Below are 132,085 nucleotides of genomic sequence, written 5' to 3'. Positions count from 1 at the left end.
TTCAGGTTTAAATCACATCGTTTTTGATTTTAATCATCAACATCCAAAGAGCACACATCAAAAGTGAGCGCATAAATCTCATTATTCTTACTTTCCTGCTTGTGCTGGAATTGTTATTTGCATGCATTTATTAGCTGAGCTGCGCAATAACCTGCTCACTCGTATATAAGGCTTCATTATGCATAAAATTTCGCTTGCTATCTTTTTGATACGAGCCCCAACAAACTGTCGCCTGATGATGTTATTCTTCACATGCGTGTAAAACATTTATATAAGACGTTTTCCTATGTCATTGTGGAGGTAAAAAGTAAGTCATTACATCACTGATTTAGTTGGAGTATACAATTTTTCATCGTGCCGCGAGCTTCTTCGCTGAAAAATCGATGGTGCTGACTTCATTTTACGAAGGTTTATATATCGGTGACCATCCCTGTATGCATTGATAGCCATTGCTTTGAAATGGCCAAAAGTTGTGGATTTTTTGATAAGTACTTAAGAAGTGTCTCGGAGAAACACGTGGAAATAAAACAGATAAAATCAATTAAATAGTATGGGTTTCGCACTTTCTGGCGATTGTATAACAGGGTATACGAGACATTGTGCATGATTCATGTGGTTCTGGTGCAGTATGCACACGGATATTTGTTGCTAACACAGGAGTTGCAACATTGTGGGCAGACCAAGTTGCACAGGTCTGATAGTGGCAAGAAGTCTTTGGGTCAGTGCAAGTGTACAGAAGGCGGCGTCAAGGTGCACGCTTGGCTTCACTGTTTGCGGCGAAAACAAAACCACCTGTAACCTGCTGCGATTACAAAAACATGGCCACTACCTCTTCATCATTACGCAGCTCAGCAGTCGTCCAATAACGACCCCGCTACGTCTAACATGCGATTTTCATCTAGTCTAAACCAGTTTGACTCATTAAATCTTTTCATTATCGAGCGAGACCCAAACCGAACACAAAAATAGTTTCGGCTCGACACCCTACTCAGGGTAGTGGTACTCCATACGGTAAGAAGTAAGTGGTCGACCAAAATAACTAGTCTCCAGATGCTAGAGGCCGCTGCCAAGATTGCCTAGGGTGGTTTTAGGTAGCTACTGGGCTGGAGGTTGATTCAACGACTGGTTGTTTAATGGTCATTCCTCTAAAAGCCGTTCTCTCTACAGTGCACTCTTATTTCTAAAGCGAGGTTCCTTCAAAGAGGTTCAGATGTTTTTGCAGCATTAAACGGAAATTATTTGTGTGCTTCACTTGTCTCTACTCCCCTTCTACGCCGGAAATATGGAACTTTAGTTGGTGCTGTAGATAACACCTTGCGTAAGTTTATATTGACTCCGTATCAATATTGCGAATGACGTACACGTTTGCGTTGATGATATCATTATTGTTTTTCTTTTATGGCTTTAGCAATATGGACACGAGATTACTTCGCGCCGGAAGCACCACCGTCATCATCGTTCTCTCTTGGTACCGATGGTGCATCCGCATCTCGTGCGTCTAAGGTTAGGAGGTATACAGAGACGCCCACTGCGTTGGCTGCAAAAACAATGAAAAAACGCACCCCTGACCTCCCCCCCCCCCTCCACCCCTCCGCCTAATCGGCTCTACAGCGGAGCCAGGGAGGCAAGTTAGCGTCCTGCTTTTCACTGCTCGCACGATGGAGCAAGGATATGGCGGAGGTGAGGCCGCCGGAAGCGATGCAACACATGTGTCTCTGTCTTTTACAATGATTCAAAACAAAGTGCACGTGTTTATTCATGGTGTCTCTACAATGGCCTTGGTGGACACTGGTAGTGACTCGACAATGCAGAACACGTTATTTCTTATGCCAATCATTGTCTAAGCGATTCTGACGGTAATTACACTGTCACGGTACGAGAATGTCTCGCGGCTGCTATTTTTGGTCTTCTGAAATTTCGCTGTTTCTGAAATTTCGCTGTTGTATTTACGGTCGCCCATTAAAGATTGTCACCGACCATCATTATTTATGCTGGCTTGTAAGTCTTCGGGATCCCTCTGGTCGTCTGGTACGACTAGACGCCCAGATCGTAGCTCACATTCCGTCATATTCTGGTAGCTTTACGACTACAAGATGATGACTTCGTCGCAGTTTACAAGAATGGCTGCCTTCATATTGGCGCCAATTGCCTTTCTTGCCTACCATTGGTAATGACACACACGTGTGAAGATACCTTCGACGACTGCTTGACAGCTACTGCTCCTGAACTTCCCAATGTTACCCTTTGCCAACATTAACACTGCAACGACTCCGTAACCTAGTTGTGTCGCAGCCCACATTCACAATGCCAGTGGTCTGTTATCTATCGCTGACGGCCTGCCGTATAAAACAAATTACTCTGGGAATGGAGCCCGCTTCCTCCTTGTTTTGCACGAATGTATCCTCAGTGACGTGCTACGTGCCATGCATGTTGACCCGACATCCGGACATCTGGGATTCGCCCGCACGCTGCAGCCTGTCCAGAGGCACCTTTATTGGCCACAGATGCGTCACAGAACAAAGCAATACGTGGTCAGCTGCAGTCAATGCCAACAAAGTTACAAGTGACTATAAAGCAATCCATCAGGCCTTCTCCACCCACTTATTCCTCCGCATAACCCTTTTAACAAGGTTGTATCAACCTTTTGGGCCCTTTCTATGGTCATTGAACAACTGATGGGTCATTGTCTCTGTTGACTTGTCATTCACTACGACGAGACCGCAGCAATACCTTCATCCACTGCTGCTTGCGTCGCAGCTTACGCTATGGCCCATTTCGCTACCGTACACCATGGCCCACTTCGCGTTATCATAAGTGGGTCGGCAGTTTGTCACCGATGCTGTAGAAGAGGTTCTTCATCTATGCAGGGCACAATTCCGGCTCTCAACGCCGTATCGTCCGCAGACCAATAGTCTTGTTGAAAGGATGAATCGAATTAACGCTGACAAATATGCTGGCCATTTACGTATCGTCTGACCTGGAGAACTTAGATGACATCTTGCCGTTGGTCACTTCTTATAACACAGCGAAGCACGAAACAACTGACTACAGGCCTTTCTACGTTCTTTATGACGTATCATTATGGACTTTCCTTAAACCCATCCTACCAGACATGTCCTTTAGCCCACGGTCATTGGATGATCGATGCACTGCAATGGCCTTTAGAAATATTAGTTGGAAACTGAATCCCGCTGGCTTCTCCACCCAAGAAGAAGAGGATCGTCGTTGAGAGGAAAGATCAGTAAACGAGGCTACTATATTGTTTGCATATGATAATAAGGATATGAAGTTTTAGGGATAATTTCCGAGTATTTGATCAGTATTTGTCGATATCAACGGGTCAAAAACAGCTCTAAAATGAAATTGCATCTCTTACGGTAAAGCTACCGCGTAATTCGTTGTGGCGAGCCTGCAAATTGTCCGAAACCGATTGATAGTATTAGTGACATCTAGCGAGTACAAGTTTGCATAGGACAGAACCAAATGCGTCTTCATTATTATTATATGTACATATATACTCAGCATTTTTGCCATCGATGACTTCATTCGCTGATGTGATTTAACATCCTAAAACAACTCAGGAGGTACGAGAAGCGCTGAAGGGCAGTGCTCCGGATTATTTCTGACCACTCGGGTATCTTTAGCGCTAATGCAATGCACCGAGCGTTTTACTCGTGGAGCGAATGTGGGAAACCAGTGCTTGCTTGGAGGCGCTATGTGGCTGTTTCAAAGTGCAAGTAGAAAATGCTGACGCTGCCTAGTAGGACCTGTGCGTAAAATATTAGGGGTGAGGAGTTGCGGAGTCGCCATCTGTCGGAAGTGCCTCGCTTGAGTGGTCTCAAGAGTAACGTGGTGCACTCCTCATAAGTTTGGCTATCGGTGCTCAATAAAAGCACCTATTCTTGTAACATTTGTGTAACAACATTTCCGTAAGTACTCTTGAAACGAAGGAAGTCTTTTTACTGTCAAAATAATAACCTTGGACAAACAAAAAACACACAATGGTTTACAGACACTATTTCTTTACCGAATATGTACAGTGAACTCACACTGCACGCGGTCGCCGCGATGGGATCACTCGAACAGGTTTCTTGCAAGGTCGGCAATCGCTGAGAGCTAACTATGTGAAATCTGTTCTTCTAGTGGGCTGTCTGAATAACTAAATGAAGAATCACAGAATGAAGCCACAATGCAGCGATCGCACGGGTTCGTGGTGACTGTCTGCGCGTCTTCATACATGTCGATGCGCAATGTTGCGCTTTGGCTGTGAGCGCGTTTTCGCACCATGCTGTGAGCTTTAAGCCGTTGCATATAAGCATTTGACAATACAGAAGCAAAAATTGTTGCGTTGACACTGTCAGAGCTGTTCGAAAATAATTTCATTATATCTAGGGACTTCGACGCCTGCGGCGACTTGTGATGTGCCATCGCGACAATTCAATCTTTTTTTTTTCTTTTCTTCTAAAGTCTTGCACGCATCAATACCATTATTTTTCAGGTTGCGTCACACTGTATGTTTATCGGACTTCTCAGCAAACAATTACCCGCTGCTTCTTTTTCTTAATCCAGCACATTTCATTGTTTTGTACTACAAGCATGAGCATATGTCATGCATTTTTATGCGCTTTTTACCCTTTCCTTTTCATTGCAGTGATCCTGCAAGTATATAGCATCACCAACTTCATAGACCAAAGCTCATGACGTTAGTCGGGCAGCGCGCGTGGTTCAGGCTCTCGGTGCATGCTTTCTGCTACTCACCGAGCATCGCAGCCCCAACGCCGTATCAGAAATCTTCCTTGCGTAAGTGCTTGTTGCACATCCGAGTTGTAGCCGATGGCTGCTTGCCGGTTCTAAGCTTCACGATGCAAGCTTCACGCAGCTTCTTGTCCTGAGGGTACGTGTGAAGGCTGACACCGGGCTCCGTTGTGTACGTCCGGCACTGTGGCACCGAGCAGTAGCCTACCATGCTGTATGCCTTCAAAGGCAGCCGCTACCTATTATAGGGCTTTCAAGTGTTGTCAAGCACAAACCTGAAGAGAGAAGGCCTCCCCACTTAATCAGAACAGCAGCGCAGGTGGGACTCAAAACTTTCGTTTACAGCTTTCTTCGGCGCGTCCGAAGCAGCCGACGCGGCCGCTGTGTCAACGTGATCCCTCATGCACGTCACACCGACGGCGGCACCAGCCTTCTCAGTGGTGGAGCTCGCCCCCAATAAATAGCCTTCAGAGAGAATAAAAGCAAGCGAATGTGCATACAGGATTTCACCCAGTGAGTTCACTCAGGCACCGTGCATGGCTATGCGCATGTAGAGAAGAGCTAGAACTCCGGCATTGTTATCGCACCGGTGCCCACTAAGATCAGAAGCAGGACTCCTGAGATTCACGATATGAATACTGAAAACTCCGCCGCATAATTGATTCATGTCCTACCAAAAGCAGCTGCCTCTGCTCGCTAAGCAGAGCTGTATCACTATAGCTTTAAGGACTCTATGCATTTAAGGATTCAGTACATTTAAGGAGTCTACCCTTCTGGTGTCGCAATCGCACACACACAATGGCTTAATTGAAATCAAATAGATCAATCAGCCGATGATTATTATACAATTATTGTTTAATTTGAGCTACAAGTCGCATTTGAAGTCTAACGAATCTATTCTCTTTTCTCTGAGAGATCTGAATGTAAACCGTAGCATCCGTGCTATTAGCCGTAAAGAAGAATGACTTTGTCCGTACATCTCGAACCAATTACGATAAGCAATCATTAACATACGCTATGCCCATTGTACTTAAGAAACTCGCAAAGGAAGAGCTTGATCTTTTGTGTAATCCAAATCATGCAACAAGACTATTTGGTCAGTTATGCCAGCTGCACGACTAGGGCTGTATGTAACCTTTGTTTATTTACATTGTAGTCACGCATGCGTGTTAGCACAGAAGTTATACATACGTGTATGTGTAGATCTATCTGAATATGCCTGTGTATATGGTATGTATGTCTGCAATATATATATATATATATATATATATATATATATATATATATATATATATATATATATATATATATTTGTAATGGGTTTTTCTTTTTGCTTGAAAGTGCATTTCGTTCCAGCGCAATTTTTCCTTGTGTAGTGCTTTCCGCTTCAAATGTGCCCCTTGCAATGATGTTTTAGTGGCACTGCAGGCACCCATATAACTGATCAAATTACAAAAGCATTACTTCTTTTTAACTGTTGCACTTTTTTGACGTTGTGCAGGTACTCTGCTGTCAACTGTATAATGGGTAAGACCCTCGCCAAGCTGTACTTCAGCTTTTTTTTAATTATGTAGTATTTAGGAGATGTTTTCAATATGCGCCGGCTACTCCGTTTCACATAGGGATTCAAAAAATTAATTATGATAGAAATAATGAAATCACAACAACACAAATTCCAGTCCCATAAGTACACTAATGACACACTATAACTGAAAGTAAACTCCAAATCATAAAAACACAAAGTTCAGTCACGTAAGTACACTAATGCCACACTAAAACTGAAAGTCCACTAGAGTACACAGCGACACAAAGTCCAGTGACATATATGCACTATAATAAACGCAAAGTCCGGTCCCTTACCTAGAATAAAATCAGAGCACATAAATAATGACGGATTAAATTCATATGAAGGTACATAAAACCAGGCATGAATTGGCCAAGGCCGGGCAGAAGAAATCCTGGAATGCGCTTATCACATTTAAACGCTCTATTCAGTATTAGCCTTAATGTTCAGTCTAGTGTTTGCCGTGTACTGTTCCCTATACCGCATTGATGGTATCGCGGTTTCTGCCTCTCGCATGCAACCGGAGTCCTAAGACTTTGATCTGATCTATGATAGGTATATATTGGAGAGAAGGAAATACGACGCACACAGTGCAAGTTATTTGGTGGCACACCTACCACGTCGCACAATTTATATTAAAGTAAATGGTCAGTACGTGACAACGTACAAAGTCACAAGTTTTACATAGGCCTGGGTGATAGTTCATGACAGGACTTGTATTTGCTCTTCCTTTAGAAACTTGACACTCTTCTCAAAAGATGTCAAGCGGTTCCCGAGCTTCTCAACTTTTTTTTTCATGTCATTGTGCACTTCTTAAAGCTGCGGGTATTTTCTTGCGATGACAGCTAGCTGTTTGCGAAACAGCGCACAGGTTCTGTCACAAGAGCGGGAGCTGACGCGTGATCCGGCTTTTTAACAAATAAATGAGATTACCAAAAGGCCCCCGGCTATATCAATCAAAAGTAAACTTTAGCGACTAAAGAATGTAGGGTAAAACAAAACAAAGTAAAAGAAAGGGGGAGTAAATCATCGTTTAACTCGGATGTGTTACTTACCTACTTGCCGTGCAGACGAAAAAGGGATGAGAATTCTATTAGAAATAGTAGGTCTCGGAGTGCACTGAAAAAGGCGCGCTGAAGCTAGCCAGCTACACGCGCATGCTTCTCACGTTTTAGCCAGGGACATAATTTACTTTCGAGAGCAACTGAAGCACACAAGGCAGTTCATGCAGTAGGATTCAGCTCTAACTAAAGTGGGCGGTTAAGATACATTCGTTTTTTTTTTGTTTATATTCTATTGCAGGCCCTGAACTAGCCCAAAACGATAGGCGAAAAAGAAGCTCAGCTAAAGAACCATCGGCTGCGTAACCCTAAACAGCTGCGACATTATGCTAATGCGTTTCTCTAGCATTTACCGTTATATCGGCAATGAATTTTAGTTCACATTTGCTCTTTATTTCATTAACCTTTGTTTAGTGAGCACATGCTTCAAGTGTGCGTCACATGTATGTGGCGCCCACTCTTGTACATAACCAACTGTATTTAATTAATTAGGTGTAATCAATTAGAGTTTTTCGTAATTTTGTAAATTAACGCTTACTTTGGTCACTCGGTAAAGCTCGCTGCTTAATTCTTCTTCACTTAGTGTAGTCTGTGACTTTTGTTTTATACACAAAAATTCTCTGCAGTTTGTTTCTATCTGTCTTGTACACGTGCACTACAGGTGATTAACATACACCAGATTTATCGGTAGTAAGACACAAACAGCATTATTAGGGCTCAATAATATGCAGCTTTGTATTGAATTACATCGCACACTTGACTATCTTTTCAAGAAGCGTGAACGTTTGCTCGCGTCCGTTACGATTAGTCGTTTAAGTCTTGGTGGCTAACGACTGAAAGGCACCGGGTGGAAATCCACGAGATATTGGTCGACAACTTGAAACAATGCTTCTATGACTTGATAGCGATCACCATTACGGAGTTTATGCCTGGAAATCACCTATAAACGATTTGTCACTTTTTCACTGGCCTTATCGGCAGCACCTTTCCCTAACCCCAGCAACAATGAATCGCTATGATTCACAAAGGACCCAGATCTGAACACCGTGGCCATGAGTAACCATGCACAATCTTGTAAGCAAAGTGTTCGCACGTTACAATACAGCCCTTCTGTCCAGCGTGCATATCAAGCGAGTTTCCAGTGCCGCCGACTGATGCCTTCACAAGAAAACGAAGGAAAATTACCGAAGTAAATATTGAAAAGCAATTATTAGTGATGATAAACAACATATTAAGGCCTGAAGGGAGCGCATGGAAAGACCCCGGACAGCTTGCTCTATTTAACGCATTTTGCAATGTTAATAAACGTAGAGCGGAAAGTAAATTTAAAGTAATTCATTACTTTAGATTAGTAATTGCTCAATTACTTTCGTGGAGCAGTAATAGGTAACAGTAATTAATTAAATTTTTAATGAGGTAATTATAATTGTATTCAGTTACTTTTCTTTTCTGCAAGGTGTATAAGTCTGCTGGTGGCCGAAGCTTCAAGGCATGCCGAAGAGCAATTGTCTGGTGGGGTGGTCAGATACCTACAAAAACTCGTCGGTGAAACAGTTCGACTCATTTCCCGAGTGGCCTTACGTGCGGGAACGATGGCAGCAAGGGATCAAGGCCGTTCTACGGGAAACTTCATGTTCATTCTGTCATCTCGGTGTTTGTTGCACTCGATGTTTGCACGGGTAAGAGACGAAGTTGATCATGACCTATGCATTTATCGGTATAGTTTGGCCAGAGTGCATAAAAAGTTTTGAATGCCATCTACCGTTAGCCGTTCTTTTACCGTGTTGCTCTGTTTGCCGAGTGCACGACCTGTACGAGCGCACCGAGTTCTGTGTTAAAGCTGCATGGCCTTGCAAACACTGACTCTGTTGGTTTTATGTGACACACTAAATCGTTGCACCAGCTGTCACGCAGTTCACGTTTTCGGATCTATTTTATGTGTGGTTTCGCGAATATTGAACTATTGCCAGTTGCTTCACGCTGAACTTTTGCTGACTTTTTGAATGTCCGAGTTTTTACCTCGCTTCTTTTAAAACGGGGTAAATCACGCCGTGTTTAAAAAAAATTGGCAGTGGCTTAGCTCGGCTATGCCAGGACATACGTAGCGAAAGCTAAGGCATAGCACGGCTAGCCTTGGTTAATCTTGATTGCAAGTACAGGTTAGTCTGGTTGTCTAGATATGTTGTGGCGTTTAGTCAGTCGTTCGGCGCACTGCTCGTCTGTTTCCAGGGCCATTCGTTTACTCTTCATCTCGTTCCGATGTCGATTCCTGGCCTCCTCCTGCTTATCAGAATTGTCGCCGTCCATACTGCCACCTCCACTGTGGTTGCGGGCCACGCGAGCTCTCCTTTTCAATCCTCCGACAGTTATAGGCATGCGACGCAGCTGGCGAAGTGAGCGGAGGCGAGCGCAACGATGTGGAACGCGGTGTGACGTCATACCAAATGGCAGCGGTGGCGGAAAGGCGTGGTGTTGCGCAGCAGCGGAACACCTGTGGCTCAGTGCTACTAGTGGCGCATGCGCAGTAGTGACTAGGGAGCGAGAGAGAGAAATATCCGCGGCGAGGCGCGCGTTGTGACGTCATGTGCTTCCTCGGAGCACCGCCACGGCGAAATCGCAAGTTCGCGGCCAGGAAAGCTTTCGCTTTAAAAGTCACTGTATATAATGCGTCAGACAAGGTAACGAAACATGTTGCCCAATCACAGATTCGCAGAATCCTAGATCCTGCCCCCAATTTAATCCACTCCCCTTGATGTATCGTGCGCGACGGAAGGCGGCGCATTTGCTCCACGCTTCTCTCCTTTGTGCACTCAAGACTGAGCCACCATCGTCGGCTCACCCATTCCACCCCTCCCCCTACTCTTTCACTCGCACCTACAGCATGCGGCGCGCAGTCACGACATTATCGCCCTTAGACTTCTTACGAAACATGATGGCGACATCAGGAATGCGCCTGGAGTGTTCATATAATTGCTATCGCAATAATATAAATAATAGTATCCGGCAACTGAAGCGTGCCATGGCCGATTACTTTCCGCAAAAGAAGAAGCAACTAGCTGTCACCATGCGACAATTCGCTGCGCCGCAACAATGTTTTTCTTTTTCTTTTGTGGGGCGGGGGCACCGAAATGAAAAAAACATGCAAAGGAGAGTATGTTAGCCACAATCCAATGTGTACTTTGGGCACTTAATGTGGCTACCGAATGAATATCGAAGAAAACGTGAGACGCTTGGTCCACCGAGAACCATACGCATATATAGCTCGGTATCCTGTATACACCGGCGACACAAGACTTTCGGCAGAGGTTTTGCTCAAGCGAACGCAATGCAATCCATCGAGTCTTCACAGTGATGGCGGTAGGCGACCATTGTTTCTTTTTCTCGTCTGCTAGCCAGAAGGCGTTCAAAATTGTGCCAGGTGAAAATCCACTCGGCCAGAGAAAACCAAACGCGCACTGAAGTGCACCGCGCGGTGGTCGGGGCAACACGAGAAAAACGCATGCGCTCTGGCTGGCTCTGGCAGCCCGCGGGTAGGGTAGCGAGTATAAAAAAAAAATTTAAGAGGCTGAATGTGTCTTCACGGATAAAAGTCAAAATAGAAAAAATAAATAAGAACGTAGTTACCCTGGATGTCTTCAGTGTCTTGACATGGATGCTTTGGTGTAGGTGAAAAAAAAATGTTGGTATTTTTTTACGTGACATGACGGCATAAATGAACCATCACAACGCTTCGTCTCATCGGATCTCGCTGCGTGTTTTGTCAACTTGTCTGATAGTGCGTTGATTTGGCTTGTCTCGTTGTATGTTCCGATCTAAGACTTTAGAAAAGTCAATGACCTTTGGCGTCAAATGTTTATAACATTAAACCCACAGATGTCCGCAATTGAATCTCTGAAGCACAACTTTGGAAATGTCAATGCATGTTTCGCATAAAAAGTTTATAAGAACTTTATGCCTATAAAGATTCGAATTTGATATCTATGCGCTCCGTAGATTCCGCTGCCTCCACGCAATTCCGCGGCGAGCCCGTTCGCCATGAAAACGCCCTTGAAACTTTGTGCTCGGATGGGGCTGCTTGCGTTATGTGACTATCGGTGCATGGGCGTTGCCGCGAAATCCAACCCGAGTTCGCAATGTTCGTGGTGAGATGTCTTTTCGAGCGTGAAAAAGACATTCTAGACAAAATCCAGAACGATTTCCCGCGCCGGGGGTTGCTTTGGTCGACGGTGAAAGGACATCACGAAAAAATTTCGAGGGGGGGGGGAGCGGGCTGAAGCTTCGTAAGCCCCCCCCGACTACGCCCCTCGTACGGTGCCACATAGACGACGGGGCTGCTGACGAAGGCCTGCACTAAACGAATTAGACCGGCCTCCCTCATGCCTTAGTGCGTATTGGCAAACCGTTTGAATAGTCTTAGTGTTTGCTGCGTGCTGTTCTTTAGCGCCTTGATGGCATCGCGGTTTCTGCCTTCCGCATGGAACCGGAGTCCAAAGAGTTTGATCTGAACTACGCTAGGTATATTTTGGAGACTAAAAATAAGACGCACACGGTGCAAGTTAATTGGTCGTGGACCAAGGACGTTGCACCATATATTTTAAAGTATATGGTCAGTGCATGACAACGTACAAAGCCATAATTTTCACAAAGACGCGGCTGCTATTTCATGACAGGACTTGTATTGGCTCTTCCTTTATAAACTTGACACTGTTCTCAAAAGTTGTCAAGCGGTTCCCGAGCTACTCAACTTTCTTCTTCAAGCCATCGAGGACTTCCTAATGCTGCGTGTATTTTCTTGTGATGACCGCTAGCTCTTTGCGGAACACTGCACAGGTTCTGCAACAAGAGCGGGAGCAAACGCGTCATCGGGCTTTTTAAGAAATAAGTAGCGACATTAAGAAAGGGCCCCTGGTAGTATCAATCAAAAGTAAACTTTAGCGACTGAAGAATGTAGAGTAAAAGAAAGCAAACTAAAAAAAGAAGCGGGGGACTAGATCATCGTTTAACTGGGATGTGTCAGCCTACTTGCCGTACAGACGAAAAAGGGATGAGAATTCCATTAGAAATAATAGGTCTCGGAGTGCACTGAAATACGCGCGCTAAACCTAGCCGGCCACACGCGCATGCTTCTCACATTTTAGCCAGGGACATAATTTACTTGCGAGAGCAACTGAAGCACACAAGGCTGTTCATGCAGTAGGATTCAGCTCTAACTAAAATGGGCCTTTAAGATATATTCGTTTTTTTTTGTTTATAGTGCATTGTGCGCCCTGAACCGGCCCACGGGATAGGCAAAAGAAAAAAGAAAAAAGTAGAAAGCTCAGCTAAAGAACCATCCGCTGCGGAACCCAGAAGAGGTGCGACGTAATGCTAATTCGCTTCTCTAGCATTTACCGCAATATATTGGTAATGCAAATTAAAGATTATAAATTTCGCTCGGTAACACCCACTGCTATTCAGTTACCTTTTTGAGTACATAATTACACGTGGCCAACTATAGTTTTGACAAAAATCTCTTATAACAGGCAACATGATTTTGAGTACCGCACTTTGGCGGGGTCTACGATCTCCATGGGGATGAATACACCTGCACGGGCTACCGCCTTCCCACCATCACACACCCAGCGTAGTACACAAGCTACGCATCGAACACTTGAACATGGCAGGCTTGCAGATTTGCACAAATCTCTAGGAAGTCCGACCCTTCCGCTTTTCTTTTACAGTAAATTTCTCTCTCCCTGTGATGGAAGCGCTTTAAGGTACCATTCATAGGGGCTAATGGCTGCTGCTTAATTCTTATTCGCTTAGTGCAATCTGTATTTCTCTGTTAAGCAAAGAAATTCTCGGCCACTTTTTTCTATCACTTTGATACACGTATACTAGAGGTGATTCACATACACCCGATTTTGCGATAGTAAGACTCAAACAGCAATATAAGGGCTCAATAAAATGTAGCTTTGTATTGAATTACATCACATATTTACCTGTCTTTTCAAGAAGTGTGAACGTTTGCTGGCGTCCGATACAATTAGTCGTTTAAGACTAGATGGCTAACGAGTGAATGGCACCGGGTGGAGGTCCACGAGATCTTATTTCACAACTTGAAACAGTGCTTCTGGGGCTTGACGGCGATGACCATTCCGCAATTGAGGCCTGTGAATCACCTATAGACAATTTGTCACTTTTTCACTGGCCTGATTTGGAGCACCTTTCACGAACCCCAGCCACAATGTAGCGCTGCGATTCACGGAGGACTGATACTTGAACACCGCAGCAGTGAGTAACCATGCACCATTATGTAAGCGAAGTGTTCGCATGTTACAATAGAGCACTTCTCTCCAGCGCACATACCAAGTTTTTTCAGTGCTCCTGCGTGACGTCTTCACAAGAAAACGCGAGAAAATTACGAAAGAAAATTTTAACACACAGACATTAGTGTAGATAAACAACGTATGAAGGACCGAAAGATCCAGGACAGCTCGTTCTACTTATATATTTTGCAATGTTAATACAAGTAGATTGGAAAGTAAACTGAAAGTACTCGATTACTTTTTTTGGTGATTGCTCAATTACTTTAGTGGGGCAGTAATTCGTAACAGTAATCGATTATAATTTTTAATGATGTAATTGTAATTGCAATCGGTTACTTTTTTTTTCTGGAATGTGTACAATTCTCTTGGTGGCCGAAGCTTCAAGGCATGTCGAAGAGCAATTGTGTGGTGGGGTGGTCAAATACCTACAAGAACTCCTTGGTGACACAGTTCTACTCATTCCGCGCGAGGCCTTATGTGCGGGAGCCATGGGAGGAAGGGATCACGGCCGTTCTGCGGGAAACTTCACGTTCATTCACTCATCACGGTATTTGTTGCACTCGGTAATGATTGCACGGGTAAAAGACAAAGTTGATCATGGCCTACACATGTATCGGTATAGTTTGACCAGAGTGCATCTAAAGTTTTGAATGCCACCTACCGTTAGCCGTTTTTTGCCGTGTTGCTTTGTTTGCCGAGTGCACGACCTGTACGAGTGCACCGTGTTCTGTGTTAAAGCTGCTAAGCCTTGCAAACACTGACTTTGTTTGCTTTATGCGGCACACTAAATCGTTGCACCAGCTGTCACGGAGTTCACGTTTTCGGATCTATTTTATGTGTGGTTTCCCGAATGTTGAACTATTGCTAGCTGCTTCACGCTGTACTTCAGCTGGCTTTCGAATGTTCGCGTTTTGGCCTCGCATCCATTGAAGAGGGGTTAAATCACGCCGTGTTTTAAAAAGAATGGTTGCTAGGGAAACGCTTCTTTAAGAACTGGATTTTTTTCGCCTAAGGACACGTTCGATATTGTGGTTGCTTGAAAAATGCGTTAGAATATAGGTAGTTAGCTCTGGGTGAGGATTGCGGATGCAAGTGGTATTGCTGTTCTATTTTGGGCGAGAAATTTTCGTCATGCTTGCGAAGTCATTATAGCTTGCTGTCGTCTGAGCAGATTTACCACGCAGGCTGCTTTGTTTCACAGATGAGTGACTCTTGTGTGGGCATTTTGTATTCATTTTATTTCTTCTGCGATGTAATTTCCTGCAGAGGTGTGCAATGCATACAACGCAAAGCACTAATCACTGCCTTGCCGCCAGCAACGATCTACCTTGGCGCTGCCTTTAAATATATAATGCAACATCTTCTTGTGTTCCGTAAAATTCGAAAAAAAAGTACGAAAGGTTGGTAAGGCTTGAAGAGAAGAGAGTACAAGAGAGGAAAGGAGAGAGGCCAACCAGACGAGCGTCCGGTTTTTTACCTTACACTTAGGTTAAGGAAAAGGGGAATACAGAGAGGGAGATTCTGAGCATTGAGTGCACGTGGGATGGTGCACAAGGACACTATAAGCGGTCTCTTCAACCGGTGCACATCAAGCAGTGTATACTAGTGCACGAACCGCTTTTTGTGCCAGTGTCAGGTGTGGCCACGGTCCCAGTAGCTTTGACTCAAAGAACGGTCTCGAGTCCAGTCAGTTTAATTTTGTCCTGAGGGAGAGGCACTTTACGTCGTAGCGAGGACAGATAGGATAGGACAGGATAGTTCATTTTGACAGAAAGTTGAAAAGGTACAATGCATGGTCTCTATAATCAGCTGCAGTTCGCCGACGTATACACAACGGGATTGCATCGGTGGTGCAGCGCTAACTTGAGCTTTTATTCACCCGTACTTCTGGTGACTTCGTCGGCGAGGGTACGCTTTCTTTTTAAAAATTGCACGATTGCTCTTCTTTAGGCGAATTTGGTGGTGCTCATGCTGTGATGTCATGTGTATTCAGTGGTAACAAAACCACTCCATTGTGTGCTCGCATCACGCCATGCGAAGTTGTTTGAGCTATAATTTGCACCAACGACGTGTGCTTATATTGATGCAATGAGACAGTATTGCGGCAAGGGGAGAATTGTAAAAAGAAAGAACGGATACATCGCATTAGTCAACACAACAAAGCGGCAAGTTAACACCAACTACATCCTATAACTGGGCTCTGTAACCCTCGTTTACGGGACATAACTGGCATGTATGCCGACTAAGTTGTCCTAAGCTACGGTAACGTCGAGTACATGTCCGCTCTTATAGAGGTCCGCGCCATTCCTGCAGCTGTCAACGCTGCGGCCTGGCGCCCAGACCTAGATGAAATCGCAGCCGCAAACTTCCTTGCTGCAAAGAGCTGTTGTCTGTTACTGTGCCCCGAGCGTACTTTAGAAAGTGCCCGCTAGGTGGCCATTAGTGGCAAATCTCCAGGTGCAGCGATAAATATACTCCTTAGGCTGTGGGATTCTCACTCGTGCTCTTGGGACAAAGGAACTACAACACAGTATTGAAAGCAATCGCATGGGCATTTATTGCACCTTTCATAGACTAATGATTGCTAGTCGAGTTGCTATCCACAAAACACGCCGACGGGCGTGCGACAAATCGCGGAAATACGGTTCACCGCGACCGGATAGCGAGCGAATTTGTTCGCCCCATGCTGGACACTAACTCCTGGTCGTTCGAGCGTACGGACACGGGAACGGGGACGCGTTCGAACGATCGCGTTCGTCCATTCCGGGGTAGGCTTCGCGAGACGGTCTCGCAGAAGCATGGATCGACGCACGCGCTGAACGACCACGCCGCTTGCTGAGCCCGAGCCAAAGAGGAAGGGCCTTGTCTTTTTTGCGCCCACGTAACCCCACCGTTAGGTGGCGTTAGCAGAGCTACACTCGCACCCTCTCTCGTACTACCCTGCAAGCAAACCAACCGCTGCAGCAAAGCCACGTGGTGAAACCAGATTGCAGGAGACGGGAGCTATGCGAGAAAACAACATTCAGGGGACGCGTGAGAGTAGCGCATCCCCACGAAGCTTAGCACAGAGAAATCAGGAATTATGAGCTTTGAAGAAGGGACGAGTCATCGTCCTGATATCAATTCAAGAGCAGTCCATATCCATAGTCAAGCAATATATATGCCTCTGCGCATGCACAAAGACTCACTCAAGCACCCATCAAGATTATCTGAAAATGAACGCGACGTGCAATTCAGCAATAATGAATTCAGCAATAATAATTCAGCAATAATGCTACACTGGTGGACATTACGTGCGGTTTTAACTTCTAGGGGTAAAATATTCCAGATTTGTGTGCCACTGAATTCAATTACCCTTTCGCCATATACATTGTAACACTTTGGTAAGTGGAGGTTACCTTTTAAAGCATGTCTGGTACTGCGAGTTGGAAAAGAAAAGACGTTTCGAGGAATAGGAAAGTTAGTGCATAAAATATTATTGACTGAAATTGAGATCTTGTGATTACATAGTGCATTAACGGATAACACATGTTGTGTTTGGAAAATATCATTAAATGTATTACTGGTATAATTTGAAGCGCTAATTATTTTCAGGGCCCTTTTCTACAGTTTTTGTAAAGGTTGTATGTCATGCAAGTTACGCCCCATGATTCTAAACGTTAACTAATATGGCTATGGGAAAACGCATAGTAAAGGGATTTGAGTACTTCGCGAGGGAAATATTGCTTTGCTTTAATTAGGGAGTAACCACCGTATGCGACCTTCTTGCATACAGGCTGTCGCATACAGGCTGTCTTGCACATAGGCTGTCGCGCGAGAGCTTTGTGGCCTTCAAAGGTTTAGATACAATGATCGATGGTGGCATTTTGTGGCATTTCTCTGCCTGAGCTGGCGGTCGCGGGGTGCGTTCATTGACGTAGTCCTTTGCGCGATTTTTGTCGAGGTGCGTCATATCCTCCTGCCGGCTCACCATAGCTTTGTTAGAACCAACTACCAAAGTGCGCGGGATCTGAACAACCTTAAAGCAAGATGTTGAAGACGTATGTGGCCTCCCTTGAATGCCATCGCTTGACAGCACTGCCGAATACTTGTACTGCGATGTCGCTTCCGGTGTCCGTGCGTTAAAAACTTTGCTGCTTACATATGCTCCGACTGGAAACGCAGCGCCACAATCTCAATAACACTGGAAGCGCGCGCTGGCCGCCACATGACGGGGCGTATGGATGCCAGAACAGAACAACGTGAACTATAATGCACTTGAATGTCAAGAGAAAGCACGAAACACTGATCGCACATGTGACAAACAGCAGGTTGGATTGTGAAGCAGCGACTGCGTTCGCGCAGGGATCCCGAAGACCTATTCTTATGTCTGCCGCCAGTGCGCGGTATTTCACGGTGTGTCAGAATCTGTTTCGATGAACTTTGCTGGTCAGTCTTGATTTTCGATGAGTACATGGCAATAAGAGATCGTACGTCGATACGCCCAAACTTAGGTGTCAGAGCGCATGTTTTTCAGTATTAACTAAAGTGCAATTTCCATCATCCTCAGCCACTCTTCTCGGAAGTTCTTTCTTTTTATCCGTTATGGAAAAAGAATAGTCAAATGTGCGCCGATACAACCCACGACGTGTTTTTTTTAACATTTAATTTGCAAGACGTTCTTTTTAACAGCGAAAATTAAAGATATTGAAGCTTCTTTTTTGGGATGAAAGCCCGGAAGAATCTTACTGGGTTGTTCTTGTAAAGCAAGAGCGCCTCCAAATAAATTTATATATACATTTTCTGCTGCAGAATCAAGAGATAGTTTTCTAATAATTTCTCCTACGGAAGCTCACGAATTTCCTTTGAGCGCAAATTTAGGCAAAGCTTATGTTATAAAAAAAATTGCACATCCACCACTTATGTTAGAACCTACGCGAAAGGAAGCGTGGCCTTTATGCAGGTAAAATATTGCGCTTCCGTTGCTTCGTATAACTGGAGGCTCTTCGCAGTACTTATTTGTCCAAAACCCACGCCATTAAGGAAGCAGTGTATTGGGCTCGCGTAAACGAGCCCAGTCACTCCTATGTATACGCCTTTCTGCGGTTGATCAATATTGTTATTATTAAGCACTTTCAGTTATTCAATATTATTATTACAATATTTACACTATTATTATTCGCCTGATGTGTTGTTAATTTCACAATTAAATATGTATATATCGACCAAGAGAACATATTTAGTGAAAGAGCATAATCTTGGATTGTTAAGAGCCATTCAAGTCAGTTTCGTGAGAAAAAAGAAAAAAGGAAGCCTATGCGTCATGCGGCCAATTTAGGCCGCTCACTTGTAGTTTTTGAATAGCAAAGGCGAATCTTCATTAGATTTAGTTGGGAAGCCATGAATTTTAAAAATGCATCTCGACGGTAGTGTTCTAAGTCATTCAACCCTGCATTTGATCTGTCAAGTTGCTCCGCCTGGGTAGTCACCGACGACAAAAACACAACCCGGAGCACGAAGGTCTGTCATTTCTAATTTGGTAGATTTAACGGAGGGTGTTACGGAGTCATATTTAGTGTAGAGAAAATGAACAGATCTCTGCATTTCTTCACCAGCATCTGAAGTTCTAGAGCAGGCCTCCCCAAACCTCGTCAGCTCACCCACTTTCAGAGCAAGCGTACTGAAAGCTGTGCCCTACTTGCCATGCTTCTCGCTACCGCCTTCAACTGCTGTGCGATAGCGCTGTCCGTCTGACCAATGGCACCGGAAGAGTGGCTTCCCGTGCGCCTTTGGCAAACGGGACAGTGCCACGTTTCGCGTTTCGCGGACGACATCTTTGCAAACGTGCCTTCAGCAATCGAACAGCCACTCTTCCCCATGTGAAAGCTTGTATTACGAATACAGCATGTCGAACATTTTCCATCATACGGTATACCGCTCGAACGTGAACCACATATATGAGACACTGCTGTGCAATGAGTGGCAAAGCAACACAAGGAATGGGCAGGCAGGGTATCAAACTCGCCTGCCAACAGCAAAATACGGTACCAGCATCCTGATTTGATTTAATTTACTGATTTCTATTTACACACTCATACACTCGTACAGAGAAGTGGTAAATAGAGGTGGAAAAGGAAAAAAAAGCCGCACAGACGCGGCTTGAGGTAACTTCATCCCCTTAGGTCACATCAAGCGCCATTTAAACTATATTTATATAGCAGTCATAAAACATTGCAGTTATAGAATATATGAAAAACAATGAAATATTTCCACAAATAGTAACAATGCAAAACACACTTCGGCATTGAAAGAATTAAATTATATGCACTTGGTAACATATACAAAAAAAGAACATAACATACATTATTATTAATTCACGAACGTGCTCTAAAGAGATGAAAGCAATAGAGTTTTAAATTCTGACAGCGATAACTCTGTAAATTGTAGACTGCTCTTTCATATGAATTCAGTATTCTTGGAAAGTTGTTACACAGCATTTGACAACCGTAGTTAGTTCTAGAGTGCGGAACTTTCCATACTTCAGGTCTACGAGTTGAATAACAGTATGAATTGACGGATAGTTTTCCAAGTTCTACAAGTAAAGTATTGTTACCTTTGGTACTGAAGTAACATTCGCGTTATAGTCTGCAGTTATAGATGTTACGGGCTGTAGCAATGTTGTATTTCTCCAACAGGTTTTCAGTATGGGTGGCATATGGTACATCAGCGATGACACGTATTATTTTCTCCTGCATACGGAATAATTTGCTCAAGTTACACTGAGTCGTGGTGCCCCATACAATGTGCCCATAATGTATGTGAGAAACAAATAAAGCATCTTAAATTAATAAGTTTACAGAGACGGGTAAAGTACCACCACCACCACGGGCAAAGTATATCTGTAGCGATTTAAAACGCCTGTTATGCGGCTAAGTTTTTGAATACAAAGCTTACATAGTCGTCCCATTGCAGAGTACTTGTGAAGTGTACCCCTAACACCTTTGCAGAAAGAGCAAGCTTTATATTTGTAAATCTATACGCTAATGTTAAATCTGAAAATAATAGCCTTTGCTCTCGCCGTATTTACTTTTAAACAGTTATCTGAGGACCAAAATGATAGACTGTACAAGAAGTCATTTGCCATGGTAATTAAATTGGTGCAAAAACCGGACGAGATGAAAACACTTGTGTCATCTGCGTAAATTATAGATTTCGCCTTTCCGTAGATGGAAGTAATATCGTTAGCATATAAGTTAAAGAGCAACGGGCTCAAAATGCTACCCTGTGGGATGCCACAAAATATTTCTTTGGTTACCGATGTATTATGGCCTACAGAAAAAAACTGGCGTCTTTTATTAGGATAAGATTTTAATAATTGAAGTGCAATGCCTCTAATTCCATGTTCCTCTAGTTTGTAGAATAAAATGTGAATAATGTGGTCAAACGCCTGTGTAAAGTCGACAAATAAGTCTATTTTTAATAGCTTATGTTCGAAGTTCTGCAATATAAATTCTTTTTGATCGAGAAGGGCTAATTCAGTCGACCTGATTTTACGAAAACCATATTGAGCATTTGAATTTGTATTTTTCACAGAATGAAGATAACTGACTTAAAATATTTTTTTCAAAACCGTTGCAGGCAGCTTTTACGTACAGCCACAATCCCCAGCACACGTCAGAAATGGTAGGACTATAGTGGCTAAACGCATTAAGGATCAGCGCAGTCAATCAGTTTGGCTGCAGACAGACAAGCAGTTTGGCCGCAGCAGCAGCGGAGCGCAAAAATAAGAAGGTTCAAATTGCACAGATAGACCAACCTGTAAAGCAGACGACCATTCAAGCTTGCGTGCACGATGCGCTCCACCGCTGCAGCCAAGATGACGCGAGACGCCCCCCGCTGCGCAGGCCGCGTTATCTGGTCGTGTTTAGCGGATTTTCAGGAGAGGTGGCAGCACAGGCAGCCAGGTAGTCTCGAGGCGGGCATATCAAACATCAGGTTTCCCTGTTGATAAAAGGCAGGTATGTGCTCGAAAGGCAGAAGCACCGAAGATAATCCTCTAGGGCAGCAGCAACACAGCCCACGACGTCCAGCCAAGTTGTCTGTAGCAGTACCCGTAAAACAGAAGACTACTCAAGCTTTCGTGCACGAAGCGCTCCACCACTGCAGCCAAAATGTTTTAGTCAAAACTAAAAGTGTTTGCCACTGACTGCATGTGTCCGTTGAGGGAGCAGGCTTTTTAAGCGACAGAGGAGAAACCAAGTGACAGAAGCAAGGATTGACGCTTGCGACGTGATGAAGGTAGCTCGCAGAGTACAGGAGGACGCCAAAGCGCGTGTGCTGAATGGAACCTCTACTGCACATGTCCTTAACCTTGCTGGCGGGTACAGCCGGTCCTTCCAAGAGCATGCGAGCCTGGGCGGTGAGCCTGCCAGCAGCAAAATACGGTATCAGTATCACGAAACTGCTGCCGTTGACTGAAGAAATACAGTGCAAAAAGTCGGGCTCACCATAGCATGCTCTCAAGATGTCTCTTCTCCAAAATATTTCACTTTCATTGAGCTCAAACTGCCTGTCACATCTTTTCCCATAGAGACCTCCGAGTCGATGCTGGTAACAAACATCGACTCAAGTTGAATTGACGAAGTCTAGAAGGGTCTTTCCACCCCCTCACCCCAGGTTGAAAGGGCGCAAGCCGTTTCTCTTAGGCTTCTGCAGACCAGTACGTATCCGTGTCTGTCCGTTCTCCACGAAGCTTACCCGGACGTGTATCGCGACGACGCCTGCCCCTCCTGCGGGCAGACCTCCACTCTAGCGCACATGCTGTGGGAGTGCGGGTCGACATACCCCAAGTTCATCAAGGAAGAGTGGGACTCGCTTCTGAGTGGCCCCGCTCTAGAAAAGCAAATACTGGCTGTCCGGCGTGCCCACGACCGGGCCGGTGGGCTAGACCTGCCGGTCCCGACGTGGGACTAGCCGGGTGCGCGACAAGTTCGCGTCCTCGCCGGACCTACAATAAAAGTTTCTTCACTCACTCACTCACTCACTCACTCACTCACTCACTCACTCACTCACTCACTCACTCACTCACTCACTCACTCACTCACTCACTCACTCACTCACTCACTCACTCACTCACTCACTCACTCACTCACTCACTCACTCACTCACTCACTCACTCACTCACTCACTCACTCACTCACTCACTCACTCACTCACTCACTCACTCACTCACTCACTCACTCACTCACTCACTCACTCACTCACTCACTCACTCACTCACTCACTCACTCACTCACTCACTCACTCACTCACTCACTCACTCACTCACTCACTCACTCACTCACTCACTCACTCACTCACTCACTCACTCAAGTATCACGTGAAATTATCTTACGAGGGGGGTGGGGGCTGCATAAGCCGTTATATGGTTGTTTCTATGGAAATATTAACTGTTTTTTTCCATTCTCGACATGTCTGTAGGTTCATATGGAGCGCCACAAATGTGACTGTCTTAGATTACCTCCTGTTAGGAATGGCCTGCCGAGCGGGCAACGTGCAAGTTATTTCAGCCCGCTGCACGTGTTTCGATCCACCCGCGGTAGCGGCGCCCTTCAGAGAACCAGTGAGGACAGCGCTAACCAACCGTGAGCTTCCTTTGGAGAACGGCGGACTACGGCAGCTCTGGAATTTAGAGGCGCCGGCTGGGGCCGGGCGTGACCACCTGGCCACGGGGACGCAGGACAATGGACACCGCGACGACTGTGCTGCAAAGGTCGTCTACCCGCGGAGGGGGAACTGAAACCTGTGTGTGCGTGTGTGTGTTTGTAAAACGTCCCGCAGCGAGGCGGCTTGTTTACGCTGACGTCGAACGTTTTGCCTCACCTGGGGATCTAGGGAACATGAAGTGGATATAACGAGCTGTTGTCGGCGGCTAGAGTGTGCTCGTCGTCGTGCTCTGCGCTCGTCAGCGTACTCGTGAGCTGTGTGCTCGTTTGCTGTATGCTTCGTCTTGCGGGCTCCATTTGGGAGTCACGCTAGACTGTGTAAATGTATCCCATGTTCAAATGTAAATAATGTAAATAAATCCTGTTCACCCAGTGCCTCCCAAGCTGCTCTCTACGACCTTCAACCCTTACAAATGGTGGCAGCGGCGAGATCGTCGGACAACTCCTACAACTAGTAACAGCGGTGGGATTGTGTGACAACCCTTACACTCCGTAACTGCTTGAAGTATCTGTGCGGACATTGTGTAAAGGCTTCTTCAACACTCAGTAGTAAAGCACAACCCGCCCAACAAGAAAAAATTATGGAACAAGCGTACTTGCTCCGACAGTATGCCGCCTTTATAGAAATCTGCGTTTTACCGTTGGTTTAGAAGCCATATTTTCATAATGATATGACCCTAAGGTTCACAAAAAAGCGAAATGAAGGCTACGGGACCCTAAACGTATTTAAAGGAAGCGAACGCGGCGTGTCCTTATACGATAACGCCATTGTATTACAATGAAGTGGCTGGCGCTCTTTGGCCATGACTGGCCCTTGCGCCACAAAACCCTATACATCACAATGAAGTGGAAGGGTAAAGAAACTATGTGCCGCACATGTATCAGTTAAAGACAGCTTGGAACATTATTTAGAACTACTAAAGCAAGATTTCCGTGTCGCCAGTAGTAGCGAAAGCTGCTTGACAGCTTGCCTCTCAGATTTTAGCCATGCTAGAGCCATCCTCTCCATTAGTTTTCCGATGCAACTGGCAGGCGCAATTGGTCGCTATGATGCAATGTCTGCAGGCGACTTGCCAGGTTTGAGCAGTGGAATTAGGCGACTGGTCTTCCATTCCTGGGGAACCGTACCTGTCTGCCAGGAGCTGTTGAACAAGAGCAGGAGCACTTTCCGAGCCTTTTCGCCAAGATTGCATAGGGCACGGTGGTTATACCACCGGGTCCTGGTGAAGATGAACGCTTGCACAAGGCCAGTGCAGCTTCGAGCTGGTCCATGGAGAAAGGACTATCCATGCGGGTGTCGCGTGAAATCGGTGAGCGGTGGAGCGTCGATGTTCTAGCGGAACTAGTTTCACCAGCAATCCTCCTGCAGAAAGCTTTTGCTACGTCAATCTCGCTGCATTGTTGGTGAAGGGCCAAAGACTTAAAAGGGTGTCGCTGCTGAGGGATTCCACGGAGACCACGAACGGTTCTCCATATGCGAGACAGAGGGTTTCGTGGATCCAAAGACTCGCAGGATGATTTCCATCTTTGCGATGCGAGTTTGTCCATGCGACGCTGAATCTTCTTTTGAGTTCTTCTGGCCAACCTCAAGTCATGTACAGACTTCGTGCGCCTGTATCTTCGCTCTGTACGACGACGAATCGCACGAAGCTTCTATAGCTCAATGTTGCATTCGGTGCGTGTATACGTTCTCAGAAGCGAATGTTTCGTAGCCTCTAGGGCACCCTTTATGATATCGTCTAGGCTAGAGGACGGCTGTCAGTCATCATGACAGCCGTCTTCGACAATTGACTTGAACATCGGCCAGTCGATGCATTGTGGCTAACTTGGAGCCCGTCAGCCCTTCAATCCTAAGTGAGTAGGTGGTCACTTCCCCGCGTTTCAATATCCGGAAACCACCTGACCTTTCTAGTGAAGGAGCGTGAAACAAAGGTGAGGTCCATGCAGCTACAGTAGAAAGTTCCATGCAGAAAGGTGGGGCTTCCATCATTTCACAAGCACAGTTCTTGTTCGGAGGCAGATGACACTAATCTTCTGCCTCTCGAGTTTATCTTAGAACTTCCCTAGAGATGGTGGTGGGCATTAAAATCTCCAGTAATCGCCAAAGGGTCCGGAGTCGAGGTCGTTATTCGCCGTAATCTCTCGCAGTCCAACCGACTTGGGGGCGATATGTAGGCTTCAATTAATGTGAAAGTGAGCTTGCTTTCTTCACTGTCAGACATACGTATCGGTTTTCCTGGTCAGGTGACACTGGATGATGGACATACGTAAGATCACGTCGCATGAATGCGATGATCTTGCTGCATTTTCCGTGGGTGGCGCACATAAAACATTACCCCGAACATTACCAGGTACATGCAGATGCAGTGGCCGGTTTCAGGCGTGGCCGTTCTTCCACAGACAATGTTATCGACTTGGTGACGTACGTCGAGCACCAGAAGTCCTGGAAAAGATTATATGCTGCCCTGTTTAAGATGTTAAAGGAGCGTACGATAACGTAACGCACGAAGCGATTTTCAACGCGTTAGAGGCAGTAGGACTTGGCGGCAAAGTCTATTTCTGGATAAGTAGCTATCTACATAAGAGATACTTTTTCGTACTTACCGAGGATGGCCCGACCTCCCAGCATTACCGTAACCGCGGGGTGCCTCAGGGCGGAGTACTCAGCCCAACGCTCTTCAGTCTAACACTCATTGGACTTGCCGACATCCCGCCAGGCACCGTTAGGCTCTCCAGCTATGCCGACGTCGGCTGTGACGCGAGTGCAGCTTCGCGCGCGGCTTCAGAAGTCAGCCACTTTAACATCATCCTACCTTCGAGAACAAGGACTTCATATATCATACGAAAAGTGCGCAGTAGTGGCATTTACCAGGAAATCAATGTCTCCATCCGTGATATCCGTCGACAGACAACTGATCTTGTACAGCACGAGTCACAGATTTTTGGTGGTGGTCATTGACAAAAGTCTCTGCTGGACCCCTCATGGTAATTACGTGAAAAAACGCCTGACAGGAATTTGCCATATGTTTAGGTTCCTTGAAGGAAATACCTGGGGAGTGCCAATACACTCATGCTGCAGCTGTACAGGGTCCTCTTTATTGGATTTCTGCGGTACAGCCTACCGGTCATGTCCAACACCAGCAGAAGTAACCTGAATATAATCCAAAGCATCCAAGGCCAAGCTCTTAAGATATGCCCTGGCTTACCGCAGTATGCGTCAACGAATGAAGTTATTGCAGTCGCTCAAGATTCCACGCTTAGAACGGACATTAGCATTGAAACAATGCGTGTGCACATAAGACACTTCGCCCAGGCCCCTACCCACCACCTAGCAAGTCTCCCACTACATAGACCCCACACGACATTCAGGGCGACCGTCTTCGCTCACCGTGCCTCTTTCATGTCAGGTTACACCCCTGTGGCAAGGCCTTCCATTCCTCCATGGTGTATGCGCCGTACTCAAGTGAACATTACAATGCCAGGACTTCAGAAAGAGTCGTACTTGCCATCAGCATCGCTCAAGCAACTCACTTTACTTCTCTTGTACGAGAAATACAGCGACTGCACACATGTCTACACTGATGGATCAACTACATCAACCAGTTCCGGTGGCACTGTAGTTCTACCAGCAGTGAGAATAACCAAGCTGTTCAAGACTTCTCATGTCAATACGTCTACAGCTGCAGAGCTCGCGGCTGTAGACCTGAAGTCCTAGAAAATGGGTAGTCTTCTGCGATTCAAGGCCGGCCTTGCAATGTGTGCAGTCGTTTCTCCTCAACACGCTCTGGCAAGAGGGGAAGGTACCGGCGGTATGGAAACACGCCGTCGTGGTCATGATACCCAAGCCGGGCAAGAAACTGCAGATCGAGAATCTCAGGCCGATCTCGATCACGTTGTGCCTGGGAAATCTGTATGAGAGAATAGTCACCAGAAGGATCCAGCAGCACCTGGAGAACGGGAGATGGTACCCTAACAGCATGTATGGCTTCAGGGTCAACCTATCGACGCAGGACGTTTTCCTACAACTCAAAGAGTAGGTACTCGACACAATGCCCAAGGCGGGTGAAAACGTTGTGATGGCGCTCGACATCAAAGGCGCCTTCGACAACGTCAGCCACGCGGCCATAATGGAGGGCTTCAACAACTCCAACTGCGGAAGGAAAGTACACGACTACGTCAAGGTCTTCCTAACCGACAGAACGGCAACGGTAGGGCTGGGGGATTTGAGAAGCGACACCTTCTCCACACCGTGTAAAGGCACACCCCAAGGCTCTGTGATATCGCCCGTGCTATTTAATGTGGCGATGATCGGCCTGGCAAAACGATTCGGCGAGATCCAGGACATACAACACGCGATGTACGTGGACGACGTCACGGTTTGGGTCACCCAAGGTTTACTGGGAGAAAAACAAGTGAAGCTACAAGAGGCTGCGCGCTCTGTCGAAAAGTACACCAGAGAGAGGGGACTGGTATGCTTCACAGAAAAATCCGAACTACTGAGAGTAGGTAGACACCCCACCCAAGCAACACTGGAAGTAACGCTTGACGGTCAAAACATTCCGGAAAAGAACATGATCAGAACCTTGGGCATGTGGCTACCGGGTAGCAGAAAATGCAGCCACACCATCAGCCTGCTGAGCAGAGCGACGGAGCAGGTGGGCCGGATGTTCAACGAGGGTCTCCCAAAAAAGATGCGGCATGAAAGAGGGAGACACACTCAAACTCGTCGGCAGCCTGGTCGTCAGCCGAGTCATCTACTTGCTACCGTACCACGCCATGGCCAAAGGAGAGAGGGAACAGGTGGACACGATACCCAGGAAAGCATACAAGACGGCTCTCCATCTGCCAAAAAAAAAAAAACACGTCAAACGAAAAACTGCTCCAACCGGGCATCAGCAACACTTTCAGCGAGCTGGCGGGAGCCCTGCTCGAAACGCAAAAAGCCAGACTCAAAAGCACCCCTACAGGGAGAGCGCTCCTGAATAGGCTGGGACGGGACACGAGCGGACACGTAGATAGATACGCAGACGTGCCCGACTGCCTAAGACAAACAATAAGCGTTAGGCCAGTACCTAAGAACATGGACCCCAATCTCCACGAGAGCAGAAAGCAGGCGCGAGCCGAATACGTGGAAAAGACACTAGCGCGACTAGACAACACGGTATACACGGATGCTGCCACGTACCCGCGAGAAGGGAAGCGCACGGCCACGGCGGTGGTGGTGGACGGCGACGGGAATCTGATCACATGTGCGACGGCAAAGGCAGCTGGCACTGTGGAGGCCGAAGAAATTCCCGTGGCGCTGGCGACAGCAGAAGGATATAGGACAGGCAGGCCTCTAAACATCTTAACAGACTCGAAGGAAGCGTGCAGAAATTACATGAGGGGCAGGATTAGCAAAGCCGCCCTCAGAATTCTTGGCGGAGCCAACTTCGCCGAGAGGAACGTTACGCACAAGTTAATCTGGATTCCGGCCCACGCAGGCAAAGAGGGTAACGAAAGGGCAGACAGCCTAGCTCGAGAGACCACGTTCCGAGCAGAGCAGTCGCACGCCCCGGAGTATCACCCACACGCTTGTGAAGGAGGATACACAGAAATCTTAAACTTACACAGAGGGGCGAGAGCCAAATATCTCCCACCGCACAAAGCTCTAACAAAGGAGGAAGCAACGAGTTGGCGCAGATTGCAGACAAACTCCTTCCCAGATTTATACATCCTAAACAAAATGTACCCAACACAATAAAGAGACACCTGTCCATGGTGCGGGGCCACACCCACACTCTATCATGTCACATGGGAATGTAAACACAATCAATCATTCCACCAACAAAATAACCCGAGTGCGGAGAAATGGGAGGGTCGGCTTACCAGCTGCGAGCTCACGGCGCAAAGGGTATTAGTGCAGCACGCTAGTGAGGTAGCTAGGCTCAGTGGAGCCCTGGAATAGGGGCCCACCCTTTCCGGAAGAGGCTCCAAGTCGCCGGCGCCCAAGAAGATGACGGAGACCTCGAGACACTAAATCCTTGAAAGAACCAAATAAAGTTTCTCTCTCTCTCTCTCCGACATGGAACTCACGATCAGCTCACGTGCGAAATCGCGGAAGTTGTCCATCACTTAATAGAAAAAGGCCATGATATCTCTTTTCAGTGGATACCAGGTCATTGCGGTATCACTGGAAATGACGCCGATAAGACAGCTCGGACGTCCAACCAAGAAGACCGCTGCGTCCCCATTCCTCTCTCAAGGACCGATGCCGCGAGACAACTTGACATTCTAGCACGCACGATCTCCTTAGCAGAGTGGAATACCGTACATACAAGGCGCACAAGACTGCACAGACTAAACCCGTCACTTCAACTCAGACCTCCAGCCGGTCTGCACCGACGTGAAGCGTCTCTTCTGTGTCGGTTATGGCTTGGAGTTGCCTTCACGAATGCCTACTTAGCACTAATTGGAATGGCTGATTAGTTCTGCATGTGATGTTTGCGGATGCGAGGAGAACATTGACCACTTATTGTGCCATTGTCCTCAATTTCAAACACGAAGACAATCTTTGTCCAACACACTGAGGAAATTAGATGATCGTCCTCTGAGGGAACAGACAATATTAGAGCATCGTCCCGACCGATCATCGGCTCAGAAGGCAGTGAAGGCACTTTTGTGTTTTCTCAGAACTTCTGGTTTGCGCGAGTGGCTTCAACTCAAGTGCCGTCCGTACACGTATCTACACTTTTTCTCCCTTCCCCTTTTTCCATCCCCCACCGTACGGTAGCCAACCAGACTATTGACTGGTTAACATCCCTGCCTTCCTGTATTCCTCTCTCTCTCTCTCTTGCCTCTGAGATCACCGTAGAAACAGGCCTCAGGTCACCGTAGAAACAACGGCAGTTATAACAATAAATCATAACTACGTGTTATAAAAATGAGCCATTCCACTCAGTGAAGGTGGTTGACTAGCGAAGCTGTTTAGCACACGACACGGAGGTGACACCTAATTTTCAAGAAAGGTACAAACTCATTTATTGTCTTGGTGGGTGCTCATCGTGACGGAAGGTACGTACACTGATTTATTGTCTTGGTCGGTGGTCATTATTTCACTCGCCACTGCAATCACATTCTTTGATAATGTCAAATCGATGCACGTACGCCGCTGGGTGGGCGGTTGGGCCGGATTGGTATGGCATCACAAGGGATATGTCCGCAACACAGAACGCGTAAACCGCTCTCTTTTCGGTACCTACACCTCGGCATTGAAATCATCGGCAACGACAACAGGGGTAGTGCCATCGCAGCTAATGCACGCAAAGTCAGTAACAATGAACATTGCGGGACTGTGAGTCATTGTGTTTTCTGCTTGCTTACGGAGGTATGAGCCATTGACGATGTCACTTTTCGAAATGCTGTTCTGTATGTTGTATGAGTGATTAGAAAGAATTTAAGCACTGTTCACTTCACTTTGCTGAGTGCTTGTAGCTTCTGACTTACATGGCTATGAACCATTGCATCTTTTGCTTACTTACGGGAGTACTAATGATTACGGGGGTATATGAGCCATTGATGATGATAGTTTTTGTTCACGGAGAACGAAAATGCATGGAACCCTAGCCATATACAGCTTCGCTGTAAAACAAGTCGCCAATAAGGTCAAGTGCAACAGCTACAGTTGTTAACTATGGCCGCAAGGTTCTACTTTGGTGGCCCTTATTTTTTAACCTACCAAGGGAGAGGGAGCTCTGTTTGCAAAGAATGTGGCAAGAATGGAAAGTTGTTCGAAAAGACTGCAACATTGGACTAATCAAGAACTTATTTGATGGCGATAGTTAATAGCAGCAGGCATAGTAATCTAACTAGCCGTGCTCTGACGTAGCCAACTTTGTTAGGTTAAATATGCTAAATCGGAACGGAATTACGAAAACTATTCGTCGTATCGACACGTACACATGGTGTTCCAGTTGTTGCTAAACTTTATCTGTTTGAAACTGTTTGAAGTCTCTTAGTGTTGGACATATAGCAAAGCTTTGTCAAGGCAACTCCGATATTTACATGTGTAATAAAGATATGCGGAATACGTCACCGTGATACGTTAGGCCCACTGCGCCTGAACTATCTCGCCACAGTAGCACAGGAGACGGGTCGCCACTAGGAAAGCTTTAGTATACCGTAATCACGTGTTGCGATCGCGCACAAGAACACAATAATGCATCCACACCTCCTGCCAAGCGTTTTATGTAAGACAGGACAGTCTCACCAGGCTGCATGATCTACAGCTTCTCTCCATAAAGTGCTAGTGCGTTCAGTCTTATTGGTGGCAGTAAACAATGAGATGGCAATTTCATGTGGAAGAATAACAACTTACTTTCGTAGATTCATGTGTCAAATTGCAAGCTTTTAATTGCAGAAGTATCTTTTTATTATGTTCCTTCGATAGATGAGATTACATTGGCAAGTTATACGAGCGAAAACCTGTGATTATGAGGCACGCCACAGTGGCGGACAGCGAATTAATTTTCACCACCTTGTGTGCTTTAACGTGCACTTAGTACGCGATAGACGGGCTCAGATAACGTCGTCGATTATTTTCATGCAGAGTTAACGCTAACGCAATATAAACAGGTGGCCGAACGGCTCCTTCGCACTTCTGTATTCTCCGTTCACTTCTGGAATTAAGATGGTGGTGATGTCGGACTATCTGCCTATATCTTGAAATCCTGTAAGTCAATTTACAGCGTGCAGCAATGACTGTCATGTCTGACCATGAAGTGGTATCGTTAAGCCACCGCTACCATTGGTTCTTACGCGCTGCCGTACCGGCGTAGTTTGCTTCAGTGCTACCCCCGAACTACGGCTGTTTTTATCTCTACCACAGCTTTAGTCGCGTCACCTTTAGAGCGACCGCCGGTAGCAGTAAGCTCTGCGTTGCTGCATAGGACGTCTATGAGGATTTGGAACCTAAATGTCCAACAAGACCAAGTGACCAACGAGATGGAATGTCTTAAGAGACAGAATGCCAAACGGGTCATATGACCGGCGAGACAGAATGTGCAATGAGACTGAATGTCGAACGAGAATACATGTACAAACAGAACTGAATGTTTAACGAGACGGACTATCAAACTAGAAAAGCGAATGCTTCGGTCTTCGAGAGTTTTGCCTGGTGGGACTTCGTCTAGAGTACCTATATTCCGACAACATTCGTTGGCACGCAAATCGAGCTGTCATTGAAAGCCACCCAGTCTTTTCTACCAGGCCGGGAAAGAAGAGAGATTTTGCGCGAATACTAAGTCTCAAGGACTTGTCATTGTTAAGTTCGACTTGATGGCACCTCCAGCACACCAAATGGGCAACGGGGACACCAAAGCTGGAATTTGAACTGGCCTGTGGATCGAGGCCTGCGTGTGCCGGACATGTATAAGACCGGCTTTCCGCTATTGCTGACAGCTAGTTAGCAGTAGTTGTATGCGAATACCTACTGGCACACTCCGGCATCGGTAACCCCAACTTACGGATCTCCCTAGTTACAGCTTTCATCCCTCCGTTGCCCCTTGAATGTCCTGGAGATCCTGCGCTGCCCGCTTCGTTATAATCTCGCGTGTTCTCCTGAAGCCTGCATTTGCCGGTACTCTCTCCCCCTTCCCCCTCTCCATGATCAGTAGTTGTACTGAATTCAATTCTCACCCAGTGACAGGGGTGCCCTACTGTATTTTGATGGACTTCGGTGAGATGAAATTATCCAACGAGACTCAATGTACAACGAGATGGAATGACCAACCGAGAAGTAACGTTAAATAAGTCTGAATGCCCACTATTGAAAATTCCGTGTCATTAGACATTCAGGCTCGTTGGACATTCATGCCGCAAATGGGCTATGCGTACTGGCAGTCTCGCGTTAACACATCACGGTAGTGTATTAGGTGCCTGCTACCCTTCTGCCATCGAGTTTGCATGATCGCCCTTTCTTCAATGTATGTGTTTTTCTTTCGGTAAATACATGTTTTAAAAGATTATAAAATATAAATTTGGTGGTATATATTTTGCCCGATGTGCGATTGTGTGTCCCCCAATATAGGAAAATTCCGTAGGTGCAGTAAGTGAATATTCTACAACACAGCTTTATTCGAGGTTTTCTTTCATTTGCGTTTCCACGCTTGTCTTGGTTTTACTCCCTGCATCACGACTCGCCTTTCTATCCCAACTTTGACTGGAGACATCTGTTTAATGTAGTCGACAAGGAGCTCGTACTCAACCGGACCTTGAAAAAGAGAGAGACGTAAAGTGTACGTTATACATATGTGTCTTTGAGCAGGCACACCTTAAACTAAGGAGATGGTTCAGACATAAATAGCGCTTGCACTGTTAATTGCTCAAAATTAGGCGATAGAAAGTGCCAACAGTAGCATTAATATTTTATACCTGAATCTCGTAATTTGACTCACCAGCAGGCACACATTATATTTTAGCGTACCATAACCTGGGGTCAACTTTTCCTAGACTGTCTCTGATAGAGGTTGAACGAGAATAGGAGAGACAGAAGTACAATTCTATCATAGTTGTTCACACAACGAAAGCCATTCTCTCAGGGCCATGCTAGCGCTTTCGATCCAGAAGCCCAGTGGTATGGTGGGATGGACAAGCCTTTCCTCCACTTCTTCACAGCATTAGCAACCAAGTAGCAAGGCCACGGCTACTCACGGTGCATGTACGCGCACTGCGAGCAGACATAGCAACAACCGAGACGGTGCGCTGCATTCTGTGCCGTTCCTTGCTCCTTATCCCTCTGCTTACACGTTACCCACTCTCAATGCCACACCAACTAGCCAAAAAAAAAAAACGTGTGACCTGGGACAAGCTTGTTTTTCACTTCAACGGTTCGCATCGCCTCTGGTTATCAGTCACCACAACAGACCCTAAGGGCGCATACACACCAGCGGTTGAGAGAGGTCGCCTGACCGAACACGTCTGTCGACCAAAGAGCGACTCGCGGCTTGAGATGTTACACGAGCTAGCGCGAATTGCCCGTCACCCCACCGAAATGTCTCGTGACGGATATCGTTCACGTCTGCACGCGGCGTCAGCACATCAAATAACCGTAAGAGCGTACTGCCCCGTCCTGCTCCTGCGTCGCTGATTGGTCCAGCAGCTTTGCCACTTCCGTCGCGGAGCTGAAAAGTCAAGCAGGGAGCGACTGACCCGAAACGATCGCTATTGCACCGAAGCGACGACTTGTGACTGCCGCTTTGCGATCAGCTTGGTGACGCAATCTCTGCAACTCATCGGTGTGAATGCGCCCTAAGAGAGCTTTAACAATAAATAATCAGAAGACATTGGCGTATCGTGGCTAGTATCGTACTGTTTCCATGTGCGGCCCATTGTTGCGTGGTGATGCATGTTACCGAGGACTGCGCATCTTGAAGGTGAATGGTTAATAGCAAAGCTGCCGCCATCCAGCGAGACCTTTTCCAGAAGGAACAGGTAACACGGACACGACTTGTCGCACCCAAACCGTTATTCCCGACGGGCAAGGTTTGCCAGGCAAGAGAGTACGCGCGTTACGCTTTTCGCACGCTATGGAGCCCGAAGATGCTTGTAGCTCTACGCCAGTCTCACCTCCTTCGCTGACTTTCGTGCAGGCGTCAAAGCCGTCTCCACCCTTGGATAAGAAATCGGTCGTCGCAATATTGTACACGGCTTCATCCCGCACCGTTTCGTATATGGGAACGTAGCATTTGGTGCACAGAATTTCGAGTAGCACGAGTCGCTGCATGGCCGGTCGTGTCATATCGAACACAGCTTTCATGCCTGAGTGAAAAGAGCGTATCAAAAAAATTAAAGCAAACATGATCGAACCACCGGACACGACAGATCCATCTACGCAAAGTTCAATTGCATGAATAATACTTTCTGCATTTGTACTAAAAGAGTCTTTCACATACCCAGGTAGCACACAAAGTCTTGAAAACGTCGTATTAAGGGATTGAACGTCTGAAACGGATTTTTGACCAAAATCGACGCACCAAAGACGTTCCAAACAAGATAGCTTAAAAACGAGGGGTGAATACGTTTTGATAACGTTGGAAGCCAGGCAGCTTAAAAACGAGGGGTGAATACGTTTTGAAAACGACTCAAGGCGCCACCGCCACGCCACGGCACGTCAGCCTCTTTAGCGGCTTCTACAAAATTCAACAACCCATCAACGCAATCCAACCTTGCGCAAGGTGGCGATACCGTGGTCAAATCATGTGACCAAGGTGGCCACGTGATTCGTGATGCTGGGCAGCCGGGCGAGGCGGGCATAGTCGCGTCGTCATGGCGTCGTCGCGTCACCGCACTCGCATTGCGCTGTGGTGTGTTTGCGGCTGTTCTGAATGTGCTGGCGCTGCCCTTTGCTATGTAAGTGTTGCAGTGCTTTGCTGTCAAGAAAACGATATTCTGTGATCAGTTTGGGTTGTGCGATATGTTTGTGTGGTTTTAATTTGGAAATCAGTAGTGTTTTCAATTGTTATGTGACCAAGGCGGCCATGTTATTCGTGAAGCCGGGCATAGTTGCGTTATCGCACTCGGATGACACTATGGTCTGTTTGCGACTGTTCTGAATGTGCTGCCGCTGCCCTTTGTCATGTAAGTGTTGCAGTGCTTTGCTGTCAAGAAAACGACATTCTGTGATTAGCTTGGGTTGTGCGATCTGTTTGAGCCGGGCATAATAGCGTTATCGCACTTGCATTGCGCTGTGGTATGATAGCGGCTGTTCTGAATGTGCTGCCGCTGCCCTTTGTCATGTAAGTGTTGCAAGGTTTTGCCGTCAAGAAAAATGACGTTCTGTGATTAGTTTGGGTTGTGCAATCTGTTTGTGTAGTTTAATTTGGAAATCAGTAGTGTTTTCAATTGGAGGGAGCGGAGTGGAGGGCACTAATCAGCTCTTCAAGTTCATTGTCATGTTATGTGAGGCGCCTTTTCACTGACGCTGTAATTAAGGCGTTAAGGGCAGTATAAGGACGGAAGTTAGAGGGACGAAATCGTGCCTGCGTGTCCCTAGCGTCGGGATCGGCCGCTGTGCGTAATCCTAACAAGAAAGCATTTTGCAGAATGCGAAGAAAGGCGGTAAAATTTCTTTCTGTGCGCGCCTTGTCGATCTCCGCAATAGAGCCGTCATCGTGGTATTTTAGTCTCCCGTTTAGCAAGAGTGTTGCAGACAAGGGAACTGGTTCAAATAGGCTTTTTTTTAATGATTCAGTACTAGTGCGGTATCCCAAAAGGTGAGGTCAAGTGCTCGCCCTATTTTCTACCCTTGCGCTACAGCGCACTGACAGAATTTTGCGTGCACCATACCGGGCTTTTATCGTTTGCGCTTCAGGTTCTCGATTGTGTTTTCGCCCCCTTTATCCACGTGATGGGTATTTCATGGCATTACCGGGGTACCACATGTGTCCATATATTGTGTCCGATATATGAAATGGCCAAATTCGATTTTATTTGACGCCTCAAATGGTAGTAATGTATTGAGTCCCTTGTAGCTTTGTGCTTGTTATCAATTTTACTATTTGGCGAATGGATACAGCATGTACGCTGCATAACTCGCTTGTGGATACTGCATACGTGAGTCGAGTATGCCCTTGGTATAACATAACTTGTATGCTTTAGGTAGTACGATTGTTTGCAGTTTGGGACGTGTGTCGGAATGTGCGCTGTGCGCCCTTCGCGCTTTACGGCGGCCTGCCGAGTTCGTGCGGGTGCTATGTGTGCGCATAGAGTTCGCGAAGCGCTCTCGCAGTTTTATATATGTGTGTATATACATATATATATATATATATATATATATATATATATATATATATATATATATATATATATATATATATATATATATATATATATATATATATATATATATGTACATACACATATATGTATATATGTATGTGTTCTGTTCGCGCGCTTCGCACAACAGGGCATGTCGCAGTTCTTTGTCCTTGTGCAACACATTTTCCTAGCGTATGTCTGTGCATTATTTGATACGGGTTTCACACGGGGCCCTTTTGACCGCTATCCCGTCCGTTAAAAATCGAATTTCTCGGTCGTGATTGGCTCCTCTGCGCAAGCTACGAGAGTGAGCCAGTCGCATCGATAATTTCGATCCGGATCGGGCTTGATCGCGATCGAGAGTGGTCGTGTGACACCGGTTTTACACATGGCTCCCACATAGGGAACACTTTAATTAAGTTCAATGCTACTAAGTGAAGAGCAAGTGCATATATATGCCAGTGGTGGTATGTGGGCAAGTCTTTCTGGTGAAGCCGATACTTGTGCATTCAAAACATTTCAATTACCAGCGTAGTGCATCAATGTGTCTACTTCGACAAAATGGAGCACCAGTGCAGATATCTGAGCATACCTGTCCAGGGCAGCAAGTGTGTCTACATTGAAACCACTGCCAGCATGTGCGGCAGTTCTATTTCCAGCAGCGGGACTGCACAATAATCAGTAGGGTGCTCTCAAGCTGTTTATCCATGAAGCTCTGCCTGGACTGTGTGCCAAATATTTTTGGACGTGAAAGTGGGGGTGAATTGGTAAACATCAGCGGAACTGTGCCTTGACTTTGTGGCAAATGTTTTTGGATATGAAAGTGTGAGTGAACTGGCAAAGAATTTGCTCTGGGCTACATGTGTTAAACGTTTTTTCTCATTCAGAGTGTTTTTTTTTACTTTAGGAGACTGGAGATGTGCGCGAAGTGTGACATGTCAGTGTGCTAATTAATGTATTTGCTGGTTTGCAAATTATTCGTTGCAACTTTGTTTTTGCCAGAGAGGTACAACTTTGCCTCTTGTAAAGGGTTTTTTAGATAAAACACTTACTATTTATTATGACCATTGCTTCCTTTGTTACACAAATGCAGCTTCCAGTGCATTCTAGTTTATTTCCATGTTTATGTAAGATTCTAATATGAGGCTTGCATATTCATTTCTCACGTTCTGGAGTGGCAAGATGCAGCATTACTGTCTCATCGTTCGCTGTACTACAATAGTGTTCACTTGTTACACTGAATCCCCCGTTTAAGTATTCTGTACTAATTTCACTTTATTGCTTTTTTGTTGTATGGTTACTTTTTCTCGCCATTACCTTCTTTGATATATCCCAAAGGCAATATTTTCAATTTTGCATTGTTCCCATTTTTTTTATTTCTGTCACAGGTTGGTTTTATGATGGTATGCGGTGGTATTTCTTTTTGTGCTCTTTTCAAGCTTCTAGCTGATTGCTAACATTGCTTGGAGGCAGTTACCATCCGATTCATACTCTTGCATTTTTCAGTCTACCTCTTCCATTCGCTCCGATGTCACTTCTGCATAACTCTAGTCCATCTAATAGCACGTGCACTTTACTATGTTAAATTAGGCACTTTAGTACACTCCAGGTTTTTCTGTTCATTTTTGTATGTGTACTTGCAATTTTGTTTATGGGCTCGTGAATGTTCACTTTCGAGTTCATTACGAATCCTTTCTGCGACTTTTGTCACTGTTGATGTACTTTTACTTCTATTTACATTTCTCACACAGTTTGTTCGAACCTTGCATAAGCATAACATTTTAATAAAGTGTTTTTGCTTTGTCACAATGTTCTCATTTCATGCATTCTTGGCATGAAGGGCTTGGTCTGGCCACCTGCCAAGACGTGGCCATTTGTTCTTTGCAGGATGTCATTCCCATTGTGGTTGTAAGCATCGTAGCTTAGTAAAGGCGGTATTAAGGATTTATTATTCCTAACAGGCTCATTTTCGTGCGACTTGGTAGAGGACGCGCCGGCCATGCGGGGAGCAGTGCTTGGCACTGCGCCATGGCTCTTACAGTCAACACCGACGCTTCTACTGCTTCTATTGGAGATCGTTGTTCGAAACACCCGATCAGTTTCACCTCACGCGATTGGTCTAGGCCGTGCCAACGGGTGCGGCTGACGACGTCTGCGCGGCATAGGCCAGTCCCGTGAGGCGAAACTAAACGCGTGTTTTGAACAGCGATGTCTGATCGCGCCCGTCACCCGCGAAAATTAGCTTCAGATGATCGTAAACCTTTCAAGACCGCTTCTAGACCAGCTTTTTGATAACGTCCTAAAAACGTTTAGAAATTGGTTACGAATAGTTTTGGCAAATGGATAACTTGTGTCCTTCGCAATCCTATTTCTAGACCAGCTTGTCGAATACGTCTTGCAGACCTGTTCTACATCGTCTCAAGAAAGTAATTAAGCCGGACATTAGCATAGATATACGACGTTTTCCCGCTGAAGTTCTCTCATTCGTATCTTCTTTAACCCGTTTTTATCGTCTTGGATAAACGTTACGAAAACGTTACGTATCTCTTTTGTGCTACCTGGGTACTAACATTCGGAAAATGAAAGCGAGAACAGAGGGCTCGCTCACATATGAGTAAAATATATCGGAGGCTACACGTACTTGTCTTTTAATTATGACAGTGAGGAAAAACAAAGAAGTCGCCTCCAACGGCGCATACATTTTTTTCTTGCGCAGTAATTCTCAGAAGAGAATTCTCGGAAGCCATAACTCTGAGTAAACATGAAATTCTAGACATTAAAGTTTAGAAAATTTCAAGCGACTTCCTTCTCAAAGTGCAAATGTTCTGATGATCGGAGATGCATGACGAAAGGAAAAAAGAGCATATCACAGTAGGATTAAGCATACTTTCCAACCTGGGAACGTAAACATTCTTAAAAACTCCGCCGACAGAGAGTGGGAGAGAGAGAGAGAGAGAGAGAGAGAGAGAGAGAGAGAGAGAGAGAGAGGTAGCACGTAGTTTTAGGAACTTTGCCCTGAGAACACATCTTCCTTGGCTTACATAAGCACTTTATGCATCATGATTTAGCTTTACATGCAGCATGCACAGAAACATGAGCAAGCTTTACATAGGTAAGACTGACAAGGAACGTATTGGTTTTCGATCAAAGTTACCTTATCGGATACTTTTTTCATGCCGATGTTGCCCGATTCAGGTACTGGCCTGAATAAACTTGCTCGAAACAATTAAGTAGAATTCCGATATATGGCGTTTTGCGCTGCCCCAAGAAGGCGGTGCAGGTACCATTGCAATTTATTCTTTGCAATCTCGCAGTGGCCAATCTTTCGACACCATTTTAAGTATTTCACGAATTATATATATTTTTTCTAATACAAGGCGTAACATTCGTAAAGTCACTGAACTGGCCCAAATTCGTAAATTTTGCGTAATATTCGGAAGAGTTGACCGGTGTCAACTAAGTTACCGCCTTGTTATGTGCAGTTTACTGTCAACAGCACATCTTAACTATGTTGTAAGCTTTCTCAATTTACTTCATGCCATCTTCTTCAGCCATTGCTTTCGAGCTAATATCATACAGATATACAGCCATTTTTGCCTCTTGCTAAAATTCTAATCCCAGCACGTTTTACAACACGTATCGAAACGCCGGTTTGCCCATATGAGTTGAAAACTTGCATCATTATTAATTTGTCTATGAAAGCCGGATTGTGTAAGGCTGCTTTCCAACATGAAACTGCATGTAGTGTTATGTTTGATGTGCCCAAAATATGTGTTGTTTGAACGGAAGTAAAATTATTCCCTCAATGCCCAAACACAGTTCCACATCGAAATGATGGTATGGTCATTTATGTCATATAATCTAGTGAACGTATAATAACATTTTCGCCTGTCTGCTACAGCTTTGTCGGCCCTCTTCACACGAATAAATTAAAACTTGTTTACGCTTGTTTCGCATCACGGGGCGTATATTTTTACAAAATTACAACATAAAATTGTGTTTAGAGCAAAACCTTAGTAAAGTAAGTAATCATTTAGTAATTGGTTTTTGAAACTATAATCAAATGAAACTTCGCTCCAGCGTATCAAAGGCGCTTTACTATTGGCTATTATTTAATTTTCTCGTGCTTAAATGAGAATTTGAACTTGAGGTGTCAAATTCAGCCCACCATAAATTATACGTTGGTAGTTACGCGCTTAACAAATTAGTTTAAATTTGAATCTAAGCGTCCCAAAAGTAAAATTACGGAATACATCAGGAAGCGTTTCGAGCATTCTGACGAAGCTTGCGGGAAATTGCGGAAAACCATTGCTTCTCCCACCACCATATCCCGACTCCCTCTCTACCTTCTTCAGTTCTCGGGCAAAAGAGATCGAGAATAGGACCACCCATGCCCGGAGACGGTGTCCAAAAGATGATGGTGGATCCGAGCGGAGCGGAAGCTGCTGGAATTGGGACGTCTTCCAAGAACGACGACCGAGAACACCGAGTAAGGACGGACACCGGAGGCCGCATCACTAAGCACAAGTGAATATCTCTGATTCTTGCTAGCCTGCATCCTTTCTGCTCATCAACCGTCCCAAAAGTTAGTGTTTTTTGTTGGAAGGTCCAAATAAACCGTTTGGTTCGTTTTTATTGTCACTGTGTGCTAGTCGTGCTCGCGCCCGCGCGCCTGTGTGCCTGCGAGATTGGCAGCACCCAGGTGCGTACGTGTGCCGGGAAGCTGGACACTGCCTGTAGCACCTGAGTATAGCAGCTGGTCCTAGGTGCAAACCGCTTACAAGGTTCTTTTTCGGTTATTGTTAATAATAAAATCGTGGTTCTGTGCTTTTAGCACTAATGGTCATCATATCAGGGCTTCTTCCTTTCAACATTTTCTTTTCGCTGAAGATGTATGCGTGCCACAAACTACACAGCCACTGTGCATCTTATCTTCACAGTGAAAATATTTCTAGAGGTTATTTACGCTGCACGTGAATGCAATAATTTGTCACTAAAACTTAGCCACACTAATTCGTATGCATTGATTACGCATGAACTTTCACAATACTCTACAGCGAAGAGTGAAGTATAGGAGTGACAGCAGCGAAGAATATGAGAGGCGTTGCACCTTTTCTCAGCTCGCAGTTAGCGTCTTAGTGAGTGCCTTCTAAAATTCTCGACTTTCTGCGACAGCGTTGGCCACCCTACTCACCCGACACTTGAAGAAAGGAACCCGCAGGTGAAGACACGTTGTACGTCGACATCGAATGCTCCATCATCTTCTTCAGGCTCTTTCCATTCATAGTTGCGACTACAATTGCCTGCCCGAAAGGCAGTGCCGACAAGATATCTCCCATCGTGACGCTCGCTGCAGAAAGGGAATTCAAAATATGTTTTTAGTACAGGCTTCTGTATCACAGATGACACACATATTACTGTCGCAATAAAGTTCCTGTGCGCTCCCTTGTTGCAATATGAGGTGAATTCTGTGGTTGTCCCGATTTGCCCAATGCTATAAAACGGATTTTTTTTGTTGTGCATTCTTGACCCAAAGTATTGTTCGTTTGTTTAATCAGCCCTTGCAAGTGGACACACCTAGTTTAGCTTCACTTAGCCGAAAATTAAAGGTACTGCGCATGCCTGCGGAGATCTCCACTTTGATGTTTCTCAAGACGTCCCACAAAAAAAAAAAATGTTCCTTAGTGTTCGATGGATCGACGACAATACTGTGATCGTTAATTACTCTCTTTCAGCATTTTGCTAAGTACGCCAATTTCAATTAATCCCACGACGTGTGTGCAGAACAACACACCATTTTTAACTGTCACGTTTGAGTGTATGTATAATAGGAACGTGAAAAGTTTGGACATATTTGAGGGATATATTTCTGGCACATCAGCTCTTCCAAGCGGCCAGTAATATCAGCAGAGCACCAGCTATAGGAGCAGTGGACAGAACCTGCTGTCGGGACCAAGATTTAATTTCATTTCCAACGAAGGGCCACCTACTAGTATGTCAATATTTTGCGCTCCATTCTCTGTATAATTCGACACGGCAGAAGAGATCACAGAGTAGTAGCGCCCACAAGTAATGAAAAGCAACATATGAGGGCAGAACTGCATTCTCACAACACGAGCAAACTATTCGCGTTCTGCAACACTGCGCTTGTTACTTGTAGATATTCATTCACCTAAACACTTTTCTATTTAGGCTTAACTTAAACTAGCTTCATGTGTAGGCTCTAGCGGTAGCGTCTCAAACCAAGACGCCACCGGTGTGCCTAAGGGCCGTACGGTTTTCTTCGGTTGCTGTCTGGAGAAGTAGGCTGTTAAATTTGTGAAATTTTGCAGCACCATTGCTTTGTCATACGACGCTTCGATCAAAATGGCTGCAATAAACTGAGCTGATCTTCCGGCGCTGCCATGCCCTTAAGCGAGCAGATGAACAGGAATGTTTCCCACAGTGCAATAAGAAACCACGAGCCTTGACTGAAGGCAACTGCGCCAGAAGTCGCCTAAAGCACTGTGGCACCTATCTATTTGGAGCAATTACCATACCAACAGAGAAGCACTAACAATGCGCTCAATCGCCATGCCGTGTACTGTTGACTCACCTGTTCTCGGGATGGGCGCGCGCAGGCTACCGCCGTTCACGATAGCCGCATTCACGTTCGACCAGATATTGCCCGAACGCGGCTTCTTGTTGGCATAGTAATTGAAGTACGAGTCGGCCACCAGGTTGCCCAGGTTGCACTCACGCAGCCGGCACACGTCCTCTGCGTGCTCCAGGGACACCCTCGAGCTGCCCACGCGAACGCGCATTGCCCGGTACACGGTCTCACGGTGCGGCTCGATCACTCTCAGTATGTGCGGGTCTGCGGCAGCAAAACACTAGGATTAACCATGAAATGCACCGCATTGTGTCTGAGGTTATCGAAAGCGCGGATTATTTTTCTCTTTTTTTGATTATGGGGTTCACGTGCGAAAACCGTGATCTCATTATGAGGCACACCGCAGTGCGGGACTTGGTCAAAGCGCATAACTCTGACCACCGAGGTTTGTTTACGTCCACCCAGTGCACGACACAAGACCGTTTTTGCATTTATCCCCCATAGAAGTGCGGCTGCCACGCCGGGATTTTATCTCACGACCTCATGCGTAGCAGTGCAAAGCGAAGTCTAGTAAGCAACTACGGTGGATAAGCCCAGAAATATCACAGCTGTTAGAGTACTGCCATAAAGAGAGAACGTAAAGACTAGACGAAAATATTGGTATCACGAATTAATAGTTAGGAAACATATTTACCAGAATTAAGTATTAGTGATGAAGGGACAAGCCGAACACTGGGTCCTGCTATGATTACCGGTCTTGTCATGACTGTCCTTTATACGTCTCTCCTAATGATGCTTTCCAGTGCTCTTTGGTGACGCCTAGCGCAAGCCATAGAGGTGCTGCTAAGACCAGCACGTGCCCTGGCAAAATCATGTTTCGAAGAGTTATGAGTGCTGCTACCCAACCACTAGAAACTGCTGTGCTCTAAATAGCTCAGACCAAATTCACAAAGCTTTCACCATGTAAAAAGATATTTAACTTCAGTCCGCACTCTCCATTAATGTGATGCTTGCTTTAAATACTTGACCAGCAATTATTTTTACACACCGTTCGGGCGCACGAATTGCTTGCTTCGTGAATGCGGGTGCCAGAAAGCAAGAAAGTGTTCTTCCTTTTTGAAGTCTCGAAAATTTAGGGACAGCCCAAACATTAAAGAAAACCGCCAGGCGATTCATCCAGTCACGCATATCCGACTTTACAACTACACAGTCTGTCAGAGCTAACTAGAGTTTAATAACATGCGAATGTCAAGTAGCTGGACAGAACCAAGGCAATGCTGTTTGCCGTCGCTTCGCCATGCTAGAATTATTTTTTCATTCCGACTAATTAGATGATTAGTCTGAATTAAATATTCAACTTGTCAAACATTATAATTAGATCAAAAGTGTCAATGAGAAAATTGTAGAGCGACATGAAAAACTCCCGACACATCTTTCCGTTGCTGAATACGTGCTACATAAAAGTGTTTTTCCGAGCGTGACAGAAGCCCGCAAATGCACGCAAAATTGTCGCGCGATCGGCCGCCTCGAGGCACTTTTCGTGCATTTTGAGGCTTCTCTCATGCTCGGAAAAACATTTATGTAGCACGTATTGAGAACAGAAAGATGTGTGGGGAGTTTTTCGTGTCGCTCTACAATTTTCTCATTGACACTTTTGATCTTACTTCTGATCTACTTAATATTTGAGAAGTTGATTAATAATTTAGGACTAATTATTTAATTAGGTAGAATAAAAGAAATAATCTCAGTATCTCCAAGCGACGGCTAACAACATTGCCTTGGTTCTGTCCAGCTACGTGGCATTCGCATATTTTTAAACTCTGGCTAAAGATAGCTGGGACACCCTTTATATGTAATGCACGGCCAGAGGATGAACTGATGGGCTCCAAATTTTGCTAGTGACAACCACATGAAGTCGAGGAAAGCACAGGAGAAACTAACTGTTGCTTTTAACTGAGACGTAGAAAGAAGGAAAGTAGATATTAAAGTGAATGAAAAGCCAAGCGGCCATCGGTGGGAGCCAAACTCACTACATTCGTATTACGTGTTAGTTGCACTACCAATTTAACGATACAGCGGCGGCTATCCTGGAGTACACTTTCTTGCGTATTTGTGTACATGTACTTGGTCTGGCTCTGCGAGTGTTAACCAGCGTCGCTCATGGACATTGCGGCAGATGGCGTCCATCCTTTTAACCGCCGACGTCATCTGAACTTTGGAACAGGCGACTGGCCAATAAACCCTCGCATGCTACCGGAACGCATCAAGGAGGCCGGAGCCTAGACCATCAGCCGCTATAATATACCGGCCAACCTTTGACTTTTGAATTCGTAAAACTCTCATGAAAATAACGAAAGAAGTTGAGGATGTGGTACGTTTTTTTTTTTAAGTACGATATCTTTCTTAGAGCGGAAGAGCTGAGACATTAAAACAGCACACCCGTTTTAGATCACAATAACTTCTACAGCGAAGCTGTATATGGCTAGTTTCCAGCCGATTGATGTCCGTAGACTAAAACGTGGGCCGATCCCGAAAATAGTGCCATACCGGGCCGACCCGCGGTGGAGGTGAAGCAGGCTTCAAGCACTCCGCCAAATTGCAAAAATAAGTTTAATATCTTGGGTGTAGATACAACCAGTATCAGATATTAGGCTGATAAGAACAGATACTATACTTTGACCCTTGACGGCCATGTCTACGTTTGCACCTTCCTGTCTTTGTCGGCGTTCCAAGCGCCTGCGTATTTCTTTTCCTTTCCTTCCGCTTTCCCGTGATGGCGGTCTCTTCGAAACGTCACGCGTGTCTAGTTTCCTACGGCTTCTCGGGGAGGCGGTCCCGTCCTCCACGTGAATGTAAATGTACAACCAAAAAAGGGAGTTTGTGGGGAACCAATTTGGTATGGCCTGTGTTATGTGGAACCACTCGTGGTTTTCGAGTGACTTCACAAGCATTACTGCACTGCGGGACGTCGACGAACGCACGATTGCCTTGGCTACGGTGAAGCAGTGTGTGCCCTCGGGGTGCGGTGAGGTGCGTGTCTGTTCTACGTACCGGGATTCGTTAGCAAACGGTGTCGTGCCACGTTTTGCAAGAATACCCCGCGGTACCTCATCATCTTCCGAGGCTCAACATCGTGCACGAGCGACTAGTCGTGCCTCGCCTTCTATTTATGTGCATACGGTGTTTGACGCGTGGCAATGGACAGTTCGCCATTAGAGGACAAGTCCAGCGATTTTTCGATGCACCCTGATCTTAATAAAATTTTGAATGTACGTTCTCTTTTGCGCTCTGACTATCTGTGCGAGACAGTATGGCTGCAAGTCATTTGGTTTTTCTGAAAATGTACTCTAAAGATTGGTTGCGTTCTTGACTCGTGACTTTTTATTGGTCACCCCGTGTTTGTGACGTCAAATGATACACAGCTACTGTCGCTGAAATCGTCTCTGCAAAAGCCCCTGTCTAGTTCGGAAAATCTGCAAAAGCACCCATTGTCGTCAGGAGACATCATCAGCTTCACTTTGGCGTTAGCGCCATATGTACTGGGTGTTTACATTATGGTAGTCCGGTGACGTCATCGACTCATCGTGACGTCACACAAAGAAGCTACGCGTTTCGGTTTCGGTGTTTCGTTCATTGGTTATTTAAAGTTATTGACGAATTTCTAAGCAAATTGAACCATCCTACCGGTCACAGGACTGTCAATGCAATCTGAAAATGATATCGTAAGATGGTTATAAAAGCGCCGGAGTTGCCCTTTAAGGGGCCCGCATACACAGCTTCGCAGGGTGGAATGGCACTCTGTTCTTTTTCAACAACTTTACTGTGGCCAATTTAACTTGCTTCAGCAATGTTTCGGTATAAACTTGCCCTAAGCAAGTCGTCCTCTGTTATATGGCACCTTGCGCTGCCGCAACATGGTTGGTTATGTGCAATCACAATTTCTTTCTTTTATGCATTTTTTCAGTCTTGTGCCTCCAAATCCTTAAACACATTTGAAATCTCTAAGCGAACGGTTTCTATATCTTTTGTGCAACACTTGATGCAACATTTGTAAAATCGTAGAACGGGCTCAAATACATAAATTTTACGAAAAATTCGGGAGAGTTGGCAGGTATGTTACACGCTCAACAACAAGAAGGGGAATCAAGGGGATCAATTTTTGTTAGTTTAACCATACGCGTTTGAGTTGGTACCTTCAGGTATTGATGAGTTTATCAGTATTGGGTTTCCTGACCAGGACTTAACTCTCCCGTTGTCATCGAAGGTGACTCTGAGGAAACCCAGGAATTTGCCGAACCAGAATGCCTGTGCGACAAGACCGGTCGTGCCGTCGCTTCTCTTCACTGCCACTGGGTAAGGACCAACGGGCACGTTCTCAGGTGGATGATCATTCCCTTGCGCAAGAATAAAGAGTTTTTATATTAGCAGATCACTGCGTTGAAAACCAACAGCAAAGTGGTCAGAACTGTTGAAACATATGAACCCCTGTCCCAAGTAATGTAAGTTCTTTAACATTTTCCGAACTAGGCGAAGCGAACACGATCGACAAGACGACAGGACACAACAAACTGCTACACCCTTTAAATGCTTAATTCCATCGCACTGGAAGTGAAGGAATGGGAAGATGTGCAATCGTATATTCACAGATTCCGAAGAGCAGTGCGTAATGAAATTGATGAGACGTCTACGGCTTGTAATCCGTGTCGCAGAGTTTCTCTACCTCCGCAGGTGAACCATTACAAAAAAAAGTAGCAGTCAAGCTTAGTTGGTTAATAAATTCCCTTTTGAAGATATAGCACGTCGGGGAAAAAAAAAGAAAGAGCATGCAACTCGCACATACTTGGAATGCATGCGACTACGCAGGATGATATTCATTACTATTTAGATCATAGTTGACAAAAGAGGCCAGATTTTGAAGGGAAGACATGTTTATAGAAGGTTAGTTTTGACCACATTAATTTGGAGTCAATTGGCCCTCTCATGTAGAGAACAATAAACTGTCTTACGGTGTGGCAGCAAGACAGGACTGCTGGAAAATACCACGCGCGTCTGCATACGATTGTCATTCCGTGCGCGGACTGTAACTGTTACATTTAGCAAGTTCACTACGTAAAAACTTGAAATGCGTGGCAACACAGCGTTTCCTTGCGAACTTTAGACATTGTTAATTGGCGCGGAATGTGCCGAGATACCGATCCCTTTTTTGTTATTTCTCGAAGAAACATTCTTTCCCACTGGTTATAGAAAGCAAAGGGCTGCAGTGTAATATCAAAAGCGTGGGTGTTGCTTAATGATTCCACAAAGCCGTACGTACCATTGTAGAGGAATGTATTTGAATGGCCGCCTATGACCAAGTCCACGTCGGTGACGTTTCGCATCAATTCGATGTCGTTCAGGTAGCCTATGTGCGTGATCGCTATTATAATCTTCACGCCCATGTTCTTCAGCACCCTTGCTTCTTTCTGTATTGATTTTGCCACATCGTGAAACTTAACTGGTCCTGTAAAATATTAACGAATAAAAAAGAAATTTGCTCAGCTGGCAGTCCTTGGCGAGATTTTACACCGAGGTGAAATGTAGTTCGGCAATTACGCAGGTGAAAGCCACCTGGGCCTATATTCTCGGCACTTTTTTTTGTAAATGACCTGCACGATTGACCATCACCCCGGTCATACATTTATTGTCCTGCTGATCACCATCACTATTGGCAGCTATCCGATCACGAGTAAAAAGGGATCGCTATTATGCAATACAGTCGAGATTCGATGATACGACGATAATTGGCCCGAATCTCGGGGTGATACGAACGTTGAAAGAAAAAAAAAATATGAAGATCCTACGCCCATGTTCGAATGTTACGCTCATGCGAATGAGATGCTACAATAAATTAGTTCAGACTGATAGCATAATAACCGAAAACTGTTGCTAGCAGTTCCGCATTAACAGGTCAAAGTACGATTTCTTGAAGTTCGCGCCGATATACTTCGGCGCTCGTACTTATAGCGTGACGTCACGGGTCTCTCTCTCTCTCTGTATATATATATATATATATATATATATATATATATATATATATATATATATATATATATATATATATATATATATATATATATATATATTTGGGCCGCCTTGGCTCAGTAAAGGTTCCCGAAACTTGCCCAATCTCACCTTTGGCTTGCGTGCAACACAATGTGTTCAACATTTTACCGATAAACAATTAACTAGGCCTGAGTAGAGGCCGTCAAAATCCACGATGTCAGTACGACCTGGTGCGCCAACTTCAAGGTAGTGTCACCGCCCTTCTTTCTATCTTGAACCTTTTCTGGCTTGCCAAGTCCCTTCTCGTGGTACGAGTTCTTCGTATTCTAGAAGAGTAATTGTCTAATGCAGAAGAAATCGTTTTTCTCTTTACTGCACCTTACGCGAATCCTCTACGAGGCAGGTAATTAAAGGATATACCACTATACATGAGATGCTCACAGTGGTGCTTCTTTTCAATTCGACGTTACGAGCATACCCTCGTGCAGTGTCTGTGCCCCGTACACGTCATAAGTGTTACGCCATGAAATATACGTGTTCATGCATTACAACTTAACCTATGCCAAATCGCAAAAGCTAACGATTGCGCACTGTGAGAGGTCGGCGCAGTGATTTCACGAGGACGAAGGCGATGCGTGAGGCTTATCGAGGGAGGCAAAGAAAGTTTCACTTTTCTTAAGAGTCCAGACCAGAATGAAATGAGTCCACTGAGTTTAGTTTCTGGACTACTCGAACGCTGTCCCGGTCCGCGGCGGATGACTCAAATTCCTGAGCCGCTGTCAGATTTCTCACAACCGGGCAGCAGGGAAACGGCGTAGGCTATACAGTTGCGAAGTCGGCGTCGGTGTTCCTGGCCTTCTGCGATCATAGCGGAGACTCTTGGAAAACGGCCGCTGCGTCATGCAGCGAGCGCTGGCAACGTTGCTCAAGAGATGAGCACACATAGCTTTAAGTATCCCAGATCGGTCCCCTTGACAGCATTCAAGGAAGAAGGGTCTATAAAGCTATAATTGTTTTGTTTGGGTGCGAAAGTAGCTACGATAAATAAACAAGTTTATTTTCCGTTTAATTTGGTATTCAGCTACTGATTCTACTGAACCACGTGACGTTCTGATGACACGATTTACCATAAAAAGGTATTGCGAAATTCGTATCCTCGAGCTTGTACTGTAAAGATTGTCTCAGAATAATTCCCGAGAAGTTTATCTTTAGAATACGATTCTCATTTCTAATATATAATTTTTTTTCTATTTTGTGTACTGATTACAGATAATTCCAGGTGAGATTTTGCTGTGCTCTTGCATTGTGTACAGATTTGACGATAAAATGGAAGGATTAATGAGCACTTCACGTTAAAGTGGCTTCAAGCATCGGTGGCTAAGGTTCTGTGGCCAAAGTGCCGCTCACCAAGGTTCTATCAGCTTCGTAAGCATGCCACTACTACATCTATTCCAGCTTGTCGCTTTTTGTTCACGCGACATATACAGGTCCCAATCTCTAAATATTGTGGGTGCTAGTCCGCTGTTAGACATCGTCACCGAATAGCTAGCGGAATTTTGTAAACAATACAAAATTAATTGAAACGAAATTCTAAACCATGAAAGTGACCGTGCCATGGTCGAGCGACGCCCGATACACAATTAAATGGGCAAACTGACCAAACGGCTTCTTACATCACTAGCACGGCTCTTGTTGGATGGATGCTTGCCAGTCTGGCCCGTGCAGAAATGCTGGGTCCCGTCACACGTGCCGTGACTAGTTCTGCGGCCGTCCCTTCTTTTACTGAAGCATACACTTTATTCAAGAACCAAAAGAAACGTACAAAAGGCTGTTCGAACTAACAGCTCGAAAACTAGCATCCGATACACAAAGTATAGGTGGCGGTAGAGTTAATTACGGGGCGCCAACTAGCTGTATTCGTACAAGCCGCACCGCAATTGATGCACGTCGTTTAACGTAACACTCATTAGCCGCATGTTTAAGACAATTACCATTACCCATCCTACCAACACGATGCCAATAGGCCAAATGCGCTAGCCAGTAAGCTATATCTGCGAGCTGCCAGGCGCCATAAATAGAAGGAAAATCTTCGTGTCTCATACAAGGGAAACTGCGGCCCGGCGTCGTTATATTCAGCAAATTTTACGTACTAACATTCTTTCGGAAAGTCGCTATATAAAAAAAATAAAACAGAAACGTAACGGACTCTATATACATTGGCGCATTTGGAAGAATGACATTTGTATAACAAAAAGGAAGGGAAGCATACCACAGTGGTGAAAGTATACCTAAAAAAACTGGGAGAAAAAAAGATGAGAAAAATGAAAGAAAGGAGACAGTGCATGGTATTGCAAACAATAAATAGAAAAAATAAAAGACATCATGGTCATCAATTGTGCCGTTGGCTTTGGGACATTCTGTGAAAGCGAGTTTCGTGCAGTGAATCATTTTCGAGTAAGAATAAGCATTCGCGTAAAGCAGCTATCACGCGTGTTTTTCGGCCGAAGCGCTTGCGACATCATTGCCATCTGCTGGCATTGTATGGAAAAACGAAATTCGTCTCTAATGCAACAATAACGCCAGATGGCGCCACTAGATTGGCCTCGGCTACGCAGATCTTAATAATAACGCCGGCGAAGGACCGTGCTGTGAGGGTGCGAAGAAGCCCAGTATTTTGAAACAATGCACTTAATTTTCGAGTCTTCCTTTAATGATATCATGCGTCACGCGGAATGCTCTAGCCCAGGGATAATGGCAGTGCGTTGGCGTCGGAATAATGAGGATGGGTGAGAAGAATTCAAAATGAAATCGGTTGTTAGAAAGATAATTATAGAGAAGTTATCCGTGATGATGGCCTACGTGACCGAATAGCCCGGAAGTACGGTCGCTGCTTGGCCTGCTTCTTAGGTTACGTAGGCTGAAAGTTTTCATTTGTTTTTCCGGGAGGCGGCTAGGGTACGACCAGCTTTTCATACCTCAACGAGGGGCCCGAATTCAATTCAATTTTATTTTATTTATTCTTATTTTTTAATAGAATACTGCAGGAGAAGCAGGCCATGCAGGAGGGGCTACAGTACAAAATAATAGAATCCAAGTAGGACAGTGATTACACAAACAAAAAAGAAAGAAGGTACAAGTACTAGAATCTCATCGCTTGAATACAATGAACTACGAATGGAAGAGAAAATGATCTAGTTCCTTCGCGAAATCCGGGGACAAAAAAAAATGCTTTGGGGAAGACAATTCCATTCTGATACTGTTCGTGGGAAAAAACTGTGCTTATATAAATTTGTTCTAGCAAACAACGGCACTGGAGAAAAATTATGCATGCGGCGTGTTCTCCTCGTAGAAATACGCTGGATGCAAGAAGGTAACGTAAATTTGCTTTTCCCAGAAAGACAGTTATAAGGAAACATGATGCGATTAAATTTTCTGCGTGCTTGCAACATTTGGATATTATTTTGTTCCAATATAGTAGAGGAAGAATGTTGCCGTCGCTATTTTCCACAAATGAATCTGACTGCCTTACGCTGAACCCGTTCGAGTTGGCTGACATGTTTTTTAATGAAAGGGTCCCATATTATTGAAGCGTATTCCCATTTGGAATTAATGCAACTGTTATAAGCTAGAAGTGACATTTATAGGCGCTGATGCGAGTTATCTCTTTAAAACCATAACTTTTTTCCGACTGATGTGCAAATCTGAGAAATGTGTTCAGACCAGGACAGGTTACAATTAAAGAGTTACGCCGAGATATACTTATACTTTTTAACTTCTGAAATGAGGGTGTTTTGTTGCATATACGAAATAGTACCCGGATTCGTTTTTCTTTGAAGGCGAAGCTTAAGCGTCCTCCATTTTTTTTTATCGGAAAAAGCAACCAGGCACACTTCAGCACCAAATAAATGCTTGATTCGGATGTTATTTAATGGGCCCAACAACTTTGTAATAGACGTGATTGCGATTCAAGCAATAATTAAAAGCAATTATTCGTTAATCATTCGTAATGAAAAAGAAATAGCTGTAAGTATACACACGACTGCCGTATGCAGTCGGTACCGTTTCTCTATGGCTTTTGGGTTTTTAAAACTCTCGGTCCAAGTTAACTGGAACACCCGGTATATACAGTTAACCCTTATAACGTCTTCGACATGATTTCTAAACAGCGTTTCGAGTGGTTTCAAAAACATAATTTGACTAAACTCTGGGGTTTTATGTGCCAGAACCTCGATTTCATGCCAAGGCATGCCGTGGTGGGGCGATTCCGGATTGATTTTTACAAGCTGGGATTCTTGAACGCGCACGTAAATCAAAGTACACGAGCAGTTTTGAACTTCGTAACCATCGAAACACGTCCGCCGTGGTCGAAGGTGCGACTTCGGGAGCAGAAGCCCAATGCCTTCTTAGGGTTCAATAAATTTCTGGTGATAGCCAGAAATTTATTGCATTGAAAGATGCTAGTCTGATCAATTTGTGACAGAGCACTCTAGTCGTACCCATCTTATCGCTTGATAAAGCAAGGTGTACGAACGAGCACTGTCGAGGAAGATAGCTTTTAATCCGGGTTTGTTTTTCCTTTCGCCGAGGCTCAAATGCATGTATACGTCGTAAACTTCATGTAAAGAACTTCTGGCATTTCCACCTCTTCTTGTGGCCTACTAATGTTTTCCTTTACTAAGGGGTAGACTATACCTATTGCACAACATTAACAATTAAAGTACGAAATAAAACAAAAAGATCTGAGCGTAGTGAGGAAAAAGAATGGAACTAAAACTGAAAGCTTGAAATTGAAAATTGAAATTTGGATTGTGCTATAAACCCTAGTTCGAGCCATTTGCTTTTCCCGAACGTAACATTGCTTAGGCACCTAAGCAAATTCCGCACGTTATGTACCATTCCTAAACAATGAATGAAGATTTCTTAGCAATTTTGTATCGTTTTTCTGAACAGGAGGGTGGAAATAAGCGATATCATTACCCCGCTTAAAAAGCGGTTACACAGGATTTCGACTTGCCCTGTAAGCCTCTTTTCTGAGCCACTCACCCGGGTTTGAGAGGAACTTTGTGTCCTCGGTTACGGCGCCAATAATTCCAACCCTGGTGTCTTGCATTCTGGTGATCACCGACTTCGGCAAAACGAGGTGGCGCAAGTTGCTTGAGCGAGAGAAGTCAGTGTTGCAGCTGAGGAGTTTGAGAGGTGAACGGGACACCTTTTCGAGAAACGGAGCCAGTCCGCTGGGCCCATTGTCAAACTCGTGGTTCCCAAGGCACTGCGCAGGCGCCAGCATATGTGCTGCACCTTCAAATGTTTTTTCAGTTTCGCAAATCTTGTGCTCGCCATTTGTTCATTTCCGCACTTATTTTTCAGCGATGCAGTGTTTAATTGAAGGCGATATCCTGCGCGCGCTGCTCTTCGCTACGATGGCTGAAATATTGGGGGACGAGAACAGCAGGCATGTTCACGACAGAAATGGAATAAGAAAGCACAGCTATAGGCACAACTGCCACGTATAGGGCATGAAAGCATCGCTAAATTGTTAGCAGGAGCATCCATCGCCCTTTCAAATTGTGGGCAACGCTGGAGGCAAAGCTTGCCTTTGTGTCATTAGTTTCACGAATCTGTCTGCACTTCAGTCCTCTATAGATTTCACTTCCAACAAAAATACGCGTCATGTACTCTCTAACATTTTTTGCACCCTTCAGGGCGTTATTGCTCCATAGTTGACACCCCTGCATGCAGGGTTCTAACAAAATTTATTGCACATCACAGCAATCTCTAGCTAATTACGCACTGAGAAAAGATCTAGTAAAAAAATCTGACAGCTTTGGGCGCACAGAAATGTCTGACAAGAGAGTGTCACAGCAACAGTTTTGCAAGTTTCACTAATGCGTTTTTCGTGTCCTTTGTTGCAGCTATCATTAGTTGCCTCAGAAAAGTGTCAAACAAGAAAACTTAATTTGTTTCCGCAAAGGATTATATCTTATTCCTTAAATGCGAGGGTGTTAGCCACGAGACAACCAAATGGCCTTTTTACACCCACATTGGATAAAAAAAGTCGCAGTTTTGCCCGAAAGGCGAAACATCAATGGCGATAGGAAATCAGTAGACAGGTAAACGAATTAAGGATAGTAGCTTTATCGGACGTGTAAACTTGTAAACATTCGCCTGCTCACTAATTAAGAATCATTTTGCCACGCGCGCACAAGCAAAAATGAACATATCTGACTCGATGGTCACGGAAACTCGCTTTCGAAGCGTTGGAGTGAGGAAGCACGGCATCAGCAGCGAGCGAATTGACCTTCGTGCTGCCTCTCACTTCAACGCGAACTAAGCGGCGAAAACACAACGCACACGAAGCTATCAGCACTCGGCGCACTTTGTCCCTATCGCAGATCGCTTTCAAGATAGAGCCTGCGCGGCCGCGCCTTACGCAGCAGCCGCCGGAGTAGAAAGGACCCCCTCCACCCTACCTCTCCTCCCCTCGGCGCCTTGCGCTGAAGGAAGACGACGCGCTTTCTCACCGCTTTCATCCATCGCGGGCGCGTGATTGAGCCAACATAATCGCCTCACCCTCGCACGCTTTCACACATACAGCATACGGCATGCGGCGACGATGTTATCGCCCTCGGACTTTATACGGAACAAGACGGCGACGGTAGAAATGCGCCTGGAATGTCCGTATAATTGCTATCGCAATAAAAACTATGTGTTTAGTACAGATGCGATAATATTGCCGAAGAGTCTTGATGCATGCCATTAACGTTGCAGCGAAACACTCTAGCGCAACTCAAACACCTTCTATAGATGAACAGCATAATCGACCCCCGTGACAAGTCGTGATACTTTCTGTTAATTTTTTCGTAACGGTGTGCTTCGTACTAGTAGTACTTTTAAAGCGTGGTCATTCTGTTTGGAGGTAACGCTCACAATATATACAACACTTTGTTCTTAGGGAACTCTTATACTGAAATGCACAGTAGCGGAAGTGCGCATGACTTTACATACTAAGAAAGCTTTTCTTTAAGTGCAACAAGAGCGAGATGTACTCACAGTTACACAAATTTTTTCGAACAAAGGGTGTAGGGCAGATTCTGCAGAGGAGCGACTTACCGCGTAGTCGTAGCCCATTTCCACCATCACTTCGGACACTAATGCTGATTTCAGCACAGTGTACCAAGCTGTACCTTGGAAAAAGTCACCAGCATTCACAAAAATTGTGTTGGGTTTCGTTTTCTTCAGCTCTTTTACCTGAAATAAAAAGGAAGAAAAAAGGATGGACAAGTTAACACTAACGCATGACAACTGAATGGCACACTAAAGCTTCTGTCAACGTAATTGTAGTGATGCTGCTAATGTTCTTATTGCTACCGCAACACTTTTGTTGACGAAAACGTGAACTGTTTTGCGAAGGTGCGCCTTTGAGCGCGATTTGACCAGTGCATTGCGTACGCGTAGGACACCGAAAAAGGAGGAACGAAACCAAACGTTCATTTGCGAAAGAAAGTGTAGAGAAGCATTGTCACATAATTTCAAAACAGTTCAGCTGTAGGCTCATCGTCCGCGAGCAATGATGAATGGACAGTTCATTCTTACTTTAGTTGGTCAATGTTATATCATGCAGCCAGTGAAGAATGCATAAAACGCGCGGGAACAACAACGAAAAAAAAGTCAATACGGGCGTTAGTTAATACATTGCTTTTCAGTCAGAGCGCAGCAAATGTAAACGAAAATTTACAAGCACATACAGGTCATGAGCATTACGGCAAACTGTCAGAAGAATTTTGGGAGAAAACAATATATTGTTTTCTAAACGTCCTACAGACATGTCATTAATACAGAGCGTAGGCTTTAATTTTACATGGAAAGCACTCCAAGACCCTCCCTTTTTCTCTTTCTCTGCCCCTACCCCTTTCCCTTCTCCCTGTGGTTGTGCGTCATAAACTAAACTCTGCGTTTCCTGGAATACTGCTGGTTCAAAGAAGGGGCCATTGACAAAAAAGCTTAGAGTAGCAGAGCCTGAACATCCGGAAGACTTTGTGAATACTGACGTTACAAAAATCGAGAGGGGATCTGCAGCTATATTTGATAAATAAAAGCGAACACGTTGCCACAGTGAGTGAAAGTATACTTTTTGGAATGTTGTGATGTTTCAACAAGAAAAACGAACTTTCATAAGGATAGTTGAACCACTATCGCAAACACCTGACTATCTTGTCACAGTTCCTAAGGAACGTAATATTCCAGGAGTCTTTAAGGTAACAATGTGAAAGTGAAGTGACAGTCAAGTAATACCTGCCGTAGTGGCGGAGTGGCTTGCCCTGCTAAGGTGGAAGATGTGCTGCTAAGCTGGAAGCTGGTGGGATCAACTCCCGGCCGAGGCGGCCGCATTTCGGTAGGGGCGAAATGCAAAAAACGCCCGCATACTGTGCATTGGGTGCGCTTACGCAACCCCGAGTGGCCAAATTATTTCGGAGTCCCCAACTATGTCGTGCCTCACAATCATATCGTGATCTTTTTTAAATAATGTATCCATAGCGCTCGCTCATCACCATTCAATTAATTATTCTAGACATCGATGTCTGGGACGACCGCACGCACATGCGGCGGTATCCTGAGTGTAATAGTTTACTCAGCTTTATAAAACCCACGCGCCTGTCTGCGAAATGCTGTCCTCGGATGGAAAAAAATCGATAAATTTCACCAGTAGGCTCCTTGTTTGCCTTGGTTAGTGTTTTGCGGAAAATCCCTTGAAATTTCACCTGGAAAGGGCTACTGCTTATTCAGCGCGCTCGTAATGGCAACGTGATGGTATGCGTCTCATAATGGCCACGTTAACCGCGACCCAATATTTGCAAGCCACGTTTCCAGCAATGATGAGGACATACACTTTCAGCAACCTTGTCGTGTCTCATACGCTTGATCTCGCGTAAACAAAAGTATCAGGTTAAGCGGATTCGACTGCTATATTCCTGGCTCGTGCCCCGCACTCAGACTTTGAGCGGAGCATGTATTTCGAGTTGAACTTAATTTATTCGGTCATGTTTCGCAGCATATGTGACAAAATACGCGATTTCCTAGCTGAATATCGCTGCACTTATAAGTAAATCGGCATTACCATCGACTACACTTACTTTCTGGTAATATTCTGTAGTAAATGGCCGGGAACACAACGGCAATATGGAAATAGGCACTGAGAAATGCCTCCTCTGCGCAAAATTTTGCACTGAACGAGGTAGGATATCAGCTGTAAGAGTAATTTATCGTTCATTTAGTTATCTCACATTATGTGTAAATCATCGGCTTCCGCACTGTTATGATGGCGCTATAAGTTGGGTAAGTAGAAAAGAGCGTGCGACACTACAAAACTCACTTTGGTTACTATCCTGGCGATGCCACCGACGCACTCAGCACGGTCTCCGGTGCACAGGCCGCCGTGCTTGCTGCTCTCATCAATGTGCGAATGCACGTCATTCGTGTGCAGCACGGTAAGCGTGAAGTCGGCGCACACTCGACGGATCGCGGGTGAGAACACCAGAAAGACGCAAACTAGGACGCGGAGAAGACGCATGGTGGCCGCTCTTGCTTGAGGAACGTCGACGCGGACGAGATCAAACTCCCGGTCGCGTTTGTTCTTTCCGGTCGGACGTCGGAACTCAAATGTGGCTTCTTTACGGGCTTGAGGAACAATTCCTTATCGTTGTGCTTCAGCCAGACGCACGGTGAAGTCGAACATCGTCTGGCTCACCCGGCCACAGGTTCCAACTGCTCGATGAATTGGGGTCGCCGGCCTCGCGAGACAGCTTCATGGCGACTACGCGAGAATTTGGTAATCTCATGGCACTTCGCTGAAGACTTACGTGCGGCCGAAGCGAGAATTTCGTTCCATCATCCCACGAGTTGTGACGATGATGATAATGACCAGAAGCTGTGGCGCATACACACGAAATGGGATTGGCCGAGAATCTAGCGGCACTGACAAAATGATTTCATTAAATAGACATTTAAGTCTGGATAAACGAAGCAAAAAAGATCAGAAAATAAAGAAGTATGATACGCGTCTTCTAATGTCCATGTGTTACACAAAGCATGCATTTGTTTTCGCATGTTAGCGCGGTGAAATATGCGAGGCAATACATTTCTACTTCATTAAAGTAGGAGCATGTTGTGAGCGACGAACGATAAATGTTTAGTTTTGTACGTTAAGAACAATCCTTGTGGAAAAATATTTTTTTTAAGCATTCCAGAGTGTCATTCTGCCATTAACCGCAATTTGTCCTTGAGTTCTAAAACGAATGTACAAGACGCCAACTTCAGATTTGTTCTAAAAAAAAGGTAAAATGACCAATTTATTTTGCGGCGAGATATTCGCGTTCTTGGCTTGCTTAAAAGGATTGATAATAATTACATAACTCTGCTTTTTCAGCTACCTTTATGTCTGATAAAGGTTCGTAGTTGGCTTCTCCCCTGTCTTCGCTGAACTAAGCAAGGCAACTCGTGTATATTCCGTAAAAAGAAGGGGAATGTTATGGATAATGTCTAGGCAAAGTTCCAAGTGTGGTGGTGTAATTGCAGTTTTTGTAATAAATTACGCTTGCAAAAGCTCCGCAGGATTAAAGCGCGTTTCTCGAGCGGCGCAATATTGAAACTGCTGGCTTCGAGTAACTGCGATACCACCGAGACGCAATTAAATGATAGCAGGAGGTACATCATGACAAATTAGTGTGCACAGCGCATAAAATACAACATTTGCAAACGAATTCATTTATGAAGTACTAGAATATCTCTATTACTGCTTAACACTCCGGTCTTGTTAATTACACGACTTCATTGAAAATACTCTGTGTGATTCATTCCTTGTAATTAAATTGTTTTTTCTGGTAGTGAATCGTGAACTAAGTAATTCTTTTTCACCTTGGTTGCAAGTACGGTTGTACTATGTAAACTGCTACGGTTATATAGATGCCACATATTCTATGTATTTTCTACGTATTGCCCCCTTTACTCAATGCCTCACTTTGAAGCCTGTAAGGTATCTTTAAATAAATAAATAAATAAATAAATAAATAAATAAATAAATAAATAAATAAATAAATAAATAAATAAATAAATAAATAAATTCTATGGACTCCTTAAGACTGGTTTCCCATTGCTTACATATATCTTTATGTTACAGAAAATTCATATTTGGCGAAAATAAGGCGCATGTTACGTCTTATTCCTAGGTGACGTCCAAAGTACTGCGGTTAATTAGGGCGTGTGCAATAAATTAAGCATCCACGCACTTCTAAGCGTGCGTACGTGATAGAGCGGAGCAATATTTAGCACGCAGTCTGGCATGAATACAAATTTCACTAAGATTAAACTTAGCAGAACTAGGCTGGCCACTGCGTCAAATATGTGTGCCAAGGTCAATGCGTGGGAATCCAATACAAGTTTTGCAAGAGATTTAATACTTGAAAGTGTCGCTCTGCTGCTACCAGCAGCGTCCCCCAACGTCCCGAGAGAACTCGGCGTCGTACAAAGTTTATATTTAGCAGAAATAGGGGCCATATTAAGTGAAATGTATCGCGAAAGAATACCATTTATGGCTTATTATAAGTATTACAAATAATTATTAGGAATAACACGATGACCAATGTTTCGACGATGTAAAATGTGTGTAGTTTAATTACTGTCTTTGTAAGGTTTCCTTAGAATGTGCTCAAAAGCGTTACATGTTGGGAAGCTTTAAAACGGACCACTATTATACGGGCAACAATTTAAAGCATGAGATTCAACTACAGGTAACTTAGAGAGAGAGAGAGAGCAAATGATAAAGGAAAGGTAGGGAGGTTAGCCAGGACTGAGCCCGGCTGGCTACCCTACACTGGGGAAAGGGAAAGGGGGACGGAAAGGTTAAAGGAAGAGAAAGTCCAATAGGGATATCATTCGGTCACTCAGTCCGGATCACAGACGCTGACTCAATCCGGCAGTTTCAAATATCGCAGCAGCGCTTTCGTGGCCTTTTGTAGCCGCTATATGCGAGGCCATGGTTCCAAGATCTTGTTCAAGGTGAATGGCTCTCTGTCTAGCTGATTCAGAGCTGTGCAGAGGTCACGTCTTTCATTTTCAAAAGATGGACAGTAGCACAGTAGATGTTCTATAGTTTCCTCGCAGGCACTGCACTAGCTGCCTGCACACCGCAGGCATTGCACTCGGCGCTATCAGCTATTCCAATCAAAAATGTATATGCATTGGTGAATGCGACGCCCAAGCGCAAGCGACACAACACTGTTTCCTCATTACGCGTAAGCCCTGGTAACAGCCGCAGTTGCATAGATAGATCGAGGGAATGCAATCGATGTTGAGTGAATTCAGGGCTGTGCCACTTCTCCAATGTCATACGATGCGCTAGCTTGCTTAAGCGTTGGGCTGCGTCAGTCCGCGATAAAGGTACAGAAACAAGAGTTGCTCCATCGTATGCTTTTCTAGCAGCTTCGTCAGCGAGGACGTTGCCGGAGATACCGCAATGGCCAGGCGGCCACTGTAACACGACGTCCTGTCCTTTCGCGATCATATGATGGTGCATTTCTCGTATCTCCGACACGAGTTGTTCACAGGACCCGCGACGAAGAGATGACAGAAGACATTGTGAGGCCGCCTTCGAATCGCAGAATATTGCCCACCGATTAGCCGGACAGGTGACTGAAATTTTTATTGCAACTGCACAAAAGAAACCGCTTCGCTTGAAATTGGGTTGCGATTCGGCAAGCTAGCAGAAGTCGGCTGTCTTTTTTATTATAACGTCAGAATTTTTGCTTGGTTTATGCTTGTAATAAAGGTGAGCTTTACTGGTGGGTTGCCCAAGTTGAAGCAAGGACAACGTTTGCGCTTGCTATGCGTCGATTTGAAGCTTTTCTTTTCCTGTTCGCGTGGTTGTTATGCTACAATATGCGAATAAATATTTTTGCAAACTGTAATGAAAGTGATTTCTCAGGAAGATAACACTTTAAGAAAGCTTTAAGCTTATGCAGCCAAGCTAGTTTCAAGACAAGGCTAATCATCCATATCCTATAATTACCATGGTGGCTCAGCATCTCTTAGAAAACTCACATAGGCGGAGACGCCATATTTCTCTGCATTACAGGTAACATCGTTTTGGCTGGTACAGGATCCACAGGTACACGTAGTGAAAGCAAATAAACCTTTACAGTTTATGGCGAGTTTCGTGCCCGCCTGAGAACACCGCTAACTACTCGCACCTTCACCAAACAGCAGGTCAAAGCACCATCCCTTCTGAATAAATAGTTTGTCATCTTCATCATGATTCTTTAGATGCATGGATTTACTAGGCGAATATGGGAGTGCTTAGGCCACAGAAGTGGCGCTATCTTTCCAACTCCGCCACCCTAGCTCAAAACACCAACGTTTGCCACCTGTTGTGGACTTGGCCTGGGCCCGCGACATATTTGGGAGCCCTTGGTCAGACCATCTGGCCTCGGCAGTAACCGGCATGGTGACTTCAGTGTTGTCCGAGTCAAGTAGAGTCAATATGATTGTAATTACAGAGCTTCACTGGACTTCCTGCATGCTGGATTTGTTTTTTTAGGCTTTCTTTATATTTTACTACGCCCTAAAGCAGGCCCTCCTCGAAAAAAAAAAGCTTACCGAGTGAGCCTGAAACTCAATACGAAGGATCACTGTTTAGTAAACAAACCTATACTTCCCGAGCACCTGCTCTTTATGTGTAACAAAGCACAGCCACTTTCCGTTTCCCGTTTGCATGGAAAGCACCGCCCCCCCCCCCCCCTCCCGATTCAGTGATGAAAAATACGTCACCTTCGTTAAGCTAAAAAAAAAAACGAGAGTCAGTGGTGCTGTGAGCAACGCATATTTAAGCTGAAAATTCTTTTTTCAGCGTTCATGAATAAAGACCATGAGAAATACTACAGAACTATATAGTTTATCAGGATTTGATTATCTTTAGTGCATGAAAGTGTATGGTTGGGTTTCGTGAGCCATGCCTGAATATTTTGACCTTACTATACTGGCCAGATGATTGCAATATAAATAAACGAAACACTGAGGGTAGAAGAAAAGCGTTTGAATAAACGAGAGAAATTACGTGTAAAGATAAGAAAACTGGGTAAGGAAAGCGATAGGAAAGAGGAATTGTGTTAAAGTATTAAACAAATGGTGCGTTATGACGTAAACGACGAGCATAAAGACACGAGGCGTCTGGAAAGCAGTCATGGTTACTGGACTTACGTTTGTAAACTAAGCGCTGTGTTTAAAATCTCAAGCGCGAATGAGTACCACCAGTTAATGGACGGTCTCCTGAAGGACTTGCTTGAGAGGCGCGTGGAAAAAACACGAATGAAAACGTAAACGGAAACAGACAAGGGAGGTAAGTGGCGCTTCGAAGTACGGGAGGTTCTCACTGATTCTGCTTCGAGAAATGTCCGAAGAATATGGATGAAAATAAACGAAGAGCTAGAATATTTGGGTACCTCTATATAAAAGACGATGACTCCCAGCAGAGAAAGGGCCTGAAAAAAAAAGGAAAACATAGGTAATGAACTTAGTTCGGGATGAGCGGCTGACGTAACAGTGTTATGTCGAAGATGTAGAAACAGTATGAATAGGCGCAATGTAAGGAAGCCAGCGGCAGGACTGCATCGTGCGCGTAAATGAGCCTCGCAAAAGGAAAATGTTATTGAGAATTCCGTGCCCTAAACTGTTTGAAGCCAGATCAGGGCGCATGAGGAGTCGGAATTATAGCAGTAATTTTGCCGGTGATGACAGTTTATGCGTAGGGTTGTGAAATAACGAGGAAATTATTGAGGAATTTTTGCTAGTGTGTGATCCCCCAGAGATAAAAGAAGAGGCAATTATTCTACTCGGCGACATAGTTTGTAAAGTTAGCTAGACAAAGGCGAACTAATCTGCTGTGAATAACAATGAAAGACAGATTGGTTATCTGTGTCAAAAAGTTTGGGAGAACAAACATTGTTAGGAACGTAACTTATTTTAATGAAAATAAAACTTTGTTCGCTGTGTTACCACCATCTACGGATTTTGAAGGTGGATAATCGAGACAGCAGAAATTTAAAAAAAAAGTTAGGGAGATACTTGGCTGCAGCCACCACCTCGTTTCAAAGAGCACGTTCAGTCAGTCACTGAGTCAATCTGCCCCCCCCCCCCCCCCCCCCCCCCCCCTGCTTACTCTCCACTGATCTATTTGCCAGTCTTGCGTCGCCATTCCTCTGTAAAGAGTATACGCAGCGGGAAAGCTCCACGCGCTTTCTTGCGAGCTTACGTCAGCCCAATGGATTTCAGCAGACGTTAAGAAAACAGCTACTTTTTCCCTGAACCCTGATCTGAACCACCGCCTTCCACATAGCTTACCAAGACGGGAGGTAACCCTCATTTATCGCCTATGACTTGGAGTAGCTTTTACCACTGCGTACTCTCACCTCATCGGAATGGCATAGCGGGAAGTTTTGCGGGTGCAGAGATGTGATAGCGCACTTCTGTGTAAGTGTCGTCATTTCAATGTACAAAGAAAGGTGCTCAGCACCACGCTTGACAAGATTGACGACCGTCCCCTTACGGAAGGCAGAAATCTTGGACCCTGGTCCCAGCCGACGTCGCCACAAACTGCGTTAAAAGCACTAGTGCACTTTTTAAAGGAAACTGAACTCATTGAAAAGCTACAGAGTGTGCGAACTGGTGCGTTCCATTTTTTTTATCATCTCTTGCTTTCTTATCTTTTCTGCCCTTACCCCTTCCCCTGTACAGAACAGCCAACATGACAGCTAATCTGGTGAACTTCACTGCCATTCCTCTCTTGTTTTCCTTGCTCCTTCATCCATCCATACGACTGAAAGTCGGTGACGATGTCAAGGTTACCATTCAGAAATAGACTTAAATTTGTTATCGTAAGTCACTATGGACAATGAAAAAACAACAACACTAACCTTGACGAGGCATCATATTCTAGGTATATGAATGGTGTCTTTAAGAAATTAGCATGTCAATGTTCGCTTCGCTATCGAGGCCGACATTCAGAGGGCGTTCATGGAGTCAGAAATATTCTTGAATTGCATTATACGAAAGTAACATTCTTCGTGCTACGTTACCCACGAGAATCGGAGTTTGTAGACAAAAAAAATTTGATGCAACCCACACACACAAAAAAAGAAAATGGGATGAGCGTGTGACGAACAACATCGCAACACACTGCAACGCTTGGTAGATTCCAAGTTGGCCGCGTGCAAACTATGCACGTCTTTTATTTCAACGTGGAGACAGTTTTCCTGTTGTGGCCACCTCCGTGTTTGCGTGGAGCAGTGCAGGCTCGAGCATCTCGATGATATGCGATGCGACCGCCTTGATCACAGGACCCTCGCGTGGCGAATATCGTTGGACAGGAAATAGCGTCGCCAACAGCGGCGTTAAGCAAGCGCGTCGCTCTCATATATAGCGCGTGCACGACCAGTCTCGTGCACGCCTCCACAAGCTCCTGGCAGTTCTGATTGCGCCGAAGGGTTGCAAACGTGACAAAAGAAGAGGGCGACGTCAACGCGCTCAGGGGCAGACCGCTGCGTGAACTGGTTTTCTGCCGCTGACGACACACCGTCGGCCGCCGAGCCACCGCTATCTGAAGGAGCAACTCGAGACGGCCGCCAAAGGGGTCGGCGGTGGGGAAGGCTTGCTGGTCGCACGAGGAAAACGCCACACGCGACGCGTCAAGCGCTGAGCACAAGTCAGCGAAGGTACGTATATACTTATGCCTTTCTGCGACGTGTGTTCTCTTCCAGTTCTGGCAAGCTCTTTTTAACAAGGATTGTTGTTAAAGAAAATCTAGTTATGCAGAAGAACAGCGAAAAGAAATAACTTTGTGTCTGTCGAAGCGGCACGCGTTTTCATTCGCTTACCATGAAGAGGGTACAGCAGCTTACGTAAACCCAAATATGACAACAACGTGACGGGCAATGTACGTGCCACGCAATCAACCTACTGTTAGCGCGTGAACATTTGTCTGCAGCTTGCGTGGGGGATATTTTGTGGCACTTCCGCTATTTACCGAGAGCGCCTTGTCTCGTAGGTGCACATGTAGGGTCGGTGCCGCTTGCCGAAACCAGAACTGCTGTTCGGTAAATTTCTTGCTTCGTAAGCGTTTACATAATTCATATGAATTACAGGAAATAAATTTCAATGTCTAAAATTTCCAAAGAAAGAACCAACAGCACTCATTTTATATCCTGACCTTTCCATATATTACGCTCTGTCAATTGGTCCACATGGTAGTAGTGCAGCTCTGGGAACAAATGAATGAGCAACAGACTTCGCACTAGATTTGAGATGATGACCGAAAATTAAAAAGCAAATATTTTACAGAAGTTCGGTAATAGTTGTACAAACGTATTTATTTTCAAAAGTGTTCCTGTCCTCTTGTATATTGTACTATATGCTTTTATGTTCATTTACGCCCAGCTATTCTCTATAGAGTAGTACAGCGATAAGCTTTTCAACACAGCAGTGTGGTAATTTTGATGCTTCCACAATGTCTGTGCGCAATGACAGTACTAATAATGAGATCAAGCGTCGTTATTTTTGATCACATCATCACCATCAACAACAACAAAATCATCATCATCATCATCATCATATTTATGTCCCCGGCAGAAAGAAGGTCTCATCAGCGATCTACATTATCGCTAAAAGCTAAATAGAAATGTCCAGGGGTAATAACTGAAATGATTCTGGCTAGATTTTCCTTTATTGCGTGCTAAAACAGAACATTTGTCACACAGAATTAAATTGCGGATGCTAAGGCAACATATACGCCATTATTGGCTTATAGTATGAATTTTGAGCATCGGAACTTTATGTATGCACGAGTATCTCGCTTTTGTATTCTTCTAATTAAATCCAAATTTCATTTATTTCTCCTTAAGGGCCCGAAACATACATAAAGACATGTAAGGGACAAAGACATGTATACTTCTATTATAAATTACAAATATAGCATTAAGCAGGCGTAACGATTAAAGTAGTAGATGGTTCTAGATATTAAGGTTGTCAAAATAGGCATATTGGAGTGAACAATGCAACATGACTGCCGTGGTTCTTGTTCAGTCAACAGGGGTTTCTCAGCGAGCGGTAGGTGGGGTGAGGGTGGTTGTCATTTGTCTGCCACTGTCCTGCCTGGTTGCAGTGCTGCGCAGAGTGGGAAGGGTGCAAGGAGAAGAGAGGAGGGCCTCGCCCTCCATTTGCAGCGCTACTTTGACTAGACTTGCGTTGTTATCGGCTATACTTGATTCCAGCGCCTCTTTACTAGCTTTCCGTGCCGACAGAAAAACAAATGATAGTGACAATTATTTAGTAGAAGCATTCGATGGCGCTCGCAGCAGACAAGCAGAACACGCTATAGAATGAACTTGGGAAGCCGAGAACGTTCTTGTTACTGTTGTACTTCGTCTCACTCCCAACAACATGCACTCATTTGCGTTATATTTATTATGTCAACAATACGATTAGTACGAAATTGCATGGGATTCTTCGCTGCTCCTGTCCTCACGCAGATAAAATTACGTATTTATATTTGTTCTTAAATTTACCGTTTACATTTTTCTTCAGGCACAAGAAAAAGAAGCGATGGCTGGTATTTCCCACCTGCTCCTTTTCGCTGCCCTATTCTACGGTAAGTGTTCCATGCAAAATAAAACAATGTAATGATGCGTTAATAGCAATTATTTGAAAACAACTTGGGTGCCAAAAGAATCAGTAGCAGCTCAGAACTTAATTTTCCGGCACCTGCTGCTCAACTACTCTCTATACTTTGTGTCAGTGCAAATCACCCATCAGCGACCTCTGCGAGAACTGCAAAAAAAAAAAAAAGAAGCCGAAAGGTATGTCTCTTTCATATTCACAGTTGCCTGGGCGGGCGGTGCAAGGGACTCCAATGCTTTCATGGACCTGATCCTTCTCCAGAAAATGCCGACTCTTGTACGATCCAACTCAAGACTCTATCCCAACGTAACGATCCCAGAATTTAAATTCAAGGTGGGTTCATAACGCAGTCTCAGCTGCTAACAACCTTTTGATTTCAGCTCACGCGTCGTGTAACATTCTCGCTGTTACCTGGGCTTCCGCGAAATGAAAAAAGCAATGCTGTGTCGCTTACGCTTGGGCGTCAACATTCACCAATGCATATACATGTATGATTGGAATGGCTGATAACGCCGAATACAATGCCTGCAGTGTCGAGGAGACTATAGAACATCTACTGCACTACTGCCCGTCTTTTTTTTTGCCCGTCGAAAGACATGACCTCTGCACAGCTTTAAATGAGTTAGATAGAAAATCGTTCACCTTGAACAATACTGTCCAGCGTTCGTGTTGTCTTTGTCTTCTCGTCCGTGTCCAATTGTGCGCTGGAACGATGTTTCATAACACCTTGAACAAGACCTTGGAACCAGGGCCTCGCATATCGCAGCTACAAAAGGCCACAAAAGTGTTGCTATGATACTTGAAAGCTACCGGATTGTCACCGTCTCTGATCAGGACGGAGTCACCGGTCGATATTGCCAGTGGACTTTCTCTTCTTCGTTTAATCTTTCCCTCCCTTACCCTTTACCCAGCCAACCGGGCTCAGTACTGGTTAACCTCCCTGCCTTTCCTTGAACATTTGCTCTCTCTCTCTCTCTCTCAGCTCTATATTTTTCCGCATCGTCACTTCACTTACGCGCATCCAACATATAGGCCATGAGCACTTCATTTCATAAAGTTATTAGTGGAAAGCAATTGAGCGCTTTGTTCTGACTAAAGAAGTAGGATAAATCCTCTCTCTTGTCCGATCAGATTACATCGAAATGAAAACTACAGCAACTCTCTAATGTAAGTTTATCTAGAAGTGTGCCGTGGAAAAGGAAACACGACGTAAATCCGCAATTCAGAATAAGGAAAGCTGCCAATGAATTAAGCAGACTTTGCAACTACTTTAAGAGTTTATGCTGGTTTTTTTATATTCACTTAGGAGAAGTCGGAAACCTGTCAGTGTTATGCTGCCTGTATCAGATGAGCATCGTTACACAAGCTGTCGCTATGCAAGTGATAATAATCGAAGTGCCATCTTCAATGAAAAAAAAAAGGTGCTGCTTATTAGATACAAAGAATATGCAAATGCGTGCTCTAAGATACAGCAGGAATTCAGAATGTCATATATTCTTGATTTGTCTATACAGATACAGCGAGTGAGAGTAGACTTGTAGATGCCTTTTGTTTATCGAACACAACTCATAATTCGCTTTTGCAGCAAAGATTGACATGAAAAAGAAGAGAAACTTTCATTCACTAAATGGCGTACTAAACCTAAGGAGTTTGAAGTTCTTGTGTGACCGCGAATTCCACTGCATTTTCTCATACTCGTGCCCGAATTCTTAAGCAATAAAGCTGAGTGGTCGGCTGAGTGCGATAGTTTTGTTATCTGCAAGTGGCAGCACATTCTTGTGTCATTTATATCAACAAATGAGCATCACCGAGGACACACCCAAATCAATGACTTGGATTGTGGGGAGAAGCAGCAGAAATAGTTAAGGCGGTGTCCTCACCTACCTATAATTTTTTCCGCTTTCTTGAACACCAAGCTCATGCACAAAGCACAACCGACCTATTAGTTGCTGAGTAAGTGTAATAAATCAGTTTAGATTAGCTTATTATTTTTCCTCGATCTCCTATTAACCACGACATTCTATGCAGTATGCGTCAAGAATGACAACACCCGGTATTTCTCCCTGCCGAGTTAGAAAACAACTCATAGGAGACATCATCTAAAACTACGCAAGCACGTCTTCATGAATACCTGTTTTGACAACAGGTAGAAGCCACCCGGGGAATTAACCGCGACCTCAAGGTCAAGATGAAGGAAGGAGCAGTGAGAGGTTTTGACACCGGGGTCCACCGCACTACTGACTGCAACCCGCCTGCGCCTGTAGCGTTCAACATCAGTATTTCCTGCGTGCTCGACTTCAATGGCATCTACACCACATTCCTTGCCAAGGTATACGCTCTTGTATTTTACCTGCGCCTGATTAGAAAAACTGCATTGTTCACGAATAAATTTTGGCTACCTCGTGAACTTTACGGCAGCACCTGCGATGAATTTTCTTTCTTTTTCACTCCTCAGTGCTCTACTTAGCAGTAGGTTGCAAGGCAAACAATTTTTAGTGCATTGTTTATAAAATTTAAACAGTGTTTTCTAGCATGTGCAAGCTACTGAGGTCGGTGTGTGTATTGCTAGAAGTCATGGCTGCAGAGGTGGTGCGTTGCGTACAGAATTTCTGGAATAAAGGCTGTACTAACGTGACGTACCGCAATAATACGCGCTCATGTATCTGGTTCTGTCATAGCATGAAACTCGCTTTGGACACTGCTCGAGGCTCCAAAGCGCGCACAAGTGCCACGATGTGGCCAAATGTCCTGAAGAAACTGAGTGAATATAGAGGCAATATTTGAGAAAATATTTGAGGCAATATTTCAGAGAAAAACCAGTAGGTTCTTTCTAAAGGATATATTGCAATTGGCCGCCATCGAATCATACGAGCTGCGTCGTTGCTTAACAAGGTACTCAGGCGATTTGGAATTGCGAATGCACTTGACGCCGATTACCGGGATTTATGTTCTTACTACTAAGCACGAGGTTGCGATTCTATTCCTAGCTTCGGTGGCTTCAGTTTTGGTAGAAATGAATATGCAACAAAAGTAATATATAACGCTTGTAGAAATCAGTTTTAGGTGCGTGTTAAATCTCACGCACTCGAATAATCTTGAGCCTTCTACAACAGCCTCAGTTACGCTTAAGAGCATGAAAATAACCCAGTCAATCGGAATTGCTAGTCCATGACATACGCAAGCAAACCATGGAATTACAGCATGGTGTCTGACACTCTTCGTTGCTCAGTTTTCCATGACCGTTCTACACTGAATGTCAGTGAAAACCGTGTTCTTGCTTGCAAATTGGCTCCAGTTTCCACATAACCGCGAGTCCAAGGCGTTGAGGAATAGAATGCGATAACTCGAGTGACTGGACACTAGCTACTGTTTCAATGCGCCATTTTATGCGAAGCATATTACGAGGGCTCAACCCAGCTCCTCAGGCGCGGCGGTGTCGCCATGAAACCACGTGACACCGTGACGTCACCACAGAGGAGAAGTGGCTTTGGCTCAACTCTTGCAAGATGGGCTAGGTGGGAATCGAACCAGGGTCTCCGGAGTGTGAGACGGAGACGCTACCACTGAGCCACGAGTACGATGCTTCAAAGCGGTACAAAAGCGCCTCTAGTGAATGCGGTGTTGCCTTAGAAACGAGCTGTTTCTAAGGCTCAGGCGTGCGTCGCTTGCTCAGGCGCACATTTCGTTGCCGCGCCGAACGCTGCGTTGCTCGACGCTCACCGCGTCCAATGCGGGGCGTCCAAGGCGAAGCAGAGTAACGCATGAGTTGTTTCTTCGTCTAGCCGAACCAAATATAGCCAAGCAACAGCAGTTCACCAAGCTAAACAGTGGTTCAACAACTAAAATAAAGGCTAGTATGCTTCGCATCCTGGGCTTAACCTTACCTAAGCCACAGCCATTTTTTTAGCGAACGCACACCTCTACATCGACTCCAAAAATTGCGAGTTGTTAAACGAACGCGACATAGATTCCAATTTGTCCTTTCAATACGTGCGCAGACCGAGGGCGACAACATCCTTGGAACGGAGAAACGCGTTCCAGTCAACGTCACCGTCGTGGACACCACGGGTCGTTTCGAGGCCACGTCAGCCACCGGAAGGGCTGGCATTGTGCGAACGTTCCACATCGACAGGATCAGGCTGCGCACTACCTACGGAGACAACCTGCACCTCAACGACGCACGAAAGGCAGAATTCATTCGTCAGATTGAAGAGAAAGTGATGGCTGTGCTGTACGATGCTCTTTACAACGAATACATGCACGTCCTTAACCGTGCCATCGATGGGCTGCGATTTCCTAATCCCTGAGCCGACGATTTCTGCGGTTTCTACAGAACAGGCAGACGACAGCGCGGTTTAGTGAATGTGCGACCAGGTCCACAACCGTGTGTCATGGTTTGGCACTGGCGCGGAGCATCATAGTGCCAAAAGTGCGGAAAAGTCGAATTCACGGAGAGTCATTCGGAGGGGGCTGAGGAAAGCTGTCGTCTTGCTTTTTAATTTATAATTAAACTCAAGCGAAAAAAGAACGTGGGGAGCTATCCGTTACACAATGGAATCATCTTGCTTTTAATAAATAAAATTACAATAAGTGAATCAATAAAGCCTTTGACACCTGTCCGCTTTGGGGTTCACTTTTTCATTGTGCCCACCAGAGAATAGCAGGACGGCATTCAGCCGTGTTTCGCAGTTCTCGACCCATTACTGCAAAGCTGTTTGTACGATATATGGGTTCGCAAGAATATACTATATGCAATCGTAATACGTGAAAAAAAAAACTCACATATGAAGCCAATGACAGCTCCCAGAAGCGAAAATCTTTGCGGGTCTTGCTGTTGTTCTCGTGCACTTAACAGTGTTCGGCTAGTTAACATCCTTTGACATAAACAATACGTGGTGACCTAACAGTGCAAACGCAGGAAGAACTTGCATTCCAACGCTTGATTGCCATGATAGAGCAAAATTATATTTACGTTGTTTCACCGTTGCTCATGGGTCTCGGCTGCAAACTCCATTAGGTTTGGATGAGAGACGTCGTCGCAGATTAGAGAGTGTGACTGTAGTGCGGGAATAGAAGGAGCGAGGGTGGTAAGTATTAACATCGAGCTCTGTGTGCATCCCTCCAGACGCTGGCATGGCAAGAATTATTTAAATGGACACTAAATGCAAATGTTCAGCGGAACTAGAATGAAATATTATGCTTCTGTGATATGGAATTCTTCTATCATAATGAAAACAGAGCTTTTGTAAGCGACAAAATGACGGAAATAGAACATCGCAGTGGCCTCATCTATTGTCGACTATGGCAGCTCTTATTTGTGGCGTGGTGGTGGCGGTAGTGAAAACTTCTATTCAACGTCAGCACTTATGATTCACAAAGACAGGCCGCGACCCACCACTGCGAGCGGCATCACTTTTCTCTGTTTGAACGGCCGACACGGAAACCTACGGCACCACCCTGCCACATCCGGCAGCGGAGGCTCAAGTCACCGTAACTGGCAACCTGAAGCCAAACAAGGCCACAGAGTGACTCACGCGATGCGAACACCTACAGCTGCTTCGTATACAGAGCTAAATAAAGAGTCTACAAAACACGTAACAATGGCATATGGGTAGTCACGTGGCGATAATCTCAAGCCCTCCGCTTTGGCGCGGGCAGTTCAAATTGAGAAGCAGCAGCGCGAAATTCTACGACATTTTCCGAGGAAAAATTTATATATTCGCAAACGGTAAACGATGATATACTTCTAAACGAATACTCTGTCGATATGGCTCGACTTAGTAAGTTCCTTTAGCGCGGTTTCTCTTTCGCAGATTCATAATCCCAGGAAGCACTACCAAGTATAAGTCAGGAAACCTGATAGTCATTCTTACTAAACTAATTCATTTTCTTTTTTCAACAAGTAGCTTCTCTGCGTCATTAGAGCTTTTAAAGAAATGTATAAAGGCTATAGCTGCACAACCGTGAAGAAAACAAGTAGTGAGCACGATTTGCCTCCTCTGCAATTGTTTAAAATCAGTCAATCCTTTTAAGTTACATCATTAACTCTCTTCTGCTAATTTTACACAAACAATCGCACGTGGCGTACAATAATTTGCGGTATAAAGTAGGAGTAAATAATGTCGACAAACCTGCTGTGGCTACTCGCGTTTAACTGAGGAGCGTGAGATCGTGGGCTTGACTTTCCTCGTTCCGATGGGGGCGAGAGCTCGGTGGAGGGTGGTAAGGGGAGTGGGTGAGGGTGGAATGCAAGGGAGTTGATTCATCTTTATGTGGGCGCACATCAATGAACTTAATCTTAGTAGGAGTCGTCGCAAAAAGCTTGAAACGAAAGCATTTTGACGGTGTACCTTCTTTTGACATAAGACTTGTGCAGTATATCTCGGGATGGCGCCCTTATCACGGTGTCACAGCTGCAACGGAATGAGTTGCTCTCACGTGCGCAGTGATTCACGAAACCACCGAGCACTACCCTCACGTAGACGCGCCCCTTTCTCCGATGTCTTAGCTAACCGTTCGCACACCCTTTCATGCCGGTTGTGCACACACGTTCATGCAGTTATTGACTTCAGTCTGTTTAAATGACGGATATGCAGCTGACGAATTTCCTTGCGCCTCCATTTGCGCGTCTTGTACAACGATCGTGATTTCTTTGGGTCTTGTGTTACTTCCGTGCACGAGGCCGACGTCTCGGGTGGACTTGCAATGGAGAGCGGAATTTGCCGAAGCTCGGTAAAGTGAGTAGTATAGACGAACAAGAGAACGGGCAAGGCGAGAAGAGCGCTGTGTCGGGGGTTTTTCTCCTCAGTCGAAGGGAAGGCACTGAATAAGGCAGGTCGTGAGGCAAGTATGCGATCTTTACGTTCTCTAGAAACAGGGGGCACAGGACTCCGTCTATAGAACTACGCTACTGTAGCAGACTAGTTGGCGCATACGGAGCGAGTGGCCGACCGCGCAAAATACAGCAAGAGGGTTGGAAAGAAGGAAAGGACAGAGCGACTGCGCTCCGTCCTGTCTATATTTCCACCCTTCTTAAAGTATTTTGCGCAGTACTTTACTCGCTCAGTAATCCGTCGTTCTGTTTTCTGCGGGACAGTGAAATTCTCAGCGTGTTCACTGGGTCAGAACTTTCCATCTGTTGTGTGCAAATTATTTTTGGCCGGCTTTATTCGGCTAAATATGCGCTAGTATTTAAACCCTGCGATTCGGCTTGCGGGAGCCCTTGCACGGAGAATTTTAAGCTTCCCCTTTGAATAATTTGCAAATTCACAATATCAGGCACTACCGAATGGTAGAAAATTACACGTGGAAAGTCAAACTTCGGGGCAGTTTAGCATGTGGTGGCAAAAAGGCACTGAATGGCAGGTATTGCCATGTTTTCTTGGAATACACCAGCAATCACTCGGAAACCGCAGCTAAAGCTGCCTGATTTAATAGATCGCTGTAAAATGACTACAGCAGAATGAACAATTGATTGACAACATTTTACCATCACTATCAAATCACTACTATCAAATGCGCGTTTCTCAATCATATCATAGTGCTAGTAGCCAATAGTAGTTCTCTATAGTCTGACTAGTCTCCATCCATATACCATATGCCCATCCCATTCGATCTGTTTCGATTGCACTGTTTATGTCTAAAATTTAATGGAACCCTCTGTAATGAGAAGGGGAAAGTGGCAACAATGAATAACGGAGCCCGAATATTCGTCGAGGCAGAATGAAATGCAGCTCTTGCAGTAATTGCTTCTTTGTCACATGTCTCTTCTGCATAGATAACCTTTTTTTGTCATGATGCGGCTGCTACTTCTCCTGGCATCGCTAGTCACTCTTGGTAAGTATCCAGCTCTGTTATTAATGAAAGTTGTAGAGCATTCCATTGTATGCTTTCATTCATTAATTGATTTATTCATGGCGTCCTAATTGCAGAGACTTACGTTCCTTAAATAAATACTGTATTATAGATTATTTTCACCTCCTTCCTTTCTCTGACATTTACCAAACATAACTTCTTTATCGAGTTTTTGCCCTGATCAAAGGTAGTTGGTGTGTTAGAAATGAAACACCTAAGTTTTATGCGAAGAATGGCACTTTTCCTTGAGATCGTTTATTTCTCTCTTTTTTTCACACTGTCTACGGAACCGCAGTCTGCATGTCCTCGATAAGGGATTCCAACAGATTTCTTGACATCATTCTCGAAGATAAGATCCCACCACAGATAAGGAGCCTCAAGCATGTTTACCCGTTCGTGAAAGTCCCCGAGTTCAAATTCAAGGTGAGCAGACGACGACGATTTTACTGGAACGGAATTTCAGAGCTCAGGTATTGGTGCTAAAAAGAATCGCGATAAACAAGACGGGGATAATTCAAAACAAAAGTGGGCGCTTTGAACAAGCAAGCCAGAATGACATGCGCATGTAACTTCTATAATTTTCTTTCGTATTTTCTACCAGATAAAGAGCACCGGAATCACGAACAGGGAAGTCAAGGTGAAAGTGAAGAACGGAGTGCTTCGCGGACTGGACACCGGCGTTCGTCGTGTTGGAGAGTGTCAACCGCCCGTTCTCATCAGTGGCAATGTCACCATTTCCTGCCTGCTTGAATTAAAGGGAATCAACGCCTCGTTCATGGTTGAGGTAAGTTATTGCTGTTACAGTCACGACTTGATGGCCTTCTGCAGCACCTGAAGGCCATAGACTCAAGTGCCAGAAAGTAGACACACTGAGACTTGTCTTGACTTGTCTAGGTACACGTGATATATATCAACTCCTGTTTTATGCCTCCCTCTCTATATCTTTCACTAACGCGTTCGTTGGACCATGTATGGGATCGAAAAGTAGGCAAAGTATACTTTACTTCTCTGCCTTTCCTTTCTTCCCTTCTACGTCGCAGTCTAATATGCTCAAGATACAGAATTCGTGATTTTATTTTCTTGGCTAACTTCTTGCATTGGTAAGAGTATACCGTATATGCATGAGTAAAGGCCATTCTCGTGCCACACCCTCAATTTTTCATTCCGAAATTTGAGAAAAGGAAAAGAAAAACGTCGAAATATTTGAGAGACCCACACTCCCCGATTAGAACTAGTCCAGCCAACTATATTTTCTCGAAAGAGCGTAGGTTTGGGCATGTTGGTATTCCATAACATTTAGGTTTTTAGCGCGCAAAAAGGGACGAGACACAGACAGAGGTACGATGCGGACACAGCGCTGTGTCCGCGTCGTACCTCTGTCTCTCGTCTGTTTTTGTGCGCTAAAAACCTAAAAGCTATATTTTCTCGTGAAACTGATAGCCGAAAGAGAGAGAGAGAGAGAGAGAGAGAGAGAGAGAGAGAGAGAGAGAGAGAGAGAGAAGGGAAGACGGAAAGGCAGGGAGGTTAACCAGACTGAGTCCAGTTTGCTACCCTACACGTGGGGAGGGGAATGGGAAGTGAAAGAGGGAGAGAGAGAACGTAGGTGTAGGATGTCTATAGTCGGGCACTCAAGTCTGTTGCCCTCAGGTAGCGAAAAAGCGCTCGAACTGCTTTCTGGGCCAATGAACTGTGAGGCCAGAGATCTTTGCTTCCGTCAATGGCCTGTCATCCAGTCTATTTAAGGCCCACTGGAGAGTCTCACGTTGATTATCGAAGCGAGAATAGTGGCACAGAAGGTGACTGATGGTCTCTTCACACTTGCACTTAGCGCACATTGGTGAATCCGCCATTCCAATACGATAGCTGTAGGAGTTGGTGAATGCTACTCCTACCCACAGCCGACACAGCAGTGTTGCGTCACGTCGTGGAAGGTTCGCTGGTAATGTAAGTTTCAGTGATGGGTCGAGGCTGTGTAAACGACACTCAGAGTTCTGTGGTGTATGCCAGTAACTTAACGTGATGGTACGAGCGAGACTGCGAAGCTCTCTTGCAGCGTCGACTCTGGATAAAGGATTAAGGAGTGTCGGTGAGCCAGCCTGGGCACGTCGGGCAGCGTCATCGGCGAGGTGATTACCAACGATGCCACAATGTTGCGGCAGTCACTGATAGCCACTGATAGCCGAAAGTGTTTGAAAGCGTACGGTGATGCGTTCACGCTCAAGGTTGTGGCTTACGCCGAACTCCACGGCGAGAAAGCATAGGTGCACAGGGTCAGCGGTCCATACAGAAAAGGGAGTTCACAGGAATGAGTAAATTAATTGTGAAAAGAACAGAATTCGCTCCTTTGGAACGTAGTGATCACGGGGATCATGTATGGCCGGGAAAGTTGGACCGAAATAGCCAGCCCCCGCCTTAAGGCCGCACGTCACCAAATTGCGAGAAACAGAAAGCGGGGCCCATATATGCCAAATTACACTAAGGCACTTTCGTGGTACGTGTGGGCAGATTTCAAGACAGAAGGGTCGTTACGCGCATAGAAAACACGTGCGAATGAAATGTGCTCTAACGCGAAGCAAAACTCGTAACTTTTGTTTCTAATAACTTTTTGTGACGTAACTAGAACTGTATAAGAAACTAATGCTAGTAAACTTATAGCTACCCGTCATCTTCCTTGTTTTAGCACTCACACTGTTATTTGCATTATAACAATTTACCGACTTTTCCCGTTTTATTTACCCCTCGTGATGACATGCCTGGGAAAGCAAATAAGGAGCTCGGAGAAAGCTCAGAATTCTTCCGTGCTTGTGTGATCGTGTGTTTGTTTGTTTCCATCCATATATGCAGTAGTCAAGTAAGTAAGAACGTCAATACGCAGTCCTTATTTATCCGCTAAGTATGGCTCTTTAAACAGTTTGGATTCAATCTCTTCAGCTTACTTCGTGCTGCATAATATCAGCTAAATCTTGGCTTTACTCTCCGTTAAAGATCCTTCGACGATGCAACTTAAAAAGCAGCACTGAGAGTGGTTGAGGCCAGTGCTAAGTGCCACTTTGTGCAAAACGAGTTTTCCTGCAGGCAAAATGTTTTTGTGCCCTATATGATAAGCGCCATGAGCGGTCAGCCAAGATGACTGACGTTTCCTTCGGCGTAGTGAACCTCAGACGATAAAACATTTTGCAGCAATGAAGTTTCCTGGTAGTAACTTTAGGAATACGCAGTGAATTACAAGAAATTATCTAGCGAGGAGGGTAGTAAATAATCATTCTTTTGCTAACATCGTCCCGTGCACCTTTTTTAGACTGCAAAAGCATATAACTGGGGCGGGATGAGGGGAGGGTTGTGATAAAGTTTCGAAAGCGTGCACAGCTTGACTGGCTTTTCACCTAGTGTGGAAACTGAACCTGGGCTCTTACAATTAGAAGGAACGGCGCACTCAACCCCTATGTAGCTGCCTCCCGCATGTAGCTTCCTCTGTTGCCGCTGGCATATGTTCTGGCCAAAATAAACCTTGACAGATGTAGCCACATCTGTATAAAGGAACTATCGTTTCAACGAAGTTGTACACAGGAAAAACAACAGCTAAATAATGTAACGTCCAACTGCACTTCATGCGCGAGAAGCAGCACGTGAAGAGTATATACCGATAATGAGTGAATTGCTTAAGTATATGACATTCGCTTCAAGCTGGCAGAATACTGCTCTCTTTTTTCCCGCTCTGTATGTGCCTCTTTCTTCTCTATGGAATGAGTACTGTACTTCTGTCTTCCTTGTAGGTGAAGGGCAACACACTTGTGCGAAAGGAGAAAACCGTTCCTGTCAACGTCACCGTTGTGGACACCGTGGGGCACTTTGAGGCTACAGCCTATCCAGGCCGTCCGGGGGCGCTGCGCACTTTTCACATCGAAAAACTGCTCTTCCACACAGTTTCCGACCGGCGCCTCAGTCTGAACTCTGAGCGGCAGCGCAGCTTCAACAGCGAGATGGAACGAAACCTGCACTCTATCATATACGACCTCTTCTATACCGACTACAAGCGCGCCCTGGAAAAAGTTATCGAGTCCATGCCTTTTCCAAGCGCCTGAGCAGAGATTATCAGTTGTTTGATATGCCGAAACTGGTACTACTTATTGGGCCTCAGTTGTTGTTGTTGTGGCCTAGAAATCTGGCTCACAGTGTGGGTGACGTGTATATCGCCCTTCTCCGTAACATCATTCTCTTTTCAGTTATCGAAACCCAATGGCGATATTAGAGCATTCCTGTTGTTTCGAGCTGGTCATTTTCTGAACAAGGTTCATGACGCATGAATATCACTATAGTGACATCAGCGCTTAACGTCTCGGCAGAACTTGCTGCTACATTTTCCCAAAGAACTGCTTCAGGCCTGCATTAGATACCTGTGGTAGTTATCATACGAGGCACCATAAAAACAAATGTTTGCTTGTTTTTCTTTCTCCTACACTATACAATATACAAAAGCGATTAAGCTACGAAATGCGCAGGAAATAACATTATTATAAACCAAACAGAATTACTGCAAGTATGTCTGCCTTCTTTTTTCGTTAGAAGTCGTGCTGACCAATGACAGTTAAAAATAAGTAGGTCCTCAGTGAATATTTGCGGTAAAATTGTCGGGCGTCACCATGGCCATAACGTATGATGGCTCGATGAAGCGCGGCGTCTTCGTTGTCACGTTGCTTTGTTTGCCGGTGCAGCCGTCGCCTACAGTAATGGCAGCGACTCTGAACACTATAACGCGCCTGATGGAGGCGGTATTGTTGAGCATTAAAGGCTGTAGACCGCAGTAGCTCGCCAGGATTCTATATAGTCAGGGAGATTGTAGGCCGTGAACAAGGTGAAGTCTGATGCTCAGTATATTGTGCTGGTGCTATAAAGCGATGTTTGCTTATCTACTTCTTGCGATCCAAACATTGCCCTGCGGTTCATGGCACCATGCTACGAGCTTTTGAACATTTTGTATTCTGTTTTGATGCGACAGCGTCAAATGGCTCATTGAGCGATAACGCCGGCAGGCAGACGGTGGTCTCTTATTTTCGTAATGCTGAGCCGGCTTTGAGTGTAACGTTTGACTTAAGGTGACACTGAAACATTTTGATGGATTGAGACGGCAACAGGTGAACGAAAACTGGAACGTACACCGCTCGTGTAGGGTAAAACATTCCTTCGTTAATTGTCGTAACAAGGTCGAGAAAATAAAACGATGATTTCTACCTCAATATAGAATGGCATTGTTTTTATAACATCACTCAGGCTTTCCTTTAAAATGCCTGGGTATCTGCGTGAATTGAAGCGCCTTTACACCTAGCATACAATAACATTAGCTAACAGTTGGCAGGATAACGCAGCTTCTATTGGGCTCGCTGTTGCAGAACTATGCACCGCGTCGCTACGCCATGGTGCACGAGGTGCCTCGTATCAAAGCCTCCTAGATAGCACATGTCTGGTGCACTTCGATCCGTGACGTCGTGCTACCGTGCTCGAAAGCCATAGAATCTAATGGGCAAACCGCGGTGATTTTGATATCACGGCATTCGTCACGCCAGGCTTGGCAATCAAAATTTCGGTACAATTAGCATGACGTCCTAAAACAGAGTGCACCGGCCTGCTCTCTAGGAGGCGTTGCTCGTATATTGTAGCGGGTAAGGAGCGAGGACTGTACGACCATTATTTATTACTTTAATTAAAGAAGGCAAGGTACCTTCGTTGAAGAATCACACACTCCATTTCTTCGTAATAAAGCTTACTTCGTCGTGCAAAGCGCAGTGTCCTCCTCATTTGGCAAGGCACGATCAAGGATATTAACGTTTCCGCACACGAGAGGTGAGGAGGCGAGGGGTTTCAAGGCACGCAGAGAAAGTGGACAATATCGTCGCCGAATGCTGTATGGCACTGAGCCATGCTCGATACTAAAAAATGGAAATAATGCCCCTTTCTTCTTTGCAACCTCTTTCTCTCTAATTTTCGAGTGCTTAAGGAAATGCGTAGAGACACTCTAACATCGGCTGCTTCACTTTAAGCTGTTCGCAGCAGCCCGTCAAATACTATTCGACGCGTACCGCGCTCTTGGCTTCTCCACCGAGGCCAAGTGGACTGTTCTGGCAGCGTGAACCGTTTCGGTGCGAGATAACTCTGAGGGGGCCCTAACCAGCCTAAATGACCATGAAGTTTGTGTATCGTATGCAACGTAGCGCGTCAGTACAGCGATTCGTGGAGGCCGGAAGGTGGAGCCGGTTTTGTTCCGTTTGGCGCTTTTGGTGGGCGACTTTAGAGAGAAGAGCTACCGCCTCAAGGCATTGTTATCAGCCCTGCACCTGTCATCTTTCTTCCCCTTTTATTCCCTAGGCCCCACTGCTGAGCAATGTTCGGGCGTTGGCCCCTCGACAGACGGTTACGGTGTGGTTAGCAGGATTTCTAGTTTCCTCTAATCTAGCCTCTCACTTTTTCTCTCTGTAAAAAGCTATACAGCTGCTAAGCCAGCTGTGTCTTTACAGCTTTTTGCCACATTCAACATGAGTGGTTGCGTCAAAAGTTGTTGGCTCTTCGGTTTTCTTTTCTGGACTTTATTAAGCGGAATTCATTACTCTGCAGAAATTATTAGCGTCATCTTTTTGCCTCTTTGGAACCAGCTGCGAGCTCCTCCTATGAGTGGCTTCAAGTCTTGCTTAATGATAAATGGTCGGACTTTTTCGGTAAAAGGTCTATCAGTGTAAGCTTTATAATCACTTGCTGATTACTACCTCGCATGATTTTGAATTGCATTCATTTCGGTTAAAGCAATTCCGAGAACGTTGCTTAACTATACCAAAAGCCCACAGTGTACCACTGTACCTTGTAATGCCCGCACCCGCCGGGTCAGCCCCCCAATTGGTCTATACACATTATTTTTATTGGGAGGCTTCACTTACCTTGAACGCAGGAGCAACGACGGTTCTTTCAGTGGCCACGAGGAGTGGCGCAAGTTAATGGGGCCCTAGAGTAAGGGATCCAACCTAGAATAATGCTATCCCGCCACATTATACAAATAAATATTTCCCTCTTTCCCTTCCGTTTGTCAAAGAATTTCGAATGCATTTCCTGAATAACCGAGTATATTTTGTTTTACTGCAGTCACTTTCCTCTAGAAAAAGAGGTACAGGCTTCAACCTGAAAATGATATCCGCATACAATCAAACAAAATCCCCCGTCGACACAACCACCAGCGGGAAACTGCACTCAGCATGTCTGCCAAGGTCGATACTTGGCAATTAGCGCTGCACAGTTTCCATCGCATATGACTCGGCAATGCAAACATTGACTTTCCGTGGCTGCACAGCGTTCGCAAGATATGGACAGCTGCCGCGAGCGACCGCGAGACGATGGCACGGCCATGAGACGTCGCTTAAAAGCTCTTTCCAGGCACGCGCTCACGGGGTAAGCCGGCGCAGCTTCAACACCGAAACAATTATGCTGCCTTCAGTATGTCTCGCACTGCTCGTCGTCTCTTTTGTCGATAGAAATGGTGTGTACGCGAACCCGAAGACAATGAAGGATGATTTCAATCCCTTGAAGGTAAGCCACGCAGCTTATTGTGGAAATTTCTTGGTGCCTCAGCACAATAAATACAAGCACCAACTAGAAATCAAGTGATGCAGTACTTAAATCTACTATTAAGAAAAATATATACTTTTACCAAGTTGCCTTGCATAAGAGAGAAAAAAAAGGGCTGGAAAAGGAATGAACTGAAAACTCGTTCCCGCGGTGCCTGTTATGGCGTCGCTTACGCCAGAGATGGCTAAAACGTAATATTTTCATCCGATTAAAAACTACTTAGTAAAAGAGGCAGAGTATGTAGAACAAGTAGGAGATGGGGAAAATTTCTACGTGCGCTGAAATGGGTATTATGACTGGAGACAGTGCACGAGTTCTGCTAAAGGACGACCTGCTCCATATGTCGCTGGTAATATATAGAGAAAGCCCCTGTACATACGGAATTAAAATTAGCGGGGAATATTAGGTTATGTGAAGCATGATGCGCGGGCAGGGTAACAAAAGCTTTCGTTCATTAGGGCACGTGTTTGTGTAGTTTAGTGTTCGTCCATGTCTCAACAATTGCGCTGATTTTAGAATAATAATGGCCAACCAACTAGCGCATGAACACCTCCCGAGTGATTAGGCGTGCTGTGGTAGATTACCAAATTTCTATTGATGTCACATTGGAGTTTCGCAGTGTTTACAACCATGCGTCGTTTTAGAACTGTCGAGCGTGCTGCGAGAAAATTAAATAGAAGTAAAGTGTGCTTTTGGAGAAGCACGCCGTATTTTTTTCTAAGTATTAGATGTCTTGCGGGCCCCACAGAAAGATATATTTGCGTTAATTTAAAGTCTTACTTAAGCTTCTAAAGCTTTTGCCGTTTACGGAGTAAGTGGTATATCGAAATGATAGTTTCGATCAATGCAGTGCTTGCTATGAGACAAATGAAACATAGCCGTAAGTGTATTTGAGGCGCCGCAGGTAATTTCGAAATTGTCGTTTACTTTAAAGCGTTTTTTCGAACAATGCATTGCAAGTTGGCGTTGTTGCTGCAAGCAAACGGCTGCCTCGACAGTATTTTTTAGCTCTCGCGAACAAACGTAAATGCCTTAAGTGTGCAAATACCGCTGTCCTCACAGTTCATACTCTGTACGTTATCGTGTTCCTGGGACTTGCTTACGATATCTCTTAACGTACTGTGAGTATCACGTGCGTATGTGTTAACGCTAAGAAATCGCGTTGTCAGACATGGCAGTAACCGACGCTACATAGCACATACACCACTGCGCTAGATAGAGTGCAGAAACAGACAAACGATGAATAATATGGACAGACACAAGCGCTGGCTTCCAACTTGCGAGTGCCAATTTGGATGTCAGCGCGTGTGTCCATCCCTGTAATTTGTACCTTGTCTTTTCACGCGCTTTGGTCGCACAACAGGATTGAGTGCTAGCCCATTATTATATCTTGCGTATTTCTCTATTGTTGTTCATCTATAAAACCAAATATTTGCTGAAATGGCCAATAAATGGGGCAGATGAAGCTTGCGCTTCCTCTTATTTGATCTGAATCGCGATTTAAGGAGTTTTAAGGAGATTTAAGGGCGCTAAAGAGAGCTTTGGTATCCTAACATATTTGACGACACCGTCATAATTCAATATCACTAAACAGATTTCAGGGGCTTGGGATTCTACAAATAGATCATGTACCTTTGCTAAGGGAGACAGTGTTAGGTTCAAAACACGATTTTTTTCTTTTCGCAACAGCGTGCAGAAGGTACGCATTGATTCATCAATTTAATTTTTCAAATCTACTTGCAGTTCAAGGGCAAATGGTGGGTGGATAGCTTCAATCAAGCTATCTACGGAGACGCAGATCGCTGCGCCCATTTCACGATTGGCAAAGACCATGACAATGTCTACAAAATCAAGGCGGAATTCATCGACACTGAGTGAGATTCTGACCTTAGTGGCAAGCTATAAGCATAAAAGTGTGCCAATTTTCTCAAGAAACTCTGATAACTGTAATATCCTCTCGTGCTATAGGCATGATTGAAAAATCTGAGTTTAACGATTGAAGCGAAGCAGGCTGTAGTTATGCATTCCGGTGGGGTCAGAATGCAAGAACGCTTAAGTACCATGCATTATGTGCACGTTAAAGAAGTCCTGCTGGTAAAGATTAAACTGGAGTCTCCCACTATCGTGTTCGTCATAATCTGATCGAAGTTGTGGCGCGTACTATTCCGGGATTTAGTTTTATATTTACTGAAAGAGTGCGTAATGCGTGCTAAACCGGCGAGTGCCACGCATGCAAGATATGCTACGACGTTTAGAAGACGCCAACCCGTCAGCGTACCTAGCGGCACGTTGCTACAGAGAAAAATATCGCGATTGGATTGCGATAAAAATAAAGCATTTTTGTAAATGGTGCGGCGTGCTTTTGGTAAGCGTGTACATGAATCTAGTTGCTTTAGCACAAAGCGTACGAGCAAAAATAAAAAAGTACAAATATAGGAAAGCCAGCATTTTTTTGTAATGGTGCTGCTTTTCCTTTCTGAGCACAGCAATGAACTCGTGGAAATGAGCGTCGATGTCACAGAAGATGACCGGCATCCTTCAAGGTTCATACTGAAGATCAACGGTAAATATTGGAGCTTTAAAGCAACGTCAGCTGTCCTTTGTACCAGAAGAATTGTATCTTTTTGTCCCCGAAGAATACTGTAAGCAATAAGCAATAAGCAATAAGCGTGTCGTAAGCAATAAGCTCCCCATACGTGGGCTAGTCCCGGAAATAGTACAACGCCGGGCCGACCCGCGGCGCAGGCGAAGCAGGCGATAATCACTCCCCATACGTGGGCCGATTGCGAAGATAGTGCAGTGCCGGGTTGACCCGCGGCGGAGGTGAAGCAGGCGTTAAGCACTCCCCATACGTGGGCCCATACCGAAGATAGTGCAATGCCGGGTTGACCCACGGTGGAGGTGAAGCAGGCGTTAAGCACTCCCCATACGTGGGCCCATCCCGAAGATAGTGCAATGCCGGGTTGACCCACGGTGGAGGTGAAGCAGGCGTTAAGCACTCCCCATACGTGGGCCGATTCCGCAGATAGTGCAATTCCGGGCCGACTTGCGGTGGAGGTGAAGCAAGCGTTAAGCACTCCCCATACGTGGGCCGTTCCTGAAGATAGTGCAATTCCGGGCCGACTTGCGGTGGAGGTGAAGCAAGCGTTAAGCACTCCCCATACGTGGGCCGTTCCTGAAGATAGTGCAATGCCGGGTTGACCCACGGTGAAGGTGAAGCAGGCGTTAAGCACTCCCCATACATGGGCCGATTCCGCAGATAGTGCAATTCCGGGCCGACTTGCGGTGGAAGTGAAGCAAGCGTTAAGCGCTCCCTACACGTGGGCCGTTCCTGAAGATAGTGCAATGCCGGGTTGACCCGCGGCGGAGGTGAAGCAGGCGTTAAGCACTCCCCATACGTGGGCCCATCCCGAAGATAGTGCAATGCCGGGTTGACCCGCGGTGGAGGTGAAGCAGGAGTTAAGCACTCCCCATACGTGGGCCCATCCCGAGGATAGTGCAATGCCGGGTTGACCCACGGTGGAGGTGAAGCAGGCGTTAAGCACTCCCCATACGTGGGCCGTTCCTGAATATAGTGCAATGCCGGGCCGCCCCACGGCGGACGTGGGGCGGCCCGGCATTGTCTATCCTTTATCACAGAGTGGAAGCACACTGAGATTTTTTTTATTTGCGGAAGTACTAAAGTCTGCCATAATGCGTGCTCATGCACAACAAGGGGGCCTTGTTGTGGTGTTGCTTTGTAAGCTTTTTTTACCACTGCATTGTTTTTTTCTTTTTAAGACGGCTATGCCCAGGCTCGGTATATAAATCACTGTGGTAGTGGATTTCATTCTGTTCTTCAGAGAAATGCGCTGTTAGAAATACCGCGCAGCAGGTTGCACCATGCCTAGCTTTGAGTCACAACTCCTACGTGTTCCTAGCATTAGATTTGACAAGACAATGCTGCTACCTTAAAGAGGTGACATACCGAAACCTAGTAGGTGTCAGCCGTGTTTTTTCACCTGTATATTTTGGGCGTTTAGGTTTTGCCGTACTGCTTAGCATTAATCAGGTTAGCACCGAGTGGTCATAAGAACAAAACGCTTATTTTCTATTTTTGAAGCAGGTCAAGCGGCAGTCCTCTTTGCACGGATATTGCTCAATTCAATTCAATTCAATTTTATTCACAACACACATACAACGTTGTGCTGAAGGCTCCCCTGGCAAGAAAGCTGTAAGCATACAGCTTGACGGATGCCAGGGGGGCCAATAATCGGCAGTAGGGACAATACGTTGATAATAGTATTAAATGAGGATACATGAAGTCCCATCAATAAATCTTTATAGCTATACTACGAGTGATACAATTATATATGTACTATGCTTATCAAGATGTGCAAATACAGCACTACATACTAGATGCACTAATGACACATACGAGTAATATATCACATTAGATAAATAACGCCATAAAATACGCGAAGTGTTTTATATACTGCTGGTACTGCGACATACGAGCGGGGATTCAAACAATAAAGCAGCCTTTCCCAATTTTAACAATTAAGGATTCATTGTCAAACGTAAAACTCAATGCCAGCAGTCCTTGCTCTCGCATGTAGCTCAAGTAAACTGACGACCTGCGATCATTCGTTCAGCTGATGTCATCATGGAGACGGCCATTATCGACACCGACTACGACAACTGGGCTGTTGTCTGGGCCAAGAGCGGAACAGCGGGTACTGTGCGTTCATCTATGACTTGAAATATTTTTAGCTTTGTTTATACGGGTTTTTCTTTTATCGAAACGAATGAAAGACATTGTTGTACGTATATTCCATGTACCTATTCCAGCTGCATACCACGTTGTGACCCGAAAACCGAACGCCGAAGATCAGTTCCTATCGGCTATTCAAGCTGTCCTGGACAAGGAAGGCCTGAAGAAAGATGATTTCAAGAAAGTGCCCAACATGGACTGCTCGAAGATGGACACAATATAATTGACAGAGAGCAAGTAAATATGCAACAAAAATAAAGCCTTTCGTCTTTTTACTTTCTGTTCTACATCGGGATGTCTGAGCAGAGGCATCCCTAAGTACTATTGTTGATTTTTGATGTTGGCAGAGAGAGTAAGATAGACAGAAACACATTATTGTTGACAGAATTAACAGCTGGGAGCTTGCGAAAAATATTGCATCGCATTTTATTTTAGTAAGACCTTGTACGTGCTTTATAGGCGGACCGTGGGGCCGAAACCCAAGTGAAAGACAGCAATAAGCGAAAAAGCCTTTACCGGGAACTAATTTTAAATTTGCAAGAATCTGAACATTTCAACGGTAACCAAAGGAAGTGATGGTTGAACTGCAGGGAGGCCAGTAGTTCCTGTATTGCTCTTAAAGCGAAGCTTTCTTTGCCTCTTCTTCCGACATTACGGGCGCCGCTGCTGTGGTGGTGTTGCGGTGCGTGCAGCTGGGTTTCTTGGAACACCACCAGATGGCGCTCGCTTCCTGGTCTGAAATTGAGCGCTAAAAAATAAGGTGTTATGGTATAATATAATATTTGGGGTTTTACGTGCCGAAACCACTTTCTGATTATGAGGCACGCCGTAGTAGAGGACTCCGGAAATTTAGACCACCTGGGGTTCTTTAACGTGCACCTAAATCTAAGCACACGGGTGTTTTCGCATTTCGCCCCCACCGAAATGCGGCCGCCGTGGCTAAGGTGTTATGGTATTCAATGAAAACAGTGAACAGACAGTGTCAAATCAGGGCCAGGAAACACCTCGGCTAAAGCAACATAAATACCTTGGTATGTGGATAAATGAAGGCGATAGATATTTGGATTGGATTGGATTGAAGAATCTTTATTTGTGCCTGCTGTTGGGCGCTCGCGCGCCCCGACGGGGGCCTACGTCATCCTCGAAGTTGCCGTTACTCGGCGCGGGTCTCCGCTCGCCGTTGCCGGCTCGCTGGGTTTGTGCCTTTCGAGCGCCTCGAGGACCTGCTGGACGGCCTAGAGCTGATCCTCTTGGTCGTAGCTATTCGCGGCTGCCTCGAGCCGTGGTGGGAGTGTTCTTGGTTTAGCGTCCTCTGAATATTTAATGCAGTCCCACAAGAGTTGCGTGTAGTCTGCGGTCTCCCTCCGGCAGACTCTGCACAAATCTGTCGGATATGTCTCGGGGTACATGCGATTCATCAGTTTCGGGCTCGGTAGCGATCCGGTCTGGAGCTGTCTCAGTACTACCGCCTCCGCTCGACTCAGTCTCGGGTGCGGGGGTGGAAGAGTCCTGCGAGCCAGGCGGTAGGCCTTCATGATTTCATTGTAATCCGTCATGCGGTCCTTGGTTCCGAACCACGTTGGACGGTGATTCGGAACCTAGGACCGCATGACGGATTACAATGAAAAACACAGGGAAAAAACAATAACAGTAAAGGGGAAGAGAAATGCTGCCATAAGAAACAAAGAGCGCTATTGGGATACAATAGGTACGTGGTCCTCCATGGTATGTGGAAAGGTGTAATGGCTCAAGGACTTACCTTTGGAAATGCGGTTGTTTGCTTGAAAGCAGGGGTAGAATCAAGACTCGATGGCTGCCAAAGCTCAGTGGGACGCCTCGCATTGGGCACTTACGGGAAGGGAAGCTGCGCAGAAGCTGCGCAGCTTACGGGAAGCTGCGCAGAGTGATAGAGCTGGACAAATTTCGAAGTGAGAGAAGCTCACAGCAAAATTGATTATGAATTGATTATGATTATGATTGATTATGATTGAATACAATTAATGCATAAAATTTTCTGCTGAACTGAAAATTTTTTTGTTATATGATAGGTATGGGACACTATGTTCTTTATAAACAAATTTTTGTTTTAGACCTGCCATTCTCATGCACCACTCCACCATTTTACTTTAAAAATTTTTGTTTTAGACCTGCTATTCTTATGCACTCCACCATTTTACTTTAGTCTTCTTTATTTATTCTTTAAATTCGTTTTCCTCCTCTTTTGTTAGTTTTATCTAGTTTCACAATATTGCTTACTGTCGATATATTGTTGTCTATAACATCTTAATTCACTTCATATCTTCACTTACAAGGTAACGTTATCTGTACCACCCCCCTCACGCAATACTCCTTCTGGAGCCTGTGAGGTATATGAAATAAATAAATAAATGAAATAAATATCTGTTTTTCATTATTTAACATTTCTGTAATTGCACTGATTCAGTTGGTGTTTCCTGCCAATGGAACTTTTATGTTAACGATGAAAGGAAGTCCCAATTCAGTTTTTACTATGGGATCTCCTTCTTTATACCTCTATCTGCAATGTACTTTTATGTAATAATAAAAATTGATTGACTGTTTGATCCATCCAATCACCCACCCACACGGCCGCCCGCCCGCCCGCCCGCTCGCCCGCCAGCCCGTCCGTCCGTCCGTCCATGCATGCGGCGGCGGCAGCCACCGCCGCCGCGGTAGCGTTTCACAGTTTGTGCGTGTGTCACGTGCTGTGCTTGATTTCCTGTGCGACAAACATGAAGGTGATGGGCTGTGGAGCTCGCGTGCTGGCTGTGATAGTGTAAACATTACAGTCGTCCATAGCCTGAAGAGAGTGCTTGGAGCTGGCATCTCAACAGTGTGCTGGCCACGTATGCAGATGAAGCAAGCAAACACGAACCAGCAAAATGGCTCCAAAGCTTGCGCTCAGAGTCGAGTGCACCCAGGCCCGAAGGAAGCGCGTCGCGCGGCAGAGGAGCGTATTCGCTACGCAGCGAAACGTGGTGGACGCCGAGAAGGTATGTATACAATATATAAATACAATTATAATAATTACTTGAATTACATAGAGCCTCGTAATTCAATTAAAGTTTAACGCTTCTGCCACGATGGGATATGTCATGTGAGGCAGTGATAATGCTCAACCCTCTCAGATATTATGAACGATGACGCACAAGAACGACTCAACCAAACACGTGTGCCTTTGTGTTCTGTGGACTACGCAGACAAGCAGCAGTAGTGCACGCAAGGTAACGTTTAACATCAACTCACCACTCTCGTATTGGACTAAATGCTGAAGAAATTGGACATCGGCCGCCAACATCACCGCTAAATATCGCCAATCAAAGCAAGCATCATACAAGGCTTCGCTTAAATCTGTTCCCACAGTGTATGGGATCCGCACATTTTTTTATAGGCATATATAATGGCGCATGATCGAGTTCTCTGGTCCGTTCTCATTACCTGGTATTTCAAGGGCTCAATTTCAGGGCATTTCAACTGCTTTCGCCCGCATAGATTATGTATGACATGTAGTAGTGGTAACATGTCGCAGTGACATGTAGTAACGAGTGGACGCTCGTCTGGTTGACCTCCATACACTTCCTGTCCCCACTTTCTCTGTCTAGTAAAAAGTAGTCAGCAGATGTCGATCAAGAGATGTCTGTGGATTGAACCTTTCGAAATGGAGACGTTGGTTTCAATGACATCCCATATCTCGAACACAGTTTAACATTTGAAGCCCTATCTCCGTCTGAATCTCTGAATGGATCTTACATGTTCATTGTTGTTCTGTACCCGTGGCAGGAACGACCAGGGCCTACAAATACAATGTATACCATGATAAATGTTTTGTTAGGAGCTTAACTGATGCATAAAATACAAAATAAATCATTATATGAGTACGTGACCTAAACCGTGAATTCAGTATTTAGCCGGTACAGTTCTTTTTTGAAGCGGCCGTCGTCGACGCTTACTGCAACAAGTGCGCTATTGTGTGGGCTAAGACGGGCACGGTACGTACTCGAACCGTGGCAAAGAGTATGAATTCACGCTAAGTTATGGTGTATACAAAGGATATGTTCATTTGAACTTTTTTAAGAATAAAGCAGCCGAAAAAGAGCAGGCGGAATTTTGCCTTTCATGCACCTGTTTACAGCGTCGTGGCGTACAACCAAATGCAAATAAGCTAATCCTCGACTCTGCGATTTAAGGGGGTTTGGACAAGGAAGGCCTCAAAAAATTAACTTTTATGAAAAGTTCACAACATGGATGGCTACAAAAGGACACAATTTAATACGAACAAATGAAAAGCAAAGGTATGACTGTCGAGTGGTCCACTATATTTTCTTTTGTATTGCTACGTCCTATTTGAAGATTATGTCGACACTTGGATTCAGTGGGACGTACCAATAAGCGAGGACATACCCGCAACCGGCAATTCGAAGTTTAGGCTGAAAATGTTTCGTTTTATTAAGAGTTCGTCGCGAATGAGCGCCTCTGAACTTGAGTGGCGACGCGTAGCCGTGGAAACGCGGCGTCTGCACAAGCGCAACGTTAAAGGAATTTTTTTTTCCCGAGAACAGACCAAATACTGTAAATTAATATCTGTATAGTTTATGTAGTTTCGGCGACGCTGATTTATATTTTACAATAAGAAGCGCGGGAGAGAAGTGAATATTTGCTAAGCCATTAAAACAAATTAAATTTCTGGCTTTTACGTGCCAGAACTCCGATCTTATTATGAGCCACGCTGTATAGTGGCAGACTCCGGATTAATTTGACCACCTGGGGTTCTTTACTGTGCGCCCAAGTCAAAGTACAGGAACGTTTTGCATTGGCTGCCGCGGCCGGGGATTGAACCAGCGACCTCAGCAGCGCATTGCCATAGCCACGGGTAATCGCGGTGGGTTTGTTAAAAACACTGTTGTGCCATAGTGACATTTCAGACCGCAAAAGGACAGCGCAGACAGCTGGATAGTAACTCTGGTATAAAGCCATGTCGCGACGACGCCCACTGCGCTCCTGGACAGAAGATGCTTGCTGGCTGATAAGTTATGCCATGTCGAAGTTCTTCGCATTCTCACTGCTACTAGGATATATAAGGGTAGTCTGGCTGTTATGTGGTATTGCTTGCTAAAGCGATATTTCCCATTCACTTGACATTTCTTGACCATCTGCACGGACTCTTGACGGCTGAAGGACATATCGTCGAGGACAGGGTTCTTAGTTTAGATTTGTTGATAAAGTCTAAAGTAGCGAAACTAATATTGCTAGTCAACAGCGACCAAAGTTGGGAGGCGAAATAAAGTGAAGTCCGGCCGACATAGAAGCGAGCACTTAATAAGAGTTTAAAGGGACACTAACGGCAAATACTAACTCGACCTGTACTGTTCAAATACTATTTCAGAAACCTCGTAGCGCTCGTTTCGCACCAAGAAAAGGCTTAGTTTACGAGACAATTGCATCCGAAGGGTCCGAATACCTCTCAAGCCATTTATTTCTCCCGCCACCCAACTGGGTAGTGGTGACGTTGCACACGCCATCACCACGCTTTGCTGCAATTGGTAAGTGAAACGGCGCCCGATAGGCGGTGGTACAGTGCTTTGCGCAAAACGCGGACACCCAGCCATGCAGAAACCGAGCCACGACACAGCGGTGGATTCACCGCTAGAGCTGCTTTTGGTCAAGTGGCGTGGACCATACGGCGACCCCGCGACATCACATGGAAGTGGAATTCTCTGCTTATTGCACGAGTGTCGCGAACTAGCAAAGCCAGTGGAGAAAAACGCGATAAGGAAACTACTGAAATGCGAAAGCGCGGGCGGCTCAAAGTAAAGCGAAACCTTTGAACCGCCCGCGTCGTTGTCAAGGGTAATACAAATCAATTTTTCTAGAAATGAAATAGAAATGTACGAGTAACATTTTCTTTCGTCATACAATGCAATACAATGATGTTTTTATACCAAGTGGATGAGCAAGAGAACCTAAATGAGTACCTTCGTCATCGGGCGAGTGCTTGAATGTCCCATGTAATGGTGTCCTGCATTTACATCAATTTCTCGTTTACTAAGGCTCTGTTCACAATAATATTGACGCCACCAGCAGTAATCCGTCACTTCACTCAATGCTTGCCTTTAGTGCCCCTGAAATCACGCGTAGGCCATTTTGGTTTGTGACGTTATACTCACAGGAAAGGACCATTACTTTGAAGAAAAGCATTCACCTATAACATTGCACCGCAAGGGTGTGTGTGGAGCCAGCAGGCAGAAGTCTTTAAACGCACGCGCAAGACAATCTACCAGATTTTACTTTAACTGCTACACTGGCTGATGCAGCGCACGCTTTTCCTCTGAATTGCTATAACAGCAGACAAGGTAAGCCCTGCAGGTGTGTGCCGCATGGTCGAAGCTGATGATGAAATGAGGCTCTAAGATTGAAGGCAACAGCTAAGATGGCAGCTGCGTACGTAAACGCAGTAAACAGTTTTGGGAATGTGCCGTGTATGCTCAGGCAAAACTAGAAAACGAAGCACCAGCTGAGATATCCTGAAGCAGGCAGTTTCACAGCATGTGGTTGAAAGAATGAAGTAGTCATGGGATCACTTGATAGCGTATGGTTTATTGTGAATGACAGAAGAGTTCGATAAAAACACACCAACACAAAGTATCACAAGACAGATGACTCGGAGGCACTTGAGATCGTGTGTCTAGATGTAGAGAAGTGTTGATGCATGAAGGCAGGAGTGAAGAGTTAAACGTATATCACGCTGTCCACTTCATTGAGGCTTGTGGGCGATGCGATCTCAGCAGGCGTACAGTTGCCCTCCAATCCGTACCCAGCCGTTGCTTTGTACTCTGCGTTAAGAATCGACGGGGATAACTTGACACTTCCGGATGCTGGTCTTTAACGATACAAAGCCAGAGCAGAAACCTCGAGATTGGTAAATCGGTTGAGTGCGAAGGAATATCGGAGGCTTGCCGACATTTATAATCCAATTCCTTAATATTGTGTCAGGCACGTAGAACTGAACATGTTTATTTAGCCGATACATGGAAATCTAAAAAATAGTGTGGCCTTAATACAGACGCCATTTTGTAACACCAATAAAAGCACAAGTGTGTTGGGCATCTCGAAATGGCGCGACAGCCGTGCAACAGGGATGGTCGACGCACAACGCAAGAGGTAACTGCCGTTATAAGGAGGCGGAATTCTAAATCTATTTCACATTATAAGCGTTTCACTTGAGACCGCACAACGCTATGAAGTAAACATATTGAAAGAGCTACGTAAAATAGGTGTGATGAAGTAAAATTGAATGCAAAAGAGAACATTTTAGTCAGGAATTGGAGTTATGAACAACCAAGAAACAGATATAGAGTAGAACAAGGCATGTAACGGAAGTTAGGCCAGGCGATGTTAATGTTACGCAGACTCATTTTTACCGTAACCTGAAAGCGTGACGATATCTTACAAAGTACGACTCATACTTACGATACTGGTAGTAGTCGTACACCTCGACGACAGAATTCTGAAGGTTGGAAACTTGCAGATACCTGTTCTCTGTCAGGCTGAAGCACGTTGGCTGAATGGTCAGCTGTAAGACATTGTATGACGATCAGTATGGTTAGAAGTATTTTACGAAGGGTGTGTGTAGGAAAGGTTAGCATCAAGAGTGACGCCCACCACTCTTAATCTGCCTCAAACAAACACAAACATGCAGGAAGACTTCAGCACTGCCATGCGAGAAGTTGTGAAGAATAATAAAGTATTACCGTCTGAAGAATAAGCTGCACTTTGTTGCCGTTCACAACATAGCGCTTGACGACGCCGCTGCTGACAAGCTGCGAAAAAAAAGTTCAATTAGAAATGCTTATGTCTGAACAATATTACACCTTGGAGATATAAAAGACCTGCTGCATACGCGTTTGTTAGTTTTAATAGAAATAAACTTACGTTTTTTAGAGATTGGTCATCGGCAGTATAGCCAGAGAGTAGGGTTACTTGCACAATTGCAGAACTGCGTAGGAAACCTTCAGTGTACCTGGAAAAAGCACCAGCGTGAGGTCAATGTCATATGTAGGTTAGCATGCAACGCGCAGCTATGATGCGTCAGTGAGTAATGATTCTGCATCATGCGTGCTATCAGAGTGGAGTTCTAGACGCTAGCGCGGGGACAGCAAGGAATGAAATGGAGTGATACACACGAGCTTTGAGAAAAAGAATCGAAGCGACACGCACCGGCCAGCAGAGAAACTAAAACAGAAACCAACCGTGTACAAATGTCCAGCTGAAGTGTGCTGCAGTCTGGTCCTGATGATGTGGAAGCATTGACCTGGATGCCTCTCTGAACCGGACTATTTCTGGAGTTGTAGTAGTACTTGACCTAGGAGACAGAATTGCACCCTTAGTTATTATTGAAGCCGTGGAGCGCCTAAATTTAGTACAACGGTAGGGTAGGCACATCTGAACAAGCCGCGAGCCTGCAGGGCTGCATTAAGTCTGATTAGTCTGTAGGAAATACTCACGGAATGTGTGTTAGAGAACAAGGTACGAGTCGATTAAAGGCTAACGGAGTAGCTGAATGAACTGGCCTCTGCCATAAGCCAAGTGACTTGGGCCAAGACATGCAAAGTTCTAGAAATACTGTAAAGGTTTGGTTTGGTTGCATTCACGCGCAAATCCGTCTGCCGCTACCCGATCTCCATTAACGGTGTCATATTGCCGTATGTCTCCCACCACAGATTCTTGGGCATTATCATTGACCGCGATTTGTCATGGACGAGGCATGTTAACATGTTGAAGCAAAAACTTAATCTGTTTTGCCATGTTCTTCGCTTCGCAACAGGCATGAAATGGGGCCCCACGGAAGGCTCATTACTAAGACTTTATCAGTCTCTTTTCGTGGGCTACATTCGATACAGCCTTCCGATACTCTCAAACTTGAGCATTTCCTGCTTACGGACATTAGAGAGCGTCCAAGCGCAGGCACTCAAAATATGCCTCGGGTTGCCACGGCGTGCCTCCAACAAAGGCACAATTGAGGAAGCCCACGTATGCCCATTACCGATATACCTGTCCCACGAACCACTTCGTGTGTATTTACGCTTACTGACACGACACCATTGCCATCCATTGACGTCGGTTCTACATGAGCGTCCGGAAAGCAGTTTCACAAGTGCACTCCGCTGCCATCTACCCCACATAACAACAGGCTATGCCCTTCCATATCACCCCGTCAAACCACCATGGGTGATGGTTCAACCTTCCGTGTGCGTACATGTCCCCGGCATACTAAAGAAATCATTGGTTCCCGTCAGTGGACTACAACAACTTGCTCTCGCGTACATCTGGTCAGAATACCAGACATATGTTCATGTGTACACAGACGGCTCCGTGTCACCTAAGGCATCGACAGCAGCTGTGGTGATACCAGCCCAACAGATGACTCGAGGTTTCATACTCGACCATAATTCAACATCAACCGCTGCAGAGCTTGTGGCTATTCGGGAAGCGATTCGCCACATCTGCGGGGAAAGACCTCAAGAATGGTGCATTTTCACGGACTCAAAACCCGCGCTGCAAATTTTGGGATGCTTCCTGCGCCACACCGCATATCAGGTTCTGGCCCTGCAGATCACCGAGCTGCTTTCATACGCTCAAGAAAAACACCACCGCGTAGTGTTCCAATGGATCCCGGGACACTGTGGGCTCAACGGTAATGAGATGGCCGATGCTGCAGCAAGGCGCGCCCTCAGCAATGGCCTGCGAACTGCAGTGCCATTCTCCAGACCGGACATCACATGCCTCCTGTCGGAATTAATGAGGAGTGCGACGAGGAGATACTGGGCCCAGCCAGACGCTCGTCACGTCCGCCTTAAAAGCCTGGATCCCGATATGAAATTTCCAATTCTGCGTGGAATTCCACGCCCTCATACATGCCTGATACACCGACTGCGATTAGGCGTCGCCTTCACGCGCAAATATTTGCACATTATTGGACGGACAGACTCCCCGGACTGTTCAGTGTGTGGCGTGGTAGAGTCTATAGAACATGTGCTCGTGGTGTGCCCTGAGTATGCGCGAGAAAGACTGACATTGGCAGGTACATTGAGACAATTACACAATGGACCACTGTCAGAGGACCTCTTACTAGGCGCGTGGCCACAGAGTTGGCAGACGACAGAGACAATGCGTGCACTGTCACGTTTCCTATGTGACACGGGCCTGGACTCACGCCTGTGATATTAGTTGTTTAATGTGTCAATCACCTCGTTCCTCCCATTATCATCCCCCATTGTGACCCTTTTTCTTCCCCTCTTCCCCTTCCCTTACGTAGAGTAGCAGGCCAGATGCTCCATTATCCGGCCGACCTCTCTACATTTTCCATTCATTAAACTACCTCTCTCTCTCTGTAAAGGTTTTAACACGCTTCCAAGTGAGAAGTTGCTGAGAAAAAAAATCTAAGGGTTAATAAAACATTACTTTTACTTCACCCATGTGTCTTCGTATGGCTGCCAACTGTCCTCTGCGTGCATTTTTGTGCTGCTCATAGTAATGTTGCTATACCGTGGGTTCCAGTGTTGCACACACAACCGAATCGTAGCACTGAATGCAATTTGTTTCTTAAATGAAATGTGGCTCTTGAAAGTTTGGATGATCAAAATACGAACGCAGTCCCGAACGCATGTATATTCAAAATGTCACAGGCAAACTAAGCTCTAAATTGTTCGACAAATGCTACCAACCTGCAGTGCTGCGCAGCCGACACTGTTCGAAGCAAGAGATGCTTCAAAACTGTACGACTCGCTTTTGTCCAAGAGGCTCTCCTGAAAAATAAGACAAGTTGACAAGCATGGCAGGTTTCACACTTCGTCGTCAATGACACTCGTAACCGTCAAAGGAACAAGCATATTGACGCTGTGAGATTGTTCTTCCCGAATATGAGGAGAGATTTGCGATCTGATGAGAGTACCTGGTAAAGCCGCTTGTTCTGTTCATTGATGCTGAAAGCAAGCTTATCGGGCGATGAACTCTGAACAGCAACGTTCAAAGTAAGGTCGGTCTTCTTCGAGAATGCCACGCTGGAATACTGGGCGAGGGCTTGGACGGCGACAGCGTAAACCTGCAAGTCGTCAGGAAGTAAAATTATAATGCCAAGTTTGTGGTAGAAAAATTGCAGAAGGCAATAACAGTTTCAGTTAGTGCAATAAACAGACATCAGAATTGGCGATGACGACATAAATGTCTATTTGCCTAAATGGAGGAATGCCCCTACAAAAACTGGAGCACTTGATACATTTGGGCTTTCCGTGCAAAGCAAACAGTAGACGAATGTCGGGCAATGCACGTTGAAACAGATCGAAAAAAAATTGCTTTGTGTTGTATAGGTACAACGTGCGCGTAAATACCATACGTTAGAAGCATACGCGAAACGTATGAAACGAAAGGCATCAACATACCGTATACAAGTGTGCACAGCATTATCAAAATTGAGGGTACTTGGCATTCCACATCAAAAACACGAATTTGAACGTCATTGATTTCAACTTGAAGCAAGTCGCATACGTGCATTTTTAAGAACCTTTGCATTTACGGCTTGAACACTGAGGCTGCTGAACTGCATTGCACGGTGATTAGCACTGCAAGACATTGACTTCATTGGAGCTGTGTTCTCTAGGGCGCATACCTCGGAGAAGGAGAATGTATATCTCGCGTAGGTCTGCTGCATGAGCCACCGAACGATGGGCAGCGCCTCTCCAAGGTTTCGGTTGAGCAGCTTAACTGTCAACACTGCGTAGCCCGCGGTGTCTGCAGAGCCGTAGGACAGACCATCTCCGCTCCAAGATGTCAGGCCACCTGCACAACAATTTGACCAAACGGATCGAAATGGCTGAACTGGTCGGGTGAAATGATGAAGAGGTTGAACGCATTGGAACTGGAACAGAGTTTCTCGTGTACAATCAAGGAATACCGATGCGGCTCTATCGGTAGCGGAATTTTGCCAAGTAAGCTTTAGAAAAATCTGCCTTGACGAGTGTCAAGAGTGTTTCAGTAGGCACTCTTCAAGTAACTTGATAAGCGCACATTATATCTTAGCGTGAAGGAGCGGGTTTGCCCCTGAGTAAACGTAGAAGAATCGCCGACGCGTTCAAGAGTGGATTTAGAAGTACTGAACTGCCATAATAAAATTACATAAAAATGTTCTGTGGACTCCCGCACGGGGACTAAAATTCCGTCAATGCGACTTTTGTAGGCTGCACTCACGAAATGAAGAGTCGTTTGGAGTGTAGAGATAGCAATGCAATACAAAACGCGTACCTTCGTTTGCGATTTGTTGTGGCATTTGATCAACTCGCTCCGACAAATTGCCGAGAAAATTCCTCCAACGTTAGCTAAAATGTAATAAATCTTTCATCTGCAGTGCTTCATATACTCACTGGTCTTGTCTGCTTCACTAAGCAGAGTGTCCAGGGCCTTGTTAGCTCTGTCACTCTGACCGACAAGTGCCGAGAAGTAAGCGTTCAGAGCTGTGGAGTGGTTAGATGGCAGGTTGTTGGCATCGTGACATTGTAGAACTCCTGCTGTGATGTTATCGTAAAGGTTGCCGCTCTCCGCGAGCATGATGCCAACCGCTGTGCTGAAGTCGGGCTGCAAAGACAAGTGAAAAGCACCATTCGCAATGCCCTGTGCAGGCTCGGGTGTCCAGTTATTAGTGCAAAGAAAGCATGCGGTAATTTTGCTGTGTAGAATTGGAAGCAATAACGAATGGGGGCCATCTTTTGTAGATAAGGTTAATTGAAGAAAAGAGGACCACATAATGAAGGAAACTGGCCTTTGCCGAAGTTTTGCTCAACGAGATATGTATACTTGGAGCCTGCGCTGCTGTCCTCTGTAGCGACTGGCGAAATAGTCGGTGGCTGCAGTTTTGGTATATGATCTCTGTATAGCTTGCAACAAGCTTCAGATCAACGGGATGATTTACAGCATTGCCAGCCCCTTCGATAGGCTGTTTGCATGATATATCTTGTGTAATTTCATCTTTACTTTCAGTTGCCCCTCCTAATGAGCGTGGGGCTAGGCTTTCGGGGCCAGCACGAGTGTCATTCGATCTGGACTGAAAATAAGGTAAACTCACGGCTGTGCGCGGTCCATACGGGGATGATCCGGGCTCGGTTTCGACGAAGCAGCCAGTGGCAGGGTTCCAGTGCTGCGTAACGTAACGCACGCTCGCGTCGATTTCCGAAGCAACGTTAAGTCCGACATATTCCTTGGCAGCGCTCAGAGCCTTGACAGCGAAGGCAGTAAGGAAGACGCTCCTTGGGAACTCACTCGATCCGAACGACGCGTACGAGCCGTCGGAGGAACGGAAGCTGTACTGGGCCTGGAAAGCTGAAGAGGAAAACAGTCTACATAAGCACGTCTCGTGCATGGGTCACTATTGCAACCACTCGCGTACTGTAAAGACTAAAGCTACTGAGCTATAGCAAGGCGGATTATTTAAAGCTTTACGTGCCAAAACCACTTTCTGATTATGGGGCAGGCCGTAGTGGAGTGCTTCGGAAATTTCGACCACCTGGGGTTCTTTAACGTGCACCTAAATCTAAGTACACGGGTGTTTTCGCATTTCGTCCCAATCGAAGGCGGATTATTAGCATTGACTTTCGTTCCAATATGGTATGCGTTTCCCATAGTACCTGCCATGTCTAGCTAGTGGAGTTGGACTGGATTGTTACATGAAACTTGAATTTGTTCGTTTCACGAGGATAAGAGACATCACAATAAGTTTTTTGTAGTTATTCCGAACCCATATCCTTCCTGTTACGAGTGGAACCAACTGCGATGTCTTATACCCTATGCACGTCTAACTGTACCAGCTGATAGTAACATCGGGAAGACTGCTAATTTAAGGTTCGGAGGTGAACCAGGCGACGACGTCCCAGAAGATAGGTCAGCGCTTGGAGCTACCTGCACCCGGGACCAAGCCCAAGGAGTTATCCCACTTCTAAACCTTAACTGCACAAAGATTTTCCTGATCGAAGGCAGCAGGAGACTTATCTTTTGTCAATACCGCCAGTGAAACAATCAAAGTGCGCGGAAAATACAACCGGAAGAGTGGTACAAACCTTGCTGGATGCGAGATCTGAGGCCAGAGTTGACAGTGTCAGTCAAAGTGCCGGTCTGTTCCAGGTACTTTAGGAGGTAGACGCTCGAAGCTAGCACAGCTAAAGTTCCTTCGGCGTTCGAGTAGGTGATGGTAGGGACAGACAGGTCGTTGAGACTGAGTGCGAGGATGTCACCTTCACAAAGGACAGAAAGGCATTATTGGTAAGAGTACTTTTCCGTGGCTAATTTTATCTGACCCTGTATTAGAAGTGGCATTGCGCTTCTAGTCTAGAATTACTGGGGACGCTACGCACTGGGGCCATGTTAAATACCGTCGCACAAAGCACTGTATGGAGGAAGCCATGTGCAACACAATTTAAGCTTGACCCACAATCACTTTTGGCAGATTGTTAATACAGTGCTATCTCCCATTCCAGATATTACTTGTTTGTGGCGCTGGAGTTCACTATCAGGGTGACGTTTCGTAACTACTGGCAGGCGCAGGACCACGACTACAATACATGCGGGCCAATTGTGGAAATGAAAACCAACTGATGTACGTAACTGAGCTTCGCGATTGTGCATGCATAGAGTGCGCGAATAGGGACTGAATGCCCCCTGCAGATGCGGAATTCAGAAATCTGCCGCAGGGGCTTTGAAAGGCATAGAAAAAAGTGATACAATGCAAGGAAATGCAAGATATACGCCTCACAACAGTGCGAGAATACTTAGCTTTAGATGGAGCGAATAAGACACTTACCCGTCCCAACCAATACAACCTGCTGAGAACCTTCAACAAGCGCTTCTGGTGTCGGCAGGCTAACTTGCAAACTGTCGGGAGCAGTGTTTTCGTCACCTGAGGGAGCAAAAATAAACAAGAAACGAGAGGTGCAGTCAACCCACGTCCATAGAATGGAGTTTTAAACGTACTGCAGAAGACAATGAGAACCAGAGACATGCTGGCATACCTGAGGCACACAGGAGGTATGTGTCGATCTTTGTGATAGGGAACCCTTCAGGCTGGAAAAGTAGAAAATAATTTTAGCTGTGTTTAAATATGGCATAAGTTGCTGCAGAACAAGACCGCACACATGGCGTTGTTGCGAAGGCAAACAGAGCGTTAGAAAACTTCATTACACGATCCACGCCAGCTTACCTGAATCATTCGTATTCCCAGCACATTTGGAAAAACTTGTAATATTAAGCAACTTGTTGCGGTTACAAGTTTTTCAAAATGCGGTGGGAATATTAACGATTCAGTTAAGCTGGAGAGTGAATCACGTTATGCAGTTTTTACAGAGCCGATATTAAGCGGGCAGAACTCTGCAAATCTAATTTCGCTGCTGGGGCTTTGAACACTAGCATCGCTTGTTACTAACTTTTCTCACATAGTCAACGCGAATGAAGATTGAACTCACCCTGACATCGATGGTCTGAATGACAGTGTCACTTGAGTTCACATTGGACAACTTCACGTCCTGGTACTCGGACTGAGCCTCTGGCCTTGTCTGGACGCGGGCTTCAAGTCGGGACACCTCAAGGGTGGTGGCACGCACGTCGAATGGGAATGACGCAGAGTTCGTGGAGTTGGGGCACAGAAGAGCGTCGGTACTGTTGGGGCTGCCCACGATGTCCAAGTTTTCCAAGGACTTTAGACTGACCCGCACCTAAAAGTTGAAAATATTTATATAAAGCAGATGCCGTGTGGGGCATGTTGGTGGGTTTTTCGAGTGGATACCGCAACTTATGTAACCTATGATGCGCATATCGCATAAGCGCAGACAGTACAGCAAAACCCTGCGACATTGCAATTCCTACGCAAATCGGGCTATACCTATTACGCCACAAGCTCTTTTTCTTCAGTTTTCACGTGCCATAGCGCTATCTTAATATGAGGGATGCCGTAGTGGGGGAATCCGGACTAATTTTGAACCACTGAGGTTCATGAACGGGCACGTAATGTCCGACATACAAACAAGTGCTTTTTTTTTGCATTTCTTCACAAGCTCCAGAACAGCACCGAGAATGAAGCGTTGAGAAGGCACAGATGTAACACGCGTCGTGCGATCGACGCACTCACCACAACACATTCGTCACCGTAGTTGAACGCGGTCAGTATGACGGTGGCCACTTCGTTGCGCTGCATATAGGCAGGTAACGTGAGTGAGGCGAAGAGCGGCTGGAACCCGGTGACATTGGCAACTTCGGAGATGCCCAGGCCGTTCTTCGGGTGAAGACAGACCGCAGTGCCTTGCCACGTGGTGATGGTGTCCGGAAGGGCCTCTTCGTAAACTATGGAGCCTGCGGGACTGCAGGGGAAAGCAATTGACGGCCACAATGAAATCCCTTCAGGGGTTTTCATATTGTTGTGCGCGTTGGATAAGCGAGATTGGTTGCGTCGCGACTTTTGTTAGCCGGCGTTGCAACAAGGTAGCACATTACATGTGCAACAAAATGAAAAAAATTGGAGATGGTAAAAGCGAAACTATTTGGCAAAGCACAATATTTGTGTACGCCCGCATAGAAGTGCAGTTTAAATTTATCAAGAGGTGAAGGAATGTGCAGTGGCCTCACCCGACGTAAGTAGAGTTCAAGAAGCTTCAGGACAGTTACAGCACACATGATCAGGCGTTACAAGGCATCATTTCAATAAATGTTCGAGTTAGGGGCAACTTCCATTAGATGCTGTAGTGACGTACTACACGCAAGACATGCAGTGGAATGCAATGATTAACTCTCCGCTGTCTACTATAGTACATCCCTTTCTACGGGTTTGCAGGTGGTGTAATATTAAGCTACAATAGATTGCGTTTGTTTTGTGAATTCAGATGTAGTTGGAGAAGCCGGCGCATTTATTAGTACTGTGTACTCGTTTTCGCAGGGCAAGCAATAACACTGAACACTTGAGACAGCTAAGTATCACGGACATTTGCGAAGTCTGGAGCAGAAATTTACATCGCTTCTTTTCACGGCAAACTGCAATCACTTATGAACCACTATTGGCCCGTGAGTAGCCCATGCACTCATGTTGGAAATTGACGTTATAAGCGGCAGAATACTTGGCAAGAACATTCGCAGAACTACAGGAGGCAGTTGGGCTAGTTGGTGCTTATTACGGATTTCAGACCGCATTAACTTGCACGAAAGAGACGTTGGCCTGCACCGAGGAGCACACAGAACACTATCCTTCCGTACTACGTGCTTCTCGCTGTCGTCCGACGTCTTTTTCGTGCTAGTTCATGATGTCCTAACATTGACAGTTCGTATTGTTTTAGGACGCGCTACTGCCAGAATGGCAACGCCAAGCAATGCAATATCTTTAAGTAAGAGAAACTGTCTGACCGATCGAATGATTGACGGACGACTATCACACCCACTGCTTAGCATTGCCCTCAGCAAACGTACCTGACCTTCTTGATCTCCCAGAGCCAAGTTTCAGGGAAAAGTGTCCTGACCGAGTTGGTGCCTTGGACGCCGCCGCCGCCTCCCGTGAAATCTTGCGCGGCGGTGTCAGCTAGAGGCTGTGACGATTCAGCGAACCCGCCGGCGCCAATGGAGCTCGGACGGAATGCTACTTTGTTCACAGCTGCCGGAAGGTAAAAGCGAAAAGTTGCAGTGTTGTTGAACACAGGTGTGGGCAACCATTGCCTTCAGTTTTAAGTATACTGAAGGTGGAGCGATTGCAAGCTAGCAGGATTTTATTTTATTCTAAAATGGTGTCTTACGACACCACAGTTTTCACCGCAAAAAAGCTCCACCTTGTTTTATGAAGCATAAATAATAGAGCTCACTCCTATAACTGATCTATTACGAGAAGATTTGAAAATTGAGCGCGAAGTTAAAAAGAGTGCACGAAGTTATTAAAGTTCACAAGTACTCATTCGTTTAGGAACTTCCTCAAACGCATTTGCCGATCACATTTGAATGAGACCCTATATTAAATGCCCGGAAATCGGCTGGTCAAGCGAAGGAACTAGCGACAACTTGAGTATCCAAAAATAGAAATTACCATCGAAAGAAGAAGTCGAAAAAAGACCTGCTCATGCTTGCAGCAGAACAAGTGACAAATCTTGATACCCATGCTACATCCAAGCGTATAAAGATTGCGCTCGTCATGGTAGTTCTCCTTAAGCATTTGTCGATCGGGAATAACACCTTAAACGGACTTCTGAACACATGATTCAATAATGAAAGAATGTCGCTATATTATTGGCGCTACGACACAAACATGGTCAAAATGGAGAAAATGGGTTATTCTGCGCTATTCTCGGACAGAATTATCGCTTTGTACTGTCAAAAGCAATCCGCAGTACTTTGTGAGAGTAAAAGAGCTGCCAGAAGTAATTATCTTCGCGTAATGTTCCAGTGGATAGCCGGCCACTGCAATATTCCAGGAAATGTAGCAGCTGGTGAGGCGACACAAGCGCGCTAGGACAGTGAAACACGAGGACTGCTAGTATCACAATGGGAGTTACGCCACATCTGAAGGTAGACATCAGCCGGCAGTTGCAAACAACAAAAAGCCAAAAAAATATTCGCTAGTATTTAACAGCGACGCTTATCTTCATTTTCATATACCAGGCACATTAAATGTACTTGTAATAAAATGTTCAAACCACTTGCCTCCGAAGGCGGGGTAGAAACGATTACTCGTTGCAAGTACTTGATTGTTCGGGTAGCCAGGGAAAGCTCGATTAGGGCAAGGTCTTGTTTGGACGGGTAGGTTGGTGAAGATGACAAGACCAGAGTTCTGAAAGGAAATGCCATGATGTCGGCGTGTGTAACGTAATAGAAATATTCAGCAGATTACGCTAATTGCTTCGAGAAAATTGCGTGATCAGCATGGTCCCTGTATTAGGGCAATGAAGTGTCAACACGCAAGCAATGGCATTGATTGCCAAGCACGACGTACCTCGAATGAGCTCAGCGAGTCGTAGCTGAACGACACCGATGGAGACACAGCCTGCCTCCTTTGCCTTTTGTTCACTTTGGCTTGAGCGTCGGTGGACGTCTCGTATGGTTCGTTGAAGAGGTAGCCGTCTGAGGACAAAGCAGTTTAGACTGAATTCCTAAAACCTGCCTAGATGATCTAGGCCACTTAGAAGGTGGGTATCCTAACAATGCACATCAAGAAAAGGATCGCAAAAGGCACTAGGGTTTGTGCTACCTCGTTTCTCGAGCATCCGAGGCCGTATGCGATATGGTTCATGGATGGTTTCTATGCTTGTTTTGAGCTTGTTCTGTATTGAAACGCATGTTCGTGTGTTGTATGGGTGATTTCAATGAATGTACGCACTGTTCGCTGCACTTTGCTGAGCGCTTGTAGCCTCTGCCCTTACGGGGGTATGATCCGTTCCCGATATTCTTTGTAACCCACGACTTGACGCATAGTACTTCTTTTTGAGGGGGGGGGGGGGGGGGGTATGAGCTATTGTAACCAGTGTCGCCTTGATATTTATTAATGCGAAATCATGGCTCACGAGACGGAAAGTCCGGCGTTATCGGCGTGATGGTGCAAAGAAGGCCACGATCCCTCGACCTTTCGTGGGAGTCGAACTAACTAGGTGCCGTAAGAGCTAGTTAGGACTGAAAGAGCATACGCATCGCACGGTGGTCGCAAGGCTTTCGAATTCATGCATGTAAGGACCACTAAGTGCCCCTTTTATTTTTTTTACGACTCACTAGAGAATGCACAAAACATGACACTGCATTACAATCACGTGAATGGTATAGGTGCCAGCACCTGGACATGTGAAAATGCGTACAGTTATGGAGACCTACATTATGCTTGTCTGAAATAGTTCAGTGCTGCAAGGCACAACTGCCATGCGCTCAGTTGGTAGCGCAATCAACGCCACTTGATAACATGCGATGAGAATGTGGATTGGAGTGATATGAAGTTTTTTGGAGTGTCCAGCAGTGGCAAAGACCCTTAGCAAAGGTAGGTGGATCCCTGTGAATATTGCAACTCTTCTAATGTAGGGTTCCAGTAAGTGAAAAAAAAACATTCGTGTGCATCAAACGCATCCTCGCTTGCACGGGAAACGGCGGCTAGCCCCAGCGAGAGCACGCGTGAAACAGCTTGCAATGCTCCAACGCGTGATGCTGCAGGCTTCACAACCGAGACGAGTTAGGTGCGGAGCTAAAAGCTGAACTCATCGCAGATGAAAGGATGCACTTACCTACGTAGCAGTAGCTCTGGTTGACGAGAGACGTGCGGGCATATCTGTAGTTCAGGTAGCTGATTTGGTTCAGAAGCTGGAAGAATAATAATTGGGGAGAATCAAAGGTAACGAAAAGGCGGTTGCATTACCGATCTGCTGATTGTCTGCAGCGAGCGCTCTGAGAAGACATCCAAGCAAAAATATTTCACGTAGAAACTATTCCGGTAGTTCTCGAGCAAGTAACATGATGCTCACGCATAATTAATGTCCACTCAGTCCGGTGTCTTTACCAATGTTAGAAAACTTGATCCGACCAGTGTAAATCCTTACGAATTGTTCATTATTAACGTGATAGTATTAAATCCAACCCTGAACTGCGCTAAATTGCTCCGATAAGCCCTTATCGCTCTTTAGCGACCTATTCATCCGCAGGGAACCAGTAACCATGATGAGACCCATATAGCCCCTCATCACTTGTTATCAACGCATTGAATGCTTACCCGTCTGTTGCGTGACGGAAAGCGCAACGGACGGTGGCATTTCGGTCGGTGAAGGAACGCCGCAACGGAAGGCACATCACGGGATCACCGAAAAGCATGGAGGATGTGGCATGAAATTGTCGCGAAAGCAAAATTTTGCCGATGTCTTCAATGCTCGCGGTCAATTAAATGTAGTACTAGACATGGCGTTTATTTCGTGATCCCGAAAGCCTTCAAGGGCCCCTGAAACGGTTCGGACAAATTTTGTAGGCGCGTAGGGTACAGCTTAAGTCGAACATTCGCACCACAATTTAACTGAAGCGTTACGTATTAATGGAGCTGCAAGCGATTAGAAGTTACCCTCCTCCCTAGCTATGCTTTTCCTCCTCAACTCGCTCGCCGAGCGAGCGGCGCTAAGCTCCGCCTTCACTAAAGCCTTCGCTGGTTCAGCGTCACGATGCGACGTCACATCGCTCACTTCCGGTTGTTTAGGAGCACGCCCCCTCCCGCGCGAGACCTCTCCGCTAGCCGCTTGGCCGTCGACCGAGAGCTATCGAAGCAGCGCGTTGCGAGCATTCTGTCGTAGCGCCGAACGTGTCCGGTACTAGGCTAAAAACAGGCAAGCTGGTCATTTCGGCAAATGACTGGAGGCATAAACTCAAGCTGATGAAGGAACTTTAGCGTAGACGTACGTGAGCAGCCTGATCGGTCTGCACGGTCCAGACACTTGCTGGTGCAGCGCTTAACCAGTCAAACAAAGCGCTAATATTGCTCTAACCAAGTGCAAAGCATTTTAAACATTTATAAATCAACGTGTTGATTATTACACTCCTGCGAAAAATACACACCAGCAGCAAAGAATACACTTCGTTGCTGCTACTGTGTATGGTTGAGCTCTGTGCCACCAGGTGGCTGCACCGTGCAGACCGTTCACATTTGCCCTTCTGCTCATCTCGTGGCTCATCCCGGCACAGTCAAGCGGCCAGACCCTGTCCCCTAGCGCTTGCGTTCGCCCTAATACTGGACTCGCGGTTTGCAGGTCGCTAGGTTTGCAGTCCACAAGGCAACAAAGTCGAATCATAGTGCTCGCGAAAAGACTGAGACCGACTCTGACCGCGGAGCTCTCGTCAAAATGGAGTACGTTGCAACACAAGCAGACGACACTTGCTGTGTGCCGGAAGTGCTGAAGTGTACTAAAAAACTATTCTTGTGTATTCTCTTTAAGTTATTTTCTTTTTACAAAAACAAAGTAACTAACATTCCAACTATTACGAGCATCATTTGTTCACCATAAAGTTGGAAAAATTATCGACCACGCGCCCTAGTCAGCCAATCAGATAGCTCGCCCATGTGACGTAATATGGGTTATTTGCATCATATGGGTAGGGGCGGCTTAAAATTCCGCCGAGCAGTGCACTGCGATCGGCAGCGATGGGTATTTTTAAAACCTTATAATAAATTACACGCTTTACGCAGAGCACTGAGATGCATCAATTAATGATCAGAATAACCTACTCTAACGACTCAGTACGTTTGTAGAAAATCGCCAAAATCGTTTCAGGGTCCCTTTCATAGGAACTACTCATTTCACACTTTCTACAACCGGTAAAACATTTATATGGCTTTGTTTATATTTTTATATGTTGTACCGCTTTACAATCAGTACAACACTTTTGAAGCGTGGGTGTTACACATAATGAAGAGGTAAAACGGAAACGCCGACCAAAGATGAGAAGGTTTAAGAGAAGTGTTTAGAAGAGAAGGTGAGACTGCTGAGCGTGGGGTCGGAACACACCACCGCCAACGTTTTTCCTTTCCAATTTCATACATTATTTACATTAGATTCTGACGTTACGCGACGGACGGACAGAATTTCTCGTTGGGTATAAATGCTCACCTACTTAATTACAACTAGAATACTACTGCACGTACCGAGTCTTCTTGCACTCGGATAGTCGGGTGTACTCAAGCGGTATTTGGGCTGGTTCAACGGTCAACGAAAAGGTGAAAATGTATGCTTAAAATAAAATGTTATCCCACAGTCTATCAGTAACAAGTGCGGCACGTAGTCGAGGGGGGGGGGGGGGGTTGCATGCATCCTGCACGGCAGACATGGTGCAAGACGCACGCTATGTTCACTTTTCCTTTATAGAGTACTTGAAGCAAGGGAATAAACGAAGCTTCAGCGCACGTGTGGTAGCCGATCTCTGCTTAAGGAATAAACGCGGAGGAATCGGCCGAAATGGGAAGCCACGTCTGGTAGATTGTAAGCAAGGTTTCAACCCCTAGACAAAAGCTGACAAAGGCGCTATTAGAGCCGTTTAGGCATTGCGCGACCTAGCAATGCTTTGTCATGCCACGGCATGATTTAGTGTGCAAAGGCAGCAGCTGCATAGCGCCACACAATGTTTAACGGAAACGGTTAAGCCAAACTGGTTAACCTCCTTACCTTTCCTTCACTTTTTCCTTCCTTCCTTAACGGAAATACTGGGCTTTATGCGTCAAAACGTCAATTTTATCGAGGACTATCGTAGTGGTGGACTCGAGATGGATTTTGACCACCAAGGGACCATTAACGTGCCCCAAATGCACGCGCCTGGCCGTTCTTGCATTTCGCCCCCATCGAAAAGGGGCCGCCGCGGCTGGGATTTGATTCCGTGACCTAATGCTTAGCAGCGCAACACCATAACTACTAAGCCACCTTGGCGAATACAATATGGTTCGAAAGATTTAATAATTTATTTAAGCGTAACGAAATGACGGCCATAAATAAGAGTTCGCCAACTTAGACATTCAGTGGCCGTTGGGAATCTTGTGATATGTGCGAGAGCATTTCGATTCGGACAGGAATTCGGAAATTATGTAAGAGGCTGGCTGATGGAGCTTGAACCGAGTATGTTTCACACGGCACAAGTATAGCTGCACATGCAATAACACCAGACGAAAGAGCAAGCTGGAAATGCGCTTGAGAGTGTCGGGTTACGCCAAGGCGATGAGCTCCACCGAAAATTTTGTACTTACAGCGTCCCGGGAACTGCGCTGCTTGTATCCGTCGAGAAGAGTGACGCTGCTGTCGACAGCTCCGACTCCACAGAGAGAGTCACCGGCCGCGGCAAGCGAGAGGGACACATTGGAACCGGGAAGAGCCTTCTTTGGATCGAATGCCAGTGACACCTGCCAGGAAAAGCATAATCACTATAAGCATTCAGATGAGAAGAATGCCAAGCACTAATAAGTGCAACTTCTGCACATATGAAAAAAAGAGGTCCAAGTACTGAACTAATCGTGTTAGAGTTTGGAGCTACCGCATAAGCAAGCACTTACGTTGTTCTCGAGACACTTCTGGACGCTGAACTCCGCCGAGTCAGAAACGACTTCAACAGGGTTGCCATTGGCGTCTCTGTGCACGTAGTACACAAGCAGCTGAACCTTGGGGCTGGCGTTTGGAGGCAGGATGGACTGGAATCTGAAGCTGCCCACCGAGCGTGTGGTTTCTGGTTCAGTGATACCTGGATCAGAACTACCAGGAGGAGTGTCACTGTTCTTGATTAAGTTGTCGTCCGACTGATCCGTAGCGAGATCGGCTTCAGTAAAGCGCTGCGTGAAGTTGCGAGTTTCCAGAATGCGTCCGGCAGAATTCAGCTGCGTTCAATGAAAAAAAAATGGAGGTTAACACGACAGATTTAGAGCTTAGCACCAGTTGATTAAGCGCGCCTATTAGCAACACATGAATCGAAATACCGCAGAGCTAAAGTGCCTCATTGGAATCTATACAGGGTGTCCCAGATAACTTTAGAGAGTTCCCACTCCAGCAGCGGCCAACAACCTGCATGTGGAAGCTGGCTTCGTTCCTTTATTTTCGTTTCATTAGCGTAGGATTATCGTGAGGTGGCGTTGTCATTAGCAATAACTTTCAAATGAAGAGAGTAATGTTTATCATACAATAAGACAACGTCCAAGCACCTGCATGGCCGACGTAATGGCAGCGTGGCCCATTAAATGAAATATCAAGTTGCCTTCGACCATTCCTTGGTATTAGTGTAAATCAATATTCAAGCGGCCAGGGAAGAGTGCAATTGCTCTCGTAAAGGTTTCTTCCTGTTTAGACACCAAGAGGTATGAAGGCTTGTCCTGGGACTTATCGAAGCCTGAGGGCACAACTTGTACTAATGCTATCTTAAGCGAAATCGTAGTGCCACCTATGAGATGCAAGATTTGACGCCTGCGGCTCCGAATTCATGTATTAACATAGCAGCAGGCGAGCTATAGACACCGTTATCTTCGTCAGAACCGTGTAATTGCGCACCACACCGTCTTCATTCGTTGTGTCGCCTCGGAAATGCGTTCACATGCCACGTGGTACGCAAAACAGCACCTAAATTACCAATCGGGATTATTGCGCGACATTGAATGGCATGAGAGTCGCGCTCATGACTAATAAGGCAGCAGGGGCGTAAGTTCGTGTTCCCATTGACACAAAGTTATTCGCCAGATGGCGAGGTGAATTGACAACACGGACACGACAGGAGTGGCTAACGCAGCCGACCCAGTTTAGAAGTCTTGACAGCCGTGACAAAGCTATTCCACGCATTTGCACCTACACTAGTGTGCAAGTTGCTATTCGCAGCTGCAGCTACTTTTGGAAGAGCACAGGGAAAAAAATTGTGCTTACCGTCAGGAAGAGCTGGTAGTCAACGTTGGCGTCAGCAGTCATAACGATGTCGCGCACAAAGCTGGCCTGACACGTGTACACGCTTCCATCGCCGCGGTCAATCTTAATGGAGCTTGCAGTGGGCGAGTAGAACGGAACCAGGTTCTGCTGCGCCGTTGGCTTCTCGAGAGTTGGTCCGTTCTTTACTATGATGCGTGGGAAATTCACTGCAATGGCCTAAAAACAAAGCAAAAACAGTATAGGACATTTTGCAGCGGTGGCGTAAATACAGATGGCGCACTTTGAAACAAGTAGGCATATAGAGGAAATGTTAAGCTAGAATTAAACACGCTGCTGCCTAAATGTGGAAATGTTAAGGTAGTCTTAAAGTTGTGGAAAGAATTTAGCGATGGTGCACGAATTTCTTACAGCGGACGCAGAATACATTGTAGAATACAATTATTCAGCCCTCTGCTGGACATACCCGGTGTTTGCTTAAAATTTTCACAATGGCATTGTGGCGATACCGAAAGGAATGATACAACTGTGCATTGTTGCAGGGTCTTGAAAGCCGATTGTGGTTGCCGCATTCGATGCGGGAAGGAGATTCCATTCACTTGCCCGAATGGTAGTGGAATGATTGAATGTAATAAGATTTAATGGGAAAAAATTCCCGATCAATGTCGTAGGTGGTTCGATTCTCCAGTAGCATACACGTCAGATTATTCATGCTCTTTTCAATGAAATCGACTTTCACGGATCATTTAACTTGCCTGCTAAACGTTTACAAGGGCCTTTAAACCTGTCTAATAGAAGTGACGCACTATTGAAGGACATCACGCGGATGTCGTGCCGCACACATTTTTCGAATATTTTAATTAGAAGTGGAGGTATTGTACCAATACCCGGTTTTCACTTTTTCGTCTCCGCTAGCGCACTGGAAGCTCCACTACGGAGAAGCCAAGTGGGCGAAGACCCGGCAAAAGTTCAGTGTAGCGCCAGCAAAAGGCGCTCGTCGCGGTACCCCGTGCCGGCCGCCGTAGACTGCGTTACGCAGCTGTCATCGCAGAGGCAACGCACAGCTGACGCACCTACGCGCAGTGGAAAGATGAATTTTTCTGGCTTTTATAAATGGGAGACATTACGTAATAGAAACATTTGTAATTATGTATTGCCAGGAATGCTCTCGTGATCACAAAATGGCCCAACGGCTTTGGCTAACCAGGTGGTCTCAATGACGCCGCACGACGGCATTGCGAGAGCAATGGTCGCTTTTGACACGAGATCATAAAGCCTCTGCAGCATGCAGTGCAGTATCTTTTTTGGCTCGAGTGTTCACAGCAGCCTCTACCAAAGATAAGCAAAGTTTTCTTGCTACGGTCAAACGTGTTCAGGGCCTCTTAATGCTACAGTAGAGACGGAGACAGTATTCTAAACATACCTGAAGAATGACACCAGTGACTCTTTGGCTGAGAGGTGGCATACTGAAATGAACGATTCCCTCATCGTCCGATGTGTAGTTTCGGCAAGCGAGCACGTTGTCGGTCTCCCATGAGCGCCACTTGAATTTATTTCGCTCCACAAACATGCACACTTGAATGAGTTCCTTCGGGCGTGGAGTTCCGTCAAGCTCTTGTACATAAAGCTGCACAGACAAAGAAAACGAAAACATTAGGGGCCGATTAAAAACTAGTGTTGCAAGTTAATTTGCATTCAACGTACGTATTGGAAGGAGACTTAGGACAGTGCCAATAACGACTTTCCTAGATTGTTCTGCGTGTTTAAATCTGAATTAGAAGAGTTAAGAAATTTACCAGAAAGGTGCTTTATGACATCACGGGCTTATTCAAAAAGAATGGAGTGGAAGAAACCTTGGTGGAAAATGTGTATGAACGACTCGAGACAAAGAAAGGTCGATGCTCGTTTTGAGCGAACGGTGTTTCAGGGTACAGTTGGGCAGGGATAAATACGGAGGGGACAAACAGTGAGCTGGAGACTGCTTTTGCGACTGTATGGGATTACTAGTTTTGTATAATGAACACCAAAAGGAAGCGAGCTAGGACTGCTCTAGCACAACGAGCGCGACGTCGATGCACTTGATCAGGAGAGAAAGTGGGAAGGAGAAGGCGGACCACTACGTCTCACGGAGAGTACGAGAACCACAGACGACCGCCGAGTCTCGTAGTAGCGTTTTGCGAGGTTCGCATAGAGTGCGAGGATGACCTCTAGGACCAAGAAATTGACTTTAAAAAGTTCGCACCTGCTGGGGCGTATCTCGTCCTACAACAATAATCGGCTTGTCCGCATTTCCTTACTTTAACGCTGCGAGCCAGGTACTTCGAAGTCACGAACGGCTTGTGCATTATCAGCGTGACATAGCATTCTCTACAGGAAACTAGGAAGCGCAGCGTTTTCAAGAAAGGAAACTTAAGCAACGCAAATGGCTATTAGTGCTGTAGGACAACGTAAACTTCAAAGGGTGTAACTGTTTGAACAGTGTTAAGCACAGTTCAAGGAAGATGAAGCTGTGTCAAGTTGCACACTGCAAGGATCCTGGAAACTTGGGCATCATAAGCACAAGTGCACAACGCAATGCCACAAATGTTCGTTACAGAAATGTAGACATTGATTAGAGAAAGGGTGAAGTTATTTTCCGAGGGTAAAAATTCAAGCGTAAGAAATCAAAGGTAGAGGCGGCGGCCTGAAAGGTGTAAAGGAAATGGAAATTCGTGGAAAGTCCATGGCATACTGTTCAAGTTGAAGCCACCGCAATGCAGTGCGCGAGGAAGTAAGCGTCGCCGGAATTAGCTTGCCGACGCAGAGAAGAGCACCAACTTGTAGGATGGCTGAAACAGTTGCTTATATCGCAGGTACTGAATCATGGAATGACCGCAGCTACATGGGCATTTTTTTGTCGATTCTCTGGAACTACGATATTGTTCTACTGTGGGTGCATTTAAAGGAATTTGCTTCTCGAGATCGTAGATTTATGCGCGGAAGGCAAAGCCATAGAGTGTGCTGGCATAGTGTTACCGGTGCACCATTACCACTGCTGATGTCTGCGCAGATGAAAGCAAACCGTAATGGTAGAAGAGTACACTACGCTAGAAGTAAACATTACAAAAGCGTGAATCAAGTGTAATAACGCGAGAGCTTAGTTGAGTGGCTAAATGAAACGATGTGGCTGGAACCTCGATGTTTGAGAGATGACCACGTGAGGCACGCGACCTCGCACAAAGGTTCAGGAACGCGTGACGAAAACGTAGCTTACCTTTTCTTTGTTGATGAGATTGAGTTTGAACGTGTTGTCATTGCTAGTGTATTGGCCGTTGGTGTCGTACTTTTGTCCAAAGTTAAGCCTAAGCCGTGTGGTACCTCGGCTGTGCAGCTCGGTGGCAGATTGAGAGACACCTGCAAGCGAAAATATTGCAGCGTGTGCGGAAAGCTTATGAGCAACCGTAATATGCGAAAATGGATTCATTGTTAGAAGTGGATATAGGTGATTAATTATTGGCAGAATGCGAACAACTAGGAAGATACTGTATTTGTATTAACATAACGCACCAATCAGCAAGTCTAAATGCAGCTTGTAGGTGTGTACCATACCTGTTCCATCCTCGATGACTTTGGCGGTAACGTTTATTGATGGGTACGTAGGGTAGGTGTAGTTCACAGTGTTCAGCAGCGACACGTTGAAGGCATAGTCATAACAGCCATTGATCTGAAAGCGGTAAAGAGTATCAAATGTGAGCCTAGGGACTTTCCAAAAAGACTAGTACCAGCGGCAATAGCAGAGCACAGAGTTATCAAGCGGCAAATTGATAAGAGCCGAAACCCAGTGAACAAAACCATTGAACAGACGGAGATTGTCCGCCGTGTATATGAACCATGGTAGAAGCGCACGGAAAGGAAGGATATAAAAAAGAAAAGCTGCATACTTTCTTGCCTAACAAGTGAAAAAGAAAGGAATCGTTCTTGTGCTATCACTGCGATTTCGAACACGGGATGTACAGCTGTAGAGACGTTGTCATGTTGCGTTTTGAAAAATTGCGTTGTAGAAGTCCTATTCGCTTAGTGGAACTTGCCGAAAGATATGATGTGAGAAGTGGGCAAGAACGTAAGAAAATTAGTTATGCGAAGCCAATCGAGAGACAACTTTCTTGTCCTAGCTGATGAACGGAGCGTGTATCAGTCAGGCGTTAACAGCAAAAATGTTACCTCGGCTACACGAAGAATTACTGGTTTTTGGCGCACTGGGTAGTAGTAGTTGAACGGGGATGTGTAGATTTGCACAGTTCCTCTCACATTTTCGCCGTAGGTGTACCTAAGAGGGGAGAGAAGAGAAAGCATCATAACACACGAACAGTTGTACGCTTGAAAGCAGCAGTGAAATACACAATGAGCATGCTGACAAGCACAACGCTGGTGCGGCAAAATACCCGCTGTACCAATCACCAGGTTGTGATTGTAAAGGCAACGATAGGTTTCGAAAACTCGAAGTTTCGGTCGGGGTAATCACATTGAAGATAGTGCGCGACGAGTTACAAATATGTGCCGAATGAGCAGCCATTCGTTAAGGTGGAATACAGGACGAATGGCAGCAGATAAATCGTTCAGTTAGTTGATAGCCATTTATACATTGCGACTGCAAACATGACTAGAGCACAGCAATTTCGTAAGGAGTAGTACAGTTGCCATTTATTAGCAGAGAAATTCAGATGGTGGCGACGTTAAGTCGGTGCATTGAGGACAGACTTACTTTGCGCAGACAGTATAAAGGACCGTGGGATTCGTAACCACATCGTTAGCGTCAGGTACGATGGTGACTGAAAATTTGGGCAGCACTGCAAGGGAAAAAAAGAACTCCATTAAAGAGTGGTTCAGAAGTTCCAATTTTGATGTTTATATCCAGGCCATAGAGCCACGCTTGCTGCAAATGGACGTTTTCTTGATTCGTTGAATCAAGAACCACTTTGACGTTCTGTTTATGTAGTACGCCTTAACGAAGGCCTACTTAAAGAAACCAGGTTCAAGAGTTGCTGTTTAACGGTAGAAAGTATGCAACTGTTAAGACTTTAACAGGTAGCCATGGATATTTAGCCAAATAGTTGCTTCAGGAACGCAACGCATAGTATAGAATAGAATGAATTAATTACGTACGAGTTACGTAATTTGCATTTACCATAGTCCCGGACCTCAAACGATGTCGATCCAGAGTTCCTGTCCACCGATACCGCAATCGTCCACGAGCCTTCGTCAGTAATCGCAAGGAGCTTGTAGGAACCTTGCAGAAGACCTGCAAGACACCCCAGTTGCAGTCTGAGAAAAGGCTACTATGTGGCCACACATCTATGGCGGCATGCAAATGAACCGCCCATCTATGGCTACTTGCAGATCAACTTACCATCGGTGAAGTTGACAAACTGCTGTTGATACAGAAGCTGGCCGTAAGGGTTCGTGATAGTAATGTTCGCCTGCGAAATGGCAAGTTTTATTGTAAACGCCATGCGCATTTTCATTGAAGAGGTTTTTAAGGGAAAATAGTACGTAGCAGACAGCGCAATACGGCCTATGCAGGTGAATTGCTTCCAGCAGAAGGCTCAATTTTCTGGTAACGAATGAACAAAAACGCGTTGCAAGAGAGAAGCAAAGATAAAGGTATATAGAAGAGAGCACACGCTGCAGATGGGCGTAAACATTGTGCAAGGAGTAGAAATTGCGGAAATGAAGGCAGCTGTGAAGCACAGCGATAGGGTAAGCAGGAACGGACAACTTACTAGTCGGTCAGTGACAGGCAGGAGGTTGTTGTCAAGTAGAAGTACTCTGTAGTTGACTGCAAGGCAAGAGTTAACATAAGTTGAATGTGGCATTTCCATGCGGGCTCGGAAAAATCAAGAGGTGATAAGCTGAACGAGGCCAATGGATGCAAAATGCATCAATGCGCAGGCCAACATTTAAGTTAAAAATTATAGGCTCACTTTTTCAAGCCTATGCCCACATTTGCTGCAGTAAATGGCACTACATCGTGGTGAGGCAACCTGTCGGAGTCACTTTCGAAGTATATCAGCATCCATGAACTGGGAACATTTCGTGCCATTATGAGTAAGAGTGGGCCAAGATCCAACGAAATAAGGGACAATGCCGGAGAATACCGAATCGGTACACATGGAATTTACGTGCATGGTGGCCTTCGGCTATCCAGCAGGATGTTGTACTATACAGCAACTGTGCATTGATACACCCGAGTGAAAAGACTTGGCAATAGAGTTATTGTAGAGAAAACTCGGTAAGTTACTTGGAAAGAAGGCCTAAATGGTAACAAAAGCAAGTTAACTGCGAGACTAATCGCTCACTCAACAGTAATGACAACCTAAATAGCGCAAAAAGCGAAGCATGCAATACTGCTGGAGACAAATTTGACTGATGTCACACGTACCTGTACTTCCTTGTCGATACAAGGGCTTGTCGGTCTGAACAATTACATTAATGTTGTTGACATATTCAAGTTCAACCGAGGACCTGTTGTGGAACTGGTCGCTTCCAAACTTCCCAGTAACATCCAGGTACAAGTTGTAGAATTCGTTTGGATTCAAGTCGGGAACGTGGAACAGGAGCTCGGAGGCAGTCCCTGCAAGCCACAGCAGTGGGATTGAGCAATGATTCGAACGCCGAAGTAATTAGGGCGTATGTGGTAGCTCGAAGTGTCTGGACGAACGAAATGAAAATTATGGGCCAGTGAGTCTACGATATAACAATACGGAAGAAATGGCCTGGCCAATAAATCGTTTATCGAAAATGAGGCCCGACCGATAGAGTATCGGCACACAATCTCGTGAACAGCTACGCATGGTACTGAGGATCCTCAGCTCAAGCCGGAACACAGGGCGAGGTGACACGTTACAATATTGTGATCAACGTCAAGGATCCGTTTCTTCACGTGGTGGTACCGCACCTCTGACTACGCGCTAGCACCTCGGATGACAATGGGTGAAGTTGGTAGCAAGTCTCTAGAACTGGTTTTACGTTTGTGTGGCAGCTGTCCTGCCATTCTTTTCTATATAGGCCTACAGTGATCAGTGAATAGAAATACACATCAACATTTAAGAGGAAATGCTTGTCGAAAAACGTGCTCTTTGGAAAATTACCGATTGCTTATATTTACTTGCGTTAGGTTCAGCTTCAATTTTATGACAAAGCCGAAGCTGAATTTGAACTGAAAATGGATAAAATCGCGTTTAAAGCGGACAAGGTGACTGTCAGAAGCCAGAGCTCGCGGCTAACGCAGTGCGTGCGCTCTGAGTTGCCGATTACGCAAGGAGTTCAGACAAGCTGCTTCCTGGAAATAACTGGTTGCCCGAGAGGGGACGAAGCAAGAGAACATGGAATTGTGGCGTTTTCAGGTCGTTACGGTTGGGTTTTAAATATTAAAATGAGTTAAAATCCGATTCTTCTCCCATTTGAGTTTGATAATCTTGTTGCTGCTTGCGATGTTCGGACCTCGATGAAATATGGCCGATGTTTCTTTTTACGATACGAGGAGTGGTGTTATCTCTACCTTAAACTTCAATATCACGTTATTCAACGCTAATTTCAAGTAAGGCTTTTCAGGTTCTAATTTGGCATATTAAGATTACGTGCATTTCCTAGTTAGTTTTCAGCATTCTACAGTTGTGGAGGAACACGAGAAATCAGTGGTCTGTAATTATGGACGTTTAGGGATAACAGTGGGGGCAGTAAAGCCTAAATTTTACATATTGGCATGGTACAGAAGCAGTACTATGGAACTCGCTGTAAAAATGATGACGTATTTGAAATGGTGATAAAAACTGGAAACAGCTAGATGAGTGCTCTAGCTGATGTACTTAAAAGTGCCATTCGACTAGCCTCTTCCTTAATCTTTCTTAGGCAACGTGTCGTACGCTCGGTGATCGAGTTTCGTACTTTCTACACTTTAAACAGTGAGCAAAATACACTTCTGTAGATCTTCAGCACAGACGATAGTCAGACGGGAAGGCAGGGAAGTCAACGACAGAAAACTTCAGTGCCTTTCAAATTTGAATAAGGATGACCAGCGAAGCTGTGAATGTGGGCCCCTGAATGGCGAACTGCACCTCCGCCACGAATCGGCCCGGTATTGCACTGAGGGATCGTGCCCACGTGCGAACAATTGTTGGTCTGTCCACAGAGACGAGATCCGCCAGAACATAGCCACAAAGCTTCGCTGTGAAAACGTTCAGTGGGTAGTTCGTGGCAAACGGCAAAGTGCTCAGGAGCTCATTCGAAGCACATCCTACCTGTCCGAAGTACAACCGACATAGACCACGTGACCGGCTTTCCACACACCATCCCACTTCTAACGCCCACGCATTAATGAAGCGTCCAGTCGGGTACGCTACATAGGGAAAGGATTGAAGATGCCGGGAACACTTATGCGCAGAAGCCAGATGCTACATGGTCATGGTGACCCGACTTCAATTAAAACGATTGGTATAAACACAGACGAAAGAAATGAGGGTATGGTATCTGGAATCTTACCACTTTGATCGAGGGCATAGGTTTGGGTGGCCAAGATTGTGCTGTTCTGGTTGATTCCCGAACGAGTGCCCCACAGTTCCACCACGAGTTCGCCGGCTGAAGCGGGATTTCGCACAACGGCTGTGAGCTTGACATCAGCATTCGGTGTCAAGTATCCCGGCGCAGTCACGAGGTATTCACTGTCCCAGGAAGAGAAAAGCGTAAGCCGATAGGTTACGGTTGATAACGGTAGTACCTTAAAGACCCGCAGGTATACTAAGATAGGTGCGAACAGCTGCTGGGCCTTCATGCACGTGCTGAAAAGCAACTAACTGAAAATTACAAAGAAGGTATCGTGCGCTTACCATATGACCCACTTCGTCGCAGCGCCTAAATAACTAAATACTCGATATACCACTTCCTTAAACTTGATTTGAAGGAAAAAATATGTTGTTTTTTTTAGCATATTACGAAAAGGAAGGGACAGACGCAAGGGACTTAATAAACTATTTGTATACCTTTTTCTTTAAGTACTCAAGCGGCAACAGTACATGGAAGAGGTCTGGGTGAATTCAAGAGCCTTAGATACGTTTTCACCAACACGCCCGATGCACTACATGTATTAATGAAGCGGGGATCTGTAGACCTTAGAGATGCGAGGCATTTTCGGTGAACAGCGAGGATGAAAATGACCTACAAAGCAGACGTCCCTATACTACCCTAGGCTTTTTTTCTAATCTAGGCCACACATTTAACACCGAAACCGTGTCTCCGAGCTTCCTGTCAAGAGGAAGATGTAGCACGGTAAATGCGCACTCCGATAGCCACTTGCAACATTTTTTTTTTTTTTACTGCGACAGCTAAACAATTGTAAGCTTAAACAAAATTAAGCACGAAGATTGCAAATTCATCATTCCAAACCAGAAATACTGTAGTTCCGTAACCTCATCCATTAGAGCATCTAAATCAGACAGATGTGCAACAGATGGACGTAAGCTGTAAATATAGATATCAATGTTCACGAGGGATTTGCAAAAGTACTCATAGTTAAAAGGAGCGTATAACATGTCGCTTTAGAAGGCTGAGTAGGTGCAGTGTGCAGAATTTCAACATTACCGAGTCAGCGTTGAAGAAACTTTACTTGATTTTGAACAACGTAGTAATTGTAGTTAAAAATGATGGCCTAATAAAAGTTTTCCAAAAATAGGCAGTAGATTTTAACTTTTCTTTAAACGCAAGAAACTTAAATTTGGTGCAGAGGTGGTCGAGAAAAAGTAAATTGCAACAGCAATGTACTTTTTGTACGCCGCTCCCAAGCTAAACCTTTCTCTCAATACGCATAACAGCAGCGCTTACATGTTCGTGCGAAAGTTGTTTGCAAGCTTCCGACAGAACATACTTTATTTACTTCGTGCTGGCCGTGACGAGACAAGCACGTGAGAAAGAAAGGGGGGGGGGGTGGCAGGTGCTCACATAGAGGCAGTGGTGGGCGTTGTTCCCAGAGTGACCACAGCTGCGAGCAGCAGCAACCGGCGCGTCCAATTCGTCGCCATGGCGACGACTCGTGGCACCTGCGGGGGAGAAGCAAATAACATCGTAGATTAAAAGCCTCTAAAATAGCCCTCACAAAGCGAAATAACATAGCCTCAAGGTGATTTCAGAGGAAACCCCGAGAAAAAGAGGGCAGGAGTATGGTTTCTTGCCCCCTTTTATAAGTACACGTATATTGCTGTGAAAAATTGTGCCTTCACGTGTTCCTGAAGTCTAGGTGGTATAGAACAAAACTGGTGAAAGAAAAAAAGAGATATCAACGAGAACCAAACAGCCATGCTTAATCGCCTCGAAAGACGTTGGGATATAACTTATGCGCAAGGATGCGAAACTGTCCAAATGCGAGACGCCGCGACACTTCCTTACATCTCTCATGCTTCGGGAACAAGAGAATTACAGACAAACAAAGAAAACAGCGGTGAACATGACTAGGATACAGAACTACAGCTCGTTGAGAATGCTTAAGACAGATACGCACGGCAACCAACTGTTGACCACCGAGTGGCTGTTAGCCCACAGGGCTGTGAATGAAGAAAAGTCGGAGTAGCTCACCTACGGTTTCCTTTAGCTGTCACGCGCTTTCGGACGATGGGACTGCTCGTACCAAGTGCCGTCTCAGCAGTGAACGACCCGAGCAAGCAGCGATCGCAAAGGCCCTGACGCCGGCGGACAGTGGGGCATAAATCCTAGTAGCAACCTACGGGCGTTCACGACGGCGGGTTGTCAACGGAACTGTGCTATTTTTATACGGTTCAGTGCTTTTTGACCGCCCAGTGGTGCTTTCCGTATCCGGTTGCAAGAAGCGACATCGCTGCGCAACACGCAGTGATCAGCGATTCTGCGCACTGCGACGCGGGAAAGCCGGCAGAAATGATCGTCCACGGTTGACAACGTGTGGCACGTTAGGGGAGATCGGATGCGGTGCCTCTCTTATCGAGAAAAAAAAACTGGGTCTCGGGCGCGGCATGTGTTTACTGCCACGCCAGGAAACTGTATCCCGCACGCACCGTTTAGCAACGCCACTGATACGTTTATCGCGCGTTTAGTCAGTCCCTCCTGGTTTTTTCTGCCCTTGCTTGAGCGTCAAGGAGTGTCATCGACGACGCTCAGTGAGGCAAGAAGTTTCAGTTTCTAGCTGCTGTCGGCCACTGTATTGATAATAATATTTAAAAGGAAAATTTTGACGGCTGCCTGGCGCTAACAGTGAAGCTCCGAAGCCACTGAGCCAGCTCGGAAGATCACTGGTTTTGATGGTCTTGGTGTTCGAAGAGTTCTAAACATTTACTAGTATAAGGAGTGACCGTAACTAACTTAGGCTGTAGCAACAGTACTTCTGAATGATCTTATCTCAAAGAATGCTGCGTGAATAGCGATGACACTACACTTAAGAAACAAGAAAAAGGGACGTTTGGGGTTAGGATGCAAAAGCCTCCAGATGGGCGGAAAGAAAGAGACAGAAGGGGTCGAAAGCATGACCAGTGTACTGTCCTCTCTATAGTATACAGGGTAATACTTTTTTAAGTTGTTATGGAAGTTTTAAACATCGCCGGTTGCAGATAACAAAATTCTAGTTCTTGGGCTCGATTATTCAAAGAGGCGGACATTACTCGCACGAGAAAGCGAAACACATACTGAACTGAACAGAAAATCACTAATTATCTTCTTATATATTTACTTTACCGCACATGTTGCAACTTAAGAATCGTGGCCGGCAAGTTTGCAAAGCGTACCCACTTAAAATGCATTTCCAGAATGGCGCCAGTTTGGAGATATGCGCCATCAAAGTCGCCCTAAAAAAATGTCCCGTTGTTCAATTTACTTTTTTTAAGAAAACGCTCTTTTCGGCATTGAAGCACAGAAGTAACTGGAATACCCATGTATTTCATCCCACACTGTGGCAAATAATATGTCGAAACTGGTGTCATCCTGGAACTTCGCTACAAGTGGATGCGACTTGCAAGCTCACCTGCTACAATTCGTAAATTGCCATATGTGCCATAAAGTAATTAAATAAAAAAATAAATTAGTGAGCTTTTGTTTATTAGTTGAATATGTGTTATTTCTCATGCTAGTAATGTCTGCCGCTGCGAAAAAATCAGCTGAATGTTATCTCCAACAGGCGATTTTTAAAAATTTCGAAAAACATAAAAATTATCATGCTGTACAGCTGAATCAACTTAACAGGCAGTTTCTTACTTCCTCATGTCGTTCCCCCTCTGCGCATTTTATATGAGTGCACCTAAAGACAAACAAATCAAGAGAAGCAAAGAGTATTTTCATGCTACTGGCCCTCCGTATCCCTAGAATATAGCTGTGTCGCTTCCGTGGTAAACTTCTAATAGAGGAACGCCCAGCACTGGGCCACACAAGTATTGCGCATGTTGTCTGGGATCTGGCTGAACTGTTCGTTCTAGTTTATGAGATAATCCGAGATTTAAACCGTAAAATGAAATTCGTCATCGCTGACGTCCAAGCAATGGGGCTGAGGAAAAAAAAGAAGAAAGCAAACAAACCGTAACAGCCAATAGATAGCCCATCCGCAAAACAACGGGTCAGGTGAAAATAAGGAATTGTCTGACTATTGTTGTCGAACCAGTAAATGTTACTACACAGTGTCGTATATGGCCAGTTCAGAAATTATGCTGAGAGGGAAGCTGATATTACATTCCGATATGTATTTCATTGGTTATCCTCCGGTATATTCCTAAACTATATATATATATATATATATATATATATATATATATATATATATATATATATATATATATATATATATATATATATATATATATATATATATATATATATATATATATCAACGGCCAGCCAACCTTCATTGTTTGATAACACGTGTCAAGACCATCTGGTACGCGAATAAATCTTTACGTAAATCTCTGCTATAAGCTTCATATTCCTTGCCATGCATTCAAGGCCAGATGTCCTGAATTAGTCATTTGCGCCTTAATTACGCCTTCTTGCCGGGAATTTATGCAACGGCGACTTCTGTCTCGCAATACAAGTGCCAAAAGTAAGCTGTTCGATTCACATGGAAATACTTGTTGAATGGGACATTGGCGATCATCACGAATAATAAGACCCTCTGGCACGACCTTTTGTAGCATGTAAAGGCAGGCTAGCGAGTAGGAATATTCTGAATACTAAGATGGACCGCAACATCCGCAGAAGGGTGTAATTAGCGTTATGTTGTTGGCGCACTACAAGTGTGAAATGTGAGGAGTGCGTTAAATTAGGCGCTGTGGCCAATTACAAAACATGAGACTGCTCTCTCGTAATGCTGTGGCTAATATTAATTACCCACTCGCTGGGCGCAGAGCCAGAGTTTCAGTCGATCGCGTTGAAGTTGCAAATAATGTTTCGCGTACCAAGGTGACGATGCGCATTATGACAGACCTTCGACGAGGAAGACCAGAGGAAGTTTTTTCTACGCACCGAAGCGGTCTGAAAGCTATCCGCAAAAGATCAGCCGCCTTGGCAGCTCTCTGGCTGTGGTGTTCTGAGGTCAGGCACTTATAGCCATGGCGGGTCGCAACCCGATGGGTGCGTAGTGTCGGAGTATCTAGTCGTCAGGTTTAAGTACTGGCTAGCCATTCTCAGAACATGTATTTCATTTAAAGTTGGCCAAAACGTCGCACAATGCCCAGCTACTCCGTAAAAATATCTTCACATGATTGGTAATAACAATAATAATAGTCCCCATTTTTTTAGACGTCTCAATTGGGGAAGCCAATAAAAACCAAGATCTTGGCTGAGAGCCGGAACAACTGCGCTTACAAGTTTCTCCTGCAGCGGCAGAGACGCAACTGAACTTGAAGACAATCATGCGCAGTGTTAACGACAACGTACAACTCCAGCAGAGTGCCGTTTTCATCCGTATAAGGAAAATTAATCTAAGGGACACGAATTTCGTTCACGGGTGTAAGCTGCCTAGCATGAATTATCCGCAAATCTCGCAGGATTCTACGCAACCGCCCACTTTCCACATGCTGTGTCAGTCATTCATTTCTTCGCGTCAGCCACTGCCCCATGCCGAAGCGCTTCTTAAAGCTCTTTGGCAATGACGACATGTGCTTTTAAGCACATGTTTGGCTTGCTTGCAAATCCATTAGGTAAACTTTGACCTCTCACATGAGGTGCTTTGGCTGGTGTTGCTCCTGTGAGAGTAAAAGCCAGTCGTATGCTCCATCTTCTGTCTCGCTAGGTTTGAATAAGGTGAGATGTGCAACATAAACACAATTTGACAGCCATTCATTAATCTTAACGCTAGCCACTCCGCTTACAAGATGTATCGCGAGTTGTGTATAAGCTATAAGAGAATACTTAAGAAACCGCTTCTCAGAAAGCGGTGCATGCAAGGGACATGTTGAGAACAGGCGTGTAATGCTAGTCAAATTTACATAATGCCGAACTGTAGGGAATATTACGACAACGCATTGGACAGCGTGCTTTCGATACAAAAAAGGAAGCTTGTCACGCGTATATTACTAATTTTTTTATTTGGTTCGGCCATCGAAGTTTATACAGTGACAATATCAAGGTAAGCGGAAAGCTGTCATTGCGCAGAAAGACACCCCCCATGTGTTACATATGCAAGACGGAGTGGGAAGTGACAAGAAAAACAGCGTGAGAAGGCACTTACGCCAACACTCCCCAAACTTCTTTACGCACATTAGTGAAGGCCAGGAGAGAGACAGATAAAGAGGCGTGGCACGTATTAAACATAAGGCGTGCGAACCCGCAGCTTATGCCACATTGCTGATGTGTTCTCACGCAGGTCTTATACAGCTGATGCCATATCCAGTTCAAAACAAAAGAAGTTTTGAAATGGTTGCGAAAAGCCTACAAAACGGTGACTAACACATTAGACAACGTCAGAGATTCTGCTGTACTACAATCTGCCGGGCCAGTCGCATGGGCTAATTTGACAGCGCTCACATTAGCTCTATCAGGCCGCTCGAACGAACGCTCTAGGCAGGAGCGTTAACCATATACGTCATCGAGGTATTTAGGTGTCTCTGGTCGGGGACATTTCATAGCATAGTACCAATGACCCACTGTGCATACGCCCGCAGAACAGGACACCACTTTTGCCAATGTAGTCTTAGATTCCAAGCCCTCCCCCCCCCCCCCCTCCGCACCCCCGTGGCTTCGCCCAGCACTGTGAGCTCGCGCCTGGATATCCGGCGTTGCCACCGTCTTGAACGGGAAGCCCGCTGGCGTGCCCACAGAGTTATCGCCGGCGCGCCCCGTACGTTGCACGGAGACGCGCTGACACCTGAAGCGGCCGTGATTAGCGCGTCCGTGCCTTCCCCGCCGTGTTGTGTCTGCGATATTGGGCGTCGTCAGCCGCGACGCTCGTGCGCGCACCCCTCGCGCGCGAAGGCGCATTGCGTCCGCGAAAGCAGCGAAGGCCGATCAACGTAGCCGCGACACGTGTCAACAATCTGCGCCGGAAAAACAGCGCGTGCGGCCGCTGCTGCGATTGCTACTGTGCGTTTCCTGCGCCTCGCAGCGTTGGCACAGCATGCGTCGCCGTCATCAGCCTGTGTATAGATAGGTGCGAATATTTTGCCTCCCGCGTGAACTGTACGCTCGACGCTCTTTTGTGAACCGCGTCACGCATTTACTGGGAGCGCCCCTTTTTCTTTACGTCCGATTACACAATTTGAAATGCCAAATGGCGTGAAACGCCAGGCACGCCCATGGAATTACATGAGAACATAAAGAAACAAGTCGGGCCCACCTACATTTTTCTAAAAGCTAATGGGACTTGGTGTGTCGTAACCGTGTCGTAAGATTACAACGTGATGGCACGTATGGAGACTTCTCAATGGCGCAAAATGCCGTTACAGCTCAAGTCAGTAAGAATTTTGTATGCGAAAGATCCCCTTCACGGCTTGGAAATGACGGAAACTTTTTCTTTAAGCTAATGTTTCTCTAACGTATATGGCACATGATAGATCGCTGTCACATAAGTGCAAAGCACTGTTACCTCGAATGAAATTTAGAAAGAATGGCTTGAGGCCCTTTAATATTTCATTTACGGAGGGTACTGAGCAAAGCGGATTTATATGTGTCTTAATGGCAAGAAGAAAAAAAAAATCCGCAGTGATTCGTCTATCCTGTCTCTGTGGCAATAAATGTTTAATTGTTTCCAAGGTAGATGTTTATGAGAGTTTGGGCATCGTTAGGTTCACAGTTGCCAAAGCCCCGAAGTATGTTGAGTGCTCATTACGTTTAACGATGTCGTAGCAGTGGTTTCGTTAAGGCGAAGTTTAAGCAAAAACCTTTAAATTATGCGAAAGTTGTTACTGTAGTAGGGAGAGTGGGAAATAAACTAACGTGGCAGACAGAGCACCGTATAATTTATAGTTCTTACTTATCCGGAACAGGCAGTTTATATTAAAGCTATTGTCCTTGTTTTATAGCGAAGCTGTTAGCCTCTCGGTGGTCGGCATTTTTGTGTTCATCCGTGAACAGAAATTATCATGAGCAGCAACGGCTCATAACCCCCTAAGCAAGCAAATATGTAATGACTCATCCCCCTCTTAATACAAGGGCTACAGGAACTCAGCAAAGTGAAGCGAACATTATATGCATTCAGTATAATCATGCATACAACATACAGAATAGCTTACATTTCAATAAAGAACAAGCTCAAAACAAGCTTCTATCATCATCAGCAATGGCTCATGGCCCCGTAAGCAAACAAGTGCAATGGTTCATACCCGCGTAAAGCAGAGGCTACAAGCGCTCAGCAAAGAACAACCCCAGGCTGTCAAAACTGAATAGAATTCGTCCTCTACCACGTGCCTCATAGACGTAAAACCTTAGAATTAAGCAGATCTTTTTTGCGTTTAATGAGAAGACAGTTATTTTTACAAGGCACCCTCGACACATATACCACCGCCATAACCACGCTCTAGACCTATTTGTTACAGAAGGAGTTCGCACGGTTGAATAATTGCATGAAGAGCCGCATGCGTTATCGTTTCTCATGTCATGGTAGCGATTTTGAAGGGAACGAAAGAACAAGATCACAAGAAAGAAAGGAAGATGCGGAAGGGGAAGCGAAGACCTTAGCCGTAATGTGCAGAGCTCATCAATTGTTCAACATTTACGCAGGGATAGTTTCTGAAGTTTTAATAATTTCTTTGATGCTCCAAGGACGAAGGCGTTTTCCGCGCATGTTAGTAACAACAGGAAGCAGAAAAAAACATGAGACTATACATGTCTTAGGGCGAACAGTTGATCCTTATGTCCAAAATGAAGATATGAATATTTAACCTGGCAATCCTTTTTTAATGAACGCGTACAACTAAACGTTCCCATATTCTTTTTTTGCAAGTCACTCTGAACTACCGAAGGTACTTCAAGCAATAGCCCTCACCTGAGTACCTGTCGGATTTCCTTGAAACGTTGGCTCAAGTCATTTGGGGCGCTTTGTACACTCTCGTATTTCCGATCAACATGACCGGTATACGCTCTGTCACGGGGAAACGCTTTCTGTCATGGTTCTGAGAGCTTCAACTGTTGTGCTGTCCGGTGCAAATAGAGTTGCCGAACAGTTGCGCAAGAGAGAATCGAGCGAGTTTCCTTGTGTAGAATTCGTTGGCAGACGGGCAGATTTCATGCAGGCGCAGTCTAGCGGCTATGGCGCGTGTCGCTTGAACCTTCATTCAACAGCTGTGTCCGTTATGCCCAGAAAACACAAGTGAAACATAGTGTACGCGTCTGTCATTGAGCCGATAATAGAGGGCAGAGTGTGTTTCCTCTGAACACGGAATGAAACAATAGTTTTTTAGCTGCGAATGCCTTCCGCAGTCAGCGATCGAATGGTCTTGCTCAAAGCCGATTTA

At 45.4% G+C, this 132,085-nt stretch overlaps 5 protein-coding genes, 1 long non-coding RNA gene and 1 pseudogene across 11 annotated transcripts; 4 read left to right on the top strand and 3 right to left on the bottom strand.

Annotated features, from left to right (window-relative positions):
• Positions 1-33,481: 33,481 nt before the first annotated feature.
• Positions 33,482-59,734, bottom strand: LOC135911302 (snake venom 5'-nucleotidase-like). Of its 3 annotated transcripts, none has more exons than XM_065443510.1 (9): positions 59,191-59,734; positions 56,931-57,068; positions 54,864-55,089; positions 49,093-49,278; positions 47,972-48,172; positions 43,782-44,042; positions 42,381-42,536; positions 34,997-35,188; positions 33,482-33,641 (listed from the first exon to the last, which is right to left on the bottom strand). In XM_065443510.1, exons 1-9 carry the CDS (start codon positions 59,386-59,388, stop codon positions 33,520-33,522), a joined length of 1,680 nt encoding a protein of 559 aa, XP_065299582.1. In that variant the 5' UTR covers positions 59,389-59,734; the 3' UTR covers positions 33,482-33,519. The 3 variants fall into 3 exon arrangements, with proteins under 3 accessions (XP_065299582.1, XP_065299583.1, XP_065299584.1); XM_065443511.1 differs by having other exon boundaries at positions 47,972-48,127; XM_065443512.1 differs by lacking the exon at positions 47,972-48,172.
• On the top strand, positions 35,364-42,452 carry LOC135911304 (uncharacterized). The gene is made up of 3 exons (XR_010567269.1): positions 35,364-35,779; positions 41,542-41,713; positions 42,362-42,452. It is a non-coding gene; the product is annotated as an uncharacterized lncRNA (long non-coding RNA).
• On the bottom strand, positions 46,292-46,471 carry LOC135911331 (U2 spliceosomal RNA; annotated as a pseudogene).
• Positions 59,735-66,310: 6,576 nt separating the features above from the next.
• On the top strand, positions 66,311-73,156 carry LOC135911301 (salivary anticoagulant protein P23-like). The gene is made up of 5 exons (XM_065443509.1): positions 66,311-66,577; positions 68,445-68,508; positions 68,740-68,870; positions 70,684-70,866; positions 72,536-73,156. Exons 2-5 carry the CDS (start codon positions 68,463-68,465, stop codon positions 72,842-72,844), a joined length of 669 nt encoding a protein of 222 aa, XP_065299581.1. The 5' UTR covers positions 66,311-66,577; positions 68,445-68,462; the 3' UTR covers positions 72,845-73,156.
• Positions 73,157-75,279: 2,123 nt separating this feature from the next.
• On the top strand, positions 75,280-82,166 carry LOC135911300 (salivary anticoagulant protein P23-like). 3 transcript variants are annotated; one of them, XM_065443506.1, is made up of 5 exons: positions 75,280-75,380; positions 76,315-76,373; positions 76,687-76,814; positions 76,993-77,175; positions 80,165-82,166. In XM_065443506.1, exons 2-5 carry the CDS (start codon positions 76,331-76,333, stop codon positions 80,471-80,473), a joined length of 663 nt encoding a protein of 220 aa, XP_065299578.1. In that variant the 5' UTR covers positions 75,280-75,380; positions 76,315-76,330; the 3' UTR covers positions 80,474-82,166. The 3 variants fall into 3 exon arrangements, with proteins under 3 accessions (XP_065299578.1, XP_065299579.1, XP_065299580.1); XM_065443507.1 differs by having other exon boundaries at positions 75,316-75,375; XM_065443508.1 differs by lacking the exon at positions 75,280-75,380 and adding an exon at positions 75,496-75,657.
• A 1,668-nt stretch (positions 82,167-83,834) lies between these two features.
• Positions 83,835-88,972, top strand: LOC135911275 (uncharacterized). The gene is made up of 5 exons (XM_065443473.1): positions 83,835-83,957; positions 85,740-85,870; positions 86,483-86,559; positions 88,631-88,711; positions 88,827-88,972. The coding sequence occupies exons 1-5, from the start codon at positions 83,853-83,855 to the stop codon at positions 88,970-88,972; spliced, it is 540 nt and encodes a 179-aa protein (XP_065299545.1). The 5' UTR covers positions 83,835-83,852.
• A 6,369-nt stretch (positions 88,973-95,341) lies between these two features.
• On the bottom strand, positions 95,342-124,939 carry LOC135911299 (alpha-2-macroglobulin-like protein 1). Of its 2 annotated transcripts, XM_065443504.1 has the most exons (34): positions 124,758-124,938; positions 124,128-124,225; positions 122,676-122,854; positions 120,577-120,768; positions 119,918-119,973; positions 119,545-119,614; positions 119,323-119,436; positions 118,900-118,984; positions 118,359-118,464; positions 117,747-117,861; positions 117,412-117,551; positions 115,582-115,785; positions 114,162-114,377; positions 112,814-113,131; positions 112,511-112,663; positions 109,029-109,104; positions 107,759-107,886; positions 107,470-107,596; positions 106,252-106,432; positions 104,927-105,155; positions 104,265-104,513; positions 103,815-103,866; positions 103,607-103,702; positions 102,867-103,040; positions 101,879-102,132; positions 101,181-101,391; positions 100,430-100,599; positions 99,716-99,865; positions 99,489-99,569; positions 97,014-97,126; positions 96,697-96,784; positions 96,516-96,584; positions 96,235-96,337; positions 95,342-95,597 (listed from the first exon to the last, which is right to left on the bottom strand). In XM_065443504.1, exons 2-34 carry the CDS (start codon positions 124,205-124,207, stop codon positions 95,494-95,496), a joined length of 4,683 nt encoding a protein of 1,560 aa, XP_065299576.1. In that variant the 5' UTR covers positions 124,208-124,225; positions 124,758-124,938; the 3' UTR covers positions 95,342-95,493. The 2 variants fall into 2 exon arrangements, with proteins under 2 accessions (XP_065299576.1, XP_065299577.1); XM_065443505.1 differs by lacking the exon at positions 96,235-96,337 and having other exon boundaries at positions 124,758-124,939.
• Positions 124,940-132,085: the final 7,146 nt, after the last annotated feature.

This window comes from Dermacentor albipictus, chromosome 1 (assembly GCF_038994185.2).
Source record: "Dermacentor albipictus isolate Rhodes 1998 colony chromosome 1, USDA_Dalb.pri_finalv2, whole genome shotgun sequence".
Taxonomy (NCBI): Eukaryota; Metazoa; Arthropoda; class Arachnida; order Ixodida; family Ixodidae; genus Dermacentor; species Dermacentor albipictus.
This window is presented reverse-complemented; position numbering and strand designations above follow the sequence as displayed.

What these genes read in the sequence shown, in the direction of transcription:
- LOC135911301 (XM_065443509.1), top strand. Translation starts at nt 68,463, where the DNA reads ATGGCTGGTATTTCCCACCTGCTCCTTTTCGCTGCCCTATTCTACG. An exon ending in TCCCAGAATTTAAATTCAAG is followed by an intron (nt 68,871 to 70,683) that starts GTGGGTTCATAA and finishes TTTTGACAACAG; the next exon opens with GTAGAAGCCACCCGGGGAAT. An exon ending in ACACCACATTCCTTGCCAAG is followed by an intron (nt 70,867 to 72,535) that starts GTATACGCTCTT and finishes ATACGTGCGCAG; the next exon opens with ACCGAGGGCGACAACATCCT.
- LOC135911300 (XM_065443506.1), top strand. Translation starts at nt 76,331, where the DNA reads ATGATGCGGCTGCTACTTCTCCTGGCATCGCTAGTCACTCTTG. An exon ending in TCCCCGAGTTCAAATTCAAG is followed by an intron (nt 76,815 to 76,992) that starts GTGAGCAGACGA and finishes ATTTTCTACCAG; the next exon opens with ATAAAGAGCACCGGAATCAC. An exon ending in ACGCCTCGTTCATGGTTGAG is followed by an intron (nt 77,176 to 80,164) that starts GTAAGTTATTGC and finishes TCTTCCTTGTAG; the next exon opens with GTGAAGGGCAACACACTTGT.
- LOC135911299 (XM_065443504.1), bottom strand. Translation starts at nt 124,207, where the DNA reads ATGGCGACGAATTGGACGCGCCGGTTGCTGCTGCTCGCAGCTGTGGTC. An exon ending in AGTCATCGAGGATGGAACAG is followed by an intron (nt 117,552 to 117,746) that starts GTATGGTACACA and finishes TTTCGCTTGCAG; the next exon opens with GTGTCTCTCAATCTGCCACC. An exon ending in AGAACAAGCGGCTTTACCAG is followed by an intron (nt 99,570 to 99,715) that starts GTACTCTCATCA and finishes CTTATTTTTCAG; the next exon opens with GAGAGCCTCTTGGACAAAAG.
- LOC135911302 (XM_065443510.1), bottom strand. Translation starts at nt 59,388, where the DNA reads ATGCGTCTTCTCCGCGTCCTAGTTTGCGTCTTTCTGGTGTTCTCACCC. An exon ending in AAAGTTCCTCTCAAACCCGG is followed by an intron (nt 49,279 to 54,863) that starts GTGAGTGGCTCA and finishes AATATTTTACAG; the next exon opens with GACCAGTTAAGTTTCACGAT. An exon ending in AAACTCATCAATACCTGAAG is followed by an intron (nt 44,043 to 47,971) that starts GTACCAACTCAA and finishes TTGCTGCCGCAG; the next exon opens with ACCCGCACATACTGAGAGTG.
- LOC135911275 (XM_065443473.1), top strand. Translation starts at nt 83,853, where the DNA reads ATGCTGCCTTCAGTATGTCTCGCACTGCTCGTCGTCTCTTTTGTCGAT. An exon ending in ATGATTTCAATCCCTTGAAG is followed by an intron (nt 83,958 to 85,739) that starts GTAAGCCACGCA and finishes ATCTACTTGCAG; the next exon opens with TTCAAGGGCAAATGGTGGGT. An exon ending in GTTCATACTGAAGATCAACG is followed by an intron (nt 86,560 to 88,630) that starts GTAAATATTGGA and finishes TCATTCGTTCAG; the next exon opens with CTGATGTCATCATGGAGACG.